At 43.1% G+C, this 144,179-nt stretch overlaps 3 protein-coding genes and 2 long non-coding RNA genes across 5 annotated transcripts in view; 4 read left to right on the top strand and 1 right to left on the bottom strand.

Moving 5' to 3' along the window:
* Positions 1-3,262, top strand: part of LOC125291554 — a 15,703-nt gene extending 12,441 nt beyond the window's left edge. The window contains exons 2-3 of the long non-coding RNA XR_007193019.1: positions 730-876; positions 3,179-3,262. This is a non-coding gene — a long non-coding RNA (uncharacterized LOC125291554). The remainder of the gene's footprint in view (positions 1-729; positions 877-3,178) is intronic.
* Positions 3,263-3,294: 32 nt separating this feature from the next.
* LOC125292529 lies at positions 3,295-4,858 on the bottom strand. Its single transcript, XR_007193204.1, has 4 exons — positions 4,767-4,858; positions 4,367-4,685; positions 3,721-3,816; positions 3,295-3,465 (listed from the first exon to the last, which is right to left on the bottom strand). It is a non-coding gene; the product is annotated as an uncharacterized LOC125292529 (long non-coding RNA).
* A 30,531-nt stretch (positions 4,859-35,389) lies between these two features.
* zc3h15 (zinc finger CCCH-type containing 15) lies at positions 35,390-56,370 on the top strand. Its single transcript, XM_048239969.1, has 10 exons — positions 35,390-35,613; positions 36,684-36,785; positions 36,889-36,991; positions 37,240-37,392; positions 37,616-37,707; positions 46,412-46,597; positions 50,271-50,417; positions 51,453-51,581; positions 51,778-51,910; positions 55,076-56,370. The coding sequence occupies exons 1-10, from the start codon at positions 35,539-35,541 to the stop codon at positions 55,243-55,245; spliced, it is 1,290 nt and encodes a 429-aa protein (XP_048095926.1). The 5' UTR covers positions 35,390-35,538; the 3' UTR covers positions 55,246-56,370.
* A 1,965-nt stretch (positions 56,371-58,335) lies between these two features.
* itgav (integrin, alpha V) lies at positions 58,336-86,268 on the top strand. The gene is made up of 30 exons (XM_048239961.1): positions 58,336-58,907; positions 59,186-59,316; positions 64,343-64,434; positions 64,968-65,082; positions 65,459-65,520; positions 65,698-65,743; positions 67,010-67,132; positions 67,442-67,486; positions 67,883-67,926; positions 68,046-68,102; positions 69,267-69,319; positions 69,691-69,896; positions 70,729-70,920; positions 71,502-71,547; positions 72,153-72,263; positions 73,234-73,289; positions 74,721-74,875; positions 75,373-75,510; positions 76,014-76,081; positions 76,559-76,706; positions 76,872-76,964; positions 77,354-77,433; positions 78,782-78,862; positions 78,953-79,058; positions 79,378-79,536; positions 79,850-79,975; positions 80,356-80,469; positions 80,763-80,870; positions 81,350-81,472; positions 82,981-86,268. Exons 1-30 carry the CDS (start codon positions 58,744-58,746, stop codon positions 83,077-83,079), a joined length of 3,141 nt encoding a protein of 1,046 aa, XP_048095918.1. The 5' UTR covers positions 58,336-58,743; the 3' UTR covers positions 83,080-86,268.
* Positions 86,269-87,855: 1,587 nt separating this feature from the next.
* Positions 87,856-136,933, top strand: LOC125292591 (protein FAM126B-like). Its single transcript, XM_048239973.1, is given in 12 exon segments — positions 87,856-88,192; positions 114,370-114,426; positions 115,619-115,720; positions 119,107-119,286; positions 120,341-120,421; positions 123,426-123,541; positions 125,595-125,690; positions 126,537-126,653; positions 129,089-129,176; positions 130,662-130,818; positions 131,937-132,077; positions 135,049-136,933. Coding segments are annotated over 11 exon segments (2,013 nt in total). The 5' UTR covers positions 87,856-88,192; positions 114,370-114,375; the 3' UTR covers positions 135,933-136,933.
* Positions 136,934-144,179: the final 7,246 nt, after the last annotated feature.

The following is a 144,179-nucleotide window of genomic DNA, read 5'->3' as shown; positions in this document are numbered from 1 at the left end:
CTATCTCAACTAGATTTTGTGCGTGGCAGTCATAAATTGATACTTGTTAGTGCAGCTGTCTTGAATAGGCTTGGGGTCAACATTAGCAACAGCCACCAGCCAGAATGCAGGTATATGAATGTGACTAGATTTTGTGGATTCTATGGGCAAATGAGGACTGCACATGCAGATCCGCCCTAACGTGCTTTCACCCGTACGTATCGGCAACGTTAGAACTTACGTGGCGGCAACGTATGTTTGGTAATAAAGTTACGTAACCGCCACGGAACAGCGACGTAACTGTGCTCGTGTAACTACTATCCTGCTGATAAGTCATCTGATTATCGAGATTTTTACGTTCTTTCCATGTAGTAATGTATGATCTTACAACGGGACGTCCAGTTAGCTGGGCAGGAGCTCTGTGCAGTTTGTAGCCTATGGCTGAAGTGAAACGAGGTCAACTAAAAATATTACTAGGCCAATTTGTGTCAATTCAAAAACACTTATTTATCCCCAAGGGGCAATTTACATAGTAGGCTACTTAAAATACAGTAGGTACAGTCAGTGTAATGTAATCTTGTAACTATCCTGCTGACATCTGATTGAGATTATTACCTTCTTTCCCTGTAGTAGCCTAATATGTGATCTTACAACTCTGGTAACTAAAACTGGAGACATTTGTTAATGTTGTGCTACCTGCTCATTCAAAATTACGAAATAACAGCAGGGAAATTATGTTTGTTTTTACAGGTTATTAAAAGAATGACCCAGGTTCCTGAGGAGCTGACCTGAATGACCGTCATGGCCTCAATCCGTTGTGCCTCTATATTCTTTGCAAAATGCAATGAATATTTACAGAGCTGACCATGGCCGTTTGAGAATCAGAGGAATGGAAAGGTGAGGACAATCTGATACAAGTGTTAGCAGTTACAGTATATAAATAAAATATTTTTAACCAATACACATTCATTATTGGTTCAGCATATTGCAAAAACACAGTTTGATCAACACCACAAAATGATAAACTTTATTTATTTTTTTTCAACAATCGTCCAGTGATACTCTGATGTAAAATATTAAAAAATAACTAGAAAAGCATTTCCTGAAGGAAATACAGTGCATGAAAATGCAAAAAATATGATGTAAAATATCATACAGAGTAAAAACAAATTATATTGGTTGCTAGGTAGATGAGGTTTAATATAGTTGGAATGACTGAGCAGTTAAATAGGTGGATAGTTTATATAGTTAAATTATTTGCTTGGTAGATAAGGTTTAATATAGTTGGAATGATTGAACGGTTAAATAGGTGGATAATTTAAATGGTTAAATTATTTAGGTAGATAATTGACGATAACTGACAGCTGGAATGGCTCTAATGTTTGCTAGCAGTTATGCTAACTATGTTATCAAAGATAATAATGTTAACCAAGTTACTTAACTTAGTTAACTTAGCTAATGTTTTCATTTTTAGTAGTTATGCTAACATGTTAATTATGCTAACCATGTGACTTAGCTAACCTAGCTAATCATTTTTAGCAGTTTTGCTAACTAGCATGCTAACTATGCTAACCATGTTACTTAGCTAATCATTTTAGCAGTTTTGTTAAAAATGCTAACAATGTTAACAATGCTAACCATGCTAACTAGCTACAGTGGGTAGGGGTCATAGTTGATGACAAATAACAGTTAAAATGGCTGAAAATGGCTGAAAACTGCCAGTCTTTAAGCATACAAACTGGCCCTATTAAGACTACACATCCTGTTCAACTGCTTCCTCTGCCAAAAACTGTTTCAAAATAAAAGTCCTCACTACAATATTTCACTGTTAAACAATTTAACCCTTTAAACTACTGAACTTTTTAACAGTTCAGCCATTGTAACTGTTACTTATCATCAACTATGACTCCTACCCACTGTAGCTAGTTAGCATGGTTAACATATTAACATTGCTAACATTGTTAACATTTTTAATAAAACTGCTAAAAATGATTAGCTAAGTTAGCGAAGTAACATGGATAGCATAGTTAGCATGCTAGATAGCATAACTGCTAAAAATGATAAGCTAAGTTAGCTAAGTAACATGGTTAGCATGCTAGTGTGTTAGCATGCTAGTTAGCATTTTAAACAAAACTGCTAAAAATGGTTAGCTAAGTAACATGGTTAACATAGTTAGCATGCTAACATGTTAGCATGCTAGTTAGCATTTTTAACAAAACTGCTAAAATGATTAGCTAAGTTAGATAAGTAACATGGTTAGCATAGTTAACATGTTAACTAACATAGTTAGCATAACTTTTAAAAATGATTAGCTAGGTTAACTAAGTAACATGGTTAACATAGTTAGCATGTTAGCATGCTAGTTAGAATAGTTAACATACCTACTAAAAATGATTAGCTAAGTTAACTAAGTCACATGGTAAGCATACTTAACACGTTAACATGCTAGTTAGCATAGTTAGCATACCTACTAAAAATGACTAGCTAGGTTAACATAGTGCTAGTTAGCATAACTACTAAAAATGAAAACATTAGCTAAGTTAAGTAACTTGGTTAACATTATTATCTTTGATAACATAGTTAGCATAACTGTTAGCAAACATTAGAGCCATTCCAACTGTCAGTTATCGTCAATTATCTACCTAAATAATTTAATCATTTAAATTATCCACCTATTTAATCGTTCAATCATTCCAACTATATTAAACCTTATCTACCAAGCAAATCATTTAACTATATAAACTATCCACCTATTTAACTGCTCAGTCATTCCAACTATATTAAACCTCATCTACCTAGCAACCAATATAGTTTGTTTTTACTCTGTATGATATTTTACATCATATTTTTTGCATTTTCATGCACTGTATTTCCTTCAGGAAATGCTTTTCTAGTTGCTTATGTGCTCTATTGTGATGTCATCAGCCCATGTTAAGTCTATGGGGAAATTTTGAACAGTTTTTAATTAATAGTTTAAAAAGTATAAAAGTTACAAAGCTGAAAAATACATAGCACTCTTGTCCTAAGTAAGACCTACGTAACATAGTTTGAATGAAGTTTCTACGTTAAACGGTTGAAGCTGCATTAAATGCGTTAGAAGAAGAAGAATAAGAAGCCTAGGAAGAACAGTACAGTGCATTTTCATGCACTGTAAATAGTAAAAAAAAAAATGTGCTTTTCCACCCTGTTCTCGTTGCAGGCAATGAAGTGACTTGGCCTACAGGTCTTTTGTGAGCAGGAGCTGGGGTTTCCTTAGAAGAAGCGTCCGTGTCATGATCCCCTTTGTGTGGTGGTGCTACGATATGGAGGGAACTTCCAGATACTTCAGGGCAGTACGTTGGATTCAGACCCCTTTTCGACTGAACCGCGTGACACATGTTCAGCAACAGCATCCTCCATGGAAGGTCTGTCTAGCTTAGCACACAAGTCCTGGGGCACAGGAATCCGCTGGACGGCATCCCAATAAGGAAGAGGGTCTTTGATGATCTCGAAGAGGACAAGAAAAAGGACTTATATTGGATACTGTAATACAGTGCATTGTAGGCTGTATACTGTACAATAAACAAATTGTATGGCCCTGAACATTGTGCTTTGTTTACAGTACTGATGATGATTTTGACACCAGTAGCATCAGGTCTAAGACAGCCTGTTGTGTGTGAATCGATAAGTTCTTTTTAGTGCCTATACTGTTGCACATTTTGATTTGTTGTTTGTAATAAAACCATATTTTATTAAACTTACAAATTGTTTGGCAAGTCTGTACATAGTTTCTCCTTGGCTGTCTTCTGTTGTGGGGACTCAGCATTCTCATTGAAGTGCATGGCTGCTAGATAAAACCTAAACCAAACAACAGAAATGTTGTAACACAAGTGAAAGTCACTTTTGCATGCACACACCAAGCTGTTAACTCACAGCAAAAGCACTTGCTAATATTCTAAGCTCCGCAAGATGCCACACTAAGAGCATCTGTTTGACATGCTGCCGTTCTTGTAATGTTCTAAAATAAGAACGTGCAAATAAATCCATTGTATCTAGACAACACGGTTTCAACATATCGACTAGATATCATTTGAATTGATAACGTGAAGTTGTTTCCACTTCTGACGTCAAAAACATATGTGTTATATGGGTATGGGTTATATTACAGCTTAGCAACCAAACTATCGTGTTACTCAGCTTCAGTTAGCTACTGTATCTTGCTGAGAACAAAACCTGTCAGAGATCTCGACAAACATGCATAGTAAAATGTAGGTTAACATGACAACACAGGTTTTATCCGAATGACACACAGGAAAATTAAATAGCCTTGCCAATGAACTAAATCACACATTCTACTTGCTAGATACACGTTAGCATGGCTAATAACTGCTTAGCGACAAAATAATACAGCATGCGGTTGTGATGACCTTACGGTCGGAACAGCCCCTCGTTTCAGTAACAGCAGCTTAGCAAATCCTGCTTAACTGTACAAGGTTTTGAAAACTGCCTTCGGTGAAATGTTTTGCAAATTAATAACGGAGTGTCGAACTTGGCAGGGATCTTCTTCTGGTAGAAAAACATTATCCATGCCCCTCGAACTTTTGAATCCTTGGGAAGACTATGGAAAGTCTCAGCTTTCTTTGTAGCCTAAGTTTCAACCTGGAACACTGCATTTACGACCGTGGCTCATTTTCGATATCCTTGAAGAACTGTCTGCTTTATAATTCCTGTGGAAGTAAACGAGCAGGCAGCTAAACTAGTGTTTGTCTCATCTTCGCTCTCCATTCACGTTCCTGGGCTCAGAGCACCAGTGGGCTGGTCTGTATGTAAATTTTGAGGCGTGACAAATGTACAGGCCAGAGCCAAATAAGGTACCACCTGCGAGTTTGCGTAAACTCGCAGCTTCTTTTGGATTCGCCCGTTTTATGGCGGGAGTTTCGAATTGTGAGATTTGCATAGGAAGGAGGTGTCGGTGGGGTTTTGAAGTTCTCTTTATGTCCATTTCACCCACTGAACTATCACTATTCATCTATGACAAAGTAAACTCGGTTTTGCATTCTATGACTCTTTAATTATGAATGTTCTATCGAACGTATTTTTTATTGATATCGATTACATGTCTATTGCGATACATATCGCTATCGTTTTATCGCCCAGCCCTTGCTCAATAATAACAATTTTAACATACGCATAAATACTCAGCCTTTCATGCACGTAGTCTATTGACATTGACTGATACACTGCCCTCTGGTGGACAGAACATATAGAACTTAAGTTTGATACCAAAATCGGCCTTACTGAAGACATTTAAATTGTTAAAATATTATTAATACATATTCGAATATATTCGAATTTTAATATTAATAAACAAACGAACTTCGAATATGATTTTTGGGCAAAAGTCAAAGCCCTGTAAAGCTATAGGTGCATTTGTTCGGTCTAGAGCAAAATGGCTTGAGGAAGGAGAACAAAATTCACAATACTTTTTTAATTTGGAAAAACGTCATTCTAACTACAACAGGATTAATAAATTGAACATTGATGGGGTTATTACAGAGGACCATCGTGAAATGGCCAACTTCTGCAGTTACTTTTTAAAAAAAATTATATAGCTCTAGGTTCTGCCAGGCTTCAGCAGATACCTTATTGAACTCTCTCTCAGTTAAAACTATTGATGAGAGTGAAACAAAGTTATGTGACCAGCCTATCACCAAAGAAGAGGTTAAGGACGCTATCATTGGCCTAAAAAACAATAAAGCGCCAGGTACTGATGGTCTAACTTCAGAGTTATATAAATCCTTTATCAGTGAACTTACCCCTTTTCTATATGAAGTTTTCTCTGAAAGTATAATAAAAGGATGTCTTCCTACCACCATGACTCAAGGGTTGATCACATTAATTCCCAAACCCAACAAGGATGTGTTGCTCATTGAAAACTGGCGCCCGATCTGCCTTCTTAATAATGACTACAAGGTGTTTGCTCTCCTCTTAGCTAAAAGACTTAAGATGGTCCTCCAATCTATTATCGCAGAGACTCAGTCTGGGTTTATGACCAAAAAACACATTACAAACAACATCAGACTAGTCCTGGACATATTAGATTACCCTGAGCTAATGGAGGATAAAGGGTTCATCTTATTTTTAGATTTCGTATAAAGCATTTGACACGGTCGAACACCAATTTATTTTACAATCTTTGACAAAATTTGGATTTGGTAATTATTTTTCTTCTGCTATTGAAACTCTCTATAAAAATGGGAACAGCTCTGTGAAACTCATGGGTGGTACTTCTCCTAGATTTGATCTGTCCAGAGGCATTCGACAGGGATGCCCCACCTCCCCATACCTTTTCCTTTTAGTGGCACAGCTTTTAGCAGACCACATTAAATCCAGTAATGTAAAAGGTATCTCTATTGTGGGTAGAGAATTATCCATAACTCAGCTGGCAGATGACACAACGCTTTTTAAAAAAAAATGATCAGCAAATCCCTGTTGCGATAGAAGCGATTGATGTGTTCTCCAAGGCCTCAGGTCTTTACTTAAATATAAACAAATGTGAACTAATGGCTATTAAGGAGTGTTCTGTTAATTCCCTGTATAACATCCCTGTAAAAGATGAAATCAGATATTTAGGAATATTACTCACTAAAGATCAGCAAAGAAGAATGTCATCCAATTTTAATCCCATCTTAGAAAAAGCTAAAAAAAAGTTTAACCAGTGGCTCTTAAGAGATTTGTCAATAAGAGGTAGAATTCTAATTACTAAGGCAGAGGGTATATCTAGACTGACTTATGCAGCGCTTGCTCTGCACCTTGACAAGAAGTTACTTGCAGAAATTGATAAAATGCTCCTCAACTTTGTCTGGAAAAACAGATCCCATCACTTAAAGAAAACAGCCCTAATGAACTCATATAATAATGGTGGTCTTAATTTTCTTGATTTTACTACTCTAAATAGCTCTTTTAAGCTAAAGTGGTTGAAACAGTTTTTCCATAGTCCAACTTCTATCTGGAATATTATACCTTCTCATAACCTATCAAAACTGGGTGGCTTAAACTTCCTCCTTATGTGTAATTATGATATTGATAAAATTCCTGTCAAAATGTCTTCCTTTCATCGTCAGGCCTTTCTCTCGTGGTGCCTCATCTACAAACACAATTTCTCTCCTCACAAATATTACATTTGGAACAATAAGGATATCTATCCTTTTCAAGCGTAAATCTCTCTTCTTAGAACAGTGGTTCAACAACAATATTATTTGGGTAGATCAGCTATTTAATAGGGATGGCCTACTTTTCACTTATGATGAATTCCTTTCTGAATACAATATCCCTGTAACACCAGGTGACTTTGCTAGAGTTTTTGGAGCCATTTCATCTGGTGTGTGTATGCTATTTAGGTCCCAACCAAGAATTAGTTATGAACAAATGTTCTTACTCTCTCCAACCCACACTGAAGTGGGCAGAGCATGTTTGTCAAATTAATTCGGTGTCAGCAGACTAATGAGAGCTCTACTCATGAGGGATGTGGCTGCTGCTCCTTCTGCAGTGTCGTGTTGGAATCAGCTTGTGGATGGGGTTAGGTGGAGGAGGGTTTGGGTTCTTCCTAACAAAACCGCACTCAGAACAACCAAAAAACAACCAAAGACAACCAAACGGGAACGTTGTGTGAAGGTACTGTGCAACCACAGGAGAACGTTTTAGTTGGTTGGTTCCCTTAACGTTTAGGGAACGTTAGAATCCTTAGGGAACGTTCCCTAACCGTTAGTTTTTGGTTTGGTTCGAACTAACCTTTGGGGAACCATACACTAACGTTCCTGAACGTTCCCTTAACGTTTTGTGTTAGTGGGGTTAGTGTCATCTTTGGCCAGGTGCGAGGCCCATCAGACGCGAGGCCATGGGCGACGGCCCAAATATTGCTGTTTTCATGAATACAAAAGTTGGGTGACCCTCCCTCCTAGAATAAAAAAAAATGGCTGACCCTCCCCTCAAACAAAGAATAAAAAGACATGACCCTCCCCTATTTTCCTCCGGTGGTCCATTCCATAAATAGCCTACCGAACGGTCCCTTAGGTATGAGTCAAAATAGGGTCTTTAATATTGAGAGCTTGTGTAAAGATGTTCACACGTCTAATAAAGTTTTGCAGCTGTGCAAAAGAAGTTCTGTATGTGCAAAGACATTTCGTACCTGTAGAAATATTTTGTACATGTGTGAAAGAAATGTGTATTTGTAGAAATTTTTGGGTTTTACAGATGTTGTTTTACAGATCCGCATCCCCCACATATGTACAAAACATTTCTACATATACACATTTCTTTCACACAAGTACATAATATTTCTACAGGTAGCCTATATATTTTTTCACACATGTACAAAATATTGGGAGACAGAAATATCAGTTTTGGGCGGGTCAGATCATTTTTCTGATATAATGAAAAATATCATTACAGTTGGCTATAATACAAGTCAACTCCTATTTTCACTGTAGGAACATTTTAATGTAAAGCGATTTCAGACACCCCTATTATGGACCATACCATTTTTAACCACCGTGGCGTGCGATGCAACGGAGATAGAGAACGACTTGAACTTCTCAAGCAAGTGTCAACGTTGAATGACAAAACGCTAGGTAAATTCCTCAAGTAGGCTAAATTCTGCTGGCATGCATGGGTAAATGTAAGCTGCTAGCAGACGTCTAGCTTGTTGAAAATGTGCTATTTTACAACCTTCATGTATTAACATGTTTTGTTCTTTCATAGCTCTTGTAAAGGTGGCTTTTTGTAAAGGTATTTTTTGGTATTTCAGTGCACTTAACTTCTAACTTTTGAGAGTTGATCAAAACAGTTCTCTTTTGGATATATAATAACAATGAGATATTCTGTAGCCTACTGATTATCAGTTTGTTGCATGTTTAGACCTTGTATGTGTGTTGCACAACACATTTTGCACTCATAGAAGAGGTGAAAGAGCAGTACCCCCCAATTATGGTGGGGTAATTCGCACTCTGCATGGGAACATTTCATATGATAGATGTTAATATTAACTATAGTAGCCTATAGGAAATAGGCCTAACGTATGGATAGCACGGGATCGGGATAGAAGAATGATGTAGGCCTAGCCTATGCAGAATAACTTACACAATGCCTAGCCTATACAACCAGTTCAGCTTGACATAGGAAGTTATAATGATGCATGAACATACACCTGAAGGCTATAAAATCCTGTAAAACATTGATAGGCTATGGCTATATTTGTCATAAAGGGATAACATTATATTACCTTGTTCATATTGACTTTTCATTTAACTATCAATGGTCATTTTGAGTCTGTGGCCTACAGCAGTATTTTGAGAGAAGAAATTAACAAGAAGAACTACTGTTCTCACCCTGCCTCCGAGGGAAGCCATGGTTTACATTAAGCCAGGCCAGGTTTTATTACTGTTACCTGAGCTGGCCACTCAGATAGAGCCTTTGTTTTGTTCAATAAAAATGTATTAGTCTCTTTTGGGGCCTTTCATTGTCAAAATGATAAAAAGAAAATCCTCATATTTTTCTCTATGTAAACAGGCTAAAAATGCTGGATGCATTTGTTCCCATTTTTCTTCATTTGTATTCTTATGGTTGCTAAACATTGCATTGGTTAAGACAGACAAGGCAGCCCAGAACAAATTTATAAATTTTTCGTGCCAGCTTTTATCGCATTCTCTGAGCCATAATGGGGGCTTTGGCCTTATAATTCTTCAACCGAACCTGTGAATCGCCTCAGGTGAGCACTGACATCAATGAACGCGGCCAGAGCATCCCTGGGCTAAACCTCAAAGACAACAAATTAAGCTGGCCAGAAAGAGGATCGAAAAGGTGTCGTGCCGTGGAGAACGTCTGTGTGGTGTTGTTGGGTTCTTTTCTCCCCACCAGGGCGGTGATAATGTGGATACGGCCAAGCTGAGGCCACTACGCTCCAGTGTTTTTTCTGCCTTTTCCTTCTCTTTTTTTATACTGATGGGAAACGCGTCCCAAGCCATCTGCTTCCCGGCCCACCACAGGGATGGCTGTCAGACTCAATGTGCTCAGCGAGCAGAAAGGGAGACGACGTGGCACATCTCCCCGTAACTCAGCTCATCCACAAATGCAGCAGACAAAAAAGCACACACACACACATAATACAAAAGACAAAAACAAAACAATTATTTTAAAAATGGGTGTTGGACTATTACCACTATGCCCCAAATCAGCCGGCCCCAAATCATGGCGAATGGGCACTTCTGGCTGCCATACACTTGGCTGCCCACCTCGCCTTGGCCGAGGGCCATTATATTAGCCAGGCGCCAGGGAGCTGAGCACTGAGCTGGCTCTGGCATCGCAGACACTGGCATGGGCATGCAGCCTGTCCAAGCCACACAGACAGACACACGTTCCCATCAGCCACTGTCACCTGTTTGTGCTCCCCTAATCAGTCAGCCCAGCACAACAAAACGCCTGCTTTTGATATCTTACTGGCCGGTCAGCTGGGCATCAGCGAGATCCAACTCAAATGGAGCAGGACCTGTTGTCATGCATAGTCAGAAGCAGAGGCGATTCTAGAGTCTGTGGGGGCCCCAAGCAAAAATTCCAAGGGCGCCCTACCAACAAGTGTTATCACCATTATGTTATATCACCAGGTTATTATGTTAAATAATAAAAATACAAAAAGCGTATTATAAAAATTCTTATATATTTTGACATGTATCTCACCACTGCAAGCTGGCAGCTTGACTTGCCTTACATGTGTGTGTAGAGCAGACTGTCCTGAATCTGGCAATATCATTGCCATGGTGGGAGGATTCTCTGAGCAATTTACAGACATATGAGGTGTGCGCCTTACAGAAATAAATGGGCATTTTTTTTATTTAGTGATGAAAAATGACCTTTCTACGCTCCATATCTGTGACACGAACTGATCTGGCCTGACTTGATCCGAGTTTGCGTGTTAGTGGTGTATGCACTCATAATGATTCTCTACAACAACACAAACAACTTTTTACTGCATTGCCATGAACAAAGTAGAGGCAAAAAATGGGTTTCTTTGTTGAACAAATTGGGATGCAATGCAGGAATTTGCTAGGATCTCAAAACCTGATTATGAACATGCTTTTTGCCATAGAGAAACACACAATAGCGTTGGATTATAAACATGCTTTGTCACAAAAACAGACAAAATGTTGGGTAAGTCCAGCTATATGAAGTTATTATTTTGCTGCCACTTCGTCTGTTTTATAACCCAGAAGGATGTACTTGGTATCAAATGATAGCTCTGTGTCTCCTCTTTCATCTGAAATGCGTGGCATAATCTATCCCAGTGGTTCTCAAATGGTGATACGTGTACCCCTGGGGGTACGTGAGATTTTAACCCTTAAAAGCCGATTACGCAAAGTGCGTCAAAAAACACACCCTTTCTTCTCTGTTATTGCTCTGCATTGCTCAGCAACTGTTCATAGCAGCGAGAAGCCTTTATTGTGTGACAGCAGAAGTGGGGCTTTCCAACGAGACACGCACTTGTCTGTACGTTAAAGTATGAAGATTAAAAAAAATCATGAAATTAAATCAAATTGCATCATATTTACAGTCTCTGCGTTCATCTGCCCACCCATTACTCTCGTTTGAATTACTTGCGAACCCTTGAACACATAGATATGGCAAGCATATCAGATGAAATAGGAGACACAGGGCTATCCATTGGTACCAAGTATGTCGATCCTTCTGGCTTATGAAAACAGACGAAGTGACTGAAAAATAATAACGTCATGTACAAAAACCAACTGCACACCCATTACTCTCAGGTCAGATCAGTTTGTGTCGATATGGAGCGCAGAAAGGTCATTTTTAATCACTAAATAAAAAAATGGCATTTATTTCTGTAAGGCGCACACCACATATGTCTGTAAATTGCTCAGCCCCAGAGAATCCGTCCACCGTGGCAATGATATTGCCAGATTCAGGACAGTCTGCCCTACACACACATGCATGTAGAGCTATGAGCTTGCTGTGGTGAGATACATGTCAAAATATAAGATTTTTTATAATACGCTTTTTATATTTGAATTCTTTCAAAATCAAAATAAAATCAATGCTAGTACTAATACCTGAAATGATGGCAGATCTGGATAGCCTAGACTCTGTCGAAAAAAAAACTATATATAATATGTGTGTGGGCACTTACAATGACCAGAATAAATCCTTATGAATAAAGGTAGTGAAAATGCCCTAAAAAAAACTAAGGGTTAAAATATACATATATTTAAAAAGTAGAATCCATGCAAATACTTAAAAACAATTATTTAATAAATATTTCAGGAATAAATAAGTTGTATGTGTATGTGTATGTGTTTATTAGTTCCAAAGTTTAATAAATTAGACACTGATGGCACAGTGCTCTGTTTTAAGTTTTTTTTTTCTCAACTAAAAATGCTTTGCGCTGGTTAGGGGGTACTTGGCTGAAAAAATATTTCACAGGGGGTACATCACTGAAAAAAGGTTGAGAACCACTGATCTATCCGATCACGGGTCCGCGAGTAATTCAAACGAAAGTAATGGGTGTGCAGTGTTATTGGTTTGTACATGATGTTATTAATTTGCAGTCACTTCGTCTGTTTTTATAAGCCAGAAGGATCGATATACATAGTACCAATGGATAGCCCTGTGTTTCCTCTTTCATCTGATATGCTTGCCATATCTATGCGATCACGCGTTCGCTAGTAATTCAAACGAGAGTAATAGGTGCACAGGTGAACGCAGAGAAGTATAGACTGTAATGCAATTTGATTTAATTTCATGATTTTTTTTATTTTCATACTTGATTGTACAGACAAGTGCGTAGTCTCGTTGGAAAGCCCCACTTCTGCTCTGTCACGCAATATAGGTTTCATCTCACTGCAATGGGGTAATGACAACGCTGCAACAGTTGCGGAGCAATGTAACAAAGAAGAAAGGTGTTTTTGACGCACTTTGCGTCAACTGGGTTCTAAAAAATTAACGCGTATGCTTGGTCCTTACTGCATCGCGATTAACATGTTATGGCTGACAGCCCTAATACAAACATAACGTTAACCATCTCCTTGCTTAACTAGTTGTAACTGTCGCTAGCTAGCTGAAGTTTACTGTCGTATAGATGTAGCAAACCATGTTCAATCTTTCTGCCAATTAACATTAGCCTACTATAACTTCATTGAGTAGGCTAAATGGCAAACTCCGATCTGTCTTCACTGCACCCTCGATTGACGTAGCACACAACACTCTGATCTTACATACATGCACGTCACACGCACAACACAACACAAAGATTCACAAACAGTTAATTAAATTAATTTATTTTCTTAGTATTTACATTTTATAAAATGTTATAAGTAATAACAGTTGTTTAAAAAGAAACAATTTGTTTTAAAACATTTTACCTTTCATTAGTTCATTTTCTTTCTGTCATTGTTAATAAAATAAACCGAGATGTATCCAGACCACTAGAGGGCGCTCCCAGAGTGATGGGATTACGACGTGGGTAATGGCTTGATCGTAGAATAAACAGTCGTGAGAAGCCATTGACACGTGTCTGTTGTTCACAGATTGGGATAAATGCTACAGAGCCACGTTCGCACCCGGGCGTGGTGGTAACATTTTGGGGGCTCGTCCGGGATCGGCGCCACCTAGTGGACGACGCTGATCAACAAAGAACTACAGGACCGTGACTTCTAGATGCAACAGACATGACGGAGCTACAGCAACTGCTCGTCGACATCAAACGGCAGCTGTACCGACTGGCTGGTGCTGCTAACGTCGACGTGCCTGCCCGGCTGGCTAAAGAATGCCATGGGCTAGCGACAGGTGACTTGCCAGGTGCGTCAGAGGTGGAACTCCTTGAATTCATGATCGACTTCGTGGGAAGTGATGCATTGAAGGAGATGGAGGACCAGGGACTGTCTCACCTGTTGTCTCTTCGCGACCTCAACGATCAACGAACTGCAGCAACCCGCCACGCCTGTAACTTCTGTGAACAAGAACATTGTCACTCCGGTAACCACTGCACCAGTGCTACAGTCAAGGACTCCTACACCAGCACCGACCGCTGTTGTAGCGGACCAGGTATCAGGTTATGTGAAGTTGTCAGATGTTGCCACATTTCTGCCTCGCAGAGAGTTTAAAATTCATGGCGGTCAGCTATCTGACTCCGATTCAGACCTACGTTTTAACAACATCTGTAAGCAGATAGATGAGGGTATTGCCCAAAGGTTCACTGAATCAGAGGTTATTAGAGCTGTGTTGAAGATCATTAAGCCAGGCACATTCAAGAACATGCTGCTCACTAAAGATACATTGAGTGTAGCTGAATTGAAGCGTTTTTTTACAAACACACTTAAAAGACCAAAGCAGTGCAGAACTGTTTCAGGAACTGAGCAGTACTAGACAGTTAGATAAAGAGACTCCCCAGCAGTTTGTCTACAGGTTAATGGGGTTGAGGGAGAGTGCTGCTTGCTACTCAGCAAGAATTTCAGTATGACAGTAAGCTTGTGCAGGGAGTATTCATTCACTCCCTCTATCAGGGATTTAATGAGAACTGCACATACATTCGTATTGATATTCGTACCATGCTCTCAAGACCACACATTACAGATGACACTATCTTAGAGATGATCACAAAATCAAAATGCGTAAACTGAGAGACAGAAACGTTTAGGGGGTACAACTAAATCTAAAGTTGCTAGTGTTAGTGCCACATCAGCAGATAATAATGATGGACAGAGCAACAAATTCCAAGCCGAGGTGAAAGCATACCATGATGCCATCCATGACCTTACCGCTCAGGTGTCTGCTTTAGCCAAAAATTTAGAACGAATGGTGACACCTAGGGAAACAGTAGTGCAAAACCAACAGCCCGAAACTTCACGCAGTCCAAAACCAGTTGTCAAGCTTGAAGCTAAGGGGAAATGCAAGCTCTGTTTGTCTCAGGGAAATGACCGCTGCACCCATTGTTTTAAGTGTGGACAGTCAGGCCACCGTGCTGTGGGTTGTCTTTCTCAAAAGAAATTATCAAAGAAAGTGCAGAGAAAGCAAACAGTGTCAGTTTATGTGATCTCCTGTCTGAGGCAATGAATGTACAGAGGAAAACTGCTGAATGTCTAGTCTCCACTGTCAAACAAGTACAGACAGTGCCAAGCATCGGTGTCGTAAAACTAGGTAAGATCGGAGTGAAGATTAACCGTGGCCAGCTACAAGATGTGCGGTGTCGCATGAGGTCATAGCCTGAGGGAGGAACTGTAACGTTTGAACCATGTCTTGAAAATACGATGCCTGAAGGTTTAGAGTTGTTTCCTGCATTGTTGAATGTTCCTCATGGTGCCTCCAAGATTGTGCCAGTGCCAGTATACAATGTTACACAGCACGATATCTACTTACCTCAGCGAACAGTATTGGGCACACTTGAGTCAGTAGCACATAGCAGGCCAGTAGACACTGGGCCAATGTTCCAGCAACATGTTAAGCGAAAGCAAGAACACAGTCAGTACTCAGCCAATGTATGTTCTACCAATACTGAGAGTGTGCTGAAGAACAATAAAAAGAAAATGAACTAATGAAAGGTAAAATGTTTTAAAACAATTTGTTTCTTTTTAAACAACTGTTATTACTTTGTAACATTTATAAAATGTAAATACTAAGAAAATAAATTAATTTAATTAACTGTTTGTGAATCTTTGTGTTGTGTTGTGCGTGTGACGTGCATGTATGTAAGAAGAGTGTTGTGTGCTAAAGCAACCCTTTACACTCTCCCCCACTTAAGAGCTGTCTCCCGACAGTTTTCTCTCTATTCCCCTACTTTTGTCTGCTGGTTTCTAAATTCTACATGCTTCCCTACTCTTCTCTTACCCTCAATAACTGTAGTAACTGTAGCTATTACTGGGATGCTGGGAATACATTGGTGGGATATAGTATGGTGTGCAACCATGTACCACAGGGAAAGGGTAGTCAGGAGTGGACATAAGAGCATTGGCTTCAGCCCTACATGGTCTGTATACTGGTTGGCCAAGGTTGTCGTATTTCCTTTGGTCGCACGACCCTACTTGATCTTCTCACTCTGTCTTTGATCTACATTATCGTCTCCATCAGTCTCTTCTTGTCTTCCTTCATTGGATGCTCTTTCCGCTTCATTTATCTCCAAGTCCTTTACAGCAGGCACTACTTCATGATCTGGTCTGTCAAGTTCCTCACTCTCTGATGTTGGCTGTTCTTGAAGTGTCGTAGCGGGACAAAACTCACTGGCAGTTGGACGAAGCACTGGTCGAACAACTGGAGCTTGAGACAATCTGTCACCATGGAACGGCCCTCTTCTGAGACTGTAATATGGCCCTTCATCCAAGGGGCCTGGACCATAAGTGAGATCTTCCTCATCTGAACCGTCTGTCCCAGGTTCTACAGTGTCTCGAACTGGCTGTCCCTTGTGTCTTTCTTTTGCAGGCAATCTTTGTTCAGAAAGTTCATTCTCAAGGGGCAGATCATTGACTGGTAACAGGAGGTTGCGATGCAGTACCCGGAGAGACTTGCTTCCTGTTTCTGGCTGCACTTTATAAACTGGTCCATCTTCAATCCGTTCCACAACACGGTGCACCATCTTCTCCCAATAAGCGCGTCTTTCAGAGAGGTTCCTTACGAGAACTCTGTCGCCTGCTTGGAGTGTAGAGCCTCTCAATGTCTTGTCGTAGTGCTTCTTACCCTTGGCTGAAGACTTCTGACTGTTTTGAGCTGCGATTTGGTAAGCTTCTCGCATTCGGGTAGCATACTTCTCAGCAAAACTCTTGCGGTCAGATGCCCGTGTATCAGCTTTGCGGCCAAACAACAAGTCAATTGGCAGTCTCAGTGCTCTCCCATAAAGAAGAAAAAATGGAGAATAGCCAGTGGCTTCATGCCTAGTGCAGTTGTAGGCGTACACGATTTGAGGCAGATGTTCCTTCCAGTTATTCTTTTTTTCTTCATGCAGAGTTAATTAAATTAATTTATTTTCTTAGTATTTACATTTTATAAAATGTTACAAAGTAATAACAGTTGTTTAAAAAGAAACGAATTGTTTTAAAACATTTTACCTTTCATTAGTTCATTTTCTTTCTGTCATTGTTAATACAATAAACCGAGATGTATCCAGACCACTAGAGGGCGCTCCCAGAGTGATGGGATTACGACGTGGGTAATGGCTTGATAGTAGAATAAACAGTCGTGAGAAGCCATTGACACGTGTTTTGTTGTACACTTTTCAATCCAATCACAGATTGGGATAAATGCTACAGAGCCACGCTCGCACCCGGGCGTGGTGGTAACACCTACATATGTACAGATGTACTGTTTGTACAACAGGACAGGAGCACACAAAATACATCATTTAATCTCTATAGACGAAATCCTCGCTTGACCCACCGGCAAACGTGCTGAGACCAGGTCGGGGGCCCCCTAGCGGCTCGGGGCTCCAAGCAGTTGCTTGCCTTGTCTGTTGACAAGGTGCGCCTCTGGTCAGAAGCCCTAGGCAACAGCACTGGTCTTACTTCTGTGCTGCTTTTCTCAAATACCCAGAGTGCTTTGCATGCATCACAAGGGGACTCAGCTAAATGTCACCTACTGTATGTCATATGGGCTGGCAGCCATTGCGGGCCTGCACATTCAATACATATGGACTATATGGTGGGCCAGCACACTGAACACATATGAACTATCTGGTACGGCTTCACTGAATCATGAGTCATGGACAGCAAAAAAAATCATTCCATTTTATGTCACAGCAGAGCAGAGGCACTGTCTTTACATTACCACAGGCCTCTAGTGGCATCTGGGGAACCGGTAATGAGACAGAGCTCTCCATGGACTTATTACAGTGATTGTTGCTCTATTAGGTTAACACACACAGACACACACACACACACACACACACACACATACACATACATACACACACACGTACATGTATAAAACTGATAATGAATCGCAGCAGCATCTTTAAAAGCATCCCATTTTGAGAAAAACAGGCATTTCTTTCAGTAGTACACACCAATTCAAGAGCCATGTGCCTGCTAAAATCTGCTGTAACAGTCTACATAAGTGAAGCAGGCAGAGAGAGGGAGAGGCGTTGAGAGAGGCTCTGAGAGGGCCTTGCACAGCTGTCATACCTGGGAGGATCCAGGTTTGCAAACCCCATTAAGTGTTTGTGAGGTAATAACCGCCTGGAAGTGGCTCCCCTGCCCAGCATAGCTGAGCAGCAGGAGCTACAGCAGCTCATTTGCTAAAACACTGCCCGCTCAACACTGCTTGTGATCCGTCCGCCGTCTCTGCACAACACACACACACACACACGCACAGGGCTGTGCTAAAATCAACACACGGCTGTATGTTTGGTTGCCATTCCCAAGCATTGCTGCTCCAACTGCTGTTTGGGGGTCCTCATCCAAGAGGCGTGTGGAGCCTGGAGAACATCCCCTATAAGTTTTCCCTTTTTAACTGACAGCCCTCTGCTATTTATGTGTGTGCTTCTCTCTGTCCCTGGGGAGGGATTGCATTAAGTATGAGGATGTAGTAGAGCACCAGCAGTACATATTCTTCACAAGCTTGCTTTCCGCTTTGGGCCACAGCAGGTTATTACAGCCATCTTTTTTTTTTTTTTTTTTAAATCGACTGCTGAGAGTGATTGACAGTCAGGGTGGAGGATAGGGCCTATCTGTTATTATTTATCCCATTGAACGCTGGAAATGGGGTAATGACAGGCTGATCGCACAGGGGTAGATGAAGACTTAAATTGACAGCCTCGGCCCAGATGCACAGATCTGTGTTTGGTTGGAGGAAAACAGCCCTACTTTTATGTGTCTGGGTGTTAGAGAGAAGAGGCTATGATCATCAAACTCAATTCCGGTCCATCAGTGGCTCTCTTGAAACAAATATTTATCCCCTTGTTGGGTCAGTCATGGGGGGGGCATCTTTAAAATGACAGACCCCCTCCATGCTGTATTGATTGTGGTGCAACCATGAGGTGTGTGTGTGTGTCTGTCTTTGTATTTGTTGGCAGACCTGCAGAGGGTACCCGAGGTCAAATCAACATTAGCTGAACTGATTGACTGCCTGCACAAGATCAGCTCCTCTTGTTTAAAAGTGAATCTTTTTGCTGCTGTGTCTGGACTGGAGAGCAGCACTGACGCTAGTGATCACGGCCATTAGCGCACACTGGCCCATATTCGGTCGTGAAGCTCATTATTCTGCAAGCACATATTGATGCATTCCATAGCCATACGACTCAGAGTGATTGTTGTCATGGTTACAATATTTTTGTTCCCTTAGTTTGCTGATGAATTACGTATTGATTAATTCCTCTTCTATAATTGGATAAAGGGAATAAAAAAACAACATACTGAATTCAGTTTTGTGATTTAGGCATATTTTAGAAATATGAGACAGGCTAAGTAGTCCAGTTGTAATTTCCCTATGGCTGTTTCATTTGTGATTAACCTTACGGTATGAAAATTTGATTAATGTCTAATTACACTGTAGCCTGCGAATATCTCTAGTGAGAGCAAATGTGACCTGAAAGTGCCTAAAAGTTCGCCTGTAAGAGCAATTCAAACAAGTTGTTGAGGGAAGAGGAGTTTCTCTCTCTCTCTCTCTCTCTCTCTCTGTCAATTTTGCTGCATTCTGTAATAAGGAAAAGGGCATGAAGAATGCACGACGGTGAGGTTTTCATCGAGTGCGGTGACATGACAACCTTGTCAGGCCCCCACGCTGGGCAGGAAGCAAATTTGACATGAGTAATTTAGGTATTGGTGGGAGGTCCGGAGAAGTGGTGGAAAGGGGAGAGGAGAGGAGATAAAGAGAGAGGAGGGGAGAGGAGAGAAAGAGCAAGGGCAGGGCAAAGCCTGCCTCCCCACTCCTCAGCATAGCATGGCACACTCAAACGGGCAGCAACTGAGTCGAGGGTGAGCCTGGTTCACGCAGTCGGGAGCCCTAATCATCTAATGAGCTGAAGAAAGAATGCCAGGGAAGGAGAAGGAGCTGAAAAAAATGTTCTTCCTCTGCTGTCAAAGGCGAATCATGAGCTCTCAAATGATTATGCATTTAGTCATGCCTATTGTCGAAACATTTCATTGGTTATTAACGCATTTGCATGTGATGTGACATTATGTAAGGGCAATTTCACTCTTTTGAATCATTACTAATGCATCCACACATTTAGTCAAATATTACATAAATTCACTCTTTTCTGGACATGAATAGAAGAATGAAGCTTTGAAACTGTAAAACTTGCTTTGTCTGTGACAAGTAGGCCTACTTGTTCTTTTTATACAGTATCAATACACTAGGCACAGCACTAGGTATTCAGAACATTTTGTTATTTCATTTAAGGTTCGATTGTAACTGCACACAGATAGCAAGATGTTCCAAAAATACAATAAAAGTACCTTTCTCACAGTATCAATTCAAGAAAATGACAACAACAGCAGAACGAGAGACTGGTACAACAAAACCCTTCAATGCAGTGTCAATGTTGTGATATCTCCCGCAGAAAGTCACTTGGTTGTCCTGTCATGAAATTATTTTGATGGAAAGCCCTTTCCTCTCCTGTCATTCCCCATAGTGAGTCACAGAAGACAGTGAGGCGAGCCGTCTTTTGTGCTCTGCACCAACTATGGATATCATTTAAATGCCAACGTGGAACAGTAAAGCTCTGAAATATGAGTCAGAGCCAGACTTTTATGACTTCCTGACAGGATGATTAGAACATCTGTAAAGTCCGCTCTTTTTTCCCCTTGCACTCTCTTCATAGCTTCTGGATGAGAGAGGGAGCTTTGCCTTGCATGCAGATCTGACTGGAAGTGGGAGACTCAAAATCTTACATGCAGATCAGAAGAGAGAAGACTTTTAACATGTATGCAGAATGTGTCACCAAAGACCTCAAGACTATGCAGACGTTCTAAACAATATGAGTGGTGCACCTGATAACAGTGCTTACATCTCAGTACAAAGGCCCAACCTTATGCTTTGTGATAAGGCTGTTAAGAGAAAAGTGGTAAAGTACCACAGGAAATTTGCATCCACTCATGCACTGCTTTTAAAGTATGTCAGTCTCCATATATTTCATAGGACTTTGTTGATAAATATTACAAATGCCTGGCTTGGTTATTTAGTGCTGTATGGAACTCTGCATGCACAAAAGCCTCTAGATAATTTACTACCCCATAAAAACAGCTTGACTGATTTTCTCGAGTATTTACTGCCTGCCTTGAATGAATAGCTCGGCCATTTCATTCAGTTTATGGTTTTATGTTAATGCACAAAAATCAAATTAAGCTCCATTTGTTTATTTATTTGATTGTTTGTTCACTTTGTGATTTGTTGGTCACTGTGAGTAATGGCTCATGATATATTACAGCAAGTCGCAAGATATATAGGCTTCTTCAGAGGGAGGAAGCAAATCACCTTCTTCTACTGTGGTTCAACTTTCATTTTAGTCAGAATTGTTAGCCTAACAGTTCATTTTACTTGATTGTTGACTCTGTTGTGTTGTGTTGTGTTGTTAACATGTTACGTTATTTTATGTTATATTGCATTATGTTCTGTTATGTTATGTCATGCCATGTCCACAACTTTTGTTTTTCTATTAAATGAAAGTAAAACAAAGAATTCAAAAAACCCCTTTACTGTACTCTCCTTCACAGTGCAGTGCTGAGGCATAGACTCACATCAACCCTCAGGGCTTCCTCTGCCTCAGAGACGCTCCAGGCCATGTCCTTCACTGTCCCTGTCTGCCTCTCAGCCTAGCTGCTCTCCCATTAGCCCCCTGGATGCTGGCACTGACTGATATGTTTACAGTAGTGGGTGATTAAAAAAGATTGTAGATAAAGTCAGACAAGCGCTTAGTCAAATTGAGTCTTAATTGTGGCTATATAGCATATAAGACTGTGGCTGACGTGTTCTGGGAAAGGAGAAAAACATACCCATGGAGGCAAAGATTAGTATTAGCATGTCAAACAAAAGAAATGTTAAATACTTGGCAAAATAAACAATTAATTCTAATGCCATGTTATTATTATGGAAACCATAATTGAACGTTCAGATAATCCCAATTTATTTGTAATTATTGGTCCTTGTCAAATAATACATCATTGGATAAACAGCATTTTGCAGTTCCTGTAAATGTTTTCTCTAAAGACAAGGTGCTCAGATTCAAAAATGCTTATAGCCAATCTGCTTTGCGGAAACAGTTGGAAGCAACAAAACCTCTGAGTCATTTAGACATAACTGTAAACGTCCATATGTGCATACTGCCCTCTGGTGGCCTGTTCTAGGATTAATTGTACCCTGAATAACAAAAGGATTGCTGACATATGTAACAGAACATGTGTTCTTAGTGACAAACTAAGACATATATTGCAAGATGGATGCTGAAAATAATCAATTGATCGATTTACTGTGATGGATTTATTTTTTCCCAATAGTTCAGTGCAGTGCCTAATCTGGCTAAATCATCTGCTCTTTGGCAAGAAAAAAAAGATTAGCTTTGATAATTGAATCGGTCATAATAAGGCCTCAACACTGTTAAACTGTATTTTTGCCACATTCTTTTTTCTTCTCTTGTGTACAGCGGCAGAATCCGCAACCGTTCACTCTTAGGATATACTGTTACATTCTAATATCAACATGCTGAATAAGGGAAATGATAATAAGTTTCCAAGGGACCCACATTGTATACAATCTGTTAGAAAGACTCTCCTTTGAAGTAGTTTCATAGTTTATTCTGACCACATTCAAAGTTGTCAGCAAATACATACTTGTGCATTATTAGAACACAGTGCACTGCAATTTTATCTCAGCCAAAATAAACATCCTTGAGCCTCTGAACCACATAAGTGGTCTTTATTCTCTAATTTCTAATATTTCAAGAACCATTGTAATAACAACTAGAAAACATAATTCGAGGGAATTACCAGTACATGAAAATGCAAAACATATGGTGTAAAATATCATACAGAGTAAAAGCAGATAATGCAGAGATAGTTACAATGGTGTTGCTAGGGTACATATGATGGTTGCTATGCCAAATAAAGTGGTTGCTATGCTGGTTGCTAGGATAATCATGTTGGTTGCTATTTTGGTTGTCATCATGGAAGTGGTTGATAGGTTGTTCCTAGGGTACTTTGAGGTGGTTGCTAGGCTGTTGCTAACATAGTTGTGGTTGCTATGCTGGTTGCTAGGTTAATCTCATTAGTTGCTATGTTGGTTGCTAGGTTGTCATCATGGAAGTGGTTGATAGGTTGTTGCTAGGGTAAATGAGGTGGTTGCTAGGCTGTTGCTAACTTAGTTGTGGTGATTACTATGCTGGTTGCTAGGTTAAACTCATTGGTTGCTATATTGGTTGCTAGGTTGTAACAGTGGAAGTGGTTGCTAGCCTGTTGCTAGGGTATTTGACATGGTTGTTAGGTTGTTGCTTGGGTACTTGAGGTGGTTGCTAGGCTGTTGCTAGGGTATTTTACATGGTTGCTAGGCTGTTGCTAGGGTACTTGAGGTGGTTTGTTGCTAGGGTACATATGATGGTTGCTATGCCAAATAAAGTGGTTGCTATGCTGGTTGCTAGGATAATCATGTTGGTTGCTATTTTGGTTGTCATCATGGAAGTGGTTGATAGGTTGTTCCTAGGGTACTTTGAGGTGGTTGCTAGGCTGTTGCTAACATAGTTGTGGTTGCTATGCTGGTTGCTAGGTTAATCTCATTAGTTGCTATGTTGGTTGCTAGGTTGTCATCATGGAAGTGGTTGATAGGTTGTTGCTAGGGTAAATGAGGTGGTTGCTAGGCTGTTGCTAACTTAGTTGTGGTGATTACTATGCTGGTTGCTAGGTTAAACTCATTGGTTGCTATATTGGTTGCTAGGTTGTAACAGTGGAAGTGGTTGCTAGCCTGTTGCTAGGGTATTTGACATGGTTGTTAGGTTGTTGCTTGGGTACTTGAGGTGGTTGCTAGGCTGTTGCTAGGGTATTTTACATGGTTGCTAGGCTGTTGCTAGGGTACTTGAGGTGGTTGCTAGTCTGTTGCTAGGTTAGTTGTGGTGGTTGCTATGCTGGTTGCTAGGTTAATCTCATTTGTTGCTATATTGGTTGCTAGGTTGTAACTGTGGAAGTGGTTGCTAGGCTGTTGCAAAGCTGTAGAACCTAGAATACGTCACATGAAAAACGTTAGATTGTGATGTCATCAGCCCAATTAAGTCTATGGGGAAATTTTGAGTAGTTTTTAATTAATAGTTTAAAAAGTATAAAAGTTACAAAGATGAAAAATACAAAGCCCGGATGTCACAAGACAAAGTTAAGGCTTATTATTTGTACTATAGGCTTCTTAAGCTAGGCTAAGCACCGGTCAGTTTTTGCAGAAAGCATGAAACTTGGCACAGTTATACTACTACCCCTAGTGATCAAAAATTGAAATGGACCCCAACACATAGCGCCCCCCTAGTGGCCGCCATCTTGAATTGAAATATGGCTACCATTCTTAATAGAATTGTTGATACAACTTCAAAATTAAAAAAGATAAAAAAGTATTTTAAGTTCTAACACTTAATTTTTAGGGTCAAGGAAGCTATTGACATGATTTCCAAACAAACTTGATTTGGCCATTTTGAAATCCAATATGGCAGATACCAAATGTGAAAATATAGACCATCTCTATTGTTTATTCATGATATGATGTTAGTCAAAAACAAGTTCAAAGTTTGACATTTTTTTATCACATGACAACCTCAAAAATATACGAGGCATCAAGTATAATCTGGTAAGATTCCAATATGGCCACCATGTGTAAGAAAATGAGGCAATTATTCTATATTTTGGTTAATGGAAGTAACTACCTACATCTTCAATAAATTCTTATTCTACCTTCTTCTCTTTCTGAGCAAACCTTAACTCTTACTATACACTGCTCAAAAAAATTAAACACTTTACTACATTAGGCTGACGCATTTTTAGCTTTACAACCCGGTAAACAGTTTAAAGCTTTTTAAAAAATTCTCTTAACAATTGTAGAACAATTTAAAACAATTCAAAAAGGTAGAGTACAATAGGAAAAAGTGAGTAAGTGAGTGCTGTTTTTATACAGTCAAGTGTCAGTTCTAGTCAGGTGGTAAGTGCTAGAATTAGCTAGTTGTAAGTAGTGCTACGAGATGAGATATTCTCTGAAGAGCTGGGTCTTCAGGAGTTTTTTGAAGATGGAGAGGGATACCCCTGCTCTAGTAGGAACTGGTAGTGCGTTCCACCAACGAGGAACAACAGATGGAAAAGTTTGGATTGACCTGAGCGTACCAGTGGCAGAGCTAGACGTTGTTCGCCTGAGGAGGGCAACAGTCGGGAGGTAGCATATGCCTGTATGAGGGCATTCCAATAGGTGGGAGCAGAACCGGAGACTACTTTGTAGGCATGAGTTAGAGACTTGAATTTGATGCGGGCGGCCATAGGTAGCCAGTGTAGCTAGATGAAGCGGGGTAACGTGCCCTTTTGGGTTAGTTGTAGACCAGGTGTCCCACCACATTCTGGATCATCTGAAGGGGTTTCACTAGCCTGACGAGCCAGACCCACATTAAAATGTAGGGTCTGGGCACTCACCGTTTGCAGTATTCAGTCTGAGGGGCGGGATAATCGGTTGTCTTTCAAATTCCCTCTGCATGCAATTGGACAGCTATGAGTCCCATGCGTTTACCACCAGCGGAGCTAGTTGGCTAGTTCAAACTTTTGCCAACTTAATAAGCTTAACTCGTGTCACACTGTTCGCCAACAGCAACATCCATCTTATTTGTTTTCAAGTAGCAGGGAATTCAAGCCAAACCGTTGCAACTCTGCCATCAATCATTATGTTAAGCCCGCCTAATGACTCTATACACGATTTGATTGGCCTGATAGAAGTTTAAATTTTCGAGCTCACAAGCCAACGGAGAGTTTCTAGACTAGCCCTGGCAGCAAATGTAATTTAGGGTGTAAATGTAAATGAAATCTAGACGCTAGGGTGCGTCTAGATTTCTAGGCTAGGGTTTCACTGTGTAGGCTGGGAGACCTGTCAGAAGGGCGTTACAGTAGTCGAGTCATGAGATGACTATTGCCTGTACCAGGAGTTGGGTAGCATCTTGAGTCAAGTAAGTCTTGATTTTCTGTATGTTGTAGAGTGTGAAACGGCACGACCGGGCAACCGAGGCAACATGATCAGAGAAAGCTAGTTGGTTGTCGAGAACGACTCCTACATTTCTTGCAGCCCTGGTAGGTGCAACAGACAGGGAGTCAATTTTGATGTTGATGTCATGATGTATAGTAGTAGGTTTAGCTGGGAGGACCAGCAGTTCGGTTTTTGAGAGGTTTAGCTGGCGGTGGTGTGCCTTCACCCATGTAGATATGTCTGAGAGGCAATCTGAGATCTGTGCCGAGACCAAGGGGTCATCAGGTGGAAAAGACAGATATAGCTGTGTGTAGTCTGCATAGCAGTGGTATGAGAAGCTGTGCGAACGGATAATCTGTCCCAAAGAGGTGGTGTAGATAGCAAAGAGAAGGGGACCCAGCACTGAGCCCTGTGGTGAGATGGTGAGGTGCGGACAGCTGTCCAAGCCATGATACGTTAAACGAGTGTCCTGTAAGGTAGGATTCAAACTGATATGGACTGGGTAATATGTTAGGAACGAAAGGATGCCACTTTGTTTTTTGGGAATGAAAATGATCAATCCACAAAGGACTGAATTCAAAGACCCCCCGAAAATCTAAGTGAAAAAATGACGCGGCAAGCTAGTCCATTTTGCCTAAATTTCATCACACCAATTCATGATGGTACTCAGTAGTTCGTATGGCCCCGACATGCTTGATGGCATCGGGCATGCTCCTAATGAGACGGTGGATAGTGTCCTGGGGGATCTGCTCCCAGATGTGGAAATGGCTCATCACTGAGCTCCGTGACAGTCTGTGGCGGTGTTGGATGGACTAAAACATAATGTCCCAGAGGTGTTCAATTGGATTTAATTGTGGGGGGACAGTCAATGGCATCAATGACTTCATCTTCCATGAACTGCCTGCACACTCTCGCTACATGTGTCCAGCCATTGTTGTGCACCAGGAGGAACCCAGGGCCCACTGCACCAATACAGGGTCAGACAATGGGTCTGAAGTTTTCATCCTGATGCCTAAGAGCAGTGAGGGTGCCGTTGTCTTGCCCGTAGAGGTCTGTGCCTCCTTCCAGGATATCCCTCCCCAGACCATCACTGGCCCACCACCAAACCAGTCCTGCTGAATGATGTTGCAGGCAGCATTACGTTCTCCAAGACATCTTCAGACCCTTACACGTCTGTCACTGCACTGGGAGACAGCACAATCCTTCTGCCAATGGAACGTATTGGTGTGCTATTCTGGAGGAGTTGGACTACCTGTGCAACCTTTGTCCAGGTACTGGCTTATGCTACCAGTAGTGGCACTGACCCTAGCCAAATGTGAAACTAGTGAAAAATCAGTCAAGATGGATAAAGATGGAAAATGTATAATTTGCCACCAGCTGTGAAACCATTCCTGTTTTTACAGACCTATCTCCCTTCTTCCTTTCTTGTCAAAGTCTTTGGAGAAAGTGGTCTTCAAGCAAGTCTGTGATTCACTATTTTAGAACAACCTGCTAGACCCTATGCAGTCTGTTTTCAAGAGTCATTCTACTGAAACTGCTTTTCTGTCTGTGACCGAAGCATTGAGAGTAGCTAAGTCCTCATCTAAGTTGCATTAGTATTCATTTTACTAGACTTATCTGCAGCCTTTGATACTGTTAACCATGATATTCTCCTTTCTACATTATCTGAACTGGAATTTCTAAGAAAGCCCTTGACTGGTTTAAATCCTACCTTAAAGGGCGTTCTTTCAGCATGTCTTGGCAGGGACAGGTATCACAGTCACATGACCTCACCACAGGTGTACCTCAGGGATCAGTATTAGGGCCTCTACATTTCTCTATTTACACCACATCCCTTGGTAAGTTCATTCGCTCCAATGAATTTGATTATCCCTGCTATGCGGACAATACTCAACTTTACCTGTCTTGAGCTTTTGGTGTTTCCAGCTAAAACAGCTAACAAATCCACCACAACGAAGTACCCAAGGACTGGGTGCTGAGCACACTAGCCAGTGTCCTAAAACTGTGTCCTAAGTGCTGGTTCACTGACTAGCATGAGTCCTAATGTGTCAGGAGGGAGCTAAACCATAAAGTATTACATATTTAAATTAGCTTCATTGTCTTAAGATATTAAATCATTGATGCTAGGACTGGTATAACCATTTTATGGGATGCAAAATATTAAACTATAATAAAACTAAATATATCTTTTCACACGATCACTATATGCCTTAAAAGAAAACTTTGGCATACGCTAATTGGCCTTACCCACCTCCATTGAATTAAGCTAACAGTGGGATGTGTTGGACTGGGTTATTGCACGCACAGAAAAGAAAAGTGTTTGTACTAAATTATCTAACTCTAGGACAGAAGACAAAATAGCTAATTTCCCAAAAGGCAGCATATGTTTCTTTAAGAGACTTGACAGACGCTATCATCCATGGGTTTTAGCCTCCTTGCTAGCATGGCAGCCTCTAGGGGGCAAATTAGAAGGATTGAGCCCAGGCAAGTGCAAGGTTTAGTCACACAGTCAAAACGTCACACAACTTCACACCTACAATAAATGCACCATAGTTTTTGACTCAGTGTCTCAATTTATGGCTACTTCCTTAAAATCCAACATGTCTGCCAATTTGATTATGCATGATTGTCACATTATGTATTTCATAATGCTGAAAAATGGCTATAGATGTTATGTTATGCTGCCCCCTACTGGAGGCAGGCTCCTGAGTGGTATTTGGTCTTGACGACACGTTTCAGTAAAGCTCCAACCATCTAAAGCAATCCTGTGTCCTATCGTTTACTTCAGTATAAGTCTAACACAACATGGTGTCAGAAGTTCGACCTTGGACCTATTTTGAAGAAATTGGGAAGAGGATTTTTGCTAGTGTTTAGTGCTAACAGCTGGAGTTAGCGTGCTAGCGCAAGTGGAATTGCTAGCATGGAGCGGTACCAGATTCCCCCACCATCGAAGCTTGACGTCTCAAAACCGGAGGAATGGCCCAAGTGGAAGAAAAGGTACGAACGATACCAGATAGCATCAGGGCTAGACATACAGCCAGTCTAAAACCAGGTAAACGCCTTGTTATACACTATGGGAGAAGACACCGAAGATATAGTAACGACACTTCGACTTACCGATGAGGAACTTGCCAATGTCAATATGACACTGTGATGGAGCGGCTTGAAGGCTACTTTGTGGTGAGAAGGAACGTGATTTTCGAAAGAGCAAAATTTAACCTGAGACAACAGGAAGAGAAGGAGACTGTAGATAGTTTTATCATGGCGCTTTATTGTTTAGCTGAGCACTGTGGCTATGGTGCATTACATAACGAGATGATACGGGATAGACTCGTTGTGGGACTGCGTAACAAAAAACTATCAGAGCAGCTTCAAATGGATGCAGAGCTCACCCTAGAGAGAGCCGTTACTCGTGCACGTCAGACTGAAATAGTCAAAAAGCAGCAAGAGATAATGAAAAGTAACTTAAAACCGGACTCAAGTGCAAATGTAGACAGTGTTCGTTTCCAACAGAAAAGTTATGCTAAAAACAAAGGGAAAATGCAATGGCAACCAAAAGAAAAAATGCATGCATCAAAGCGGCAACAGGACAGAGGGAACGCTTGCAAGAGGTGCGGGAGAGCGTCAGGGCCAGTGGTGGAGGAAGTACTGAACCTCAGTACTTAAGTAAAAGTACAAATACACAGAGAAATATTTACTTTAGTAAAAGTAAAAGTACCACAATGACAACCCTACTTAAGTAAAAGTAAAAAGTACCTGCTTTTAAATGTACTTTAAGTATTAAAAGTAAAAGTATTTGCATAATGATTTATTCTCTTAATATCTATATTCTAAAAGGAAAAATCAGTATGGGCTGTGGCATTTTAATTAAGCTATTAAATTTTAATTTTGTTGGTGTACTTACAAACTTTTCAATGCCTCGTTTTATGAGTAAAGAACATACTGTAGAAGTTTCGTACCATTCAGGGCATTATTAGTGGGGTAATTTACATGATAAAAGTTGGTTCCATTACGCCTGCAGAAACTCATTAGTTTCTGACAGGGCTACTCGACCAGGGTTCGACCAAGGGAAAACAGGTTCTGGGAGGGTGTTTGGCTCGGGATCATGGTGCAAAAGACCCTAGGGTGAAATTACTCCGAACCATCGCTTTATGCAGTTGAGCAGGAGTTGGGATTGGATTGGACTGGACTGGACTTGACTGTGTTGTGTTAGATTGGATTGGATTGGACTTGATTGGATTGAATTGGATTGGACTGGACTGGATTCGAAGGTCACCGAATTTATTGTGTGTCCTCAAGATGTACTCCTAAGTCCACATACCAAGTTTGGTTTAAATCGGTGAAAGTGTTGATAATTATAGCACCCCTAGTGGTCAAAGCACACCAAATAAATTGTGGGTCCTTAGGATGTGTTCACGAATCAACGTACCAAGTTTGGTGTCGATACGAAAAAGTCTTCCTAATTATAGCGTCCCTAGTGGTCAAAGTACACCAAGTGTATTGTGCGTCCTCAGGATCGGGTCCCGAGTCCATATACCAAGTTTGGTTTCGATATGTAAAGGCGTTGCTGAGATATGAGCTAATTTCCTGTATCTCTAGCGCCCCCTTAGTGGACAAACGTCACCAAATGTATTGTGTGTCCTCAGGATGGGGTCCTAAGTCCATATACCAAGTTTGGTTTCTATATGTGAAAGCATTGCTGAGATATGACCCTACTTCCTGTGATTATAGCGCCCCCTAGTGGTCAAAAGACTCCAAATTTATTGTGTGTCTTCAGGATGGGGTCTCAAGTCCATGTACCAAGTTTGGTTTCAATATGTGTAAGCATTGCTGAGATATGAGCCTACTTCCTGTGATTATAGCACCACACTGTGGTCAAAATGTACCACATTTCTTGAGCCTCCTTCTAATTGGGTCCTGAGCACATGTAGTAAGTTTAATCTTGACACGAGAAAACCTTGCTGAGATATCACTTCACTTCCTGTTTGGCAGCTTTGCCAACAATTTTAATTGGCTGTTACGGGAGAACGGTTTTAGATTTGAAGACAAAAAGGGATAACTTTTTTGAGGCTTCGTCTGAAGATCATCTGCACCAAGTTTCGTGAAAATCGGACAAACTTTGTGACCTGTGAAAACTTTTAGATGTTTTTGATTAAATCCAATATGGCGGCTGAATTAATTACGATGACATCACAATTTGGCATGGGTCAGCCTATGGACCTCCAACAGTATTAACAGATCCCAGTAGTACATTTTAATTCCAAACACAACAGCAGCTACAGGCCAAAACACATTTTTCCTAATTGCAGCGCCCCCTAGAGGTGAAAGGTCACCAACGTTTTTGAACATCCTCCTGATGTGGTTATGAGTCCACGTACTTGTTTGATTATGATACATGAAATGGTTGCGGAGAAATGAGCTTACTTCCTGTTTGGCAGCTTCGCCACAAATTTCGATTAGCTGTTACGGGAGAACGGTTTTAGTTCCGAAGACGAAAAGGGAAAACTTTTGTGCTGCTTGGTCTGAAGATCATATAAGTTTTGTGAAAATCGGACAAACTATGTGAGAAAGTTTCACTTTCGATAAAATCCAATATGGCGGAAAATCCATCATGCCGAAAATTAACGTCATAGAACTCGGAACTCGGCTTGGTCTAGGGATTCCAACGCTACCTCATTTTTGACAATTGGGCATACGGGTCAAAAGTTACGTGCGTGAACGCACATCCAACTTTGGCCTGTTGGTGGTGCTAGAGCACTCAAGGTGCCAGCAGAAAACTTGGTTCAATTAATTATTGGACTGTCCCCAATCAGTGTGCCAAATTTCACAACTTTTGACCAGACGGTTCTATGGGCTGCCATTGACTTCCATGGCGGAATAATAATAATAGGAAAACGTAGAAACACAATGGGTGCCTTCGCAGCTTCGCTGCTTAGCCCCCAATAATAAGAAGAAAACATACAAACACAATGGGTGCCTTCGCAGCTTCACTGCTTGGCCCCCAATTAAAGCCGTCACTGCCATGGAGGAGCCGAGAGATGTCAGCGGGGTGAGACGTTTCCTTGGCATGGTGAACCACCTCGGGAAATACATTCCTCAGCTGGCTGAGAAGACACAGCCATTGCGAGTTCTTCTTCTTCGAAAAAAATGTGGACATGGGGACAACCCCAGCAACAGGCGTTCGACAGCATTAAAGGAGAGCTCAGCAGCCCACCTGTCATGGCGCTGTACGACAGACATGCACACACAGTTGTGTCTGCCAATTATCCTCGTATGCCTTAGGAGCTGTCCTACTACAGAAACAAGATCACACACTGAAACCAGTAGCATATGCTTCACGTGCTCTTAGTGACACAGAAAGAAGATATGCCCAGGTTGAAAAAGAAGCCCTAGCAGTTACTTGGGCATGTGAACGCTTCTCGGACTTTCTGGTTGGCATAGACTTCCATATTGAAACCGACCACAAGCCACTTGTACCGCTACTAGGTTTGAAAGACTTGGATGAACTTCCCCCACGGATCCAGAGACTGCGCATAAGAATGATGCGATACCGATACACAATTGCGCACATGCCTGGGAAACTCATGGCCTATTACTGAGAAATAAAAGATTGGTCATACCCAGAACATTACAGGCCGACATGATGGAAAGACTGCATGCAGGCCATCTCGGCATAGTGAAGTGCCGGGACCGCGCCAAACAGTCAGTCTGGTGGCCAGGTTTAAGCACCCAGCTGAAGAACCTGGTAGAAAGATGCGACACATGTGCGAGGGACTGAGTCCATCATATGGAGCCACTGATGCCTTCGGACATCCCGGAGAGACCATGGGCGGTCGTAGGAGCGGATCTTTTTGAGTGAAACCAGCATCAATACCTCCTTGAAGTAGATTATCTTTCCCGGTACGTTGAGATAGCGAAACTTTCCAGCACTACTTCAGCAGCAGTGATAGAGCATCTCAAGTCTATCTTTGCCAGACACGGGATCCCCTCAACAGTAAGATCGAACAACGGTCCCCAGTTTTCATCTGAGCTTTTTTGTCAGTTTGCAAAAGACTGGTCATTTAAACACGTCACATCAAGCTCAAGATTTCCCCAGAGTAACGGAGCAGAACGAGCAGTGAGAACCATCAAACACATGCTCAAGAAGGAGTCTGACCCATACCTAGCACTCATGATCTATAGAGCCACCCCACTATCTAACGGTCATAGTCCAGCTGAACTGCTGATGGGCAGACGCCTTAGAACCACACTGCCCGTTGTACCATCATCTCTACGACCTAGGTGGACTAATCTGCAACAACTGAGACAAAAGGAGCAAGAAAACAAAAGAAAGCAGCAGCGTGATTTCAACAGACGACACAGGGCTCATCATCTGCCTGGGCTCAACACTGGCGATCATGTCTGGGTGTCAGACACCAAGGAGAAAGGGACAGTGCTGAAGACTGCCCCCGTCTTACCTTGTGGAGACCCCCAGCGGAGTTCTTCGCCGTAACCGACGGCATCTCACCAATACACCTGTGGCGCCAGGGGAGCTAGAGGACTCGCCTGAGGGCCCGGGGGTCACCACAGCCATAGAACCACTGCCAGAAGTGCACAACTCTACTGAACAGGAACTCTCGCAGCCCAGCATTCCTGCCCAGAAAATGTACCCGGCAAGAGAGAGAAGGGTACCTGAGTACCTGAGAGACTATGTTACTAGTTAAATACTGAGTGGCCCAAGGGGCAGAATAACCCCCTCACTCGGTTGAAGGTCTGAGCAGTCTACCTCACCTTCATAGTTAGTATGGTTAAGTGTTGTGGAAAAAAATAAAAAATGTGTTACAAGTTAAGTTTAATGGAAAACACCAAGATTCATGTGAAAGAATGTGTCTAGACCTGGTGAAATATACATAGAATATTTTCTGTTGAAAATTATTAGTTGTAAGAAAAAAGAAACATGTTGATACTTAAAGGTAAACTATGCAGTATTCGCAATTTCCTTACTGTTTTCTCGGTTTTTGCTTCTTTTTTTCGATGTCTCTGTCATGACGAATGTCTGAGAAACTCCATCGCTACCTTTTTCTAGCCGGTGCCTGGTGTGTATGTGTATTTGAATGCAGTAAAGCAATTTGTTACACTCGTTATACTTCCTGACACTGAGGGCCGCCGGCCCCCCACAGTTGCAAAGGTGTTTTTTCCGCCACAGGCTTAGGGGGAAGCGAGACGGCCACCATTCAACCCGAAAAAAGTCATATAACCATTCCAATGACCCTGAAGCTGTTAATTGAAGGTAAATTAAGCTATAAAACTTGCATATTAAGCTAAAAAACCTGCATAGTGTACCTTTAAGTGGTAATGGTTATTACAGAACTAAGAAAGGGGGATGTTATGTTATGCTGCCCCCTACTGGAGGCAGGCTCCTGAGTGGTATTTGGTCTTGACGACACTTTGCAATCCTGTGTCCTATCATTTACTTCAGTATAAGTCTAACACAACAATAGACATGTCATATTATGTGTTAAAAGCAGCATAGCATTATAAATGTAGAAAAAAGGGCATATTTATTTTGGTGGCCATATTTGAAGTCAAGATAGGGGCCATTAGGGGGCGCTATGTGTTGGGGTCCATTTACATTTTTGATCACTAGGGGGTAGTACTATTGTACCAAGTTTCGTGCTTTCCGCAAAAACTGAACGATTCAGGTATAAATCTGGCCTTAGCCGCTGTACTACTAGGAAGAACAGTACAGTGCATTTTCATGCACTGTAACAAGAGGGTTTGTAAGCCTACATATCCACAACAGGCGACAGAGTCATCAACTCTCTCTCTCTCATTTGCTCTGGATGGCCAGAGTTGATATTCCAAGGGAGCCGTGAAAGCACCCACTTGTGAAAAACGCCTTGTGTTAATGATGGCTACCTACAGGGTGTCCATTTGTGATTAGATACCATCCGTCACCCTGACACATTTGGCTGATGTTGATAAAATCACTTGCTAATGATGATGCCCAGGGGGCCCCTTGCTATATGCATGTGTTTATCACACAGTAATAGCATTGAATCAGTAATTGTAATTATCATTCTCATACAAAACTTAGGCCTAAACTTTCTGCAGCCATAATGTAGGATATGTGATAATAATAATTTTCTCCACTGAGAAAAACATACACCACAATAAAAGTTGTTTGACCTGAAAGATGTCTGCCTATATCTGTAGGCCTGAATTAATAAAGTGCGGATACAAGAGCTAGACTCAGTGCTGATGATGACACGCCAACTCTCCTCTTCTGTTACCCAGCATGCACAGCGGCTGCTGGGGGGGGAAAGCTCTCACCCAACGCTTGAAGCCTGCTACTTGCTAGCTAGCACAGTCATTTCATCACGAAAAATAGAGGTGGGGTATTAGAGGATAAACCTGCATATTTTAACCGATATGCCTCCGAAGAAACCCGCTCAACCTACAGGTGGTAAGAAAACTCAAGAGAAGAAAAAGGAAAAGATCATTGAAGTGAGTGGAATTTTGAATAGGAAATTCAATAATGGGAATCACTGTTCAACCATGCTGATTTTTCGGCCTACCATACTTGGTTTTCATGTAGGCGCTGTAACTAGCTCCTGGCTATATTTCTAGCAATTACTATTAGCCTGCCGGCTAGCCATAGATATATTACGAGCGTACCCATGTGGTTAAAATGACAGATCTAATAGCGAGACTTGACCAGTAGTGCATAATGGGTTTGGATATACACATAATTCTTGCCATTTAACGTTGAGGTCGTGCCTGTTAACGATACATGATCATGGACAAAAATAAACGACGGACCAAGCTACGTTCCCTTTATCACAATTTGGTTTTGTTAGCTAACGCCTGTTGTCAAGATATCACAATTAGCCGGCCAACTAGCTAGCTAACGGGCTCTGGTTTTGCGTTGCTTTCGATGATCTGGCAGTAGCTAAACTGATAAGAATTTACCAGCGGTTCGTTATTAGCCAGTGCCAGCCTGTACGTCGCTCTTTAAAATGACGAATAAATGCTTTACATAATACCTAAATGATTTACAGATACCTACAGACAACTTCCCAGCTAGTATTTATTCCAGCCATCATTTGGATTGAGAACCTTCAACGTTGTCAGATAGCTTTAGCTTACCCAACGATACTCCATTACTGGCGTTAGCTAACTAGCCATACCGCCAAACATAGTTATATCTGTATGTGGATAACTTAAGCAATATTTATCTGAACACAATCTGGCCTCGGTTAGTTAACATGGCATCTGGCAATCTATTTTCCATAACAATCCTCTATATATCATGAGGCAGATTAACGTGTCTCTGCACCAATAACTAATTATTTTAATTCAGTAACTGTTATGTTGCTAAAGCTGTTATGAAATGTAACACAAGCTAATGCTTGTTGCAGAAAGTGTAAGTTGAAGGCTTGCGTGTTAAAAGTAAGAATGCATTTGCTTGCGGTCACCCTGCTATTGTTTAGCTAGCCATATATCAATACCTCGATTGTCAAATTAAATGATTTGATAATGTTTATGTACACCGTATCTTGTGATTTAATACACAGGACAAGACCTTTGGCTTGAAGAACAAAAAGGGTGCAAAACAACAGAAGTTTATCAAAACTGTCACACATCAAGTGAAGTATGGACAACAGAATCCTCGGCAGGTAAGCTGATTGTTTTCCCCTGCCATTCTAGCTATGTAACGTTATAATATCGGTTCCCACCTCTCATTAAAGCTTCATTGCCTTTTGATGTTTCCTGTGTTAGGTTGCTGCTGGAGAGGCGGGCAAAAAGAAAGATGACAAGAAGAACATATCTGAGCTGAATGAACTCTTTAAACCTGTAGTCGTTCAGCAGAAAGTCAGCAAAGGTAACAAAAGGATTGAATTTGTAGACAAACATGTTGTACATAAAAGAATACAATTAACATTCATAACACTCAACTCCCATGCACTGCTTTACCACAGTATATAAGGCGTACACATGCCTGGCTAGAATGTTGCAAATCCGTTACCACTGGTTGTAGTCCTATTCCGAATATGACATGAAGTCTGTTAAGACTATTGCATCAACCCCTGTGCCTGCCTGATGACTGAGTGATTGTGTGCTTCTATGCAGGCGTGGACCCCAAATCAGTGCTCTGTGCTTTCTTCAAGCAAGGACAGTGCACTAAAGGGGACAAGTGCAAGTTTTCCCATGACTTGACCATAGAGAGAAAATGTGAAAAGCGCAGCTTGTACGTTGATGAACGAGATGAAGACCTTGAAAAAGGTGAGAGAATCCGACGTTATTAATCATGGAGCATGAAAGTAAAATTGTCAGTTCAGCAGCATGAATCGCAAAGAAGCCATATGGATAATAGATTTTCATTTTTCATTTTTTATTGTAGGCACAGATGCTTTTCCCTGTTCAGAAAATGATTTATTGCAAATATGCTGTAATGACTATGTGAAATGCAGATTTTCAAAAGCTACACAATTTTCTTGTTGTGTAGATACCATGGAACACTGGGATGAGAAGAAATTGGAGGAGGTTATCAATAAGAAGCACGGCGAGGCGGAGAAGATCAAGCCCAATACCAAGATTGTAAGCCTTTCAGTTGCACAAATGCATGCTTACGTACATACAAACATGTAGGCACACACACACACACTTGGTTATAACCCTAGGTCTCCAGTCTAGTTATGTTGGCCTTACACCATACAATTTTCAAGCGATTTTATAGTCAGGGATTACAATTCTAGCCTGGATGCCAGCCAAACTTAGCCCCACCCACAAAATTTGAGGTCGGGAAATTCGGTCTGGACTTGTTCCGTTGTGAAGCAACTATGCCCGAACCAGAGCGGTTCGGACCAGAAAAACTCGTGAACGGTTTTGTTCAGAGCTGAAAATGCAACTGTGTTTGTCAGAGGACAGATGTAGGGTGCTAGTGACAAAATATTTGCCTTCAGTATGGTACGATGTCGTTGTAAATGACGTTTAATTACAAAGTGTTTCATTCATCCCGGTTCTCCCTAACAAAAACGCTGATGCTAGAAGATAGACATTTAGATTTCGCCATCGCATCTGTTGTAAAAGATATTGAATAGTGCAATAACTTTTAAAAAACGACCAGAAAACAATGTTAAGGCAATTGTTGAGAAGAAGGATGGTTCAGGTGTTCGTCCTAGAGGATTCACCCCCTGTATCGGTTGAAACACGCCTCATAATCACATCCCAATGGAGCAGTATCAGACTCATATTCTGACTAGAATTTGAGTATGACTATGTCAGGCTATTAAATTTCCAAGTCAGAAGGAAATCATGGGAGTTTTACTGGAGTTGCGGTGTACTCTCGTCATCCAGATCGTTTAGTGTACAGTGGTAATCCGAGCTGTTTTAAATCAGTCCGAGTCAGTCTTTTTCTAGTCCTGATGTTACGACAATGTCAAAGGTTTGATATTATCTCGAGTCCTTTAGTAGTGGACAATATAAAAACCTATAAGTGAGCAACACCAGCACCAACGGGAAGGGGAAAAGTGGGTACAGCCGACAACAGGATGATTTGTGATTTACGTTTCTTATAAATTATTAGTATTCCACCTGACCGATCAACTCTATAGCCCAGTGACCTGCCCGAAAATACTTCTACGTAAACACTTGCTCATGCGTATGGAGATTAGGGGTGTAACGGTTCATGTATTCGTATTGAACCGAAACGGTACGGGCGTCACGGTTCGGTGCATGAATTTACACGGAGAATACACGTATAAAAATACATAAAACTCCTAAAGCGGATTAATCAATTACTGTTAAGTAGCTTAGAGTTACGGGAGTTCTTTATTTACACCTAACGCTTAATCTGTAGCCTCGCCTTTAGCTCTGAAGCTCTGATTGGCTTCTATGTTTTTTTTTGTCAGGTCGCCGGTCGAAGTCCGGCCAGTCAGACCCACAAGAGTTAGAGGATCCGCTGGTCTCTTTAAGATCGCAAGTTTGAGAACTTCAGTTACAGTAACGCTAGTACAGGCGAAAAGAGTGGTGGATGAGATGAAACTGTGTGTCGGCGTTGTTCAGCAGTTGTTGGGTATGTGAGTGGAAAAAATGCTACACACATTCGAAGCCATCACCCAGATGATGTAGGCTACCAATCGCTGAAACGAGGGGAAAAAACTTCCCTTGCGCAACGCTAACCAGGCTAATAAACAAACCATGCTACGGTGAGTTAACGTCAAAGGGCAAAGTCACGTGACTTCTAGTTGTAGTCTGTTTATGAAATGAAAGGAGCAATTTCGTTTTTTTTTAAAGGCAAAATAGTGTGATATTTTCACAGTTAGTAGGCTAGATTATTACTTTACACACAATAAAAAAAATATTGAGGCAAATTGTAGACCCTTCCATATACAACTAAACACAGATGTTGAAGGTCTTGCTTAAGTGGATTTTTAAAAATAATTTTTCTATGTAATTTGCACTTTCAGAAATGTGTAGACCTATTTTCAGTTTTATAGCTGATTGTCTTATTTTGTTTACAAGTTACAGATGGAGTCTGGGTACTTATTGTACTTTTTAGCCTACATCTTACACACTTCAGGCTGTTGCAGATAGCTCAGGGAAGAGACTGTATGACACTAGGTGGTACAGCCTGAGACATGTACAAAAAAAAATGCTTTCTGCATTTTTGTTTTGCTTTTCCCTCCATTGTACCGAACTCGTACCGAACCGTGATGTCCGAACCGAGGTATGAACCGAACCATGACTTCTGTGTACCGTTACACCCCTAATGGAGATGTAACATGATTGTGACATTTGATGTCGGTATATGCATAACACTGCAGTTTGGGGATGTCACACATTAAACAATGCTGCAGAAGCAAGGAAATATGACTTTGATATAAGTAGGCCATATGGGTTGTTTATACAAGCCTTTTTGAGTTCCTGTTGATATCTGGTGCATGATGGGGAAATATTTGAAAGTAATCTAGTTGCAGTCTTATAAATAGTGACCCTGCAAGATTCCCAGTCTTTGCAAAATCATAGTCTGTTAGTAGTCTGTAGCTATAAAATCTGTAACTTGTCATTACATGTGAGCGGGTATGAGACAGTTGCCTTCCAAATGTCTTTTCCAATTTTTGATCTAACGCAGATCCAGATCTCGCTAGGTTATTATGTTTGCAAGACATCATGAAATAAGCCTAGCAGTGGCACATGAAGGCATAGCGGCAGTTTCTAGTGGCACTAAAGCGCTGCGCCGGTGCCATATGCTGCAGGGAGAAGGTGGTAAATATTGTAGGAAACTTCACTTAGAGTGGGAACCCTGAATACATGATCCTTACAAGACACTTGGACTTTTATTTTGACAAGTTGTCGTCGTTCTGTCTTCCACATTCATGAAAGGTTTGGTATGAATGTTGAGTCATGTCTCATGAAACAGTCATGAATGCTTTATGTGCAGTTTATGACAGCTGCTATGAATGTGTTATGAACTCACCCGTCAAGTAAAGTGTTACCAAAAATATTTTTGGGATAGCAGTAGGGGTGGGCGATATGGACAAAAAATAATATCTCTATTTTTTGTGATTTTGACGATAACGATAATTAGTCAATATCCTTTAAAAAAATTTTTTTGTTAAAGTCTGAGTTACTTTACAGCTCATTATTTATGAATAGCATCATTACAATAATAACCAATAACCTAACCTGTGACTTTTTAACCAAATCAACCAATGCATTGTCACTCTGACACATTTCCAATTGTGTGTGTGTGTGTGTGGCAATGACATGGTCTAGCCAGCTACATTAGAGAAGATGAATAGGCCTAACAGTTTCCCAAGAGAAAGTCTGAAGCTGAAGTTCCTTTCAAACCTTTACATAGGATTCACTGTAAAACTAAGCAGACCAACAGTGTACATCTCAGTTATTTCCTTCGATGTTTTCTTTAAGAGCAATCATATAGCCTAGGCTAGCATTCCAAGTTACAGAATAGAAACTAATGCGTTAGCTTATGGCTAATGTATATGAGAAATCCCATAGAGTTGCTAACGGTTAGCATAATCGGTAAACGTAGATATTTAGAGCGAACTTCAGTCCATTTACAAAAGAGAGAGGCTACATGAGAATAGTTCTTTGTTTACAACTGACTATTAAAATACTCAAAGGCTAATGTTTTCTCTCCATATAATACCGTGTAGGAAAAAATGTGACTGTCTTACCAATGCTACTTGAACAGAAGTAGCCGCGATAAAATCCCAAGTAGGCTACTCGCTGCATAAAAATAAACATTAGGCGGTGTGTGACAACGTTGAGACCCACTAGTGATCACGTGACACTTGCTCTGCTGCAGCCAGGGGCTTCTCCTGCATACACCTCCTGTGAATGAATGAGTCTTCAATGCGTGATTTCGAGTGTTATTTCCCCATAAGTCAAAGTCAAAGTCAAAGTCAGCTTTTATTGTCAATTTCTTCACATGTTCCAGACATACAAAGAGATCGAAATTACGCTTTCACTATCCCACGGTGAAGACAAGACATATTTTACCAATTTTAAGTCCACAGACAAACATAACATTCAAGCAAAACAAAAAGTAAGTAAATAAGTAAATAAGAGGGCACATATAATAATGGAAAATAAGAGCAGCAAAATTTTGTTGAAATTGTGCATAGACAGTCAATAAAAAACTAGGTGCAAAGTCAGGCCAATAAGAGGCTTGGGTAGTTCTGTTTGACCTGAGTAATGAAGAAAGTGGCATAGTGGTGCAAGTTATGTAAGAGCAGCAGAAGTGTTGTGTTTTCAGGACAACAACACCAAGTTGTAAAGTGTACAAGTGTGCAAGTGTGCAAGTGGAGTAGTGCAGGCGGCCATTGTGGGTCCAATGTCCAGGATGTTATGTAGCTGAGGGTGGAGGGGAGAGGAGGGAGAGAGTTCAGCATCCTTACAGCTTGGTGTATGAAGCTGTTGGTGAGTCTGGTAGTGCGGGAGCGCAGGCTTCTGTACCTCTTCCCAGAGGGCAGTAGATCAAACAGATTGTGAGCGGGTGACTTGCATCACTCACAATTTTGGTCGCCTTGGCGGGTGAGGTGGGTGGTGTAAATGTCCTTCAGGGAGGGGAGTGAAGCACCACCGATCCTTCCAGCTGTGTTCACTATGCGCGCTGCAGGGCTTTCCTGTTGTATTCAGTGCAGCTTCCGCCCACACAGCGATACAGCTGGAGAGGATGCTCTCAATGGTGCCTCGTAGAATGTGGTCATGATGGCTGGTGGAGCACCCTTCGCCTGAGTTTCCATGAGGAAGTACAGGCGGCGCTGAGCTCTCTTCGCCAGTGATGCAGTGTTGGTGGTCCAGGAGAGGTCTTCTGATGATGTGCACCCCAGGAATTTGGTGCTGCTCGCCTTCCACCACAGCACCGTCGATGGTCAGTGGCAGGTGTTGGGTGTGACCTCTCCCGAAGTCAACAACAATCTCTTTGGTCTTGCTGGACGCTCAGCAGGAGGTTGTTGTCCCTGCACCAAATGGTCAGATGGTCGCACCTCCAACCTGTATTGAGTCCGCCGCCCTTGGTGATGAGACCCACCAGAGTTGTGTCCGCCAGCAAATTTCACTATGTGATTGTTGCTGTAGGTTGCAGTGCAGTCATCGGCCAGCAGGGTGAAGAGCATGGACTGAGCACGCAGCCTTGGAGGGCCCCTGTGCTCAGTGTGATGCTGCTTGAGGTATTGTTGCCAACATCGCACTCACTTGGGGCCTCTGACAGAGGAAGTCCAGTAGCCAGTTGCAGAGGTAGGTACTGAGTCCCAGTTTGTCGAAGTTTGCAGATGAGTTGTTGTGGTATTATGGTGTTGAATGCAGAACTGAAGTCTATAAACAGCAATCTCACATATGAGTCTCTTTTTCCAGGTGGGTGAGGGCTGGGTGGAGGGCAGAGCAGATTGCATCCTCTGTAGACCGCTTGGCTCGGCATGCAAACTGGAAGGGGTCCAGGGTGGGGGGAGAATGGCTTTGATATGTGACATGACCGCTCAAAGCACTTCATGATGATGGGTGTCAGTGCCACAGGGCGTAGTCATTGAAGCAGGATGGAGCAGTTTTCTTCGCACAGGTATGATGGTGGCAGCTTTGAAACATGATGGGACGATGGCTTTGCTTCAGGGAAGTGTTAAAGATGTCTGTGAAGACATCCTTAAGCTCCCCGGCGCAGTCCTTCAGCGCACGACCCTGGGATGTTGTCTGGACCTGTTGCCTTACTGGTGTTGATAGCAGCAAGTGTCCTCTTCACGCTGTCGGCAGAGAGGCACAGGGGCTGCCTCATGTAGAGGGGATGGGTCTTCTGTGGGCAGGTGCTGTTTTGTGCTTCAAAGCGAGCAAAGAAGCGGTTCAGGTTGTTGAGCAGAGGGATGTTGCTCACAGCTCTGTGGCGCCGGGCTTGTAGTCCGTGAGGGCCCTGAATGCCCTGCCATAGGCTTTGTGAGTTCCTGCTGTCTTTGAAGTGGGTGGTTATCTTGTGAGTGTATTCCTTTTTGCTTCCTTGATGCCACGGGACAGGTTGGCTCTCGCTGTTTTCATGCCAGCTTCATCCCCAGCTCTGTAGGCTTTGTCTCTGGCCCTCAGCAGCCTGAGGACATCCCCTGTCAGCCATGGCTTCCAGTTAGCCCGGAAAGTGATGATGTCTTTTGTGTGGGTCACATCATCGATGCACTTGGTGATGTAAGAGGTTACAGTGTCTGTATACTCCTCTATGTCTGTCCGTTGTTGTAAGTGGCTGCCTGCTTAAACATTTCCCAGTCTGTTGTGTCAAAGCAGTCTTGAAGAGCATCGGAGGCTCCCTCAGGCCACACTTTTACCTGCTTACGAACCGGGTTTGTTCGCTTTTACCCCTTTGTCTGTATCGCGGGCATTAGCATAACAGTGATATGGTCTGGAAAGTCCAATGTGGGGAGGGGGTGGCTTTGTATGCTCCTTTGTGTGTAGTGTAGACCAGGTCCAGGATGTTATCTCCTCTTGTTGGAAAATCAACATGCTGGTGTAGCTTTGGAAGTACAGTTTTAGATCAGCATGGTTAAAATCTCCAGTGAAGATGGTGAAACCGCTGGGTGTGCCGCCTGTTGTTCACTGACAGCCTGGTACAGTTCACTAAGAGCCGCTGTTCTTATCGCTGTTGTTGTTGGTAGGCGGGATGTATACCGCGACTAGCAGAATCGCAGTAATTTCCCCTTGGCAGGTAAAAAGGACGGCACTTTATGATCATAAACTCTGCCAGTGGTGAGCAGTGTTTGCATACTACTACAGTGTCCCGCACCATTCGCCACGGATGTAAACACAGATTCCTCCTCCTCATGATTTACCTCCCTTTACAATGGCCCTGTCTGCTCGATAGCATGCTAGCTGCTCCAGTTGTACAGCAGAGTCCGGAATGTTGTCATTTAACCAAGTCTCAGTGAAGACGAAAGCACACAGCAGTTACTTACTGTCCGGGTTCGTTGATCTCAGCAGTCGATGTGATCCATTTTGTTGTCCAGTGATCGTGACATTTGCCAGGAGAATGGATGGTATGGCTGGGCGAGTTGGCTGGCCGCTAGCCTGGCCCGGACGCCCGCTTTGCCCTCTTCTGCTTCCTCGCACACCGCTTCCCGGACGCTTCCGGGAGGAGTAGCAGGCGAGTCCGGTGTTGTTGCAGGCGGAGTAGTCCGAGTTCCTTTAGCGCCTCTGTTGCAAAGTCCAGAACGCTGCAAAACTTGCTTTTGCAGATGTCAATTAAAAAACTGCCTGCTGTAACTTGTAGTACGACGTGAGTAAGACAAGACGAACACGTAAAACTTTCGGACAAACACTTTTAAACTAACAAAACACCGTACGGTTGGGACAGAGAGAGGTCGCCATGTAATACGCCGCCATCTTGGATCCTGTTTAAGTAATTTAAATACTCGATAATGTCAATTTGCACATCGTTAAAACAACAATCACGATATTATCGCAGACGATATATATCGCCCACCCCTATATAGCAGTGCAATGCAAACATGAAAATGATATGCATACAGACCAATTGCACGAAAATGGTAAACATACTACTTAAATTTAAGACCCAGAATTGTTTACAGATGGGCCACAGAAAGTCTCTGCCAAGTTCACCTAGCCTAATACAAGGCCTGCCTTTGGTTCATTTGATTCGTTTTTCTTGGATAGCCTAAGCCTACCAAACATCAAGCAAATAAAAAAATGTTCACGGTTGGAAAACAAATATCTTCATGTTGTCTAGCCTAGGCATTTCATATAATGTAGCCTAGTGCATTGTGCGCCTGGTTTTAGATCACAAAATATTTGTGCAGCAATACGCTTTTAAGAAAGGCTGATCTCTAATAATGGCAACAAGGAAAGACGTTTCAGGTCCAATTGATTATTATATGTTCACGAAGCGTTTCAAACAAACTGCAGGTAACGTTGCAATTATGGTTGTATGGGCATTTGCTTAAAAATGGTTGAGAACCACTAATCTACATGCAAAATTCCCTGAATATTAGTGCAGATTCCCTCTTGTTTTAACATTAAGAATGAAATTGCACAAAATGATAAATCGCCTCATTAAACCTCTCCCCGTGTCAGTATATCTATGGAACTCCTCCTACGGCGTGTGATTGTAGGTCTGATTTTTAAATTAAGCAGCAGCGATGGTCGTGGCCGCTGAGTGGGAGGGAGACCTCCGGTTAAACCATAATCTTGCTACTCAATGTTTTCCTTAGATTGGTCATCACTATGTTACAAAGGCAGTGAAATATTAGACAAATGTATGGCCAGTTGGCCACCGCTTGTTAACCCATTTGTATATCAGGCTTTTGTAGCCTACACTGTGCATTTGTTAAGTCAGTATTATATCATAGCAAAGGACACAGTCTGAACGTACCAGACAAATGGTACAGCCCAATGGGGGTGAGAGTTTGGAAATCGTATTTCATTAGATTATATCCTGAATTCTTGGTATGTGATGGTAATTCTGCAATTAGATGCAAAATTGGATAACATTAAATTTTATTACATTTTTTCAGTACCCCCAAACTATTATTTTCTTCCCTTTTGGGAGGGTCCAAGTCTCATCTAGGGTGGTCGGACCCCCAATACCCCCTGTAATTCGAACCATGGGTGACGGGTGCTAATTTCTATCTCTGCTCTACACCCATAATGGGTAGCATTAGTTGAATTTGCTCCATCACTTCACCTCATTTAAGAATCATTGCTATCCTCGATCAATTGCAGTTGATAATGTAAGCAATTTAAACTTTTGGTGGTTACGTTTTTTTTTGTCTTTGTCTTTTGTTATCTGTAGGTGTGCCGATATTTCCTGGATGCCATAGAGAACAATAAGTACGGTTGGTTCTGGGTCTGTCCTGGCGGAGGAGACTCCTGTATGTACCGCCATGCCCTCCCTGTTGGGTTTGTGCTCAAGAAAGACAAGAAGAAAGAGGAGGAGAAGGAGGAAAAGATTTCACTAGAGGAACTGATTGAAACTGAGGTGAGTTTTTCTTAATGATGATGGTTTATTAATGCAAATGTTTTTTGTGTTTTTTGTTTTTTTTGTATTGTATGTGGAGGTCAACCGATATGGGGTTTTTCTATGGCCGATGCCAATATTTATAAATCAGGGTCAGCCGATGTATGCTTTTTTTTTTGTTTTGGCCATCTGCGACACACACGCGCACACACAATATGTATGTACCGTATTTTCCTTTTTTTCATAGTTTGGCTGGTCCTGCGACTTATAGTCAGGTGCGACTTATATATGAAAACATATATAATTGAACATGTTTTTAAATGTTAATTTATATTAACTGACATGAACCCTACGTGAAACATTACGTCTACAGCCTATTACTAGTGCATATGCCAGACCAGTCGATGGCGCCGCTGTGCAGAAGCTTCACGATAATTTCGCCTGAATCGCGTAGAAGAAAACATTGTTGAAACAGTTTGTTAAGCCAGAGAATGTCTAATAAGTGCTCTGGTTAAGCAGTCGCATGAAATAAGGAGACTACAGACAATTCGGGTTTCAATTCAACTGTTAAACTAATAAAGTTAATTTTCAAGGTATGTGACTGCTATGTGAAATTTCAAATGCTTTGCCTACGCATTGCATTAGGTCTGAGCACCATTGGAGAAAACACTAACATGCAGTAAGCTAATGTTTAACTAAGTTAAGCTAACGTGTGCTTCTAACTTAGCCACTAAAAGCTGGTAGGCTACATTGTGCACATAAATCATGACGGGGGGGGGGAAAGAAAAACATTTTAATATGATAAATAAATGGTTTGGTTTGTTTTGACAAGCAACATGTCAGGTCGAGTGCCGTGGCTGAGTTGAGAGGTGGGGCTATGTCAAAGATCCTTGATTACTAGCTCGTCATAAAGTTCCCGGCTTTGCACCTACAGGCGTCTACATGGCTAAAGTTAGCCGGCGTTTCAAAAGTTCCCACTTCGGAAGCCGGTTTCAGTCTCCTAAACTGCCGGCGTCGTGTACATGCAAGGCGTAACCGTTAACAAAACCTCACGGTTTCACAAAACCCGGCGTCGTGTCCGCGCCCCTCAGTCAGAGATTAGTGCTTGCACTACCCTGAAACACTGCAGCATACCTAAATCGTCAAATTATGGCGGGGATTCTATTTATAGCCTGGCCTCAGATTTGGACAAATAAAAGCCAGTATAATTTTGTTTCAATTTAACTCATAAAAGAGCTCTTCTTAATATTTTATATTGTTGGTTGGTATTGTTGCCAATGAAAAGTCATTTACACCATGAGTCTCCAACACGTTGCTCTCATTGCTCTCGAGCTAGTCGCATGCCGCACCCTTCTGGGCTAGAGGCTGAAGCCTACATTTAAACACAATTGTTGCTGCCAGGCATCAGCCTATGAATTTTATAAAAAGTAAATCATGCATAATTTAAAAATAACTACATTTAGGCTATCTTAGACATCTTTGGCTATACGGAATAAGGTTTCCCTTGCAGCACAGCACCACGAATGAATGAAAGCGGATACCTTATCTCTTAATAAGTGGATGGCAATGAAATTCCGACACTATGAAACTTAATAGTAAGCCATTAAATACCCCACAGATTTCAGTGGTCATCAGTCCCGATATTTAGCAATATAATCAACAGTCCGAACGTAAATTAAATCTCAAATTAAACATCTGCTTTTGATAGCCTACCCATGCCGCTCCAAACGAAAAGTAGGGCTATGTCTCACAATAAAACGTAAGAAATAAGGACTATATATGTAGCTGACTCGAATACAAGCCATGGCCAAATAAAGGTGCTGTGCTTTGCGCAGCCCTAAATTTGAGGAGTTTTTTTGAGTCTCCTAAACATCCCTCACCTGTTATCTAGACATGCATGAAAACATTTGAAAACAAAAGCACTGCCATGTAATATTTGATAGCTGTTTTGCTACTAATTATCTTTCCGCATTACAATGTGCGCTCCGTGTCTGTAGCTGTCTGTTCCGTCCAGAATCGAGCGTCAAATAGAGAAGTCATCCATGTTCTCTACGTTATAGCCTAGGGCGGTCATGCTTCTGTATTTGCAAAATTCCTGACGGTTCCTGATCGCTAAATGTTTGTTTTCCTTTCCTGTCGATGGCGGTTGATGTTGAAGCACCTAGGCTATAATTTGACTTCAGCGGTGACAAATCCTGCTGAGAGAGAGCAACGAAAAGAGGCACCCCAAAGTGGTCCCTTGGCGTGTGTGTCTCTGCATGGGGTTCAATTGAAGTCAGAGTTGGGCCGTCAATAGTCCCAAGATTCAGGCGCTCCATTATTATATTAATGTCAGACAGGGTACAGGGTAAAATGTGTGGGAATCTCTCGCATTATGATGGCTAGATTTGCGGGACTTTTTTATTATTATGCTCAATACTAAGTAATAATTTATTAAATAATAGGCCTGCCCGCAATTCAGCTGGAATTTAGACCCTTTTAAATGTGCATCTTTTTTTCTCTCGCTCTCTTGGAGGTGTCCAGCCAAGCAATTGTTCTGCTGTATGCCAGCATGTGCCAATATATCGTACAAAATGATTGATTGCATTGCATTCTCCACATTTTTAGCTAAATTTTCATGTACATCAGCATTTGAGTTCAGTGATTTTTTTTTTTTTTTTTTTTTTTTTTTTTTGTGTAAATTGCTTTTAAAATTAGCGTCGGGCCTTGTCAGCAGCCTTCGGCTTGCCTCTTGCCACTATTCACTCCTTCTTCTTCATTAACATTCCCTGTAGAATTCTCAATATTTTTGGCCTCACTGTGTACAGTTACATAGTCTGTCTGTTCTTAGTCTTGGATTTTGTGAAATACATTTCTAAATATCACCTGCTTGCTGCAGCTTCGGTCTGCACGTCAATTTAAATCTTTTTCTCTCTCAAGCATTTAATCTGCTGCCAGCTTGTATCTCCACATCGTTCAAAATGCTTGATTGCATTGCATTCTCCACATTTTTAGCTACATTTTCATGTACCACATCAGCATTTTTGTTCTGTGAATCTTTTGTAAATTGCTTTACAAATACCGTCGGGCCTATTAGCCTATTGCCATGGCTTGCCTCAGCTTAGGTCACGTCCTTTTAAAACCGTCTTTTTCTCTATCATGAGCATTTAATCTGCTGCCAGCTTGTGACTCCACATCGCCCAAAATGCTTGATTGCATTGTATTCTCCACATTTTAGTAACATTTTGGTGCACCTCATGGCATTTTCTTTCAGTGAATCTTTTGCTTTGCAATTACCTTCCTGCCCTCCTCTTGGCTGCCTTCACTCCATCTTCATTAATCTTTTTGGCCTCAATAATCCAGTTCCATAGTCTCTGTTTTTGGTTTTGGATTTTGTGAAATACATTTCTAAATAAATGCGACCTTATAGTCCGGTGCGACTTATGTTTTTTTCCTGCTCATGACTCATTTTTTGACTGATGCGACTTATATTCAGGAGCGACTTATAGTCCGGAAAATACGGTATATGTAATATGTATGTAAATGTGTATATACTGTGTGTGTGTGTGTGTATGTATGTGTATATATATATATATATATATATATATAAATAATATATATTTTTTTTTTTTTTTTTTTTTTTTTTTATTGGCGGCATGGTCTCTCGAGTATACATTGTCATACGTTTGTTCCCTTGTCTCTCTCTTTCCTCCAGCGAGCTGCCCTGGGACCAAATGTCACCCGTATCACCCTGGAAACATTCTTGGCCTGGAAGAAGAGGAAACGGCAAGAGAAGATCTACAGAGCTGAGCAGGACATGGAGAAGAAAAAGGCTGACTTTAAAGCCGGCAGGTCACTGGGGGTGAGTGAGCACAGTGGACCTGTGAACTCAGTGCTTGCACACACACACCCGTCTAAACAAGGCTGCTGTGTCAGCATCCCTGTGCAGCTCAGCTGATGCAGTGAAGACTCCTTTGAGACAAACTTTGCAAAAAAGCAAGTCACCATTTGTCCTGGGACATTTCTCCATGGATTGCAGTAGTTAAAAACAAGCGCCAGCTTCCAATGAATTTGCTGAAAAGGCATTTCCTCTCGTAGGTCTAGTGCCTTACGTTGTTTGGCCCCTTATGTCTGCAGGCGCTTGTTTTCCTTTTCTAGCTACACAATGGTTGTCCCCTGCTTACACTCTTGTTATTGTAATGAAATGGTTGTTTATTTTAATTATATTATAATGTGTTTTAGGTGGGCAAATAGTTCCAAGTTTCTCAAGTTTGTACAGTGTTGGGTGTATGTCTGTACTACTGATGATTAATTTCCCAACTCCTATGTTCCCTTTAATTGCTTGTCAGATCAAAGAATATCATTCCCATGGTAGTGCATGTCTGTCACTCAATTATGTTGAAAAAATGAGCATGGAAGAACAATTTAGTTCACCACTGGTGTCTTCCTCCTGAATTGCTGTTCATCCATCAAGATGGAATCCATCCAAAGTGTTAAGAATTTATCTCTAGTGTTTACCCTTGTGTACCAGTGGGTGGCGGCAGAGCCCCAAGACTTTTGGAGTTGTGGTCTTCGATAAGTACTCTGGAGATCAGCATTATGATTTATCATCAATGCAGTGAGCAGTCAAGGAGTTTTATGTAGTTATGTATTATAGAGAGACTGTTTCCAAGTGATGCATTACATTTAATAGATAGTGTTAGGTTTATTTGCTGGAATAATAATAATAATAATAATAATAATAATAATAAGCTTTATTTGTATAGCACCTTTCATACAGAGTATGTTTTACTGTCACTTGCTTGGACCTTATGCAATACTGATATAATGCTGAAGGAGCGATTTAGGACAGAGTGATGGAAACTAAGATGAGTGGTGATGTCTGTCCCCATTGCAGGTCAGTGGACGTGAAGTCTTCGAGTTCCGCCCTGAGCTGGTTGACGACGACGATGATGAGGCTGATGATGCCAAGTACGATACCAAAAACGGTGATGATGATGGCGATGAAGAAGACGTCATTCAGGAGGTTAGTCACCTGTGTTGGAGCAATGCCTATCTTTGATCCTACTTGTAAGGCCATAGTGTATAAGTAGCATTGTTTTGTACCTCTTGTTCAGGCTCATTATTCTGGGGCGCGTTTCCCAAAACCATAGTTGCTATATCTTTCTCTATATCTTTTTTAAATGCTCACGGGTGTTTGATTTTTTTTGTCATTACTTCAGGTGCAAGAGCCCGAGTCGTTCCAGGACATTGACATTGCCCGGTTTGTTCCCCAAGAAGTTGACCATGCTGGCATCACAATTGCAGCAGCGGACCGCTTCAAGGCAAAGACCCTGCCAGCTAGTGAGACAGACGGTGCGTACCATTTTAACATTGTGTGGCACTGTGTGGCGTTATATTTGGCGTTACATTCCTGTTTTCACTGCCAGCAACAGAACAGAACGATTGAATTGATGCTTTTCATTGTGTAGCATGATTTGGTCATAATGAAAACCATTGAAAGGGTCATTGACATTAGATATAAAGTAGAGATGCACCGATTGCAATTTTCTGGGCCGATACCGATTTCCGATTTTTCATAGTTTGACCTGCTGATACCGATTTTAGCCTATTCCGATTTCATTTCTTCTAACCATTTTACAGCACACACACAAAGTTATTTTCTATCTTTTCTTTGATAGAACATGTTAATATAGAAGTGTAATCAACTTATCAATGATGAAATGGCTGTTAAAAAATAGAACCGGTGAGCAGACAGATTCTTTTTCAAGTCTAACTTCAGATGCTGTATCAAATTATGGATTAGCCTAAATTAAGTTATGGAACACCCATTTTATGCTTCTCACATCCAATATCCAACTAAAGATTTAAGAACAATTTTCATGATGCATTTGAACATACTACCATGTAACATATTTTCATATGCATTGATGAATTTATGGGAGGGCGAGGGAAAAGTGGTAGCAGCCTAGGCTATCACGCAAACACAGGGGAGAAGTGCTAATAGCAATTAGGTGCTCCACGAAACAGTGCACGTCTGTTTTGCGGTGAAAAAATTAAATCCAAATTCCGGTTAAATGCATCAATTAGGCTATAGAAACTTTCAGAGACGGCTGATTCAGTATTCAGAGTATCAGTTTTCTTCATTGTAGGCTACTATGTCAAAAGCAACTTTAACGTTTGTTTGCCTTTCTAATAGGCTATCGTTTGTTCACTTTCACAACATCCACTTTTCAATCTGCTAGACTAGGGTATTTTAAGGCATAGCCCTAGTCTACGTGCAGTAAATAGTTAAGGTTTTTTTTTTCTTTAAGTGGAGTAGAACTACTAGGGCTACTGTATGTCGCTGCTTGTTGACATCTTATTATGTAGCCTAGCCTATGATCGCTAAACTTTGATTTTTTTTAATGTCGCAATCTTTTATCTCCGTTCAGCAGGCTTGCGGTGATGAGCGATGTTTACGTAGCCTAATGAAGTGACAGCTTAGTAAATTCCACGCAGTAGGCCAATGGTAAAGCACAGCGTTTGCTGCATAGAAAAACTCAGTAGCCTATTAGCGCTTTCTTCAAACTTTGCAAACTCAGCTGGGTGTTGTTACAATTGCAGCGCACGAGTGTATTTGACCGGCATAAAATCGGCATGTCTCAGACTGACCGGCCGGTCGCCGGTCATGGCCGATCACGTGAAAATCAGCCGATTCCTGTCACCAGCCGATCTATCGGTGCATCTCTATAGTATAAGTATATATACTTTTTTGATCCCGTGAGGGAAATTTGGTCTCTGCATTTTAACCCAATCGGTGAATTAGTGAAACACACTCAGCACACAGTGAACACACAGTGAGGTGAAGCACACACTAATCCCGGCGCAGTGAGCTGCCTGCTTCAACGGCGGCGCTCGGGGAGCAGTGAGGGGTTAGGTGCCTTGCTCAAGGGCACTTCAGCCGCGGCCCACTGGTCGGGGCTCGAACCGGCAACCCTCCGGTTACAAGTCCAGAGTGCTAACCAGTGGGCCACGGCTGCCCATCTCTAATATAAAGTCGAGTAGAGGGGGGCAGATAACTGTTACAAGTGCCACGTGAGGGTCAGTGACCCATCCTCTCGGTCAGTTTTGAGGAAACCTGAAGTAGCTACTGTGTTTTGTGTCGTTGCTGTTGTGATTTTGGGTCGACCAATTATCGGCCTGGCCGATATTTAGCATTTTTATAATAATCGGCATCGGTCATTTTTTCCACCGATAAGCCGATATTGAAATGGATAAAGAACGAAACACGCTACTTTGTCTGTAAAGCGTCTCTCACTCCCTGCATTTGGGACTCTGTGGTCAAGAGCATTGTCCCACCCACAACACCGTCTGATTTGATAGTTAGCACGAATGCAGCCAATCAGGATCGAAGACTGAACACAGAGAAAGTTTAGGATTCTCACTGAGGCAGACTGTAGACTGGGCTTCAGCTGTACGGAGCTACTTTTTGAAGGTAAGGGAGGTAGCCTACATTGCTGAAGTTGCAATGAATCACAATCATCTACACTGAAGTTACAAAAACACCACTTTGTAAGCTACTGTCGGATCAATAAGTAAAGCACCCACTTCCTTCATTTAGCGAATTCCCAAATGATGCACGTTAGTGTATGCTGTTTAGCCTACAAACTCGGGTGCTGCGCGTCGGGAGTTCTCTGCCTCCGCCTCGTCCGTTAATTGTGAATAACAGGACACCTCGGCGGACATAGTACAGACAAGTCCTAAATTATGCGATGGCGAACGTCAAAAAGTCTAATTGCTCCTTTTTGAAACGGACTGTCAGAAAAGACTACATGCACCCAGGGCCAGCCGTAATTTGATCCGACCTGAACTAAATCGCGTCCTGAGCTGGCTATTAACGTGCTTTTTAGGCTCTCAAAAGTGTAGCTTATAGCATATGGACACAAATTGCATGCTTAAATGGCCTAAGAACTATTTAAAACTGTTTTGTTAAACTATTCAACCGTAGCACTTACCATCACGCATGCATCTCTCCCTCACACTCACACACACGATGGCAAAGTATCCTCTTTGTGACCGGTCCCTTAACAAGCACATAGCCCATTGTGTAGGCCTACTCTTTGAAAATAATTGCTATCACTCAGCTCTTGGATTAACATGATAGGCCTACACAGGATATACACTTGCAAGTGATGCAAGTTGATAGACAATTGTGTATCAAAAGAAGAAAGAAAAGTTTGCATAATTAAATGCTTTTGAATGAATTTTTTGCAGCATATCGCCTTTACTATCTACCCCCCCTTTTTGATATCGGTTTTACATATCGGTTATCGGCCTCCTGTTTTGGTAATAATTGATATCGGCCCTGAAAAAAACATATCTGTCGATCCCTAGTTGTGATTTGGTTTCTGCTTGCTCCTGTTCCGCTTCAGTTGGTCCGCAGCTTGTCCCTCTTCCCCAATGTTTGTTTGATTGCTAATGTGGAGCTTGTTTTCCCTGTTCCCCACCCCCCACCCCCACCACCACCACCATCCACAGACAACAAGCTCAGTGAGGCTTCAGGCGGAGCGGAGGTCAACGGTGAGCTCAGCGAGGACCAGACGCTGGAGGACGAGGCAGAGGACGTCCCCGTGGACGAGAACCTCTTCACGGGAGAGGACCTGGACGAGTTGGAGGACGAGCTGAACACACTGGACCTGGAGGAATAAGAACCGAGGCAGGAGCCTGGGGGAGTAGGGGTTGGGGGACTGGTCAGCTGCGTTTTCATGAACTACACAACACAAGGCTTTTGACGTGAACGAAAACAGTGTCTTCACAAAATCAAACAACAACAACAACAACAACAACAACAACAACAACAACAACAGTCTCTCCACATTGGAATTTGTGCAGCCTACAATCCTTTTGTCTACTCAAAAAAACAAAGAGAAAAAAAGGAAAAAAGCAATTAAATAAATCCCTGGATTCTTCAAGATTTGTTTTTTTTGTTTTTGCGAAGTGTGCAGAGATAAATGAGATCAGAATAAGTCATTTTATTTTTTTTTTATTATTTGGTTCCCCCAAGCAGGCATTGTCAAAACCAATCTGGCCTTATCAGAACAGTCAGGCGAAGTCCCTGACACATTTTAAAATTCACCATGAATCTGAGATGGAAATAAATTCAAAAATAAAAGATTTATTTTGGGTTGATTTGGTAGCAGTTTGTTATAATAGGTTTTTTATAATAGGTGACAACAGTTTGATTTAGGCCAACGGTCTGCATTGAAAGTACCAGATCATCTTCCGATCACAACTTGTATTTCTGGATTTAAAAGCACTTGGGATTGGGTGTGGAAGTGCTTATTGCAATACAAAACAAACTTGTTTTTCCATTGCTACTTTCATTTCTGAGTTATATCTAAAGTGCATGCCTGTATCAGGATAAGAATGTATATGGTGAACATGTTTAATGCCGACATTCTAGTGTTGAACACACACTTCTTGACACGACCGGGCAAAAAAAAGAAACAAGCTCCATCTCTGTCGCTCTGTCAGTTTGTCTGTACAAGCAGTCCCTGTAGTAGAGCATGACCTCATAAGGAACAGTCCATCTCAGAGGAGGAAGCTGGCAAACAGATATCATAAAAAGACAACTTTGCTGCTCAGGTTTGGCTGCTATGCTGCTGAATGGAAGTATACCTGCGTAAGGCTATAAGTCGCAGAATAGAGGGAGAGAGAGAGAGGCTGGTAAGTTGGATATGTCTGTGTGTGTCCCCTTGTGTACCGGATTGTTTTATTCACCCTTTCACCAACATGCCAAGATAAATTGTAAATAAAAGGATATCAGATATTGACTGGCTCTTAAATGTGTGAGATCTTTTTGTCACAAAGCTATATTGCTGTATGCAATGTGCACCAAGTTTGTAGGTAAAAGGAGTTCATGAGTAAATCGTTGCCAAGCTGGCCTATTATGAAGCCAAGCCCTGTCATGGGTGAAATACTTTGGTGGGAAATGTATTTATTCAAGGGCAAGGGTTAATTTACTTTTTTGAGAAATTCCTCATTCTCAGACTTGCTGAGGCTAAGTGAACAGATTTCTTTCACCCCTTCACTGTTCAGCATGGTTTAAGGGGTGTAAGGAAACTTGCCAGTAGACCTGCCCAAAGGAGGCATTAATGACACTGGTACCACATGTTGTGTAACCAAAGTAATGACCTGCTAAAAGATATTTGGCATTGTCATTACACTGGCATTTCCTAGGGTAGAATAATGTGAATTCCTCTCTTTTATTCAAAAACATTGACCACATATAAAAGAACACACCAATGCAATTATAACTAAACATGGGCAAATATGTAGACCAACTCGACGTCAAATGAGGCCACATATTTGATCAAAAAAGTAGTTTGTCATTCCAGGTCAGCATGTGCAATACTAAAAATAGAGCCCTGATATGTTGGGTTTGCCTGTTTATCTGGGTGGAGATGTGTTCTGTCTGTTTCATGAATAAAAACATAATGACTTATACTGATCAGAAGATAATCAAAAGCAAGCAAAATCACAAGCAAGAACTTAGGAAATGCATTTTGGAGTTCTGGCTGTAGGGTTCTGAAGGCATGAAATCATCAGACCATCAGTTACCCTATTAAAGATCTAATTACTATTTAACTACTTAAATCAATCCATCAAAGTTATTACATGTGATCACTTTTGATTGTTTTTTGACTGGCAAACCAGAAGGAAACAAGAGAACCAGTTAAAAACTGCTCTACATATGATCACATATTGCCAAATGAATGGAGTATGTCTGGATGGTAAACAATGCAAAGCAACAGTCAATTGTTGACCTATTTAGGATTAATTTAAATAAGTGTTGATGGTTTTCATTAGAAAATAAGAGCCTAGTCCTACTCGGATGTAACCCCTTTGTAATCAACAATATCTTGATGAGATGTGAAGTGTAATTGTGTACTAGGTCTAATGGATTACAATTAGGCCTAGAATACTTCTAGAAACATTCATCTTGAGTGGGCCTAATCAACTTTAAAGTTGAAGGATGTTTGGATAAATGCTGTTGCCTCCTAGCCCTGGAAGCAAATATAATTTGCTGTCGCTAGGGGCGCGTCTAGATTTCTAGGCTAGTTGCCTCCCCTATCATCCAACAATTCTGGTGCTTACATTAAGCGTTGCTGCTTTGCAGTCAGTATAAGGTTTCTTACAACTTTAGGGAATAGGGAGTTCAGTAAGGTTGAGATTGTTCTGACTTTATGTCAGCCAAAATAAACACAACTGGCATGTATGTCTTCTCTTTATGCTGAATCTGTGTAACTAGCCTACAGTACAAGCGACTCAGGGGATTTACGTAGAGCATTCTTTTAAGTATACTTCACTGCAGCACAAGAGGCTTTGCATCAGAGGCAAGCCAAATATGACCAAAGTATGCCCAAGGTCAGATTCGTCATTCATTGGACAGGGGGGTTGTGGCGGGGTACGAGTTTGCGCTGTTGGCATGCCGTTTTAGGTAAAACAAGCTGAGAGTGTAGGCTACAGAACCATATGCAATAGCCTACTGTGCTCAAGTGTGTGCGCATTTGTCATCCAACGATTAGTGGCGCTGCCTGTTTCCCCCAAATAAACACTCATTTCATTATTTAAAAAAAACAACAACAACAAAAAAAACACTCGGAGTAGTTGGAAAAAACTGCCCTATTTAGACGTCTTTGGGAAGAGAGACATTCCATCATACTTCTATGTTCCGCGGAAACAAACGATAGACGGCGACACTGAGGAGAAAAAAAGGCCGTGGGCAAAACGGGTTGCGGAAGTCTCAGTTACGTTGGGGGTTACGTGAAGTTGGTCAGTCCACTTCCTGTACAGTGGGACATCCCGCTGCATCAGTCTCCACCGTATCCATGGTGAAACAGTCTCGTTTTGACATACTTTTTAAAAAGACTGCGTTGACGCTAAATCGGCTACACAAGGATATGCGACTTTACCTCAGTCTGTTTACGTCCATTATGTGAACGCTGTTCTGAGTTCAATCTGGTCGAGACGTTGGCTACAACTATTTGTCCATGGACATGGAGTGTGGAATCACTGCGAATCGAATGTGTTCGTAAGCAGGAACAAGGACAAGTTACAGGCTACACTTCTGTAATACTACTCGTTTGTAGCCGATTTCAAACCAAACACTTTGGTGGGATATAAAACAACCTGGAATAATAATAATGGGGGTGTATCGGAATCTATGTTTATCCGTTGCCCTTATATTGTCCTGTCTCAAACACGGACTTGCATTCAATCTGGATATCGAGAAACCTTCTGTGTTCTCTGGTCCTCGAGGGAGCTACTTCGGATTTTCTGTGGATTTCTTCAAACCGAGTAACAGACAGTGAGTATGGTTTCATTGTTGATTAGTGCGTCCGCGTCAAGAGGCGCAACAGCAAATTCATCCATCTCGATGAAGCATTGTTGCCACCATGGGAAAATGCTGTTTACGTCCACTGTGGGATGGAGTATTCCAGACGCTTGATTACTTGAATAATTATGGCACTCTTTTGCTTTTTGTCAAATTAATACTTTTGTAACATGTCCATACACAAGATCCACGTAGCTTGTGTTGCTGATTTGGGTAGCCTACATTTTCATTGTGTGCCATTTTGTTGCCAGATTAAACGTTCTTATAGGTGCTCCAAGAGCAATCGTGTCAACAGTGTCAAACGTGTCCGAGAGAGGGGCAGTCTACAGCTGCCCTTGGCAAACCGGAGATGGTTGTAAACAAATACAGTTTGACAATACAGGTAAGTTATTGCACATTGTTTTACATGCCAGCTGCTGATAGCACATGTTTTGGATGTCAGAAGTGGAACAAGAAGTGAGTGTGTGTGTGTTGAAATCCAAATTATTTCAATGGGTTGGTAAGAGTAGCTGTATGGAAAGAGGGAAAGCGAGAGAGACAGACAGACAATGTTTTGTAATCAAGTCAGGGCTCATCCTGGAATGTTGACACACTGTCACCCCCACTAATGAGTCCAGTATCGAGTTTGCGGAAAGGAAGAGCTGAAAGGACATTTACTAAGATGTCACACACCAAAGTACTGTTGAAGTCATTTTTCATTTTTAGTAGCATTTCTGGATAGTCTTTTGTGGAATGAATCATTAATGCTATAAAACAAGATTTTGAGTCAATAGTCCCATTGAACGTGGGATCGTACTGAGCAGTGAAGGCAGAAAATTGAATTGTGCAATGAGGAAACAGTCCTAATGGCATAAACAACCCAGTTTAGTGACCTTGTTTTGATTCACTAAACTGATGCCATTTATCTAGAATGAAAAGCAAAGTGCACAAGCTTCCTTTTCAGCTCATTTGAGATCTCATTAATATTCTGGGTCTGTTCACAACAGACTTGGTTTAAACTACATGCTTTGAGCCAGTCCAAGTCTCTTACAATGGCAGTGCACAAACTCATTCATGTGGATTATCTCTTGGTATGCTCAAAGTCCTCACCAGGCAAGGGGGTTGTGCCTCCCTACCCTCCATCAAAGCACTTAATGATAGTTCTCTGTTTGCAATCATATAGTGTCAGCCGTAGTCTTGTCTTTGGAAAAAAAGAGAAGAACTAGCCTAAAGAATATTTCTCATTTGAGCATGAAAATGATATCTAGTCTCTTTGATTCACAGGCTTATCAGTGTTATTTACAGGTTGATATAACGTGTGTGGCATGTTTTTGTGAACCTCACCACCATTAGTTTTCATGTAAACACTATTGTTTTCTCCCCAGAGTTGGTGGGTACTGCACCTAACCGCATTTTTTTTTTTTTACTGTAAGTGATGACTGAGCAACAAAAGGGTTCTTTGTGCCAGCAGATCTGCTGACTGCTGTGCTGGGCAGCCTCAGCCTAGATTAGAGTGGGGCTTGTGGGGGTGTCGAGGTAAACACTGTAATTACTTTGGGTAGAGGAAAAGAAGCTGTTTTCCCTCTTACCGAAAGACGAGCCTAAGCAACAATGCCACTTGCTCAAAACTGTTGTGGTGTGGCTTTCCTGGGTTTGACTCAGGAACTGGTTCACTGGTTTTCACAAAGCTCCACAGTTAGTTATGTATGCTCAGAAAGAAAAGGACAGGGACAATTCATGTATGTGTTGTGGATAAGTTGGTGGGAGGCCAGGTAAGAAGATGGCAACATTTACAGTGTTTTGTCTTCTTTGTGAATTGACAGAGAGAGAGAAAGAGACTTGATAAGGTCTCTTCCACAAGCCAGTCCTGTCAAGCAAGCTGCGCTTCTATTTGGGTCATTCCACGTCAGTTCAACCAGGGCCCACGCACTTAGGTCTCAACAAATTCTGAAAAAATTACCAGGTGTACCTATGTTACCCAGGAGACACACTGTAAAATTACTCTTATGTAAGATCAATACTTTCCAAGATACAGCCAGTTTTATAGGGGGAGGGGGTGTCGATTTTGCTCGGCCTCTTTTTTTTGTCAAAGTTCACAAGCCCACAGCGCAAGAACTAAACCATGTAGGAGGCTCAAATTGTGCATGCTGGTACATAAATAGGAATAGTATGTAGCAAAATCGTCACGGTTGGTCTGTATAATCCTGCATGGTCATAGCTGTCCCTCAAAGTTGATACAAATTTTATTGGAGTTTTTGGCCGGGCTCTGTTTAAGCCTTCAGAAGACATATTTTTACTCAACATAGGCTCTTGATTTATTTTTCTTACTGAGATAAGTAGAAACACTCTCACAAAAAACAATGAACAGAAAATAAATCCCTTCAGGGTCTGAACAGCAGACCTCACAAGTCTGAAAAATCATTTTGGTTATCATTTTCAGAGCACCCAAACACCTTGTGGGAATATACAAAGATTTTTTAAATAGGTTTTTCTTTATTCTCCATGATCCCTTTTTGAAAACACCAATTTGACTTGTCTTATGCAAATCTTTCTTTTTCACTATCCACCCTGAACATGGGCAAAATGCACCATTGACATCAATATGTTTTGTATAGAGCTACCACAGGTTACTCTATACAACCACAGGTGGCAGTGTGGTGAGGCCATCCTTAAAAATATTTTTGTTTGCAGTAACAGCCAAAAAAAAAAAAAAAATGGGTCGGTAGGTAGGTCAATATTTTTTTTTTTTTTCAAGATTCAAAGTAAAAAAAAAAAGTACAATTTTGGTCATGGTGATTACGTAGGAATGAATTTACACAAATGTGCATATCGTGACGTAACTGACTGGGTCTTCAACCCGTGCCTTCAGGCGCACCATTGCAAACCTCATTCTGATGCAGGTTATATAGACCAGCCTTTCTCAAACGTCTTTGACCTGAGGCCCGGTCATGGCAGACTTTTGGGTCAGAGGGCTCATCTACATGTACCCAGAAAGAAGGCTACGATAGCTCTTGGCCACGTTATATTGAAATTTGAGTATACAATACTCAATGTTATACAGTGTATTATACAGTCTCTGCTCTGTTTCTAAGGAAGTTCCAAAAAACAACGTCGTTCTATTAAGTTTCGTTAAATAAATAAATAGCCTTCCAACAGGTTGAAGCGGAGCTTTGATACCAACGTTATCGATTAGTTTCAGTTTCTCTCGCGCAGACGCGCATTGAATGAATGCTCATACCACCACGTAATTGTAGGGCTCCATGTTTAATGACATCGATAGCAGAAACGTTTGTTTTCTTTTTTCGTCGATCCGCGGTTTCTTGATCAACTGCGCAGCAAATTATCAGATGAAGCACCGGGCCTAATTTCACTCCACGACTCCGCGGACCAGCAGTCTCCATGTTGCGGACCCATATTTTGAGAAATGCTGAATAGACCACAACCAATTTCAATACCGTTACCGTTAGACTAGGGGGAGAAGGGATGAGAAAAGATCTGGCCACAGTTCTTCCAGAACTTCGTGCCAAGTAAAAGCGTTATCAGTTTGTGTGAATGAAACGAAGCGTAGGCCATAGTGTGACATGCGTAAAACCAATGGTGTAGAGATGACGCCACAGGGTTTTATTTAAGTGTGCCACGTTTGCATGTAGGCAATTTATATTCACAATACTTGGGCCTACTAAAAGAAATATTATTTTATTGCATTTGTATTGGTTGTTTAGAGTAAAAAAACAATCGGTCGGTATTAACGCAAGTTTACAACCGGCAAGTCGGTCGGACTAAAAGGGGAAAAAAAAATATTTGGGTCGGTTCTAAATTGACAGGGTCGGTCGGGTTACGGCAAACGAAAATATTTTTAAGGATGGCCTGACTATATATAAAACATATTGATGTCAATGGGGCATTTTGCCCATGTTCAGGGTGGAAAATAAAAAAGAAAGATTCTGTTGAGCCTCCTACATGGTTTAGTTCTTGCGCTGTGGGCTTGTGAACTTTGACAAAAAAAAGAGGCCGAACAAAATCGACACCCCCTCCCCCTGTAAAACTGGCTGTATCTTGGAAAGTATTGATCTTACATAAGATTAATTTTACAGTGTGTCTACTAGGTAACATAGGTACACCTGGTTATTTTTTCAGAATTTTTTGAGACCTAAGTGCATGGGCCCTGGTTGAATTGATGTGGAATGACCCATTTTTGTTTAGAGTGAGCATACCCACAAAGAGGTAGAGAGACCAATAGCAGTGCACTTCACTCTCAGACATGGCACTTCCTACTTTCATACTACATGCTACGCGCTACACTTGCTTATAATACACTACACACACACACACACACACACACACACACACGCTCACCACCCAGGGAAATCCCCACCTCAGCAGAGGAGACAGAGAGCAGCTGGACAGTCACAGTCCCTTTGGCACCCTGACCCCCCCTACCCCCCAATCACTTCTCACCAAAGTACAGATAGCCAATGCCAGACAGGCTCTGGCATGTGCTAACGCAGTGGAAGTACCCCACGGAGGTGTGAGTGTATGATAGTTATCGGAGCACTTTTTCTTTGTCTATTTCTTTGTTTTGATTTGCTCGCTGATAGATGAGATAAAGATTTCTATCTGATCAGACTAATGTCACCATGTCTCTTTACTGTGACTGGTGATTTGTACGTTTTTTCTCGACGAGGATCTCTGCTCAGTGATGCGCTAAATTGGTTTGGTTTGGTAGCTGTCACGTACCATGTTAGCCTGCTGGTTGGCGTGCAGCTCTCGGCGTAAGCCAAGAAGGGCTGAATGTGATGAACCTTCCCTATTATGGGATAGGAACAGGGTTTCTCTGCCTTACTTGGTCTGAAGTTCCTCCTGATGGGCCTGGAGGGCGGCTTCCTGATGACTCGGAAGTGATAAATGTGAGCAATCATGCAGACATAGGCATAGATTAGCACTGAATTTAAATAGGCAGACATTTTTGCATCCTGTTGCTGCATACATAAAGATTCAGCTTACACCGCCATCCAAATTGGAATATTAAAACGTAATTGATGTCATATTAACTGCCTTTTTACCTTGTCCAAAATGACAGCTCTGACTTGCTGACAAATTAATCTCTTGACATTGCATGCCACAGAGGGATGACTGATGCCTTTGTAGAGCAAAAGGTGTTCAAATGAGTCGGGATCACACATGAGCCAATAATAGATTCAGCTGCCTCTCGCTATGGGGATGCATTTCACTTCAAACAGGCAGGGGTAAGAAAAGGGCAACACGCATCACTTCATCAGAGAGAGAGGATGTTCTAGGGGAATTTGAGCCAGGGAAATGTGTGTTTACTGCACAACTGTGATGTCTCTCTAATGTCACTGTGTTCAAATGGTCCGCGTGTCCTTTGATTTGCTCATCCCAACTCTCTGTGTCTTTAATCTCTCTTGCAGATGACCGGAAGAATGAAAACAACCAGCAAATGGAGTTCAAGACCAACCAGTGGTTTGGAGCTACAGTACGTTCAGATGGGGAACATATTTTGGTGAGTCTGTATTACCATGGTATGCTCTCTGCATGGTCTTAGCGACTCTGGCCTGGAAGCACAGGGGAGGTTATCATCCCAGGCTATAGTCTCTGTTATTAAGGCCTCTTTCTTTCTGTTTTTAGTCACTTAGGGGCAGCCGTGTCCTACTGGTTAGCGCTTCGGACTTGTAACTGGAGGGTTGCCGGTTCGAACCCCGACCAGTAGGAACGGCTGAAGTGCCCTCGAGCAAGGCACCTCACTGCTCCCCGAGCGCCGCTGTAGCAGGCAGCTCACTGTGTCGGGATTAGTGTGTGCTTTACCTCACTGTGTGTTCACTGTGTGCTGAGTGTGTTTCACTAGTTCACGGATTGGAATAAATGCAGAGACCAAATTTCCCTCACAGGATCAAAAGAGTGTATATATATACTTATATATACTTATATACTTTTCACTCACTCACTCAATCTTTCTTATAGAACCTGAGCAACAAATGAGGCCTGGTGTAGTTATGATTGTGCTAATTCTGTAAAACTTGTCACTGTATGTTTCAGGCCTGTGCCCCTCTGTACCAATGGAGCACCTATGGCCTTTCAGAAAGGGAGCCTGTCGGAACCTGCTTCCTGAAAAAAGGGTCAAGTGTGGTGGAATACTCCCCGTGTCGCTCAAGTAAGCTTACCCGTTCAAATAGTTCAAGTTCAGGTCAGATATCGAAAGAATGGAAGACTTTTGGCGTCAGTCAGATAATCATGCATAATTGTTCTACAATGGCCTGCCTGCCCCTGAATGAAGCTGGGAATCTGAGAATCATTTTGTCACCTGACAAGCTAACTGTCTTCTATGTTTGCTCTTCTGTAATTCTGCTCAGGCCTATAGTCTGTGAATAGTTCTTTATAAAAGACATGCAGGTGACGAGACATGTTTTCAGCAATCCCCTGTTCTTAAAACAATGTGAAATATAGCCAATAAATAAGAAAACATGGAAGCTTTGCAATCAATATATTTTAAAATTCGTACATTTATTTTCTTTTCATTTCATCCTCAGATTTCAACTCACCAGAGGGACAAGGTTTTTGTCAAGCTGGATTCAGTGCAGATTTTGTGAAGGTACAAACGGCTCAGACACAACAAAAGACCAATTTTTTGTTAATCGCGTTCAAGCACTTCTAAGGAACTTTTGAAAATAAATGAAAATGGTCTTTGTGGTCAACTTGAAAAGAGACAATATCCGTCTGGTTTGTAAACTAACAGTATAACTGATTATGCCCTTTTTGCCTACAACAGAATAACAGGGTTGTTGTTGGCGGACCCGGCAGCTTCTATTGGCAAGGTAACTAATGTAATTGCATCAGTTTAACAAGTGTAATATTTAAGCGCATTAGCTAGCTGGGAAAGCTAAAGAAGCATGTGGGTGATGGAGGGTGTTTTGTGAAGCTAGGTTTGTCTGACCAAACAGCTGGTGCTTTTGTGTACAGTGGGGGTTTCTCCTGTCTAGCGGCTGGATACTGATGTGTAGAGTTTGTCTGGTCATTCAACAAAATGACAAAAATCTGGAGGGCTGTGTCTTTTTGGAAGCGAGTGTGCTTCAAAAATTATTACCCATGGCAGAGCTCTGCGTCGATAAATAATTCACAGATTCGCAGGCTGTCCTCTCTCCACAGTTTTCTCTCTCTCTCTCTTCCCTTAATTCACTCTCTCTGTCTCAGAGAGAGTCACTGAAAGAGTTGATGGCTTGTTATGAGTTCTGTTCTGACTTAAGAGGGTGTTCCCTAGTGAAAGAAAGACTGCCAGTGGTGAACCCTCGAATTGCAGCCTTGGAAGTGTGGTCTTGAGTTTGCAGTGTTAGCTTTCACATCTCAAGAATATGCTAATAGTATGTGTTTGTTCACATGCTGAGGGGGGCAGGGAGGAAGGGAGGAGAAAGAGAAGAATCAGTTCCCTTAAGTAAATAGGAATGTTTTCCAGTGTGTATAAAGAATGTTTGGCTGTCTAGTGGATAGGAGCTTAGGAGCTGATGCGTGAAGGGTAGTGAATATGCCCTGCTGGGAGCAGCCGGGGAGGACTGCTGCTCTGTGCCATGTGTGAGCTTTTCTGCCTGGCCAGTGGTGGACTCATGCAGCCGTATTCTCGACCAGAGCAAGTTCATGAAAAATCCACACAGGGAGAAGGGACACACAGGGCTGTGTTCCCATGCAGAGCACTGCTGTCCAAACCTAATGCTTCAGTTTACCGTCATACAGTTGCGTCATAGTTTAGTTCATGGAGTGTTTTGTTTTTGTTTTGTTGGTTTGCGTTGTCAGTTGTTGCTGCAGTCTCATAGTTTGGGAATGTTGGTCTTTATTTTAACCTGACTTGCAATTTATGCTGACACAAGCCATTCTGTGTGAAGCAGTGTTTTCCATTATACACAGAGCCTAAGATACAGATTCAAGTTTGCACCCTTGTCTGTCTGTGGGTTTGAATTTGTTTTCACACACCCTTTCAAAGGTCATAAATGACATCATACCGTTTCCTTTCTAAGCCAAACAAGTTGTCCTCCATTAGACCATTTTATATGTTTGTCATAATGAGTCATGCACCTTTTGCCCTCCTGCAGGTCAGCTCATCTCCGACGACATATCGGAGATCATAACCAAATTCAACAACAACTTCTACACGACATACAGCAATCAACTAACCACCAAGTCAGCGAGCGCCCAGTATGATGATAGCTATTTAGGTACGGTCCTCTTCTTCTTCATCTTATTTAACAGCCTTGAGTGGGTCTTCCACAGTAGTAATCATGATGTTCTCCTGAGGTTAGGACGGCTGCCATTATCTGAACAGTAGCTCAGGTTATAAAAATGACTGGTTCCTCTGATTTAAGGAACCAGCCTCCAGAATGACTCACAATAACTTTCCTCTGCGTCTAGGCAAGCTCCTACATGCTGTCTGGTGTACTTAGTGCTGTAGGGTGTGGAAAAGAAAAAATAGTCCCTGCAGCCTCCTAATAATGCAGCTTGGGTTTCTTTTTCCCTCTCTCTTATAGGATACTCCGTAGCGGTGGGGGACTTCAACAATGATGGGGACGATGGTAAGAGTTTAACTGTGCTCACGAATGAGCTTTGATTGTTGATTTAATTCTGATTTCATTTGGGCTGTCAGCCTGTGCCTTCTGTACGTTTCTGTAGGCCATTACAATACAGTATAAACCAATGGGAAAGAGCTCCATTGTGGCCAGAATGTGGCCAAAAAATGTGTCTATGAAGCCTTGTCATCTGGTGGTGTAAGTGTCTCATGACTGATGAACTAAGCTATCCATTATGCCCTGACTGCACTGAGAGGGGTGGGGTGTGTGCGGGTTTAGCCTAAATGCAGGTGTATGCCCCTGCCCTAGCCCCCTTCCCCAGTTAATCCTCCAACTGAGTGCCAGCGCTGCTCAATGGAGGCATTCTTTGGTTTAATTTAGCGTCTGTTTCCCTTCATGCAGATTACATTACTGGTGTTCCAAGAGGAGAAAAAGCCCTTGGTTATGTAAGAGCTACACCCTTTTAATGAACTATATATCATTATATCATAGAGATTTAAAAGCTATACATGGTGTGTCCCTGCAGAAAGAGGAAAATTATTTTGTTTATGTTGTGTCCTCACAGGTAAACATATTTAATGGGCAGAATATGGTGTCTATGCTCAACTTCACCGGTGTTCAGGTAAGCTGTGAGAGTTCATCTTTACTAAAGTGTAAGAAACCATACCTTCTTACATTCTTCTGTGACATGGCTGTGATGTGACGCCTTATCGGAGGTCTCTCCGACATGCATATTTTAACAGAATGTCCCCTGTGGCCACGGCCTAGTTTTGTTTGGTATTTGTTTACAAGCCAGGAGTTCATGTCCTAAATCCACTCCCACATCTGGAAGCTATTGTGAATTGCATCCAGAGGTTTGGAGAGGGAGAGAGAGAAAGAGAAAGAGAGATAGAAAGAGAGATGAAGAGAGATGGAGAGGCAGCAGCAGAAGAGAATGCTCACTCAGCACAGGATGGAGGCAGAGTGCCCAGACCTCAGACCCAAAATCTGATTGGCTTAGCATAGCATACCGCTACAATCACTCTCCTGCTCTCTCTCTCTCTATCTCTCTCTCTTTCCCTCTCTGTTTCCATGATAGCTTTTTCCTTGAAAGATATACAAATAAGATTTCCCTGCTAATTTGTCTGATAAAGGTGTTTTCGTAACATGGCGGTTGCTATTGTGACACTGGTCTCACACAAAAACATTGAAAATCTAGTTGAGGCATCTAGTTGAAAACATCGTGCATCAGCTTGTCCTGATATGGCGAGATTGTGGGTTTCTGGCAATGGCGATTATCCCATTGCATGAGACGAGTCTATTTCTGCAGTTTTCCTCACCACCACCATTTTCATTTATAATGCCTGCCCTGACACACACACGTACACACACACACACACACACAAACATAGATACACATATTCGCACACACACCAGAAAAAATGAAAAATGAACTGTTAACAGGCATATAAATCAGAGCCTCCCCTCCTATCCTGCAGTGAAGGCAGTCCGCCCACAGGAAAATGGAGCTGGGCAGTGAATGGCAGGCTACTGACCAGAATATGTGTATCCATGTCAGGGGACCCGGGCCGTGTCAGCCTCCAGTTTGCATATTTGGGCATTGATCATCCACACAACATGCAAACACAAAACACCACACCGTCCATAATGACAAAGAGGGACTAGTGCTCTTGGCTAGTGCCACTGGACCGTGGTGTGCTGCTACTGCTCTGTGTTGGTTTATAGTGCGTTTTTTGTAGTCTCTCATGGCCATGGTGTTTTTTTCCTCTCTGTTTTATTATCACAGATGGCTGCCTATTTTGGGCATTCGGTAGCAGCAACTGACATTAACAATGACGGGTGAGCAGCGACGTCCACACACACACACACACACACACACACACACACACACACACACACTGTGAGGTTATGAGTAGCACTATTGAGAGCTGTTACTGTAAAGCTGTGTGTGTGAACTGTACTGTAGAAATGTGCAGAGGCTGACATTAACCTTTGGAAATCACCTCAATAATGTCAGAGGATATAGGCCTGAAAGTCCCTGTCTGTTTTTCTTACTTTCTCTTTCTTACTTTTACTTTTTCCTTCTTTTTCTTGTATCACTCTTTCTTTCTTTCTTTCTTTCTTTCTTTCTTTCTTTCTTTCTTTCTCTCTTTCTGTTTCTATCTCTCCTTTGTTTTGATTTTCTCTCTCTCCGCCCATCCCTCTCCCAGGCTGGTGGATCTGTTTGTGGGAGCCCCTCTCTTCATGGACCGTGGCTCTGACGGGAAGTTGCGGGAGGTCGGCCAGGTGTACGTTTACCTGGGCAAGGGCGCCTTCACCTTCTCCAACCCCCAGAAGCTCACTGGCTCCGAGATCTACGCCCGCTTCGGCAGCTCCATCGCCAGCCTGGGCGACCTTGATCTGGATGGCTTCAATGGTATGACAGTGACCCTTAAAAGCACTTGAAAATTGCTTGCAAGTGTAAAGTACAGATAGTGTCAGTGTATAGCTTGCCTTTACTCTATGTTGCTGTAGATGAAAGAATCCACTGAATGATTTAATCAAAAGTAACTGTAGGTACAAATTAGGTAACACATGTGTTTTATTATTATTATTATTATTATTATTATTATTATTATTATTATTATTATTATTACATGTGGGCACTCCACTGGCCTGTTCCAGTAGCCATACTCAAGCAACACATGAATTCTTTGGCACTATGCATAAGGGAGCATTCATGCGTTAGCAAAAGTGCATAAATGTGTCCCATTTTTGTAAGTATGCCAAATCCCAGCACACGCTATCTCTGCTTTCTGCTAAGACCGCATTCCATAGAAGAACACTGTTTTGGCCAAGTGCACGTACCCGGAATTCATCATGTTCAAATAAATCATGAGAGAGGGCAGGGAAGACTAGCTATGTGTGCAGCACAGTAAATTGACTCATGTGACTCACGACACGCCACAGCAAAGGCAAACATTGCCATCACTTCCTGTGCTTCGTGGGGTGTTAAATGTTGGATTAGGTGACTACAGCCCTCTTATTCACCAGGTTTTAGCTGATGTTTGTCCCATTCTAGGTTTCAAAACAGTGACTACTTCTGACTTATACTAAGGTTCCGTTCCCTTCTGTTTTTGTGTGTGTGTGTGTGTGTGTGTGTGTGTGTGTGTGTGTGTGTGTGTGTGTGTGTGTGTGTGTGTGTGTGTGTGTGTGTGTGTGTGTGTGTGTGTGTGTGTGTGTGTGTGTGTGTGTGTGTGTGTGTTAAGATGTGGCCATAGGTGCCCCTTATGGAGGACCTGATCACCAGGGCCTAGTGTACATCCACAACGGCAGAGCGGGAGGGCCCGAGCCCACTGCTTCCCAGGTGCTGGAGGGCCGCTGGGCCTCCTCCTCCATGCCCCCCAGCTTTGGCTACGCCATGCACGGCGCCACAGACATCGACCTGAACGGATACCCAGGTCAGTAGTCCTAAAGTTGCCACTAAATTGAACCACTGAAATTTGTAGATTAATTGTAGATTAGTTGAGAAGTGTTGTTTCAGATTAATGAGGAAGTATAACTTGCATACAGACACACTTGTACAGCACACACATACTTACATGAAAAAGGCTCTCGCAAAGTATTTATGCAAACTGTCAGAGGAGTATATCGGTGCTTCCAAAAATGTAATACAACGTTTTTTTTTGTTTGTTAATACAAGTCCTGTTTGTGTGTGTGGGTGAAGAAATGGCTCAGCATCAAGTCTTCCAAGGAAAGGGAGGGGTTGGGGGGTAATAATTCTTACTTCTAGGCTTGAGCCTCTGTTTGGTTTGGCTCTGTGTGGCCTCCCTGCTGAAATGCTTCATGGCTGTTTTCTCTCTCTCTCTCTCTATCTCTCTCTCTCTCTTGGTCTCTCTCTTTCCTCTTTCTCTCTCTCTGTCTCTCTCTCCTTCTCTCTCTCCTTCTGTCTCTCTCTCTCCTTCTCTCTCTCTCTCTCCTTCTCTCTCTCTCTCTCCTTCTCTCTCGCTCTCTCCTTCCCTCTCTCTCTCCGCACCAACAGACCTGATTGTGGGCGTGTTTGGCGCTGACAAAGCTGTTCTCTACAGGTACAGTACACTACGTGTCTCTCTCGCCTCACTTTGAAGCCACACATGCGTTTGATATACATTCATGTTCTGGGTCCACTAAAGCCATTAAAAGGTGTGTTAGTTTAATCAAAAAAAGGTTTCCCACACAGTTTTATGTGCAATTAGTCTGCCGTTAATACAAAGCAGTGGCTCGGCTTTTCAAACGACCTACTCAGTGAAATGCTTTGCCCTTACAATCTCCTGACATGCATCATGGATGCCCTGTATTGATTGACACACAAACCCTCGGAGGGCGTGCTAGCATGTCTGCCTGCTCTGATTGATTTTTTGTGAGCGGACTTGCTTTGAAAGCTCATTTGTTGGTGTACAAGCAAGGCTTTATAGGTTGTGAGGGAATGGTCAATACATTTTAACTGTTTTATTATCTCTCTTCTTCTGTTGATCTCACTCTCTCCATCATTTCTTCTTATTTTTTTCTCTATCAATTGATCATTCTTTCTTTTTCTTTCTTTATCTTTATTTTTTCTTTCGTTCTCTCCCCCCTTTATCTCTCGCATGTTCTTTCTCTCTGTCTTTCTCCCTCTCTCTCTCCCTCTCTCTCCTGCTCTTCCTCTCTCCACTAGGGCTCGGCCAGTCATCAGTGTAAACGCCACCCTAGACATCAGTCCCCAGATCCTGAATCCTGAGGACCAGAGCTGCAAGCTGCCCAGTGCCCCCTCCACCTCAGTGTCCTGGTGAGGCCACCCCACCACTAACTGTATCACAGCTACACATCATCAACCCCACATCACAGCTACACATCATCAACCCTCATCACAGCTACACATCATCAATCCCACATCACAGCTATACATCATCAATCCCACATCACAGCTACACATCATCAACTCTCATCACAGCTACACATCATCAACTCTCATCATAGCTACACATCATTAACTCTCATCATATCTACACATTGCACCTATACAGTACATCACCAGCTATGCATCATAAACCCCACATCACAGCTACACATCATCAGCCCTCATCACAGCTACACATCATCAACCCCAAATCGTAGCTACACATCATAGCTGAGAGTACATCACCAACCCCACATCACATCATCAACCACAGGCCTTCAGGGCAAGGATAATAATAGTTAAAAATAGCACAAAAGCCCACATGAACATTACCAGCTCACAGTCTTAACACAGGCCTAGAATTAGTCATCTTCAGACATCCCCACGTCGACTCAGAGGTTGTTTCGTGTCTTGGTTTCTGTTTTGCTGAGAGAGCCAACGATAAGGCCTTGGGGTGGGTGCCCTTGCAGCCCAGTAAGTCCGTCCCCTAGTGTGTGAATAAAGGCTTTGTGCTCTCAGGTCCCTTATCAGGACGCATCGAGATGGATTTTGCTGTAAGGCAGCACCCAGCTCCTGATCTCTGATAAGGGCATTAGGATTGACTGTTCAAAAAATAGCTGCTTTGGAATGAAGCCTAAGCCAAGAGGTTTGTTGTTGTTAAGTGTTGAACAAGAAATGTTGAGTTAAATGATGAGTTGCTTGAGGGAATTTCTTCACACTCTAGAGAACGTTCTGCGCGTTTGGAAAATAATATATCTGTTCAAAGAACCACAGTGGTTTTGACAGATCATGTTTCAGTAAACTCTACAGAGGTTGTTTTTATCTTTTTAGCTCACCAGTTTATTTCCTCTCTCTTCAGTTTTACAGTGAAGTACTGCCTGAAGGCAAGTGGAAGAGGTGCCCCGTCCGATTTGAGTGAGTATAAAGAGGAATCCAATCCCTTCACGGGGTAAACAGTCTCCTTTAGAAAATGTGTCCAGTTCAGGTGGAAATGGGTCATGTTAATGTGTAACATCACTGAGGTATATCGCTCCACTTTACCTGCGAATGGAAATGTTTTTCTCCCCTGCTGCCAATTAAGGGCATGTCTAACCGCAGGCTAAACCGTTAGCTCACAGTGTGAGAACAGCACACTGTGTGGCAAGCAGCCCTCGTAAAGGCTTCGTCCGGCCCTTGCGTTGGGTTTCACACAGGCCTAGTTCATAATGACTCCCAGATACAAGGCTTTGCTGTCTGCAACCCCTACAGACGATGGACTTGATGATTTATTTTTCTCTCTCTCACTCTCACTCTCTCTCTCTCTCTCGCTCTCTGTTTGAAGTTGCTTGTCCTTTTATTGGAGCTGTGAATGAAAAGCGGACATGCACTCTTGCTTCCTTCCTTCCTTTTGCCTTTGTGTTGGATGATCATTAGGGAGCCAGTGTTTGGAAGTGCAACAGAAAGTTGAGCAGAGACTGACTAACAGAATCATATCTGATGAGAGAGAGTCGAGGAGGATGTGAAAGGAGAGTTCAGTGGGCCCGAGCTCAAACAAAATTGCTGGAGCCTCCGTAGGTTTGGGTTCCGGAGTGTTTGGATAATGGAAGGGATGAATGCTGAGGAGAAGTGTTTGTTTTGGGAGGGGTGAGGGGGGGGGGTACCATTAAATTTGAGTAGGCCCCTCACCCCCCTCTGGTCCCACCCCAAGCACACACACACACCTCACAAACACACACATTCATGTGACGGAGGAAAGGGGTGGCGTACATAAATGAGAATGAGGTCAAGCAGGGTGTGTGTGTGTGTGTGTGTGTGTGTGTGTGTGTGTGTGTGTGTGTGTGTGTTTGTGTGTGTGTGTGCAACAGCTGGGCCTCATCTCACAGATCCTCCGTGTCACAACCAAACAGCCGTGAGCTAAGCCAGACCAAGCCCGGCATGTCCAGCGCCAACGCTCCGCAGGGAATTGGCCGCGACGCCCCGCTCTGCTGACCTCTGCTGAAAGAGCTTCCGCTCGACCTCGTGCCCAGCTTTTCATGACGTCAGCATTTTTAGCTCCTTAGCTGTGTGGCTTTCATCTAAGTGGACTGAGTGGTCAGAGCAAGAATGCATGCCTGTGTGAGGGGAGTGGATGTGAAACTTGGGGAGTTTCTAATTGACACGCTGCGTTCCACAGAGACCAGAGCACATATTTGAACCAGAGGGCCATTAGGCATAGGCCAGCCAATAGCACTGGGTTTGGACATAATGTCTGTCTTTGGGATTCAGATTATTTCTGCAGAGAATGTGACTGTTGACTGTTCAGGATGTGACTGTTGATGATTGATATACTGTCTCTTGCCCACCCCCACCACCTCTTGCTGTGTTCAGACTTCCAGGTGGACATCGTCCTGGACAAGCTCAAGCACAAGGGGGCGGTCAAGCGTGTCCTCTTCCTCCACAGCCGCCAGTCTCAGTACTCCAAGAACATGAGCGTGTCCAATGGGCGAACCCCAGGTTGCGAGGAGCTGGTGGCCTACTTGATCGTGAGTATCAGAGGCCCCAAAGTCCTCTCCAGCGGCCCTTCCCCTGCTAAACACATCTCTGATGCCTCCAGGCCCCCTTTTTCTCTCTTTCGCTGTTTGTTGTTCTTGGATCATGTTGTCCGCAGTATGTAGAGATGTTTCGCCGCCCTCTCTTTTAAATCCGCTTTGTGTGTGGAGTCTTGTTTAACTCTTCCCAAGCGTGAGGGGTGGTTGCATTGTTGTTGCACACAGACAATAAATAAAGCCATGAATAAATCAAACATGTTTTGCACATCGGTGACATTAAAGTTGTTCTTGGGAGGAAAGAAAAAAAAACAGAGAGAGGGAGAGAGGGAGAGAAAAGCATCCCTTGAAGAAAGAAAAGATGAAAGAAAAACAACTAAAAACCCATAAATGGCAATAGTCCACTGTGTTTGGTGTGAAGGCAGGATTTGGAAATTCCCCAGGCCTGAGGTCAGTCTAAAGCTAACCCCCCTCTCTTTCTCTCTTTTCTGCAGGATGACTCAGAGTTCAGGGATAAGATCACGCCCATTGCTGTGTTTATGGAGTACCGGCTGGACTATAAGACGGCTGCCGACAAGACTGGCCTGCTGCCCATTCTAGACCAGTCCACGCCTGCCAACGTGACCAAACAGGTACTCACCGCCGCCGGGTTGGTGGGCCCCGGACCGCCGGGCCTTATCGCTCCCCCTGGCTGAGGAGGGGATTAAGTGGGGGCATGGTGGATGACTCTCTGCTGTGTTGTGGCTGTGTGTGTGTGTGTGTGTGTGTGTGTGTGTGTGTATGATTGGGTGGGGACTGGGAAGATGGTCGTAGCCATAGCTGTTCCTTTGTGTTGCCTGGAAGCTTGATACTGTGAAGTCGTCAATGTCTGTTGCAACACTGACAGCCTCCAGATGTGATGAATTAAAGTCCCTTGTGGATATGTCATAAAGAAAGGGGCATTAGAAATATAGCAATTTAATTTAAATGATTTAGACTTGTGGGTGGAAAACAAAAATGTGCGTGACAAGTCCAAATAAACAAAAAATTGTTTTTTAGTAAATTCATAGACCAGCTTGCAAGTATGACAGAAAACTGACCTGACTTATGCAGAAGTGCTGTACCTACAGTGATGTCTGTTTCTCCTATTTTCCAGGCTCATATATTATTGGATTGTGGGGCTGACAATATCTGCAAGCCAGACTTGAAACTGACTGTGGTGAGGTGAGTCAGCCGCGTCCGTCTGAAGACGACCCAGAATAAACCACTTCCTTCCTGCCTGTGGCAGACAGCTGTCTGGTACCTCCTATAGCCCAGCTGATGGGTTGACTAGACTAATTTACCCAGCCTGTGCCCATGGGCACACAAGCATTGATGAACAGAAAGGAGAAATACTATTGCTACTTCTCTATGTTCTTCCATCGTCCATTTGCAAAGCACTTTGAGTTACCAATGTGTATAACAGTCCAATAAGAATGCTTTGATGGCTGTTAATGAATCACCACTTTGATGGCCGTGAAGGAATCAGACTTGTGTTTGTTCTGTCTGTAGGACTGATTGTCAAATGACCCAGCATCAATTACATAGTCATGACTACTTTCTTCCTGTGAATTGTATAAGGTGTGGTACTTGGGTCCTGGCCAGACTGATAGTTGAGAGGTGGATGTGATGAAACAATGATGTGTCTCTGTCATTTGGCAGTGACCAGAAGCAGATCTACATCGGTGATGATAACCCCCTGACCTTGGCGGTCACCGCAGAGAACAACGGGGAGGGGGCGTATGAGGCCGAGCTGCACGTCACCATGCCCCCGCAGGCCGACTTCATTGGGGTGGTGCGCAACAGTGAGGTCAGTCCAACCGCAGATGGGAAACCATGGCAACCTACTGTATCCATGTAGCAGTGCTCTCTGCTCTTGGCTCTTTGTAGTGCGGTAGTAGTTGTGGTTAAATGATGGATGTTTTCATTTTGTTTTTGTTCACTCGCTTTGGCTCGTGTCATCTTGCCCTTTCAGACTCTCTCCAGGCTCTCCTGCGCTTACAAGAGAGAGAACCAGACCAGGATGGTAGTGTGTGACCTGGGAAACCCTATGAAGGGAGGCACAAAGGTAAGCATGACCTTTGAACCCTTGATCTTTGTCAGCTGGTTTCATTTCTCTATTTGATTGCCTTTCATTCACGCAAGTGATGGGTTTTTTTTCTCTATTCAACACTGATTTCACAACGCACTTTACACAATTTGTGCACAGTTAGACAAAACAACAATACTCGATAAAAGAGGGAATGCAATGATTAAACCCGACAACCTGTTGCAAAAGCTTCACCCAAACTTTACCATCTGGAGCAGCACTGATGCTGCAGCTCCTCTGGCTGTGTTTAAGAGGTGCCAAACGCAGTGGAAATGGCAGCTGGCTGAGCTGGTTGTGCACCTGTGGTGGGTGAAGTAAGCATCACGTTGTGCTCTGTCCACGTTTTAACCCCCTCCGCTGTTCTCCAGGTCATGGCCGGCCTCCGCTTCAGTGTCCACCAGCTATCCGAGCAGGACACCTCTGTCAAGTTTGACCTGCAGATCATCAGGTACTCCTCACCACCTACTCTGTTTATATGGACTCAAATTAAGTTATTTATTTTGTTACGTTATAGCAGATTCCGTATCGTAATTGGATCTAAGAATAGAGTATAGATCATATTTATGAGTGTTATTACTATGTTAAGTATTCAGTTTGTCTGCACTTGCACTGTTTACTCAGTTATGTTTGTCTTGAGTGTTGAGTGTTAAGTTTTCATGCCACTCTGCACTCAAGTGCTCTTTCGGCACTGTCATATTTTTATGGTTCCGCTTGCGTACACAGCCAGCCAGTCCCCTCTGTAAATAAATACACCAGTGAGAGCTTGGGTATAATCATTACACTGGCTGGTGATGGGGCTCTGAGTCTGACGGAGGCATTTTAATTACAGATACCCATGTTTCCATTTTGGTCCCAGTTTATCCTCATGAACCTCCTCTCTGTCAAGCTGTCTTTTCACACTACTCCCAAGGGGGGGATCATTTTCTTTAATGTGCGATTGTAGTAGAGATGGTTCAACCCAAACAAGGCGCAAAGCCAAGACTTCAGACAAGAACCAAATGCTGTTAGCAGGAAACTAGCTAGTAACAAATTTACCAGTATGGTCATGAAAGCTTTACTTGGTGTTGTTTACAAAGCAGTTAATGAAATGTTTGCGGTAGATTTGCAGCAAACTTATGGGTGATTTGTGGGAAACAAAGGAGTTCACCAGAAAATATTGGCAGAAGTTTGCCGATGTTGGCTGCTAGAGGAAAACTTCCAGCAAAGCTGTACATTTGCGGCAACTGTTCCCCAGAAACCTGAAATTTCTGTGAAACTCATTCATAGCAGTGCAGTGTGTGTGTGTGTGTGTGTGTGTGTGTGTGTGTGTGTGTGTGTGTGTGTGTGTGTGTTTGTGTGTGTGTTGGGGGGGTGCTAGTGTGTATGTGTTTTGTGAGTCACTCAGCCCTTTTGAAAATCTTGGGACAGACTGACCTGTAAATGCAGTTCATTGCCAACTTTGGCTGTGCAAACACACTACTTTCGATTGTGGACACTGGAAGAGTGATTGATTCATGTGACTGCCATAGTGCTAACGACGGGGAAAATGCTCGCTGAAGAAGTGGTAAAACTTTCAAATGCAGTGGTGTTCATTTCTTTCGACTGTCCCTCATACTGGGAGGGGGGGGGGGGGTTCTGGTTGTTCTGATCTGGTCCTGACACACATTGGTGTGTGTTATCAGCTGCAGGTGTGCTTTTCTTTCTCCTCAGGCTCACTGAAGGGCAACAGTGCCATCTGGTGTTGAAGGACCAAACTACTGAAGTGTTGCCTCTCAAAGACATCTGTATCTTAATTAAAAAAAAATCTTTCATTGCAGTTCCAACCAGTTCAACAACACCAGCAACCTGGTCTCCAGTGTCACAAAGCTCGCCGTCTTGGCTAAAGTGGAAATAAGAGGGTGAGGATGTTTCTCCAGATTCAGCGCTTTTGTGTCTTGTGTGAGCAGGTGACGGGTGCCTTCTCTAACACTCTCTTCATCTGATTCTAGTGTGTCTGCACCAGATCAAGTCTTCCTCCCAATTGCTAACTGGCAGCCAAAAGACAATCCAGTGTTGGAGGACGACATTGGTCCCCTCATCCTCCACGTGTATGAGGTCAGATCTTGTGTCCTCTTTCAGGTGTATGTGGTTAGAAAATGTATGTACAGGTCCAAGTGCCCACGGGGACCCAGGTTCGAATCCGACCTGCGGTCATATCCCGATCCCACCCCATCTCTCTCTCTCCCACTCACTTCCTGTCACTCTTCACTGTCCTAAAAAGCCCAAAGGCAAAAAGCCCAAAAAATATACTTAAAAAAAAGAAAATCTATAATTTAACTGAAACTACATTCACTGTATTAATTCACTGTATCAGAAATAAAAAAACATCTTTACTATCAAACACTGACTAATGATCCATTGTGTTTGTTCTTAGCTCCGGAATAAAGGCCCAAGCACGTTCAGCAAGGCTATGCTTGACATCAAGCTGCCTTACAAGTACAACAACGGCTCTCTGCTCTACATCACCAAGTACACGGTGGATGGAGCCATGAACTGCAGCACGGACATGGAAATCAACCCTCTCAATGTTTCTGTGAGTGCCGCAAACATCTGCTCTGTGGGTTAGCATAGAGAGGTGAGAGAGGGTGGAGTAGCTTAGTTAGTACAGCAAGGGGTGACCAACACTAAGGTCATGGGATTTTTATACTGAGAGGACACAAGTCACTATATAGTAATGAGGGTAAAACACTGAGATGGTGACAAAAATGTATCTCTGCTGTGCCGTACTGTATTTGTGCTGTATGATGCTTTGGGTGAAAGCATTAATGTAAATGTATGTAAATAAATCAATGCAAATGTATACTGGTCATGCAGATTACAATAGTGGGTCTTCTCTCTGTCCTCAGAATCCCACATTTTTGGACAAGAACATGACTGTGACCAGCGGGGACCGGGCGGAGAGCAGGATCCGCAACCACGTGCACCGGCGTGACCTGGAGCGCAAGCAGATGGAGGGAGACCTAGAGACACTGGTACTGTCAGAACTCACCTGCACTGTGCACCCACACCAACAGAACAGCTGCTGCTGCTGCTGCTGCATTCAGTGATCACATTATAACGCTGTACATATAGATAGAGAATCATGCAATACATATAGAGTGAGAGTAAGAATTCCTGTACAAATGTTGTTATTTGGCATGATTGTATGCAGATAAACATACAGATGGTACAAATATAGTGTGGAATATACAGTATGTATATATGCATCGTGCTGCCTTGGCTATGGTGTCTTCATGAGGTTTGCCGTGATCATGAGGCTGTGGCGTGATCATGAGGTTTAACCTCAATGCTTTGAGAACACATTGATTTATGTAAGCATTCTTCCGTTCTTCTCTGCTCCCTGAACCTGTAGGACTGTGAGAAGGCCAAGTGTCTGAAGATCCAGTGTCGCGTGGGCCGTCTGGAGAGGGGCCAGAGTGCCATCCTGTTCATCCGCTCGCGGCTCGGGGTTTCCACTTTCCTCCAGGTGAGATGAGAGCTCTTGTGCTCTCTGGTGCGTTCACATTCCTTGAGCAGAGGCGAACATTCACGGTGAACATGCTGTCTCTGAACAGATACATTTTAATGACTTTGAATCTCAACTGTAACCCTCCATCCAACTTTTGCAGAAAACTCAAGGCAAACGGAAAACTGTTTGCAAACGTTCACAAGTGTTTGCCAGTGTTTGCGAATTTGAACGCACCCCTGGTTTCAGCCTGGGTGCATCACCTGTAGGGGCTCTGGTGTCTAACTCCAGGTGTTTTCTTCTCCCGCCTCCAGGCTGAGTCCCAGAACCGCTCCTACAGTGTCCGGTCCTCGGCCACGTTTAATGTCATAGAGATGCCCTACAAGAACCTGGTGTCTGAGTTCCCCTCCAACAGCACGACGGTGAGTGTGGTCGTGAAACTTCAACACATCCATGAATTTGGTGCTGTGTGACAACTAAAACTTAAATGGGAACTTGAATTTAAAGGTACAAATATGAAAGTATTGAACGCACAAATTTGTTTTGCCTTTTTGACCCCAGAACTGCTTGCCTTGCAGTATTGGCAACTTCTGGACATTTTGGGCAATTCCATTTCTTACTTTAACCCCTCAGTTGCACATTAGAGTGCCTTCAGGCTGTGTGAATCATATAATTTAAGTACAGATAATTGTCTTGGTGTTACAACTCAATGGCTCATACAGGTATTACGTCTTCAGATTATGCCTTTTAATGCAAAAAAAATAAACTACCCAAGGATTCAATGAAATTCTAATTGAGTCTAATCCTCTAATCTGATGATTCAGGGAAAAGACATTCAGATAGGACTTTAGATAAATTATATATTATAATATAATTAAATTTCAATGAATTTGTGCCTCAGGTGAACCTAGCTGTGATTTGGGTGAAGACAGACTACACCCAACCTGTGCCAGGATGGGTTGTAGCTCTTGCTGTGTTGGCTGGACTCCTCCTGCTGGCTCTGCTGATCTTTGTAATGTACAAGGTAAGGCTTTTGTGTGAGGGGAGACATCCATCGACTATATTATACAGTACATGTACAGTACCTGCTTTAGTGCCTTTTCATTTGATCATCTCATTGTTTTACTTCCTGATATTGTATGGTCCATCACAAGTTTTAAGGGTATACATAGGCAGAAGAGATATTTTCGGTAAGTAGTCTTAGCCCCTGACTGCCATTCAAGCCAAACTAATTTGGTCGGAACTAACCAATGAATGAACACGGTCCTGGGGGTCGTTTTTAGAAAAGTTAGCAACGACGTTGCTCAACCACCATGGTACGACGCAACTTGCGACCAAACAACGACACTGTTACACCTGTTTCCAGAAAGCATTGTACCTGTGTCGCAATTCGCTACCTCCGACGTTCGAACACCGTAGTTCCAACAACGTTGTTGATGGTGCAGCGATACATATCATTGGTGGAAACAGTGGAAACGTGTAATACCCCACCCCCTAATGTTCTGTCATGGCCTATGTCAACATTTTTCTAATCTAAACCGAGTGATTAATGTTGGCATTGTCATTGCCATCAGCCAAAACCTAAACATATTGCAAGCATATAAAACAGTTAACTTAAGCAGACCAATATGAGTCATTATTTCTGTTAAATATCTATGTTGGGAAAAATATATAGCCTGGACAAATGTCTGGGTATCCCATAGTTTTATCAACTGTCTCGTGGCTTAACGGCAGTGCGTCGGTGCTCTCTAAGAGTAGGCCTACGAGACACAACAATAGGTTTTGACCATACATATTTATGTATATAGCTGCTCTACATTGAGAGACCATAGGTACAATACATCAGTCAAAAACAATTGAATCTACGTGTCAAACTAGTTCACCTGCAGGTAGCGAGAAGCAAGAGGAAAATCAGAAAATCGAACCTATAATAAGTCATCTGCTTTAGCCACTACACCATTTGTCACTGCTGATGCAGGGTCTGTGGAGATTATAATACTAAAAGCAAGGCAATACTTGAATTAACATAAATAGCAAGAATGAGCCAAGTAGGGGAGTCAGTGTCTTAATCAAAATTAAACTACAGGATAGATCAATCATTGAGTCACGAGATAAACATCCACTTTTGGTTAGGCGGTTGTGATTTTTGGTTTAGCGCTCCAGACACCAACAGGAACTACCAAGGAACGAGACAAGTGCAACTGTAGTTCAAACGACCAAAGTTTGCGTCCTTGTTTGAGATTGAGAGTTCGAACTACCCTTTCTAGAAACACCAAGAAAGATGGAGCGAACTACCAAGGTTGCGACGCAAGTTAGCAAGCAATGCTTTCTAGAAACGACCCCCTGTTCTGATCCTGGTCTCTGGTTTGACAGAGGCATGAAACTCAATGCTCCTGTGGACCAGAAGGCCGTTTAGAATGGCAGAAGGACAGTGGTGTGATGTTTAACAAGTATATATTTAGATGATGTGTATATTTGAACACGTTTAAATATTATGTATGTCTCTTGTCTGCTCCTTTCCCTCGCGTCCAGCTGGGCTTCTTTAAGAGAGTGCGCCCCCCTCAGGGCGACTGCACAGAGAAGGAGCAGCTGCAGCCCCTGGAGAATGGAGAACGCAACACGGAGGCGTGAAGATCGCCACCACAGCACTGTGTCCACTCAACACCACGTCTCCACGACAGGACTGGGAAATGGCCTGTGGCGACAACCATGGGATAGAACTATACAGTTATGTGTGTCTGTGCGTGTGTGTCTGTGCGTGTGCGTGTGTGCGCGTGCGTGTGTGTGTGTGGGGGTGCTAGTGTGTATGTGTTTTGTGAGTCACTTGGCCCTTCTGAAAATCTTGGGACAGACTGACCTGTAAATGCAGTTTTTTGCCAACTTTGGTTGCACAAACGCAGTACTTTCGATTGTGGACACTGGAAGAGTGATTGCTTTTTGGTCTAGACTGCTCTGATTCATGTGACTGCCATAGTGCTAACGACGGGGAAAATGCTCGATGAAGAAGTGCTAAAACGTTCAAATGCAGTGGTGTTCATTTCTTTCGACTGTCCCTCATACTGGGACGAGTGCCAATCCAGTTTGACTGTGCTTCAACAAAACCTGCTGGTTAAATCTATGCATATTAACTGCACTGACTTTCATGAGATTCATTAGGCGGCAAATGTAGTTGAACTATGAGGCGTTTGAATAACCATTGTTTACACTGTTAGTTTGAAGCAATAGAGAATACAAAAGGTCTTAACTCTTTGTAATAAATGTAGTGTCGGATGAATTGGGAAATTTGCAATAATCATGTACGTTGAATAGCTGCTGCCATATGGTGCTTCAGGAGAACAGTCCTGGACAAAAGACCATCCTTGAGAAAAATGTGCTTCTTTGTGAAAGTGCTTGATTGTCATCCTTATGTTGGTCTGTAGTCCCTTTTCAACTGACCCTCATTCAGTAAACATTTCACAGTGCTTTGCCTTTTCTAAAAACCTACAAAATGGGTAAAAAATCCCATTCAAACAAGTCCAGGGGGTGCAAATTAGGTTCTTCACTAGGAAGGTTAGTCTAAACGAGTTATACTAGAAGTGTAAGACACCCAAATACAATGCAATTGTAAACTTAGCAAATTCAGGCAGTGGTCTGTTTTTGTTATTGTGCGTATGAATGCTATAATAAGAAAGGAATATTATGATTTACAGTTAATGGCTTTAATATGAGCCGTTGGCTTGCTGATTAATTTATTTCAACGCAACACAGGAAGGATCAAGTGAGCCGGCAGTCCTTAAAACGTGACCAAGGACACATTTGCATTCACACTGTGAAAAGAATGTGGACATATTTGGCCTAGAACACCTAAAAAGTTGTCCGAGTTATCGGATGTCGAATGCAGATCGAGTGTGTATACTCACTTCTCTTAAGAGGTGTGAAGTCCCGTTATCATTCATACCAGGACAGGTCGGCAGTGGTGGACGAAGTACACAAATCCTGTACTTGAGTGAAAGTAGAGATACACATGGTTAAATGTTACTCCAGTAAAAGTAGTTCGTCCTCCTTTTACATTTCCACTTGAGTGGAAGTACAAAAGTACTTGCCTTCAAATGTACTTAAGTATCGAAAGTAAAAGTCCTGAAATGTATAATGACTAATACAGTTGCATTTACTATTGTTGAAATGATTCGGCACAGACCGGCATTCATTGAGCCTTTCTCCTTAATTCAAGGACAAAATCAACTAAGAATTGTTGTGTGTAGGAAGAACTAAAAACAAACTAATTTTATATCTTATATTAGATACTTCAAAGTAACCACTTTTTGCTTTGTTGAATGCTTTACACTTTCGGACCAAATCAAGACGTTCCCTTTTGTGTTTGATAGTGTCAGATTGTCTATCATTGTATATCTATCCATCATTGTCTATCACTGTCTATCATCATTGTTATGGTAACATCAATATTGTGAAAAGGGGTCAACAAGGTACAGTAAATAGTGGATATAACAATAACATAGGTTAGGCAACACCATTATTTAAAGCCTAGCTCGCTTCATAGAAAATACACATGTATTTGGTCTTTTTTCAAAAGGAACTTTAGCTGTACTTCAGCTGTCACAAAATGTAGTGGAGTAAAAAGTAAGATATTTCGCCTAGAAATGTACTGGAGTAAAAGTTAAAAGTTTAACAAAATGTAAATACTCAAGTAAAGTACAAATACATGAAAAAATGACTTTCAGTACAGTAATTAAATAAATGTACTCAAGTAATGCCTGCCACTGCAGGTTGGAAACGAGCTCTGTGACACTTTTCTCAAGGGTGGTCTTAATCATTTGTCTATGACTAATAAGCCAAGAAGTCAGCCACTTTAAAACCTTGGTTTCACTAAACGGTTTCCCTAATCTTTTGTGTAGTAATTTAAATTCACTCCTATTTCCTTTCCTATTGTTTGGATATAATTTTTAGAAGACGTGTGTAAATTATTATTTTGTCTTTTTCTTCCTCTGTTGTTTAAGGTGGTGGAAGTACAATAGTTTCATGAAATACTAAGTTTGTATTTTTGAAATACGGTTTGCATTTTTTACTACTCTTAACATTTAGGTACATCCACCATAAACGTATCACTCCATCTCATGTTAGATAAACTATAAAAACGTTTTTGTATTTCAAAACATTTACTCTCTCAAATGTAATTTCAAAGGCAAATGCAAAGACAAAGTCCAAGGGCATAAGTTGATGCTGCTGTGGTTTTTTGCTTTGGTAGCAAGTAGATAATCACTGCACAATGAAAACTTTTTACAGTGACAACAAATCTCTATGATAGTAATTCTGTAAGACTGAGTACAGTCCACCAGTCTAGGTAGAGGATTTGTTTCCGTCTTTATTGGCCTTTTTACGCATTCTTCATGTCTTTGTTAACATAATTTCTTCACATTGCACATATAGAAGTCTTCTTATTTCTTTCAAAAGTATGGCTTCACCATTAATTGCATTAACCTGAACAGAATGACTAGATCATAATGATCACAGGCTGAATACAGAATGCTTGTAAATCACATTTTTTGTAATATGATTGAACATTGATTACATTTTGTATATGTGTATAAAGTGTTTTAAGTCAGTTGTGACCGTGTCCCTCCCACAAACATGTACAGAACAGCTCAGTTTGAAATGTTAAAATGATCAGTTTCCACGTGTCACTCCAGTTTGTGAATCTTTAGGCTATGGCTACTGCTGTTTGGTGGGTGAAGATATGTTAACAACGATAAAATGTTGAGAAGTTTCAGATATACTGTATTTTCACCAGTGCTTCCATTACTATTAAAATGTGGATGTGATAAATTTGTGTGTGTGTGTGTGTGTGTGTTAGCCTAATTCTACAATAGGCTAACTGTATTTGAGGTGTCTATGAAATTGAATGCCAATATGGATTCATATCCCATCATTTGAGGAGCATGGGATATACAGCTCTGGGAAAAATCCCAATCCCACGGTTACTGAGTGACATTCTAATGAGTTAACTGTCATATTCAAAATTAAGAGACAACTGCAAATTTGAATATGATCGTCAACTCATTCAAATGTTGAATAATTGCTTGAGTGGAGCTATGGCTGGGAGAATTTTATTTTATCAGTGAGATATACATGAGGAAAGTATAAGTGCAATGGTCATTTGCCTAATAATTTTTGACAGGTGTTCTTTATATTGCATTGCAAAGGTAGATGTTGTAGGCCTAGGCAATGCATTTTGCCAACTGTAGAATCATGTGAGCAATCTGTTCCAGGATATTTTCCAAAATTCCTGGAACGAATTAGGCGTCAATAGCTTAACAATGCCATAAGAGGGCGGCATAATGCAAAGGTAGGCCTATGCAAGCAGATTCATACAGTGATGTAGGAGTGTGAAATCCTCTGGTCAGTCTGATCAGCTCAAATTTGGATATAACTAATTGCTTTCTGTCTTATGTTTTGGTGGATAATACTGCCCTACAAAGGCAAAAGGCAGTAACTGACCAGAGTGTCAAACTGAGAAAAAATTCTTTAAAGTTTTTTGTTTTGTCTACACAAATGTAAGAGCAATGAAAAGATCTGGTGAATTGTTGCCCTGATGAAGAAATGTGTGTATATAAAAAAAACTTGTGCTCAAAGTTGACCTTTGACCCTTATTTGTCAGATACTGTACTCTGCCTTTGTATTATGTACTAAAAATAAGGAGTCGTGCAAAGGCAAAAGGCAGTAACTGACATATAATCAATATTTGCTACCAAAGGCAGAGTATGGTAACTGTACTTGCACGTCGAAGAACAAAGCCAAAGAACAGTAACTGCAGTTGTGGCTCTCTGCCATCAGTTGCTTGTATGGTTTTTGGAGTTACGGTGAACACAACCCTCTATTTTTTTAAAAAAACAGTCAAATTGAGTATAGATATTTATCCACATGATAAAGGAAGTTCGACCAAATTTCGACCAAAAATGCAGTTACTGCCTTTTGGCTTTGTAGGGCAGAATAGTAGGCATGTGTCGATATTTAAGATTCACCACAAAATGTTTCTTTGCAGTAGCCTACCATAGTCTAAGGCTTTATTCGTCAAAATAAAATAAAAAATACAGGTAGGCTGTTTTATTTACCAATTTTGATCATTTAGAGATGACATGGCAGATCTACTACTTCAAAGTGTTTACATTAACACTATGCTCTGTTACTGTCATGTATTGCTGTAAGGCCACTGGTGTGTAAAATCATTTTCAATACAGCCTACTTACCTCTCTGGTTGCATTTTGTGATTTAATGCAATATACCTTTCCTTAATTTCTCTCCCCATTATTGCCTCTGTATTTGAGTGGAGGGAATTTGGGACGTAGCTACCCCCACCTATCCAATTGCATGACTCGTTAAAACTGTCCAATAGCTATATGCCTTGGTGGACCAGCAAACTGCAGGAAGGAAGGAAATGTCATAGGGGTGTCAGGTATCATTGAAGCACAAATTTGAAAGTGCTGACTTGAATGACTGAAGAGGAACATATGCTGCCAAGAATATTAACCATAGTTATCACATGGCATGTGGCCAAGCTGGAGTGACATTGCCTCTGTTCTCCGGTTGGAGTCAACTGGCTAACGTTAGCTAAAATACAGATGAGCAGTCGACTGGGCGACCGAGGCTGCCAGTAACTGATTCCGCCAGACTAGCACGGGGACGTGGATTTTTGAGTTACACTGAATTACAACCGATGACCAACATGATGATTACCCTTACATAGATTCTGGTATGTACAACATCTTCAGCGATCTTCAGGTTATTTGATATGTACTAATGTGCCCACAAGGTGACTGCAACGTTTGGATCTTTAACAACTAACGTTAACGTTCTGTAGACAGCTAACTTAGCCTCTCTGGCGTGGCATCTCTTCCTATTGCCAGCAGTAACGACGTCAGACACGTGTCAGATTTTGTGGGTATTTTTCCCAAACAAGACCCGACACGAAGGCAAATTTGTTTTGTTATAGCTTACCTCGGTTCAGTATTTTCACGTGAATTGAACTGATCGTTAGCTGACAATCTTGATTGTTAAAACTAAACGTTCGAGGGCAGGTTTGGTGCGAGCTAACCTGTTCCAACAATTCAATTCGTCTTCTTAACATGCTAACTATATATTAATACCACTGTTTATTAGCAGTGAAACGCTACGTGACCTCAGTGCTCTGTTGGTATGTTTTCTCAGGTTTTGGATGCAACGTGTTTGTTTATGTCCATATGTTTCAGCGACTGTACAGAGAGTGTAAATTGCGTTGAATGTCATCAAGTCCTTATCACGTTGTATGCCTACATTATTGAATGTCAATGGTCTCCTCTAGCGATGTGAATCGTGGCTTGGACGGTAATGTTAGAAGGGTGATAGCCTAACCAAGCACACAGATGCAGGTCGCACGGGAATATTGCAAAGGCATCTTGCACAGTGTTTGTAAATGTGTCCTTAATACAAAGTGGCATAAAGATCCATCGTTGTGTTTTATGTAATTTTCAGCGAACTGAAACGGGTTGCTCAATAATTTGAATGGGTCTGTGTGCTGTTTTCGTATTCTCCCAGTGCGATCTCAGGGCCCTGTTGCCAAATATATCACGTATAGTTCGCAGCATCTGTCGGTTTTGGGTACAGGTGAAGTGAAGGAACCCCATTGATCTGTCAGCCACCATAGGGAGCCCCTTTATCCAACCCTACTTGGATAGACTTAATCAAACCACAATTGCCATTAACAACATAATCCTTACAGATAGTCTAATCAATCAGATAATCACAGTGCAGCGTTGATCCTAAGCTGGCAGTGCTTAGACAGTATGTTTACTTGCCTACATTAACCAGCTACCTGATTCTTCTTGTCCTACCTAGGGTTGCAAAATTCCGGGAATTTTCAAAGTTGGAAACTTTCCATGGGAATTTAATGGGAATAAACTGGGATTTTTTTTAATATGGCAAGTTAGTCTATAACAGGGAACTTAAATGTAGTGGACAAAACCCCATCTTGCAGCATAATATTAGTTAAAACAACCTGATTTAATGCAATTTCAGTCAAATTTCTACTCTGCACATATGTCAATCACATGCACACAGCAATCGGCATGGGCTGCTAGACATAAAGGAAATCTATGGTGCGTTCATATGCATGGGGAATTTTTTTTCCAACCAATCAGATTTTGTTGTTGAGTGATGTAGTGTATCTTGGGCAGTTCAGTGTTGCTAGTTTAGCACACTAGTAAACCATAGGCAGAGAATGGATTCCCGCTAGCATGCTAGCTAGCTTTGTATGCTAAACTAAGCAAAAATCCGAATGTACAAATCATATTGCTTATTACGAAACAAAATGTTAATGTTTGTATATGAAACAGTTTGTATGAATTACCCAAAATTCCATGTTAATTTCCGTAAATTCCCATTAATTCCCATAATTTCCTTTAATTCCATGAAAAATTCCAATTTGGAATATTTCCAAAATTCCCCAGCTTAACTTCCCATGGTAAGTTTCCGGAAAGTTTCCGCCCCTTTGCAACCCTAGTCCTACCACTGCAGCAACAGCTATACATTTGGCTATAGCTACATAATCATACTCTGTTTAAATCACTGGGAAAAACACACTAGCTGCAATGTCGAAAGGTTAAATTATACATGGTCTGTGCACATGTTTTTTTTGCATTTTGCATCCGTTTGACTCCCTATTGGTTCTCCCAAATTCTTGTTTGTTTAAAAAATAAACTAATGATGGGTTTTAAATCCCAGGCTCAGTACTTAACCTGTCATTGAAAAACGCCTGGCTTGGTGGATTAAATCCGCTGTTGCAATGTTGTCATGATCAGCAAACAAGCATAGCCTGAATCTAGCCCCCATGCAGTAGTGGTTGAGATATTGGGCTATTGTGTGCTAAGGCGGTGCTGGTAAAGCCAGACTCCTACTTTCAGTTCCCTGGCCTTCATTAGCAGGACTCCCACTGGCTGTTTCACAACCAAATCGATATGGAGAGATGTATGGGAGGTCTCCATGCCCATTGACTTTTCAGAGCAATTAGTTAGCTGCACTCTAAATTGGGCCATTGCTGATGATCATTCGGTCAGAGACTAAGTTCTTTTTTTTTTTTGTTACAGTTGGCCACAGTGCATTGGGTAGCCATTTTAAACGTTTGAGTGTCATTTTGGGTTGGCCCATTTGTAGACATGAGGCCATCAGGCCATCATAATCCCCTGAAGTTTTATGATGTGTTTACACATTAATTCACATCCATCAGGGAACAGACTTGACAAAATAGGCCAGATCTGGATGCATGATGTACTGCAACCATACAGCCTTGTTGCACAGTGTCACTATGTGGTGAAGCTTAGAGTTGGCCATTTATTTGTGTAGTAAGACCTCATCGTTGCATCCAAATGGTTAGAGTGTGTGTGTTTGAGAGAGAGAGATAAAAAGAGAGAGAGAGAATGTAGGCCTATGCATTCCGCTCTTGAAGAGGGAAAATCTTGGACTGAGTGTTGTCCTTGAGGTGCAGCCTTCCTCTTGCTGTTGGCTGCTACAGCTAGCCAAGGAAGCTAATTAGAAGTGGAACATAAATGCATCAGAGATCAGTCGGATATTTTGGCAGGAGTGGGTGAAGACAGGTGATTGGCCGATTATCAAAATAAAAGCAGTAGGGCCCTTCCAAGTGGAATCCCCACAGAAAGCCACAGGGAGTGGAGAGGCTCGCTCACATAGGGGCCTCATAAGATTAAAATAAATCCACACCATCTGCTCACTTTCTTCCTGCCATCCTCTCCTCCCTCTCTTTCTCCCTCTTCTCTGCTCTCCTTTCTCTCTCTCACTCTGTCTAGCTGTCATAATTCTCCTGCTGCCTTTCTCACTCTGTCTCTGTATCTCTCTCCCTCTCTTTGTTAACCAACTTTGTGTCTTTCTTTCTCCATCTCTCTTTTTCTTTCTCTTTTTTTATGCAGGCCTTGCATCCAGCTTATGCTCCCTAGTCCCTACCCCACCATCTTTGTGAGAGTCAGATTGGTTTCGTAAGAATCCTAGTAGTCTCTCTCTCTCTCTCTCTTTATGTCAAAACTAATTTAAATGAATTCCAGCGGCTCTGGCTAACGGCGCTATTGACCCAAGTGCGGTGTTTTTGACTCTACCATGCTATACTGGGCTTGTGTAAGTCTCTCTTCCCCTGTTCTGTGCTGCTTACACTACAGAGAGAGAGTCCAAAGCCTATTTTTAACCTCATTGTTAAAAAGGTGTTCATTGCCTTGACTACTCCTAATCCTGGGCCATCTGCAGTATCTCCATATGGAGCCACTCTCCCACCTCTTTTTTCCCCCGAAGTGGCAGATCTCCAAAGTTTTGCTTTCCTCAAAACAGGCCATGGCGGGAAATCAGAGATCCAGGAAACTTTTTTGAGCATTATTTTCGAGCACGTCTATGGAGATTGGGGAGTAGAGGGAGTGGATGTGCACTTCCCTGCATGTGTTGTCTGCCTGGTTGGTCGCCAGTGAGCGGATTCATATCTGCACATTCTCCTTCGGGCTCGTTTTCACTGAACCTCGGCACTACTCTGTGAAGATAAATTGTCGTATTCTTTTCAAGCTAGTTGACATTTGTCAGCTTGTCTCAGCCCCATGTTATCCTTTGGTTTATGTGTTGAGTGTTGAGTCTGTATGGCGAAGACTCGGTGATGGAAAGTGTAGATGGTGGTTTGGTGGGGGAGTGGGCTCTTGTCCTGCCCAGCCCCCCCCCACCCCCCACCCATCTCATAGTGCAACAGAGCGTGAGCCTCCGAGGCACTTGAGGCTCTGAATCACCAGCTGACTTAGCACGATCAAACCGAGGTGTGAGGCGGGAAGCCTGCGCGAGCAAGCGCGAAGGAGACCCGAGCAGTCTAGCAAGCCGCAGTTCACTAAGGGGCCAAGCTAAGAAAGGCCGTGCAGGGAAAAGGCTTCTCCTCACGGAAGGACCGAGAACTCTACACAGGAGTGGTATTGGACATGTAAGGTGTGTTTAGTTTATTGTTCATTATGGATGGATTATTATTATTATTATTATTATTATTATTATTATTATTATTATTGATGACAATTTGAGGTGGACATATGAGTGGGTGGACATGAACTGAACATGGTTATTGGTATTCTGTGGAGAGGCTGCATCTCTCCTTTTTTGCCTTTTTTGTGGAAAATCTGTGTTGCTGAGTCAGTTAAGTGTCTAGAGCAGAGTAGTGCTGCTGAATTGGGCTTTTTTTCTTGGTTTACAGCTACGCTACTTGTTGCCATTCCACTCTTATGGACTCAATGAGAGGATTTCCTCAACTGGTTGCAGTAATGTAAACAGACTGTGTATTTAACCATAAGGGATCTCTCCAATGTCACAAGTGTACACATTAGCCAGCCACTCTCAATATGGATTTGCGAGTCAAATCACGTTGTCAGGTGACTGTTGTGGTTCATTTGGATGTGCCACTACGTTTATCTAGACGCGTGAGACGCCCAGGCGTGCCTCGGTGAGCGTGAGTGAGTCACGCCTGTCCCCCACCATTACTTCCCAAAGGCGAACAGGCCTGTTCTTCACGTCCCTTTGATGTCGCTGGTCTTAAGCCCCAGTGACATTTGCTGATTTGTTCCGCTCTGCTCCTGGCTGACGCCTTTGGTGGCTCCATCAAGGCCCCCACTGAAGAGTGGTGTTTGATCGCTGGGCAGGATGTGGGCCAATCAATACGTGTCTCACCTGGAGTATGATTACCTGTGGACTTCAGTCTGACGGCGCCGCTCCCACACCCGAGAGCGCACACAAGACTTTGTGCTGTGTTGCAGCTGCTGTCTGTAACGCAGTGTGGTCTCTCGCTAGGTTAACAGTTAATCTTGATATGTCATGCGTTTGGACTCCTCATTTGTGAATCCATGAGGGAAAAGGGTAATGTGTAACTTTTGTCTGCTGAGGTTTTCTGTTTAATTTGGGGGTGAAGCTCACAATCAGCCTACAGTCGTAGAATTTGCCACTGTTTGACTGATCCACGGTTGCTGTTTTCAATTTAACGGCACATTTGCAGGCTGTAACTTTCATTTGTCGAATTTTGACTTGTAATGCTACTACCTCGGCCATTCAACCAGCAATTTTCCTCCCGTCTGCAGAACTTAGCAAGCATCCTGTAAGTACTACTCTTTACAGTTTTGCTTAATACAGGGTTTCTTAAAATTAAATCACATGAATTTTAGACCTGGAAAAAGTCTATACATTACAATATTACATACTAGGTCTTAAATACGCTTACCAGTAAAATAAATACTTTTTTACTTTTGCGAGCCCAGGGCTCCCTTGAAAAAGAGATGTAAGATCTCAATGGGACTCACCTGGTAAAATAAAGGAAATACATTGTAGTTGTTTTGTCAACAGAAGACACAAGAGTGTGTGTCTAAGGGTGTGTGTGTGTGGTACAGATACAGTACAATGTAAAATTATAACAAGATATGTTGAACTGATAGCTGATAAATTGTATGGAAATTCAGAGAACAATTTTATTTACTTTGCATATAATTCTGGGATTCATTTTCAATTTCATACCAGTCTTATTTCATTTAAATAATTTAAAATTTGCTAGCAACAACAGCGACTTAAATAGGCAAGTGTTTACTTAAGATAAGTAAACAATGTATAATGCTGAATGATGACCACAGCTTCCAGGCATTGCTGTGCTGTCTAGGGTTGAATTGGAGGGAAACTTGTGTAAAAGCTCATCACTCAGGCCACGTATAGCTCTCCACTGTGCAGTGTCTGGCTGGATGGGAGTGTGATCACTAATTATTGAGCGGCACCTCTGCTGCCAGCCAGCGCACGAGCGTTCCGCTGCAAGGGGCTATGTTCTGTTTCCACGATCCCCAGCTCTTCCAATCGATGCACGTGTTATTGGGCCCAGCTGCCCAGCGTTTCCAGAGTCAAGGGAAGAGGACACACCCTGATGCTGGTGTACGTGTGTACGTGTGTACGTGTGTGTGTGTGTGTGTGTGACAGGGGGAGAGTGAGAGGGAGTGTTTGTGGATATGCTGGGGTCTATTCTTTCTATGGGTGCCAAGGTGCTGTTGATATTGTGCTACTCCTTTCATTTTTGTTTTGTATAGTGAAGTTGCATTATCTCTATTTTCAAACAGAAGTTTGATCTTGTGACTTGTTGATGCTACGTTCACTGTGGCACAGCAGTTTTACCCTGCAGTTATTTCTAGGCTGTTGCATTAATCTGACTGACTGGAGAACGTTCAAATGAGCAAATCAGTAAATAGATAGATAGGTAGATCCACCGGAAGTTGGTTTAGCAGAACGATCATTAAAAAGATGATTGTGTTGTCCAAAACCGTTGGTACAGACAGCGTTTTCCTTTGTGACACTGTGATGAGGTAGCCTTGTGGTCCAGGAGAAGCAGACTGATTAAGTGTGGTTTTGGTGTAAAATTAAGTTTATTAATTCTGAAAACACCCGAACAAACTAACCAATATTAATTACAAAAACAAAGACACATAGACTAGACAAAATACAAACAACCGCGGAAAGTCACACATTGACACACAATATTTCTTAACACTCACAGCAGTGTCAGGTATGCACAATATGTGCAATCCAGAGAGCCTCTACCTTCTCCTTCGACAGGGATTTTAAAGTGCCCAAAAGGACAACATAGACTAGCCTACAATGAAGAAACAGGCCAAATATTACAATAATTAACTATAAATATAGTCACTTTGTCACAGACAATCCAACCCATTAATAGCCTGGCCTGTCATATCTGTCCCGTCACATCCCCTCTGGAGCTGACCGCACGCTGCATCATCTCATATGACGCAGGGTTCCCCCCAGCTGGTCCTGCGTCGGACGCCACAGGAAAAGGAAATGACATATCCTGAAATGTGGTGGAGCACAATGGACTTGAGTGATCACTCTTGACTCCGGGCTTTGGTAGGATTGTTATGTGGTGTATTGGCTCTCCAAAGATGAATGTCAAATCAGAGCCCAATGGACCCAGCTTCTCAAGTCCCATGATCCTTTGCACAGGAGATGAGAGAAAAGGGGGATATTGTCCTAGTCTTTCCTCAACGTGTCTCTCCGTGAAGATGGATTGTTGGAACAAGCATCGACTTGGGATATGACACTGGGCATGAGGCAACTGTGCCTGTGCGTACAATGCGTAGCCTACATCTCTGCAGTTGAAAGGGATATTACCTAAGGCTATCAAATGACCAGCCAAAGTGTTACTGTACACACAGGTTGTTGGCAGAAGTATGCCATTGTTTTCCTTAAGTACTGTTGTTGACAGTATAAGGCCGTGGCCACCTCTTTGTTTGGTGCTTAGCGTAACAGCAGAGCATGACCTGGCATGTGGGCCTGTTTATTTGTGGAAGAAGTCCAGTTGTGTTTGATGCAATCATCCATCCTGTGGATGCTCTGCTCTGGGTGCCACAGCGCTGAGTGATTGTGTCAGTAAAGTATGAAGGCTCTCAGTGGAAGATGTCTGCTCAAGTGGTTGGGTACACTCTCACGGTTTAATTTGCATGAGATTACCAGAGGGGAGATTACCACTCTCCCCTCCCCTCCTCTCCTCTCCTCTCCTCTCCTCTCCTCCCCTGAGGATGGGTGCGCTAAAGAAGGAGGGCAGTAATCATGGCTGCTGCATCTGACGGAGTGATAATGATAGTGAAAAATGGCACCTTTTCATGTTTAATTTATTCAAAGTTCACGTTCCTTCTCATTGTTCTAATGGAAGATGTTCACCTCCTCAGACCTCTTTGGTTTCAGCATGGAGGAACCGATGTTTAGATACTTCACCACCATCATATTGAGCTCTGACGTACATTAATGTGACCTAGTGTAATAGCAGCTTGTCTTTATCTCCATTCCCTGCTCCTGCTCCCTCAGTGAGTTGGCACCGTTTACCCTCATGCCCAGCACTGTGCCCAGGCCTCTGGCCTCAGCCACCACCAGAGGGGCACCAAGTCAGCTGATTTATGAGCGGGGACCAGCAGCTGGTCACGCTACCTCAAGGTGGCCCATTGTTAGCATGGAGGCATGGGTGATCGTGGAGGGCCACTTCCCCCCCCTCTCTTCCTGATCGCAGGGGTGAGTGAGGCCTCCAGGGTAGTCTAGCATCAGCAGCTGTGTGTGTGTGTGTGGGTGGGGGTTGACAGTCATGTGCATGTTTGATTGCTTCTCTTTTCCTCTCAGCACCTCCATCTTCTGCTAACTCATCTGTATTTTGTACTGTTTCTCTCTTTCACACACACACACCCTTAGACACACACTCTTGTGTCTTCGGTCTTCCTGTGTGGCTGGCATTTTCACTGCATTTCTCCCTCTCCATTCATCCCCTTCACACAGCATCTACTACAAATCTCTTCCTCATGCTAACTCAGTCTTCTCACTTTCCTTCTCAGTCTGTCTCTTGTACTCTCTGTCCCCTCTCTTTCTCTCATTCATTCCTCTATCACCCCTTTTCTCTCTCCTCCTTTATCCCTCTCTCTCTGTCTCTCTCTCTCTCTCTCAGTTTCTCTCAGGCCCTGTGTCTCAGGAGGCTATTATTATTTTATTCCGGCACTCACAGTACTGGCCACGTGATAGCCAGCCCCCCTAAAGCACCATGGGATATGTTGTTGTTTTTGTTTTGTTTTTTTTCCTCATATGAAAGAGTTTAGCTGGAGGCTTGTGCATGGCTGAATTATAAGGTCATATTAGACTATAAGCGCATAATTAAGCTAGAAAGCTAATATTTGTTTTGTTTATCCTTTATATATAGTTAGAATCCTTTTACACATATTTCATGGTGTGTGCTTGTGTGTGTGTGTGTGTGTGTGTGTGTGTGTGTACATGTAGGCAAAGTGTCTATGTGTGCGTATGTCTGTGTTCATTGTTGCGCACTACAACACCCAGTCCCAACATGTCTGGCCTCGCCGTAGCAGCGCTAGCTGAGCTAATTTTAGCTGGGATCTCAGTGTGCCTCTCCTCCCTCCCATCTAAAAGCAGCAGCAGCTAGCTCTGTGACTAGGGACTGAAACCAAATAGCCCTTGTAGTACTCGGTGTGTGTACTCTGCTACCGAACCCCATCCACCCACCCCCTCTCCCCCCTTTCCTCCTCCGTTTCTGTGGAAATCTATATGTTCTCATGAAGTCTCTGTTTGGGGCCAAACAGGCAGATTGGATTCCCAGTGAAAGAGAGGCGTCGGCCTCAGAGAAGCCTAGAATGCCTGGCTGTCTGACGAGGCCTTTGAAAGTGAAGATGATGCTGATTATGATGGACTTGGTTCCACAATCAGTCAGGCATATCCTCCATGGGTCCTCCACGGGTCTTCCCTCTACAGGGTGGGCAGTGGAGATGATCTCCAACAAACTTCTCCAATTTCCAGTTGTCGCTGTTGGTCCTTAGGGGGCTTTCAGTCTTGTTCTGGGGTGGCTAGGTGTTGGTGGACGTGTGGTCTCTTGTGAGGAAAACTAACACAGAGTCAGGGCAGGGGAGGCCTGCTGGGGTTACTGAAGGCTCAGATAGGGGACCTGACCTGATACTGCGCTCACAAGACACGTACGTCTGTCAGTTGGTATTGACTCATCACTAGAAGCTTCATGCCCTACCATTTCTGAAGTCCCGTGTGTGTGGGTTTGTCCGTCCAGCACTTGTCTGAGGGGACATAATATGTCACCACAGCTTTGCATCCCCACAGCCGTCTCCTCTGGCCATTCCATCACTATTCTGGCTATTTTTTGCAGTGAGTATCCGATTGAAAGCTGCAGGGAGATGGAGAGAGTAACCTCACAGGAGAGAGGAGAGACAGCTTAAGACAACACACACACACACACACGCGCGCGCCCACAGAATGAGACTCAACGTTCAATAATTCATGCCTTAGAGAGCCACACTGACCTTGAAAGATTTCCATCCGGTTTGGGGGGAAAAACCGATCCCCAGCACTCTGTAATTAGGGCATATTAGACTGTCTAACTCAGCGTTTGCCACATTTTGGACTGTCGTGGACTTTCATGACATGTCTGTATATTTTTTTGTCAGTTTTCTGTCTGTCTTTTTTGTGTAAGCTTATGAATTTGTGGCTTTTGCTGATGTTTCATTTCAGAGAGTGTAGTGTGTGTGTTCAGTAGTGTGTGTGTGCGTGTGCGTGTACGGGGAGTGGTACTGCGGGGATGTCTGCAGGTGCGCTGGCTCCCGTGGTAACATTTGAATGTTGTCCAGGAAACAGTCTGACTAGTGGAAGACCAGTCCTCAGTGGCCGCCCACTTCCTAGACACACAGTACAGTAGCTCGCTGTTCCACTGCTGCCGTCTCCGAGCCACCGTTACGAACACCACACCACACTGAGCTCCACGCCACTCCACACGGAGCCTTAAAGGTGCAGTCCATGATTTTAATCCTCACAGTCTTCCAGCTATTTGTTAAAATGGCTGCCGTTTTCTTGACTTTGTAAGTTAGAAACCAACTTAGTGTTTCAGAACAAGCTATAGAATTCCAGTTACGTCACAATTTCACCCCGGATCTCTATTGACCAGTCCTGCCAATCAACACATTGATTCAGGAGCTTTGGGGGTAGATATGTGTAGTGTAGTTTGATTGGCTGGCACCAAATCTGCTTTTAAGGGGAGGTGTATAATTTGATTGGCTGTCACCAAATCTGCCTTCAAGGGCAGGTGTGTCATTTGATTGATTGTCATCAAATCTACCTCTATCCACCTTTGTGTTTGTGACTGATGCTTTTATCAGAAGTAACTTAGTACTAATAGTACCAAAAGCACATGTACATTTTCAGCTACAGACCATTTCAAATGGGGAACAATTTAAATGCAACCCCTATCCTAATCACCTGATTTCCTGAAGGGTCAATACTGTATGTTCCCAGTAGTGGATCAGGTCTGGGTCGATGTCCTCTGTAGAATTAAGCACTTAGTGCATTATAAATTGAATTGTCTGCCCCCTGGTCGTTGTGCAGGAGGGATTTTGGGTTTAGTCTTTGGAAAATCAGCAGTTTGTTTGAGCCTCCCAATGATCAGTTGGATTTCACTGAGCTGAGGCCTGTTTTCTTTCTCAAACAGAACATCTAGCTTAGATTGCCCTCGGACTTGAATCTGACGGGGGGTCGTTGAACCCAGCTCACATGCTCTCTCTCGTGTTCCTGTTTGAACAGCAGTTTTTTTTAGGCCTGTAAAAACAGATGTGATTTCTGCCCGACTGTTGCTTTTCAGGTAGGAGTGGTAGGAAGAACAAAAATTGGGCCGGTTGTTGAACCCCTTTCCTCTGGTTTAGCTGGTCTTTCATCTGTGCTTTGAGGTTGTATTCTTTATTTTATTTATTTTTTAATGGCAGGGCAGTGGAAGGTCAGGCATGCATGTTGCAGCGCTAGTGGATTTTTTAGGAAGTCTGTTTGGCACGGCTCAGCGTTTCTGTCGTGTTCCTGTTTTTTTTATCGCTGAACTCTGGCTCGTGGCTCGTAACAGCGCTAGATTCCCTTCTGCCTTACTTGGTTGTTTTCACAACAAAAACGCCAAATCTCCACCCACTCACCTATTTCCCTTTACCCCTGTGGCCAAAATCTGAGCTGTGTTTTATATGCATGTTGGCTTCACCTCAGATTGTTTGTTTTCCCATGGAACATGACCGGCTAAAGAAACTCAACCTCGGCCCTGTCAAAGGCCCTACACCCATTACTCCAAAGTATTCTGCTCAGTAATTATGCTCCAGTCTGACCCCTTCTGGGCACGCTCAGACAGCACCCAACAATCACTTGGGCCACTCCTGGCCTATCAGAGGAGACAGATCACTGTAGCTAAAAGAAAGGGAAGGGCTGATTGCTGCCAGGGAGCATGATAAGAGCCCACAGCAGATGAGCTCCCATCCACTCCTCCATAGCCACAGGTGGTGCTGACCCTCCATTCCAGCCAAGCCCAGAGAGAAATGCCAGGGGCTGTAAGCTCATGATGGGGGATGGTGCGTGCACATGTGTGTTGCAATTACTATGTAGGAAAGTATCCCTACGTTACTGATATTGGTCCTCAGTCCTCATCATGCTCAGAGAGGTTGAGCCTTTTTTCTTCCTGTTGCTATTCCTGTGTGTGCTAATAACATTGGTCGGATTTCCCCATATATATGCAAAGCCTGAAGACATTTTCATATTCCATGTTCAGCTGCTGTGTACTTTATGTACAGTAAATGGGCTGGAAATGAGGCTTGGTCTTATTAGGCTAGAGCGCACTCTGGTGAACTAATTGGACTGAATAGAGAATCACCAAGGGGCCCACGGTCTGCGGTCCCTCCCCAGTGTTCCGTTTATAGGACCGCTGATGTGGCGATGTAAGCACAGTCATGAACTCATGTTCAAGGAACATCCTCACTCTCTGACAGGGTGCTTATTCTGTTCTGCTTATGTTGTATGTCAATAAACAACTTTTAATGTTGTTATAATAGATAATACTGCCAGGGCTCCTAGTATAGCACATTCATTACATGCACAAGGCATTGAGCACAGACCAAACTTTAGCTCAAGCTATGGAACAGTATGACGGTCTATATCTAGAGCTATGGAACAGTATGACGGTCTATATACATCTAGAGCTAAGGAACAGTATGACGGTCTATATACATCTAGAGCTAAGGAACAGTATGACGGTCTATATACATCTAGAGCTATGGAACTGTATGACGGTCTATATACATCTAGAGCTAAGGAACAGTATGACGGTCTATAGTCAAGTCAAGTCAAGTTTATTTATATAGCACATTTCATACACAGAGGTCATTCAATGTGCTTTACATAAACAAAACCTAACAAATAAAACATAAAACACAAGGTAAAATCATTTAAAAATAAAGACTAATTAGTAAGCAAAAACAAAGGCAAAAGTAGTAAAAAAAAGTAATAAAAGACAAAGTAGAATAGTTATGAATGCAGATTCAGAATTTGTAACTCGGCACAGTTAGCAGAAAGCATCTGAGAACAGTTTGGTCTTAAGTCTAGATTTAAAACTGGCTACAGTTGGGGCCTTTTTAATGTCATCCGAAAGTTGGTTCCACAGCTGAGCCGCATAGCAGCTAAAAGCTGCTTCACCATGTTTAGTTCTAACTGTAGGTTTTACTAGCAGGTTTTTCACCTGGGACCTGAGAGGACGAGAAGGTGTATACTGCTTAAGCATGTCTGACAAGTATTTAGGTCCTGCTCCATTTACTGATTTATAAACAAGCAATAGTGCTTTAAAGTCAATTCTGTGACTTACTGGAAGCCAGTGCAAGAACTGAAGAATTGGAGTAATGTGGTCAGTTCTTTTACTTTTTGTTAGAGTCCTAGCTGCTGCATTTTGTATCACCTGAAGCTGTTTAATAGTCTTTTTAGGAAGGCCTGTGAACAGTCCATTGCAGTAATCAACCCTGCTGGAGATAAATGCATGAATGAGTTTTTCTAAGTCATGTTTTGACATCAGCCCTCTGAGTTTGGCAATATTTTTGAGGTGGTAAAAGCTGATTTAGTTATCTTTTAGTGTGGCTATTGAAATTTAGATCACTGTCAATTAATACACCAAGATTTTTAACAGTATCCTTTGCCTTCAACCCTTTTGTGTCAAGGAGAGTGGCAACCCTAAGTCTTTCCTCATTTTTACCAAATATAATTACTTCAGTTTTTTCTTTGTTCAGCTGAAGAAAATGTTTAGACATCCAGGTGTTGATTTGTTCTATACACTGACACATAGATTCAAGAGGACCATAGTCGTTTGGTGATAGAGCGAAGTAAATTTGTGTGTCATCTGCATAGCTATGATATGAAATCAAATTATTTTGAATGATTTGTCCAAGTGGGAGCATATAGAGGTTGAATAATAGTGGCCCCAAGATCGATTTCCCTGGGGAACACCACAGGTCAAGGACGTTGGTGTTGAGGTACAGTTTCCGATGGCAACAAAGAAGCTCCTTTCTTGTAGATATGATTTTAGCCAGCTGATAACTATGCCTGTAAATCCAACCCAGTGTTCTAGTCTGTGTAGTAAAATATTGTGATCAACAGTGTCAAATGCTGCACTAAGGTCCAGTAGCACTAGGACTGATGTTTTACCTGAATCCGTGTTGAGTATGTATGTCATTGGAAACTTTAATGAGAGCTGTTTCAGTGCTGTGATTTGCCCGAAAACCAGACTGAAAATAATCAAAATACCCATTTGATGTTAGGAAGGTGGTTAATTGATTAAAGACTACTTTTTCAATAATTTTGCCAATAAAAGGTAGATTGGATATGGGCCTGTAATTGTTTAGCATGGAGGCATCCAGGTTATTCTTCTTGAGAAGTGGCTTTACAACAGCTGTTTTCAGTGACTTAGGAAAAGTGCCAGACAGCAGTGATGCATTTACAATTTGAAGGACATCCACCGCTATGAGGTGAAAAACAGTTTTGAAGAAATTGGTAGGCACATGTCTAAGACACATGTGGAAGAGCTGAGATTCTGTACCGTTTTTTCAAGTGTTTTCAGTAGTCTATCAAGCTGAACTCTGACATCAAGTTTAGTTTCCCTCTGTTTGTTGCTGGAAGTTCAGGTTGTTGAATTTGTAATTGAGCAGATATGTTGAGTCTGATTTTGTCAATTTTACCTTTAAAAAAAAAGATGAAAACTCATTGCATTTATTAGTTGAGAGAAGTTCAGGAGCTAATTGTGAGGGGGGGGGATTTGTTAACTTATCAACAGTTGAAAATAGAATCTGAGTGTTATTTGAATTTCTATTGATAATGTTAGAAAAGAAAGACTGTCTTGCTTTGCATATTTCAGAGTTATATGTAACGGAGCATCTCTTTATGGATTTCATAGTGGATCTGAAGTTTGTATTTACGCCATTTTCTTTCAGTCTTCCTACACTCTCTTTTTAGAAGTTTAACTGCTGGATTTTGCCTCCATGGTGCTTTCTGTTTGTCCTTAACTTTCTTGAATTGTAATGGAGCAATGTCATCCATAATGTTTGCCATTTTGATCAAATAAGTCTTCAGAGTCTGACAGTTGACTTGACTTTAGTGAAAGTGCTTGCTCAAAGAGAGCACTTGTCTGATCATTTATGATTCTTTTTACCATCATAGCTGTGTTTTGAGTGTGTGGGGACACATACCAAACAAGAACTAAACCACTCATTACAGGTAAATGTCGTCGACACGTGCGCGCCAGTATGAGTGTTGCCTGTAGGGGGCCACAGATTTGGAACAGGATTGATGATGGCCTCAAGGTGTTGCCCTCTATCTCCAACTTCAAAAGACAACTAAAAAACAATCTCTTACTAACCTATATCTAATATAAAACTGTTTTCCTCATGGACTACTGGGATGTATGTGAATGATTGTATGTGTATGTAATGTTGTATGTGATGTTTTGTGTATGTAATGTTAAGTATGTATGTTATGTTGTCACCATCTGGTCTCAGATGGTTACTGTGAATATCATTGTTTGTACCACTACCCTTTCATGAACCATGGGCCCCCACCTATAAGCTTTTCTAGCTTCTTTGGGGGACCCATTCACTCTACCCGTCTGTCTTTGTACCCATACTGGTTTATTGTAATGTTTGAAGTGGTATTGTGAATAAACTCAAACTCAAACATAGACACATCAAAGAATACGCAGAAATGATCAGATAAGGCCAGGTCTTTAACAGCTGTAGAGACATCGAGACCCTTTGTGATAACAAGGTCGAGGGTATGGCCGAGAGAGTGTGTTGGCCCCTGTACTGTACATGCTGTGTTAGGGAGAAAGTATCGATTAGTGCAATGAATTCCTTGGCATAATGTTTTCAGGATTATCCACATGCACTATCCTATATACATCTAGAGCTAAGGAACAGTATGACTGTATACATCTAGAGCTATGGAACAGTATGACGGTCTCCTCTGGGGCATTGATGGGAATATTAAGATCTAACCAGGAGCCCAGAGTGTACGTCACTGCTTAATGTTGTATACTCAACATAGGTCCACATACACCCCATTCACATGAGCCCAAATAAGCTAACTAGGCTATATCTTATCGTCAAACAGAAACATGTAAACGTGGAAAAAAGGGATGACCTAATAACTTCATTCAAATCTTTTTGAGCCCTAAAATTATGCATAGTCCCTCACTATAGTATCCCAGACAATTTCCTGTGATAGTGTAGCTCAGGTTAATAATGCCCAGCTGAAATGTTCCCCATAGATTCCAGCTGAGAGAGGGGCAACAGAGACATCTGGTGACTAAACACGAATCATGAATCATCACATAACCTTTGGCCTCTGCTCTGGGTTTTTGGAAGCGATGAAATTGGGAGAGAGAAGTGTTTGCACAACTGCAGAACTGAAAAAGGAAGAGGAACCGGTCAGGTTGACATTGTGAAGGGACATATGGCAGTGTTCATTAAAGGGTGGGGACAAAGACTGAAACTGCGTAGCCGTTTGTGTGTGTGTGTGTGTGTGTGTGTGTGTGTGTGTGTGGACCAGACAGAGTGTGGGCTGTTGAGTTCTGGCCGCCTGCTAGGTGTGGCGATGGTGATGCTGATCAGGATGGGGGAGAGGGGTAGGGGGCACTGACACCTGCTGCTCCAGCTCACACACACACACACACAAGGGCATGCATTGACGAAGCACACACATGCTTGAAACACACACACACGCATACATGGACCGCCACTATTATGCTCTGCCCATTGCCTCATTACTCATCGACTCCTTGAAACCACCTTGAATGTAGCACACTTTATCACAATGTGTGTGTGTGTGTGTGTGTGTGTGTGAACTAGCTTGTTCTTCTCAGATTTAGCTTGCTTTCAGTACACTTGGTGTGAATACTCTGAAGGTAAATATAGTATTTTCTGCCGACAGACATAAAACTCTACTGTTTAGGCTTTGACATCCCCATGACTTCCTCTCTCCCACTAAATTTAGACGGCGTGGAGTTGCCCCTAGAAAAGCCCTACACTCATCACATGGCACTGATTCACCACTAGAATAGGCCTCTCTGTGAGTCTATAAATACTCTGCTTCTGTGTCTGTTTCTCTCCATCACACACACACACACTCACGGCTCTAACCCCCACCCCCAATCGCCTCAGGCCATCCTTAAAAATATTTTTGTTTGCAGTAACAGCCAAAAAAAATAAAAATGGGTAGGTAGGTCAATATATTTTTTTTTTTTTTTCAAGATTCAAAAAAAAAAAAAGTTCAATTTTGGTCATGGTGATTACGTAGGGAATGAATTTACACAAATGTGCATATCGTGGACGTAACTGACTGGGTCTTCAACCCGTGCCTTCAGGCGCACCATTGCAAACATCATTCTGATGCAGGTTATATAGTCCAGCCTTTCTCAAACTTCTTTGACCTGAGGCCCGGTCATGGCAGACTTTTTGGGTCATAGGGCTCATCTACAGGTACCCAGAAAGAAGGCTACAATAGCTCTTGGCCACGTTATATTGAAATTTGACTATACAATACTCAATGCTATACAGTATATTATACAGTCTCTGCTCTGTTTCTAAGGAAGTTCTAAAAAACAACGTCGTTCTATTAAGTTTCGTTAAATAAATAAATAGCCTTCCAACAGGTTGAAGCAAAGCTTTGATACCAACGTTATCGATTAGTTTCAGTTTCTCTCGCGCAAGAGACGCCAAGCATTGAATGAATGCTCATACCACCACTTAATTGTAGGGCTCCATGTTTAATGACATCGATAGCAGAAACGTTTGTTTTCTTTTTTCATCGATCCGCGGTTTCTTGATCACCTGCGCAGCAAATTATCAGATGAAGCATCGGGCCTAATTTCACTCCACGACTCCAGCGAACCAGCAGTCTCCATGTTGCGGACCCATATTTGAGAAATGCTGAATAGACCACAACCAATTTCAATACTCCGACACGGTCACCGCTAGACTAGGGGAGAAGGGATGAGAAAAGATCTGGCCACAGTTCTTCCAGAACCGTGCCAAGTAAAAGCGTTATCAGTTTGTGTGAATGAAACGGCGTAGGCCATAGTGTGACATGCGTAAAACCAATGGTGTAGAGATGACGCCAAGTGAGCCAATTAAAGTGAGCCACGTTTGCATGTAGGCAATTTATATTCACAATACTTGGGCCTACTAAAAGAAATATTATTTTATTGCATTTGTATTGGTTGTTTAGAGTAAAAAAAAACAATCGGTCGGTATTAACGCAAGTTTACAACCGGCAAGTCGGTCGGACTAAAAGGGGGAAAAAAATAAATATTTGGGTCGGTTCTAAATTGACAGGGTCGGTCGGATTACGGCAAACGAAAATATTTTTAAGGATGGCCTCATTTCACCCCAGAGTGATTCAGTGTCTGCGAGTGTGTCCATTCACTCTGCACTCTTAAAGTTGATGGGTCAGTCGCAGTGGGACTTGGGTCAAGATTGACATAGGAACTATTGACGGCACAACTCATTTGGGATGTTCGTGAGAGTGGACATACTCAAACACGCATATATTGTCACACACAACATGCCCACTCATTCACACCTTTACACACTTAGACTGCCACTCAAACTTTATACTTGTATTCATAAACATGTGCACAAACACACACACACACACACACACACACACCTAGTCACAACCTTACAAACACACACCTAGTCACAAGGTTGGCCAGCTATTCAGGCTGATGGAGTGCTCTGAAGCGTAGTGTGTGCGAGAGAGAGACACAGAGGGACAGACATAGAGAGAGAGACATGTTCTGCTTTGGCAATGCAAAAATATTTGTCATGCTAATAAAGCTCACTTGAATTGAATTGAATTGAATTGAGAGAGAGGGAGGGAGAGAGAGCTAGTGAGAGTGAGACCGTGAGGGAGGGAGAAGTGCAGTAAACAGGACATGGTGCCTCGCCATTCCTCCATCGTTGCGCCACCGCTGAAGAATGGCCCTCGGAAAAGTGTGCTTATTGTTCCTCAGGTTCCCCCTCATTAGCCAGCCAGCGCACCCGCCCGCCCAACGCCGCCACAAATAGTCAACAATGGAGCCCAGAATAGACGCTCGCACTACAGGCTGACGCTCGCTCACTATGGGTAATGTCTATTGGGTGCCACTGTTTGTTTGTGTGTGTGTGTCTGTCTTGGTTTTAATATGAATGAGGTTGCAGAGTATGATTCTAATTTGGTTCCGTTTTTGGCCCATTATAGTCTGTCTTTAGACACTGCCTCATTGCTCCCATGTCATTCTTCACCCAAATGAGGAACGTGTGGCTGCCCAAAATAATGACCATTTGGGGTTAGTGACCTCATAGTGTCATCGCTCACAGGCCGAAGACGAACCTTTCCCGCCTCACGGCAGAATAAATTGGTGGTTGCAGCGCTGTTGAAATGAATCTGACCGTGCCGGCTGATCTTTGGATGACTCCGCTCGCCCCGCGTGAGATGCTGTTTGTTGTTTAACTTTCATCTCATTTCAGTCATGATCCAGTGAGCAGTGAGCGAGTGGTTAAAATAAACTGCCATGTGACCATTTGGTCATACTTTTTTAAGTTATGTAATCTTTATGTGTCGGCCTTTTACTCTTTCTGTTGTACTCAACATGTTCTTGGCCAGATCTCTGTTCCATTGCTCATGGAAACTGCTCTCTGGACTCCTGTTGTGCATCTGAGATTTGAGCATGGAATAGCCAGAGTAGCCAATAGCCATACTACTCAGAGCACTGATATGATGAGTCTTGAACAGTAACATATCAAGATACTTTATTATTATTTAAAAGATGCATAAACTTGTATGCACTGATTTTGATACTAAAGGCCCAAGTTATTTTAATTAGCTTTTTTTGATTGATCTGTTTTATTATTATTATTATTATTATTATTATTATTTATTATTATTATTAGAATAAGTGGAATAATCCTTAAATAAATATTAAAGATAGTTTTACGTGGCATTGCCCTTTTATAACACATAATAAATCTGTCACATCCATAACGCCAACACAATGCCATGGTATTTAGTTGCCGTTATGGACGTGACAGTTTTGCGTGGAATTGCCAAAAACAATTAAACAACTCTTTGGAATTAAAAAGAGAAAACGATAGGAACCGGAATCAATTGGAACCAATATCAATATGCAGAATCGGAACTGGAATTGATTAAACTGGAATGATACGAAAGAAAAGATATCCGCACACTGTGTCTAAAGCTCCCAGTTTAATGGTGGGTGATGCACAACGTTTCGACCACTCAGGTCTTCGTCAGGTGTAACCCACCATTAAACTGGGAGCTTTAGACACAGTGTGCGGATATCTTTTCTTTCGTTTTACTCAGTATCTCTAGTATCCAGTACCTGTAGAATCAGTATAGATGTGCGTACACCTCTACACTAAACTGGAATGATACCAAGCCTCTGATGGATAATGAGGGTTCGCTAATGGAGGACACCACCAAGTCACATGCGAGGTGTATCATGCGGTCATCCATGCATTTTTAAATGTGATTTCCAGCACACTCCGCTCAGCCACCCCACCTGCTGGACAGAAGGCCAGTCCTTCCATTAAGACATCTGGGTCATCAGGATACAACAGTGCCCCTATCTTGACTTGTACAGTCCTCTCTCTCTCTCTCTCTCTCTCTCTCTCTCTCTCTCTCTCTCTTTCTCTCTCACTCTTTCTCTCTCTCTCACTCTATCTCTCTCTGTCTCTGTCTCTCTCTCTCTCTCTCTCTCTCTCTCTCTCTCTCTCACTTTCTCTCTCTCTCCCTCCCTCTCACTTTCTCTCTGTCTCTCTATCCCTGTTTCACTCTTTCTCTCTGTCGCTTTCTCTCCCTCTCTTTCTCCCTCCCTCTCTCTGTCTTTCTCTCTTTGTCTCTCTATCATCTCTCTCTCTCACTCACTCACTCCTCACTCACTCACTCACTCACTCACTCACTCACTCACTCACTCACTCCTCACTCACTGCCTTCTCAGTGCAGTCCTTCTGAGGCGCTGTGGAGAGCATCTGTGCAGAGAGGCCGAGCGGCTGTTGGCTGATGATTCTGTTCCTCGGAGCGCTTCTCTATTTCTAGAGCCTGTGGTTTCCCCCCTCACCATTCCCTAACGGACCGGATGCCACGCAGCTCTTATCTCAGGCCCCACTCCAACCCAACCTCATTTTATGGCCATTTGTTCATTTGCTTGTTTATTTTTCAAAATATTTGCTGCATGGGATAGCAGGTCCTTATTGACTATAGTGCAGGTACCGTAGATGGAACAAATTATGTAACAGTGAGGATGTACGAAATGACTACACAATGTAGCAATGACATTGGGGGGAGGAGGGGGAAGAAGGCAATTAGTTTCATGCACTGCTGTTGGTCTTTAAAGGATAATCAGTCTTTAAGCAAATCAAATCTTGCAGTTAACCCAGTGCAGCTTTAATGGGATTTGCCCTATAATCTGCGTTCATCCCCCGCTGGTCCTACTCCCTGGCTACCGTTGCCGGGCAGGAGAGCCTCAGCAGCCATGGAAACCTTGGCTCAGCCTCTGTCGGCACGGCAGCGGATGCTGTTCTACACGGTTAAACTTCCTCTCTATGAAGAGTTATTATGGGGGTGGGGGGGGTAAGATGTGACCCACCCCTTCTCCACCCCCTCCACAGTTAATGCTTCTCTCTGCCTCTCTGACACCATAAAAGCTATTTAAGGGCTGTTTTATGGAGGAGCGGAGGCCATTGGCCCCATCCCCGCTCACATGCGGCTAATAAGAAGCGTGACTCTGCAAGAATGCCTCTTCCCGCAGTGACAAAAGATTTTTATTTTCTTATTTGTCAACTGCGTTTTTTTTTTTTTTTTCCATTATTTTCTTGTCTTTGACCATAGGCTGTTACTCACCAATGCCCCTGAGATGCTTGAGATTTATTTTCCTACTGGCTGCACACATCAGCTTGGGCACTTTTGAAGCTTCGCTGTGTTTCATGGCATTACTAAGCAAGACAAGTAGAGGGAAAATGGAAAAGAAAAGACGAAGATCGAGCGAGCCTGCTAATCCTGATGACTCGCACTGAGTGACTGAAGTGGCTTGTCGAAAAAGCTTCTCGAGCATCTCTATTCTAAGACAGTGTGATGCTATCTGGGGCTGATGTGATTCTGATCGCACCCAAGTGTGTTTGTGTGTATGTGTGTGTGGATGTGTGTCTGTGAGAGAGAGACAAAAGTGTACTGTAGTTAAGTGGTGGATGCGGTTATGAGAGTGCTTGAAGCTGACACAGTAGTTTGCTCGTTGGTTGAGTAGGCTAGCTCTGTCTACTCAGCATTTGATGGTATCAGGCCACAGAGATTATGGGCCTGGCAGAGATGTGAGAAGTGTTATACATTGGTGCGGCGTATGGATTTGAGTCTATATCAGATGCTCCTTCATCGTCCGCCAGCCTCAAACTACATACACACACACACACACACACACAGTCTAAAGATTAGGCTGAATATATCCCCTCTGTTGTGTGTGTGTGTGTGTGTGTGTGTGTGTGTGTGTGTAAGGGGGTGATTCTGACATCAGTGTGGGAGCAGAGGAGCTCTTTTGTGTTTCCTACTGCTCTTGTGAGCGTTGATGCACTGGAGGTGCAGAGTCAGGTCCTTTGTGTTCCGTTTAGAAGTCCTTTAGGTCTGTAGGAGTTTAATATGGACTCCTCCAGAACATACAGTAGTAGTCTGATAAGCTCTTCTCTGTTAAGCTGCTCTCTCTCTCTCTTTCTCTCTCGCTCCTCCTCTACTCCCTCGCTCCACTCATCTCCCTGTCCCGTCCTTCTGTGCATGTGTCTGTCAGAGCTCGATGTGTGACTGCATGGCGGCCCGGCTGCTTCCCTCAGAGGAGAACTGAATTCTGGGAGATTGAGGTGAGGTGTGTGTCAGGTGTGTGTGTGTGAGGTGTGCACACTCAGCACAACAGTCACACCCGACCGGCCACCAACCACTCTGTTGCACGCTTCAGGCGTACCCTTAAAATTAAACATCCCCACCATCGATTTACTCTGCAAGGGCATTATAAACATAACCACAGAATTCATCGAGTATCAATTTAGTGGTCACTCAAAGCGTTATTTTAACATTTTGAGCCTCCCGTCTTGAAAAGAGTGTGTCCTCAGTTCTGCACCTGAATAACCCTTGCATCCAAAGATGTGCTATTAGCCAGTGAAACACATCAAGCCAACTTCAGTTGTAGTATTTAACAAATAATCATTGTCCCCAAAGACATACCATCAGCAACCTTAGCGCATCATTCGGACTTCATTTGAAGTGTTTAGCATGAGTCATGCGTTTGAATGAGAGAGGCATTCAGTGAGGCACTGCAGTCGAAGTGAGGGCACCTGGTACAGTGCAGGTTTGTTACCTCCTCCCTGCTGAAGAAGCACACACACACACGCACACTTTTATCTCATGCACACACTCTCTTGTTTTTCATTTCTACACATGAGTACAGACAGACACAGGCATTCACTCATGGGTGTACACACACACACACACACACACTCTCACACACGCACACCGTCAGATTAGTGTTAATTTCGTCAGACGAGACGAGAGGAAATATGTTCGTCAACAACCTTTTTTTTCATGACTAAGACGAGACGATGACGAGACGGCAGTAATGTCCTGAAACACTGACTAAGACTATCTTAAGATGCATTATTGTTGACTTAAAAAGACTGAGACTAAAATGTTTTGCAAGAAATAAAAACTAAGATAAAATCTCTCTTAATTTTCGTCTACAAAATGAGAAGACAGAATATCTAGCTGTTATGTTTTCAAAATATTCCGAATGAGTTCATACGCAACAGCTTTCCTGTAGGCTTGTCTACGTGCTGTTGCTGCAACCCTGTGGCTGCAACACGAAACTACATTGAACAAGAACACTGGAGATTTCTGCCAGAGTTAGCAAGCTAACTACCTAAGCTTTATGCCACAATGCTACATACCCAGAAGTTGAAGCTTCTCTCATACAAATTAACATCCCCCAGAATGTCCATACGAAAATGTTCATCATGTAATGTCAACTATTTAACTAGTTAGACTGATGATGCAAAGTTTGCTAGCAAGTAAGCTAATATGGAAAGTTCGCTAGCAAGTTAGCTACAGTATGGCTAAGAAGGAGAGTCTGTTTGGGGAATGTGTTGTGTTTGGGCGCATATCGCCATCTAGCGAGGCGGAGTAAAACATTAATACTTTGGCCTATGACCGTGTTTCTCAAACTTTTTCAGTTTCAGGACCACTTAACTAACCCTAGCTAAAAAGATTAGACCTACTTCAACAGTAGCCTATAATTAGTCTACACAATAGGCCTACTCACTGAACCACCTTGCTTATTGTCTTTGCACTTTGCTTATTGTGTGGATTCATACTGTATGATTTAAACTGGCATATCTTATATAGACGGTGTTGCAGAACTGTTTTTACATACAAGTTGGTTCAATATTGCAAACAACTCATCTATATTATATTTTACCATGTCTGCTCGCGAACTACACTTTGAGAAACACTGGTCTACGAATATGACAGTGGTCCAGTCAAATCTTTTACTGTCTATGGTCAAATCCCAGCCGAGCTATAACTGTAGCTTGACTTACCTGTGCATGTAAACATACTGACTGACAAAAAATCAGAATGAGTAATTATAACAGATGAGTAGCCCTGTGGACACACAATATTGTTGGAAAATTGAGATGTGTGAAACACGATTTGACTCAAATGGTAATCAGAAATAATTAGTTATAAAAAAAAGACTAAAATGTGTTGACTAAAACTGACTAAGACTAAGATACCTTTAGTTTTCTTTTGACTAAAACTAGACTAAAATGACGAGACTTTTAGTCGACTAAAACTTGACTAACAAAAATGATATTTGAATGACTAAATATGACAAAGACTAAAAAGGACATTTCGTCACAAGACTAAGACTAAATTAAAAATAGGTGACAAAATTAACACTACGTCAGATAAAGACCCCCGCCACACACACTTGCACATAGCTCACAAACAAACCCTGCCATCCAAAATAGGTGGAATGTGAGCGACTGTTGAAGGGCAGACAGCGGGCGCTGTGCGCGGTGCTCACTTCTTCACTCACTCCTCTCTCATTGGTCTGGTTCTATAGTGCTTCTGTGCTCGCGTTTCCATGGCAGAACTGCTGTGTGGAGGGGGGTGGTGAATGCTACTAGTGCAGAGAATGTTTCATTCACTCCTGCCTGAAAGTTGCTCAGTCTGCAAGATTAATTCATCAGAGCGTCACAGACGTGCGTGCCAGGGCTCCACAGATTTTATTCCCAAGGGCATGCAGTTGGTGTGTATTTGTGTGTGTTTATTTTTGCATTTTCTCGTGTCTGTATATGTTTGTGCGTGTGGGCGTGTACTTCTGCGTGTTGCTGATAGCTCGATTCACAGTGACGGCAGTGCTCGTTATGTAACTGCGTCCAGTCTCCTTCACACACTCAACCAGCAGTCTCCTTCTTTCCTCCTTTTTGTGTGTTTTTTTTTTTTTTTTATTCCTTTATTTCCTCCCCTCCTGGTTTGGCTGTGCGGGGCCGAGAGGCTTTTAGCCCAGCTCTGCCGTGTCAGCGTTGCTGCCTTTTCATATCTCAGTCTGGAGCCGGCAGACCTACAGTGACTGATGCTCACGGATGGAGGGATGAAGAGAGGGAGGGAGGGAAGAGAGTGGACACAGAGAGGATGAGATGTTTTTTTTTTTTTTTTTTGTTTGGAGAGGTGCGGCAGGATTGGAGTGGTGGTGTGTGATGTCACGGGGTGATGATGTCACTGGCGCTGATGTCCTTCTTAACAACACCTAAAGGTCATTGAGACGTGATGGGGGTTTGATGATGACTTATTCACAGAGGATGTGCGGTTAATCTCTCTCTCTCTCTCTCTCTCTCTCTCTCTCTCTCTCTCTCTCTCTCTCTCTCTCTCTCTCTCTCTCTCTCTCTCTCTCTCTCTCTCTCTCTCTCTCAGAGGAAGATGATGAACACAGAGAGGCGGGTGGTGGAGGAATGGCTCTCAGAATTCAAGGTGAGTCTGCTGGGGAAATCCCTCCCCCCGTACATGTCATGTCTGATCCTCGTCTAGTCTCCACGTTGCTCAGCCTTCATCAGAGTCTCTAACACACTCTCTCTTCCTCTCTCTTGCTTTCTCTTTCTCTCTTGCTCTCGCTCTCCCTTCCTCCCTCCCTTTCACTCACACACTCACACACTCACACACACTCTCATTTCTCAGTTTCTTACACACAGCAGACAGACACACAACCCCTCACTCATGGTCACACACGCTCACACACACACTCACATTCACACACACACACACACACACACCGCATTAGTGCAGTGGCTCATGGCTGGAAAGCATTGTACCGACCAGAGCCCAGTTCCTCCCAAATTGTGCTAAGCTTGGCTATTATGGCTGGAATTAAGACAAGGCCCATGTGATTTTTGCCTAATTTGCTCCGACTAATTTGCTTTGTTCTTTCTGATCCAAATGTGTGCAGTTCCCTCTCTGCAGATTCTCTCTCTCTCTCTCTCTCGCTTTCTCTCTCTCTCACATGCCTTCTCTCTCTCTTGCTTTCTCTCTCTCTCAAAATTCAGTCCAATTCAATTCAAAAAGGAGCTTTATTGGCTTTACTCAGTGAAGCAGTGTTGCCAAAGCAAACATGTAACAGAATAATACAAACAGATATCTGTTTGAAACAAAAGAGAAGAAGAAATACAACGTGTAACAATCAATTAAATGATGTATAACAAGAATGAAAATATAGTATGCAAGTAATTAGTCACAAGTTCACAATAAAGTTTGCAAAGTCACAATAAAATGGTCACAATAAAGTTTGCCACTCATTTCCTCAGTTTTATTGACAAGTTAACAGATACGTGTGTGTGTGTGTGTGTGTTCCTTTCCCCTCTCTCTCTCTCTCTCTCTCTCTCTCTCTCTCTCTCTCTCTCTCTCTCTCTCTCTCTCTCTCTCTCTCTCTCTCCCACTCTCCCACTCTCCCCCTTCTCATCTTTCCTCATGGGGATTGAGTGTAATGGTTAGCTGGTCCCATAGGGGCTGTGCTGCATACTGAGAGAGAGGGAGAGAGAGCGAGAGATGGAGGTAGAGAGACAGAGAGAAATGTTTGAATTGCTGGGTCATTATTGGATAGATAGATGTGTTGCTGTGTGTGTGTGTCGTACTGTATTTTTCCTGAACTCTGTTTTCTGCTCCTCCTCAGACGCTATCTGAAACCCAGATCCCTGGCTATGCTGGCAGCCTCCATCAGAAGAAGCACCTGGTGCCTGCGCTCTACCGGGTCATCCAGGACCCCCACAATGAGGTGGGTGAACCCGCCTGTCACCCCCCATCACATTAACCCTGGCCAGGACTTAAACTGCGCCGATGGAGGGGTGAACTGCTGACGCAGGGGAAAAGGAGGCAGAGAGAGAAGGATGGAGGGAGGGAGGGGGAGTGTGTTAGTAAGATGGGGGAAGAAGGAAGTGGGGAAGGGGGAGTGAGAGTAAAGAGATGAAGAGAGGATGAAGGAGAAAGTGAGAGGAAAGATAAAGAGAGGATGAAGGAGAGAGTGAGAGGATGGAGAGATTTATGACGGAGAGAGAGGAGGATGCAAGAAAGGGCTAGCAGGACATTCAGACGACTCCCAGGTGTGGGTGGGTGGGTGTGGGGTCAGTATGGGTCAGGTCTGAGACCTCCTGGCACGGCTGCCACTGAGATGATCCATCAGACCTCAGAGCTGTCTCAACATGGTCGCTTCAGAGCGAGAGAAGAGTCACACGGCCACATTTCAACACGCACTCACTCACTCACACACACACACACACTCACTCACATACACTTACTCAATCGTTCGCCATGTCTACTTAACTTGCACTGACGGGCAGACAAGGCTGAAATCCACACATCTGCCTGAGGTAGCGTTTCAGAATAATCAGATAGAATTTGTGCATAAACAGATGCATTCAGTTATGTGGGATTTCATTTCACAGTGTGAATTATTTTCTCCATTCAGTGAAGCACTCATTTCCCCTTTCAACAAAAATTATAATATTGTAACAAGCATTGCATTAATTAGGCATCCCGTTTTTTTAGTTGATGAAAATGGGCTGGCAAATGAAATAAGTCACTGGGAGCGATTTAGTCTAAAAGATTTTTTTTCATTCTTCAGCCGCTGAATCGAGCACCAAACCAAGAGAACATTGTGATGTGTGTGGCGTTTTTGTGCGCTTTTGGGGCTTTTGTCGGATTAGCCTTTTAACATGCGCTGCTGATGTCGGTCGGTTTATAGCTATATAGCTTGTCACTTTGCAACCAAAAGCATGGCGACTTTCTGCTCTCATTGAGGATGTCCCATTTGGTGTCCATCTGAGGGCTGCTCTTAAATAGCGCAGTATGGGTGCCCAGCTGTTTGAGGTTCATTACTCCAGCCCCAATACCCCCTCCGGACTCTGGGCGTTCCGCTCCCATGATTCCAGATTCCATTAGCTCTGGCCTACGCCCCAGTGATGGCGCAGGCGTGGTCCCCAAAGCGTGAGATTGGTCCGAGCACCGATGACAAATTGGGTGGAAGATCCGATTCTGCTGTCAAACTCAATAAGGCTGCAGCGTCTTAGAGAAGCACGCGGTGTGTAAAGAGAGGACGCAGTGTGTAAAGACAGAGCGTGAGCTCGCTCTCAGTGGGGCTCTGGTACAGCACACACATACACACAGAGCCAGCCAGTCAACAGAAATCAGTTTATTGGACTTACGTTCCCCTGTAGCAGAGTCCTGCACGGGTCCATTTTTAGACCGCCCCGCCCGACTACCGAAGTTCAGCACCAGATCCGACCCCGTCACCTGTGGTGATATTAAAATTAAATCCGCACCCGCCCGGACCCGTTAATATTTTGCCCGCGATAAATTGCACACAAGCTAAAATCATTCAAATGAATGTGCTTTATTTTTCTCGCACAATTGAAGCGCGTAAAAGGGCAACCTTTTTTTTTTTTTGCATTTTGCGTCAGGGATAAACCTTACAACAACGCACAGCCCAAACCTTGCTGCATCAGAACATTATTCTACATAAAATGGACCTGTTAATGAAACAAAGAGAACAAAAAAAAAACAACCTGAGCCTGCCTCTAGCCAACTTTACCTTGACTTCATCCATTGTAGCCGACTCTCTTAGCGGCTCCAACTTCACAGAGGCGGTTATATTGTTTAATGTTTTCACACATAGATGCATCAAACAAATAATTCAAAAGTCGCAGTACTGATGTGATGGGTCAAGTGTCGTATCGTTGACTAAAACACATATTTGCGATGTGGTAATGGTAATTTAGATATACAAATATTTCACATATTTTTCAATGATGTTTTATTTCTATAGGCTACTGTTTTGGTTCTCATCGTATCCGCCCGCAAGGAGTTCTTTTCCCGCCCGCATACCCGCCCGTACATTTTAGGGATGTCATAATTTACCCGTTTTAGCAACTTTTCTGCTGGTACCCGTTGGGTACCCGCGGATACCCGACCCGTTGCAGGACTCTGCCCTGTAGTACCATCATTGCTGTCTTATCACATATATTTCATATTATTTCATTGAGACTACTTTTTCTTTCTTTCTTTCTTTCTTTCTTTCTGTCTTTCTCACCTATCCCTCGTTCTTTTCAACTGTCCTTCTCTGTCCGTCTCTCTGCCCCCTCCGTGTGTGTGTGTGTGTGTGTGTGTGTGTGTGTGTGTGTGTGTGTGCTGTGTGCGTGTGTGTGTGAGTGATGGCAGAGTCCATGCTGAAGGCAGTAGATGGAGTGTGTGCTGTAGCTGCAGGTAGAGAGGCCCATGAATCAGGCGGCTGAAGGGGGAGGCTGGGCCTGAGCCCTATCACAGTAGCCCATCTCCTCTATATCCATCACACTGCTCTCTCACACACACACACACACACACACACACACACACACACACACACACATTCACTTTGCAGGGTGTGTGTGTGTGTCTGTCGGTTGGTCTCTCTTGCACATGGTCACACACACACAGACCATACACACATACTTTCAGCCTGTCTGATGGTCTCCCACTCCCACTCGCTCACAGTGTCAAACAGACACTCATTCATTCACTTGCTCACTCACTCACTCTGTCTCACACACACATACACACACACACATACTCACTCATTTACACACTCATTTCCTACAGACACACATTCCCTCTCACACACACTGTCTCTATCTCTGTCTATTTGTCTCCCCCTTCCTCTCTCCATCTCTCTTTCACTCCATCTCTCTCCATCTCTTTTTCTCTCTCCATCTCTCTGCTCCACTGCCAGATACTGAGGCATTAATATTCACGCGCTCCTCCCTGCTGAGCGAGAGGATGCTGCTGCTGGCAGGCTTCACAGGCTTCACAGGCTCCGAGGAGCCAGCAGATTTTCTGGTGCTTTAGCACACGTCAGTGCAGCCACTGATTCCCATCAGTTCGCCAGGGCTCCACAATACAAACTCTTCACCATACACAGCCACTAGTGAACACCTGTGTGTGTGTGTGTGTGTGTGTGTGTGTGTGTGTGTGTGTGTGTGGGGGTGTTTTAAAGTATGTTATTTAGTTAACCACAACAACACTGACAACCAACAACACATTCCATTTATAAAGCACTTTATCAAGGCACCCAAAGGGCTTTACAGTGAAGGGGGAATCTCACTAACCATCTTTTTGTGTGTGTGTGTGTAGCTGCTGGAGCCGGTGTGTCACCAGCTGTTTGAGCTGTACCGTAGCTCTGAGGAGCGCCTGCGCCGTTTCACGCTGCAGTTCCTGCCCGAGCTGCTGTGGGTCTACCTGCGCCTGACCGCCAGCCGTGATCGCCACAGCAACGGCTGCATCGAGGCCCTCCTGCTGGGCATCTACAACCTGGTGAGTCTGGAGGGGGTCTGGAGAGACTTTCACACATGCTCACTTTGCAAGTAGCAGACGGCATTCACCAAACTTGAATGAAAGACTCAATACTCAGTGAAATACTAAACAAATTTTCACTGTTTTTCATTTGTGGTCATATAATTAGTTATCCATTGATTTCTAGGATGCCAAGCCATAAAAGTTGCCATCGATGTTGGCTTTCCTAACCAGAATAAGTTAAGGTTTACATCAATGTGCCCCTGGTTATTTATTGTAGACACTTGGCTCAGTCAAGATGTGTATTGATCATTTCCTAGGTTCAGTTGCTACCATATGACTTGAGGTGGTAAAGTAAACTGAAGACTGTGTTGGCAGACAGGCACAGGGGACATGAGGTTTTGTGTGTGTGCGTGTGTGTGTGTGTGTGTGTGCGCACGCTGTGGTCCAGACTCCACCGTGCGTTTGCAGTAGTTGAGGAGGACTCAGAGGAGTCATATCAGTGAGTACTCAGTGCAGTCATATCGCAAATTACTGCTGAGTCATCCCCACTTCTCCGAGGTCTGCCTGTTCAGCTGCTATTCAAGTTAACTGAATAGTGTGTGTCTGTGTGTGAGAAGATGAGATTTGTGAAAATGTTTGTTTGTGTGCGTGTGTGTGTGTGTGTGTGTGTAGCAGAGAGATATGAGAGAGCCTGGTGACCAAGAGCCTGATCTCCACAGGGTGACTAGCACTCTGCTGGCCCACTGAAAGGATTAGCCATCACCGTGGGCAACCACCCATGAGTAACACCCTCCCAGAGGCCAGGACATGCAGAGAGATGTACAAGGACATGGACACACACACACACAAACATGCACACGTGCACACACACATTGTATTCCCAAAGAAGTAATCTTGCTCCTTATGGACGAGCACACACTGGGATTGTTTCAGAAAATGTGAATATATTGTGTGTGTGTGTGTGTATATTGGTGCTAAGACCCACACATACACACAGGGTCATTGAGGTAACCCAACAGAGTGTTGTGAGTTCTGTGCTGAAAGTGTATCTGCTCTCTGTGTGCTGTTGAAGGAGATTGTGGACAAAGAAGGCAACAGCAAGCTGCTCTCCTTTACCATCCCCTCACTGTCCAAGCCCTCAGTCTACCACGAGGTAAGAGCAACACACACACACACACACACACACACACACACACACACACACACACACACACACACACACAGTCTCACTCGTACACTCAAGTCATGTGTCAAGTCAAGTTTAATCAGGAATCATTTTCAGAATATTCTAACAGTTTTCAGTAGTTAAACAATCGATCATGGGTTTAGCTATTTCAAGGGCAGTGGCACTTGGCAAATTTACTTGTTTGGCTATGTGCTTGATTATTGACCGTCTTTCTCTAGGAATGCTCTACAATGGTTAACAAATCTGGGTGTGTTAAGATCTGCTACAAGGCTTTGAGTGTTCATGGAATTCCCAGAATTCAGTTGGAGCCTCTCATAGACAGAGCATCTGGCTTTTTAAAAGCCTTCTTTCCCAAGTCCCTCCTCCGTACAGGCCAGCGTGGGGTGTGTAATGGTGTGGGGATGGTCAGACATATGTGTGTGCTTTAGCGACATGGCATGTTTACTCTGAGTAGAGAGCCTAGCCTATCCTCCAGCAGTCCATTACTGAATTGAAAGGGAGAATGTGTGTGTCTGTGTGTGTGAGGGATTTATGGGTGTAATTACTGGCCAGAGAGGTTCCTCTCCATGCAGTGTCATGGTTAACAGTGACGTGTGTGTGTGTGTGTGTAAGCTCACACCAGCGCAGCATGTCACATGGTGCAGGCGGCCTTATCGCGGGAGGAATTGCATTAGCATACCGCTCTCTGCGCTTTCATTCTAAATTAATTCAGCTCTCTCAGCACCTGCATCTCGGCCTTCACTATATTATCAGCCATACCAACCCCCAGCCCTTCACAAAAGCCAATTTCAATTTAGTTAGTCCTCCTTCACTGCCCACCCACCCCAACCCACCCCACCCCACCCCACCCCTCCCCTCACCGCCACACACACTCAGAATGACTAAGTGTGTTTGGAACAATGCCCCTCTGTGATCCAATCAGAGGCTTTAGTCCAAACTTAACCAACACTGCACACAGACATCCTGCTCTGGTGGTCGGGTAGTGTTTAGGATGTATAGATTTGGCAGTGGAGTGTTTAGGATGTATAGATTTGGCTGTGGAGTGTTTAGGATGTATGCATGTGGCTGTGGATTGTTTGGGATGTATAGTTAGCTGTGGATTATAGATGTGGTTTTGGAGTGTTTGGCATGTATAGATGTGGTTGTGGAGTGTTTAGGATGTATACAGGGTTCCCACGGGTCCTTGAAATCCTTGAAAGTTTTTGAAAACAGACATAAATGGAGGTCCTTGAAAGTCCTTGAATTTCTTTTTGAGGAAAACATTCCATATAATTCCGTTCTCTTATTAACATGTTTCCATTATTTCGCCACCACCTCTGTCGATATCCTATGCGTATGCCTGATTTACGTTGGTTAGAACTACACGGCCAGCGTGATTTCTGCGCGTTACCCGTGTGTAGTGTTTGTTGCCAAATATTTAATTTAACATATTGATGAATAAACAAACAGGTTCATGGTAACGAATTGAACTTGTTTAGGAAAAGTTTATTTCAGCTCAGTTTTATGCAAGATACAAACATGAAAAATAGAATAGGCCTACCATCTGTCATATGACCAAAAATAAAAGAAAACTGCAACAAGGTATCCTTGGTCTGTTGAGGTAACATGATTTAACCATATAAGTAAATATACTCTTTTGATCCCGTGAGGGGAAATTTGGTCTCTGCATTTATCCCAATCCGTGAATTAGTGAAACACACTGCACACAGTGAACACACAGTGAGGTGAAGCACACACTAATCCCGGCGCAGTGAGCTGCCTGCAACAACAGTGGCGCTCGGGGAGCAGTGAGGGGTTAGGTGCCTTGCTCAAGGGCACTTCAGCCGTGGCCTATCAGTCGGGGTTCGAACCAGCAACCCTCCGTTTACAAGTCCGAAGCGCTAACCAGTAGGCCACGGCTGCCCAATGTACAGGCTTGTACGTGAGGGAAGCTGAGTCGTGAATCAGCTTGTCGTGCTGTGCTGTGCCATGTGCTTTCATCACGCCACGCTGACTACACAAGTCACGACACACGTCCACTAATCCTCAAGCCATCAGAGCCCACACACACACACATGCCCACCTACTGTACGCACACACACATGCCCGCACACACACACACACTCACCTACAACACACACACACACACCTACAACACACACACACCTACAACACACACCTACAACACACACACACACACACACGCACACGCCCACCTACAACACACACACACACACACACACACACACACACACACACACACTCATACCCTCCTTCCTTCTCATTGATGTCTCAAATAATACACACATCAGTAGTAAACCTCCAAAGATTATAATTCAGTTGTGCTCAGAATGTTAACACACACACGCATTCATCTCCAAATGATATGGTAATCGGTTTCCGAATCCTAAAGTGCTATAGTTTATAAACCTAAAACCTGCAGTGAAAACCTGTTGCAGCAGTGTCTTTTTCTTAACCACTGCAGAAGTCAGTCTATTGGTATGCAGTTCAAAACACAGTTCCACAGTTCATTCTTTATCGCACATTCAACCCCGAGAGGTTCTCTTGAGGTGCCTGTCGAGATATTGGATTCATGCCACATTCCATCTTCATCAGTATTCCGACGGTATTCCGGACCGTATCTGCTCCGTCTTGCGCTCCGTCTCTGATGCCATAATTTCCCTCTCTGTCGGCAGAGTCTGTGTTCATTTCTGCGGCACTGCCGGGAAGCCCCTCGGGACGTTCATCCATGCTGTGCCGTGCCGTCGGTGTCGATGATCTGAAGTTTCATTGCCGGACCACTCCGGATTCTAATTCAATTGTGCGCTATACTGCCTGTTACATGGCGTTTCTACTTGTAATGCAGGAGAGCGTGCTTCCATCTGTCATTCATCAGAATTACTTGTGTTCACCAGGGAAATATGGGGCAGTGTTTGAGTGGGGGTTGATTTAGCTTGGGAATGCTGAATTTTCTCTCTCTCTCTCTCCCAAGCCATCTAGTCTAGGCTCCATGGCGTTGACAGAGGGAGCCCTGTGTCAGCATGACCTGATCAGAGTGGTTTACAGTGGCCTGCATCCACAAAGAGAAACCTTCACAGCGCAAAACAGGTGCGTGTACACACACACATATATAGAACAACATACATTGAGCATGCATTCATAAGATGCACTCATAGCTGTGAAAACGTACTCAAAACCACTATGCACACAAATGCACACCCAGCTATTGTCCAGTCGAACACACACACTCTACTAGTGCACACAGCACATACTCAGTGTTTGCTTTAGCCTCAAGACTTTTCACAGTGTACACAGATTTAGAAATGCACACATCAAGCCTGGAGGTGAAAGTGTACACACAAGGAGCACACTTTGAAGTAAACAACACACACACACACACACACACACACACGTGCAGCCCTGTAGGCACGCAAGCTGTAGTGAACAGCTCCCACTGAGCTGGAGCAGCAGTGCGTTTATCCATCGGCGTCGACCTGTGAAAGGTCAAATTTCTCCCTGATGGATCACAGCCCAGTCCCACACGGCCCCTCAAGCTTGACTGCATGTGTGCGTGCGTACGTACGTGTGTGTGCGTGCATGCGTGTGTTTACGAGTGCAGTGTGGTAGACCTCTGAGGAACGGCTGCCCTCTCTGGCAGGTTATTTATGGGCGTGGCGCCTACCTCTGCCTCCTCGCCTCAGCAGCTCCCCTCCTCAGCCCCAGATAACACCCCCCGAGCCTCACCACCGCCTCGCTCTTATCTCACTGACATCTCTCACACCACAGTCTGGGCAGCCTTGTGATATGTTAAACAGCCTAATAGTCAGTATGTGTATGTGTGTATCATCCATGCATTTTTAAATGTGATTTCCAGCACACTCCGCTCAGCCACCCCACCTGCTGGACAGAAGGCCAGTCCTTCCATTAAGACATCTGGGTCATCAGGATACAACAGTGCCCCTATCTTGACTTGTACAGTCCTCTCTCTCTCTCTCTCTCTCTCTCTCTCTCTCTCTCTCTCTCTCTCTCTCTCTCTCTCTCTCTCTCTCTCTCTCTCTCTCTCTCTCTCTCTCTCTCTCTCTCTCTCTCTCTCTCTCTCTCTCTCTCTCTCTCTCTCTCTCTGTGTGCAAGACTGTAGACAATGTTTTACGTTATTTTATGTTCTTTTAAGGTCTATCAGCCCAGAGGAAACATGGCGATGATTCAAGTGCAAATTTGCTATGCTTTCAAAACGAAATAGTTCCCACTTGTTTATGAAGCTAATATGCCATGTATTGTACAGTACTGTCTCCATTCATCTGATGATTAACCCACTAGATTTGTGTGGGCACTCTCTAATGCACTGTCCCAGCAGACTTGTTTTTATTTTCAGATAAAAGCAATCAAGCACAAAGCTTTAGTTCACAGTTTTGTCAAATCCTTTCTTATTAACAGTGTGTCCAACTGCACATGCTCTACAGTCGGCTGCTTTGATCTTCTTATTGTGTTCATGTTTACTGCTTTGGTCTTCCTATTGTGTTCATGTTTACTGCTTTGGTCTTCCTGTTGTGTTCATGTTTACTTTTGCTGCATTGGATACTATGGACAACCATCACTGCCATGTACGAGCACGGTTTTACTGCACAATGGAACACTATGAAATGCATTTCGGTAGAATAAATATTTGCTAGTGACTTGAGGCATTGAGCCAAAACGTTCATGATATTTATTTTCAGATTGCGTTTCCTTACTCAAAAAAGTAATATACCAAAAATGTTTTGAAAGAGTGTGGAAATCAAGTCAGAATTGGCTGGAGATGCATACCACTCAGGTATATTGCATTCAACAACCGCAGCACTTAAAAATCTGGCAAAAAATAATGCCAAGCACTTTATTCCATTTCTCCAAATAACGCCATGGGCCACACTGCATTTCAATCAAAATGGCAAGGGACTCATGCCAAAATGAAATGGAATCTCTGTTCACTCTCTTCATTGGTTGGATTGGTGATGTGGATTTGAGGTCAGAGGTCACTGCTGTCAGAATACTATCAGGTCTTGGCCGCAGACCCTGCAAGCTAAGCAGTGTTTAATTGATGTAATCTCTGCTTTGTTTTGCTTCCTGTTTGCATGAGTGAAATACTAACGGACTACTGGCGGACGCTGTCTGTGTCTTGTTGCAGGTTTGAGGTGCTGTGCTTCCTGATGCTGTGCTACAACTCCGCAGTGGTCTACATGCCCCCCTCCTCCTACCAGGCTGTCTGCAGGATGAGCTCCAGGTTGCTCTCTCTCTCTCTCTGTCTGTCTGTCTGTCTCTCTTTCTGTCTGTCTGTCTATCTCTTTCTCTCTTTCTATCTCTTTCTCTATATCTATCTATCTCTTTCTCTCTTTCTATCTATCTCTGCTGGTTGTTGTTTAGTTAGTGGTTTCTTTTTACCCTCATCTTTCTCCTTTAAGTGTAACTTGGTCAATGACGCTCTCTCAGAAATGCACTGTACATTTACTTTTTCTCTCAGTTCAGTTCTGTGTATGTGTGTTTCTTGCGTGCCACCTCAGACGGCGTGTTTGTACCCGCACGGTGTGGCACCACACTGACAAACCCTGTAATTACAGTGTGTAATCGCTTGCCGCTGGTGATTAACTGCCTCATTACCTGTGGGGCTCCTGGTCGCCTCTCAGAGAGACGCCCGTGTCAACATCTCAGCCCCCGACCCGTTCCGCTCCGTCTGATCATGCCGCCTCATATACTGCCATGACGGCTCGATCATCATGGTGTCAGCCGCTAATTGATGGTCTGCGTTGTTTTTGAAGCGCCCTGCTCAGCAAGTGAGCTCAAGTCAGAGATGGGAGCGGTCAGCTTTCTTACTTACAGTTTGTCATAGTGGAACAGGTCATTAAAATGAGTGCCAGTCATGTCCACTGCAGGGACAGGATTGCAGTCCGGCTTAAATTTGGGGCAGAAACCTCATGGCATGTTTTGCCACTATGTCTATCTTTCCAGAACTTTCTGTGACCCTGCCTTCATCTCTCTCTCTGTCTCTCTCTCTCTCTCTCTCTCCCTCTTCTTGTCTTCCTCCACTCTCACTCTGTCCCTCACCTCTCTCCCATCTCTCGTCCTTCTGCAGACTGTGTGTGTGCGGGTTTCCGCGGCAGCAGCAGAAGCCGTGGCGGGAGCCGTGCAACCGTGTGCAGCTGGACGCCGACTTCATGGTGCAGATGCTGACCGCCATCTACCACGCCACGTGAGTGACCTCTCACCCCTCCACACCTCACCGCACCTAGAACGTTGACCACCTAGAAACACATGTGCACGCAAAGTCCAACAAGCCTTTAATTTGTATTCATCTGTAAGCCAGAAAGCTCCTATTAATTAAAGGGTTAGGAGGTTTGATTTGTACCGTGTTGGCAGACCCAATGGCTCTCTCCTCCCCATTCCCCTCCTTATGCTTTCACTAACACACTGAGGACAGCACTCCATTAGATACCCCTCTGATTAGATTTGCAAAGCATTGTGGGAGCGGGTGATTTCATTGGACAGGGGTGAGCGGCCGTTATAAAGCAGATTACCGCCGATAATGGCAGGCTTCCTCCCCTGCCTCCCTCCCTCCTCTCTCTCCCTGTGCTCAGAGACTGCTACCTCCACCTCAGTCCCCTCCCCTGCCCCCAGTGGAAACACAGGCTCTACCATGGGAATGGAGTTAGGATGGATAAGCCAGAGATAGGGTGTGTGTGTGTGTGTGTGTACATGTATGTGTTTGTTTTTCCATGACCTTTTATAGAGGTCAACAGTGACTCATTTGGTTAAAAGTGCTTATGGGAAGTGTGGTTTTATGTAATGCAAATAGAGTGTAGGAGGGGTGGCCTACGTGATGGAAATATGGCCTCCCATATCCAGATATCCCCATTGTTTATGAGAGGTCAGTGTTTGCAGTCGGACGCCACACATCTCCGCAGTGGCCCAGCTTCTACATCAGCTCAGGAGCACAGCAATAAGGTGGCCATTAACGCCGTCTGTTCTGGTGCCTCTGTGCAGCTTTTATGAGGGAAATGCATTAGAGATTAGTCAGAGCCTTGTAGCCACCAGACTGAAGGAGGGGGATGCCTCTCTTCTTTCAGATGGCTGATGGGAAAACACGTGGCAGAGATTGACCCTCGTCACACTTCCAGTCCAGTTATGGAGAGAGAAGCGCTACTCTTAGCACACAAGCACTCTCACGTGATTACAAGCACATGTGGCCTTGTGAGCAGGACTCAACGTTAACTTTTAAAAGTGGATAAAAGTGGTTGCCAGCTTGGCAACCAGGCATGAGGTTTTGGTTGCCAAAGCCAACCAAATCTGGTTGCCACTGGTAACAATTTGGTAGCCAAGGGCAACGGAGCAACCATTAATGTCGATGAGCCCTGCTTGTGAGAGAGGATTATGAGATGTGACATTGGTCAGTGCATAGGCCTGATTTCATGAAGTTAAAAGATATTTTCAGAATTTATATTGTTCTCGCCACTGATTCTCTCTGGATGCTGTGAACGTTACATCAAAGTAGAGCCCCCACACACACACACACACACACTCACACTCACACTCACACACACACACACACACACTTTTTTTGTTGTGTTTGATGATGTTGTGTTTTGGTTGTTTGGGAAATCCACACTTTGTCTTGCATTGTGAGATTATGACAACGTCTGGCACCACATGAAAGACTGTACATCCACTTCTCAGAACCCTGCTTTATCTCCATTCTAGAGTGTTTGTGTTTCTGTGTGTCTGTGTCTGTGTGTGTGCGTTTTTTTGATAATGAGTAGAGCAACTGCAAATGGCTTACACCACTTGGGAAACAAACAAGTCCTATATAACCTTTGCTCACAAGTGCACTTGGCCCATATATGACTGCCTGCTTTGGTGTATCATGATATTTGTATGGCTATCATATACCCCTATTTGTCATCGCACTGGTACTTACGTGTGACCTACATTTTGCTGAGGTCCCTACGGCCTCTGGATTCAAACCCAAAATGGGGTATCCGCTATGGGATGTGAACGCGTATATAGTATTACTATAGCAAGATGCTCACAGAATGCCCTTAAGCCACATGCACACCACGTCTCTGTGTTATATTTGCGTACTAAGTGAAGATGAGACGGGGGAGGCGAAAGGGAGGAGGGAATGCTGCACCTGAGAATTCACAATTGAGAGTAACGTATGTGTGTTCCTCAAAAAGAAAGGTATAACAATAGCTTGATGAATGGGGTGTCTTTGTTGTGGGTGCTCATCTCCTGTAGAGCGTGGCGCTCACAGCCAGCCTCTGCTCGTAGCTCGGGGGTGGAACTGGAGAACTGGAAGTGGCTCTGGGTGAAAGATTCTTCCAAATAGCAAAACGTACATACCAGCAAGCATTTCTGTTGGATTATCAGACAAATCCAAAAGACCATATGCAGTATGCATACATATATATGGCAAATTTGTTTGTATAGCACAGTCCAATGCACAGAGAGAATTCATTGTGCTCTATGTATGTAAACTTTTTCTCCAAGTTGTACACTAATAGGTTGCGGCCTGCTGGATTGTTCTGCTATGGTGATGCAGGTGCTGTCAGCCTGATGGTGTTGGTAGCGTGACTCCATGTGGCGGTGAGTGTGAATCGGCATGACTGAATTAGCATGTTCTCTGTGCAGGTACAATGGGGAGTGGGACATGGGGAGAGAGGCACTCGAAGACATCCTGTACCGATCCCAGCTGGAACTCTTCTCCCAGCCCCTCCTGGTGAGACACACACACAGACACACACGTACACACACACACAGATACACATAGACACGCACACACACCCTCTCTCTCTCTCAATGAAGCAGTGTTGCCAAAGCAAACATATAACAAAACAACACAGATACAATATCTGTTTAAAAAATACAAATTAATAATAATAATAATAATAATAACAACAAAATGATGATAATTAAAAAGAGAGAATAATAAAGGAAATGTATAATGATACAGTATTACTATACATACTATACTGTATATTTATCAATGTGCTATCATGGGTATTGATTATTGATATAAAGCAAAGCATATCACAATATGGGTCACTCACTTCCTCGATTTATGACATGTTAACAGGTACTGTGCAGCGAGTTTTACACAACTTCTATGCTCTCCCAACAAGTACGGGAATTTGTCTTCATTTTCTAATAGTTCAAATCTCTCTCTTTCTCTCACTTTCTCTCTAGATCACAAACATACTCACACACACTCACAGTGGTCTGCCACTTTGGGTTTAGAAGTAATGCTGTTTGCCCTAGCCAGCTGTGCCCGTTAGCATGAAGTCCTTGCCTGACTCACTAGGTCTCGTCAGATGTGGTCATTTAAGGTCTATGAATATGAAAGAAATGAGACCTTCATGCACACTGCTGTACTGCATGCTGTTTTTTATTAAAGCTGCCTAGCTTTCAGACAGTTGTCCTCACCCCAGCAGCTCTACCTACCTGTCTGTCTGTCTGTCTGTCTGTGACCTCTTATAGAGGTCAACAGTGAAGCCTAAAGACTCATTTGGTTAAAAGTGCTTATGGGAAGTGTGTTTTTTACGTAATGTAAATAGAGTGTATGAATGTACGGTTACACTTTACTTGACAGTATCGACATAAGAGTGACATGACACTGTCATGAACGTGTCATAAACGTTTATGACCTAGTGCTTCTGTCATTAGGTGTCATTCGGTTTTTGTCATAACAAGTTAGGGTTAGGGTTAGAGGTTATGGTTAGGATTCATGTGTCATGTCACTCTTATGTCGATACTGTCAAGTAAAGTGTTACCGAATGTACTTCTAAAACTGAGTTCCGGTCCTTAACTTGAGTAGCTGCGTTTTGACATTGCTTGGCAACCATTCAGATAGAGGAAATATATTTCTTGGCGGAAGAATGATTATCTATGAATAAATCGTTACATTTCTCTTTGTTTTCCTTTTACTGTATGAAACTTTGCCAGGTATTTATAGCAACAGTTTTAGAAAAGCAATAAGCCACTTTCGAGGTCCGTAGGTTCACGCTTTTCTACAACAGCTAAGGGGTTTTAGGCACTCAATGGCTGCCGTCGTGCTAACAACACCCCCTTAGCTGCTGTAGAATCGGGCAGAACTCCACGCCTCTCGGGGCTTATTGCTTAAATTAACCCTCACTATCCTATTCATTACATCATGGGTGTGTGTATAGGAGTTGGCCTCTCTGACCTCGCGTACCGTGATCCTCAGCTGGGAATGCTATGAAGCCATGCCTGACTGCGCCTCCCCGGGCGACTCATTAGGGATCTAAAGGTCCTGCAGGTGGAGGTGACCCCAACGGTCAGCCGCATCTCCCGCTCCGCCATCACCGCCGCCTCCATCCGCCGACACCGCTGGAAGAGAGAGGGTGAGGGGACACACGCATGTGTACACACACACACACTGATACACACCTACACACACACACACAGATACACACATACCTACACACACACACACACACACTGATACACACGTACCAACGCACACACACATACACAGTCACACACACATTCAATCATATACATATTTGGTCAAATATTCCATATAGCAAATTTATTTTATTGGCACATTTCCCCAGCAGCATATTACAGTGTCAGTTTAATCACCCTAACTCACACCGTAATGAATATACTGTAAATAAATCCTAATATAACTGCTTCTGCAACATATTTTTTACCCAAGCTGAAGTTGCTGCAGTGCCTGATTTCTGTGCTTCTGTGCTAAGCTGATGAGTTTGCAGATTGTCTCAAATGTATTTTGGTAAACTGCAAAGGGGGGGGTTGCTGGGCAGCTGTGAAGCCAGTGATGTGTAAGGAACTGAAATTAGCGCTCATGGTCGCATGGTCGGATGATGACCAGGCGTCAACGCTTCTCTTGGATGGCGCTCATGGCATTGCCGCATCACAAAACACATCACAGTAGACATTTAAACGCTGTCTTTTTTGGCACCCTGGAGAGCAACAGGAAAACTATATACTCTCTCTTTCTCACTCTCCCCTCTGATTTTTTCTTTTTACTTTTTGCCCCACCCTCTCCTCCCTTTCTCTCTCCTCCCTCCCTCCCTCTTTCTCTCTCTCTCTGCTGGAAAAGACATGTTTTTTCAGTGTTGTGTGTCATCTCCTGTTTTGACGGCCTCATTAGATGATGTTCTTTGTTGTGTCTTGTAATGACAGCAGTAATGTTTCAGCTGCCGTTCTGTTGCCATCTCTTTCTCTCTCGTTATCTCTCAAACTCTGTCTGTGTTGTGCTATTGAACTGTTCAACATTGTCCTTTAAAGGAATCAACATCAGCCCTGCTGCTTTGTTTGTACTGCTTGCTGAAAAGTGTGTGTGTGTGTGTAGGTGTGTGTGTGTGTGTGTGTGCGGGCGCGTGCTCTGTATTGATGAGATCCTTCAAAAAAGCTGTGCTGTGCTGTTGCCACCATCACTAAGGCCTCCCGTGTCGTGTCGTCCCTGTTGTGTTGTGTTGTTGTTGACTCCCAGATTGTTTTGACTACTCCACTGACGACGAGTTCACCCTCACCATCCCTCCCCGCCGACACACCGCCCACCAGGACCCACCAGCGGCCAATCAGGACCGAGGAGGGCGGGGTCACGTCGACATTCTCGCGGTCACTCACGAGGGTAGGCGGGGCGGTGGGGGTCAGACACCAATAAGCAGGGAGAGGATTGGCGAAGGGGAGAGCCCTACCCCTCTCCAACCTCTCCCCACAGATACCCCTGCTTCATTTGAGAGGTGTACCTGTGCCAATACCGGGGCTGCACTAACTTCATCTGGTTCCTTTACATTTAGCTGCTGACAATGCAACTCCCCCAATCCTACGACCCCAATTTCCTTCTCTTGCTGTAGCTGCGTCCTCTTCGACAGGACTCGAATGCCAATTAACAGCTGTTTTATTCTGGGTTTGGGGCGAGATGTAGGCCAGAGACCCTTTGCATGGAACCTTATTTCCCCCCTTCCCCTCTCCATTACGTCATTACTTTCGACCTCAAGCCTGTCTTGTGTCATCTGCTTCAGGAGCAACGCCCATTGTCACTAACTGAGCATGCTCGACAGTCTACTCTTCAGGCAACTGTCGCTCACATGAACCCTATATTATGTACTAAGAGGAGAAATAGATCCCTGAACCCCCCCCAAAAGAAATTTCATTCAACTGTTTGACTCTGAGCTGCCCCCGGTGGTGGGTTTAGGAACCTCCAGAGGGCAGCTGCCTGTGTATGTGTCTGAGCGTGCTCAGACAAGCACACCCCACCCATGGGAGTAGCAGCCATTTTGATTTCCATCAACTCCTTTCACACTCTAGGTTGATATGAAGCTTTTCTTTTTCTCTCTCTTTTTTTTTTTTTGAGCATGCTCAGTAAGTGAGAAGTAGCCCCCCCTGCCCCCTCTCCCCTGCCAGAGGGTGGGTTGCCATGCCTTCACGCATGTGCATGCAGACACAAGCTCAAGCTCCGCAAGTAACAAACTCCAAAGAGGATCAAACAAAACGCCACCCACGGGATGTCTCCATTCTGCCCCCTGATCTTTTGACCCCCCCCCTTCCCCTTTCTGCGCCAGCACTGCTTATCTTCCTGGCCCATCATCAGCGTTAGATTGGCTCCACTTCAGTGTCTTTGGACGGCGCCGTCAGACGTCTAATTGTCTCCGCGGACGGCCCGTCCCGTCTGGACTCTGCTTGAAGTAATAAACTGTTTAGTCTTGCGCCTGCGGCCATTCACCTGAGGGCAGAATAGGAAGCGGGGGGGTGGGGGGGGCTTGTAAATTCCATGGTCGCTCCGACTGTTCGCTCACCTCTGTCTCAACTCATTCAAGTCATGAAGCCATTAGACAACCTGGCCCCTTTTAATTAACAGATTCAAATCGGCAGGATATGACCAAAGAGATTTTATAGATCTCTTGTACACAGTAAAACACAGTCAATATTTGTATCGATTGTTTTTGGATAGAGCCTATGTTGTTGGCTAGTTGTTGACTCGTACTCTAAAACTGTCTCTTAGTTACTATCATTTTTCCACTGCATGTTGTCAGCATGATTCTCTTCTCAGGACACAGATATACTAATAATCCAATATACTATATCTCCATGGTCAGTCACTATACACTATACATTAACAATAGGGTGTTCTATAAGTAACTCTTGGTTGGATCAAAGATCTTGTTAGAAGACGACCGACCTCACCTCACCCGTGTTGTTTCCATTGTTAGCCTGTAGTTTGGGGCGTGTGTGTGTGTGTGTGTGTGTGTGTGTGTGTGTGTGTGACTGTGAATCTGGAGATGGGCCAACCTGACAGGTGGCTCTGCCATCAAGCTGCTCTTTCCTCCACCTAATTGGCAGCAGGAGCCCAGTCAGTCAGTTTGGCAGGAGGCCATTAGTGCTGGGGTACTTACCATGTGCATGCCTTCCTCTTTCTTTCCACTCTTCCTTTTATTTCTTATCTCTGTATTTCTCTTCCACCCCCCCTTGCCTGATGGAGGACTGCGGTCCAGTGACCCACTTTTCTGCCTGCTTTCCAAACGCTGCATGACGAGCGAGAGGAACCTGTGTAGCTGTTTGTTTGATGTTCTGTCCAAAGTGTTCAGTGTCCTTTCTGTTCTGTTTTGACTCAACCTTGTCTTCTCTCTCTCTCTCGCTCTCTCTCTCTCCCTCTTGTTTCCCACTTACCAGCTTTCGACACAGGAGATTTTAAATGTGGATTTTAAATGTGTTTGTGTTTTGTATTTCCTGAGAATGTCACATGCAGAAGAACAGCGTTTTTTTTTTTGTTGTTTTTTAAGACATACTGTAGTCCAGTTATTTGTACCGCCACCATCATCACCCTGTTGGGCTGTCCCACTAAATTGTCGCCAAATGAAGGCGAGTCTCCCCACGTCCCTGGTGGAGATTTTCCCTATTAAATGTCAATGGACAATAATGGTGTTTAAGTACTCATTCTGTGCCGGGAGAATTAACAGCGGTAAAAGCGACCTGCTTTCAGACAGAGATAAAAGTTCATCAGCACGAGCCGAGGAGAAAATTGCGCGAAGATTTGAGTTTTATGTAGAGACGCCCTCCCAGCTCTCCCTGGACAGTCAACATCCAAGGTCACGCTTTATTTTGTCAGAGAGAATAATTGCATTAAAAGGCCACGCTGATGAAACCGCCAGATTGCTGTGTGAACATTGTCGTCACCAGAGGTCCCTGCTCAGTGATTTTGCAGAGTCTATTTTTAGCTCAATTGGATCTTTTTTTTCCCCCTCCTTGCCTGTGAACTGATTTTTTATGTTTCGCTCTTATTAACCAAAATTACTCACATTTACACAGTGCATTTGTGCGCTCTGATTCGCTGCTCGATATAGCTTGTGCTTTTAGAGAGGGTTTAGACATGACCGAACTAAATTCTGAGTAGTTTTTGAAAGGGGAATTTCAGGCGTGAAACAACACATACTCTCTAAAGTCTAGAAGAGCTGAAGAGAAGGGCACAAATCTCACAGCCCTACCAGCGGTGTCGCTGCTCTCCACTTAATCCCTTGTTTCCTCTGCTCTTTCTCTCCCTCTCTCTGCCTCCCCCTCTCCCTCCTCCTCCTTACCTTCCGTCTTCTCCTGGTCCTCCTCAGATGCGGACGGGATGAGCGGTGGCGAGGAGTCTTTCAACCTCAACGACCCGGATGAGGGCTTCTCGTCGGGCGCGTCCAACAGCAGCCAACCCAGCGCGCCCAAGCCCATCGCCAGCAGCGGCAGCACCCGCAACAGTGGAGGTGGCGGAGGAGGAGGGGTCACCCGCGGCAGCCAGAAGAGCAGCGGCGGCAGCAGCATGAAGAAGAGCATGATGAGCCGCCTGTCCCGGGACAAGCCCCCGCCAGAGAAACACAAGGAGCCTCCCACCACCGCCACCATCGTTGTCCAAATGGCAGCGCCGGTTGAGCCCCAGCCGCCTCCACGGCGACACCACCAGCACCACCAGCAGCAGCAGCAGCAGCTGCTCCAGCAGACGCCGCCTCCGTCCCCCCCCACGCCCCAGCCTGTGCACCTGACCCCCGCCGCCTCTCCTCCCACCCCTGCACAGCGGTCATCCGCGTCATCGTCACCCCCACCACCACCACCACCGCCGCTGCCACCACTGCTGACGGTGGACGACCCCATTGAGCTGGACGGCATCGAGCTGAGCCTCATCCAGCGGCAGCCGAGCCTGCCCTCGGCCGGACGGGCCCGCGCCCGCACGGCCAGCACCTCGTCCAGTCGCTCCCTGGACTGCACGGACACCAGCCTGAACGGGAGCAGCGGGGGTGCGGGCGGCATCGGGGGCTCTCTGGGCGCAGGAGTGGACGGCGGTGGAGGCGGGTCTGCGTCCGGGGCAGGCCATCGCCACTCCACCATCAGCTTGCAGGAGGAGCACCTGGCTGGGCAGAGGGGCCGCCAGGAGCTGCTGCCGCCCGGAGCTCCGCTCACCAAGCAGTCCCGCTCGCCCAGCTTCAACATGCAGATCATATCGCAAGTGTAGCGCTCCCCATACACACACACACACACACACACGTCAGCAGACAGACCTGCACCTATTTACCATCACAACAACTACAACTACTATGACGACTACTTTTCCTCCTCCTCCTCGTCCTTTCCCTAATGTCCTTCCACAGCCTCCTCTTCACTGGTGGCTCCGTCATACAGGCTGCCTCGCTGCCAGTCTGGGGTGCCAGGAGTGGAGTTTCGCCTGCCTGCTGGAGAGGAGAGGTGCTGTGGAGGGTGGGGGAGTGAGGGGGATTGGGTGGAGGTGCAGGATTTGGTGGAGGCGCAGTAGAGGCTGATGGCTGCCTCAGGTCACGCATGTGTTTTTAAACATCTCAAAACAAATCATAATTGAAAAAAATATATAAAAAGGCTCTGTGCCCAATGCTGCCCTCTGGTGGAGGCCTGTGTAAGCACAACACTGAGGAAAGCCATCCTGGCGCTACAGCGCCCCCCTAGTCTACCTACTCTACCTAGTCTTGTTCGCTGGATGGAGTACCCCAACGTCCTTGGACCAAACTCAGCATTCCATGTCTACAGGAAAAAAAAAAAAACAGAGACTCTCTGAGTATGAAGAGTTGAAGATGTGTTCAGCAATTGGAAAAAAATACTGTGGGTTTCGGATGTAATATTTTCAGAAAGAATTCAGTTACTGTTCCACGCATATAGTTTATATTTTGTAAGCCAATCAGCAATAAGAATTCATGTTTGTTCATCTAAAAGAGTGAATCACTGTAGTGTGTCATGCCTACCTGTTGATCCTTGGGTGACGTGCAATCTATCAATTGTTATACGTTTTTGTTAAATGTTTATTACTTTTACAAGAAACAGCTGGACTAGCACAGAGTGACAACATTGTAAAAACTCTTTTGAATATATTATTTTGTTATATTAGTTTGCTTATTACCGGAAACCGACTAGACAAATCAAAACTGAAATTTTACACTTGTCAACAAACTTTAATTTAATTTTAAGTAATTTATGAAGTTTGTGTGTGTGGGGTTGTTTGTTTTCCTTCAAGAGATATTATTTTATGGAAACTACGGTCTTGAATCAGCTGTGTAATCACAACTGGAATTTCTATCCTAGTCCTTGTGCAGAATATCTGTATTGAGAAAGTGAAAGACAAAGGCGACTTTTTTTTTTTTTTGTATGTTCTCTGTTGCCAGCTTTGCGAGTGTGATTGAACTTCTGGAGACACATGTTGTCTGGTGTGCGGACTGTAAAATTAAAGGCTCCATGCTGTAGCTGTCCGAGTGGCTCTAAGAGAATGCTGGTAGAGAACGCTACTTGACTGAAGTGACCCTAAGGCCTGTTTTGCTGTTGTCCTGTTATCCTGAAACAGTATGGTTACACTGTAGAGTCTTGTGTTTGTTGGTTTTATCAAAAGAAACTGTGTATGTGTGTGTGGACACCATGTAACATGGACTTGTTTTCTTGTCTCATGGCCCTTCTTGGGTCCGTTTGTTCTCCAGTCAGAGAAGCAATCATCCAGTGTTTGGTGACCAGTTTCACCCGACGGCTCACACGTTGTTCTACCTCATCTTCTTCACTGTCTGCCACTCTATACCAGACTCCCAACACACAATCTCCAGCAGCTACAAGTGGTTTGGGCCGGTCAGTCGGTCAATCAGTCACTCAGTCTTTGTGAGGGTAGTGGAGGGAGGCCCTAGGTTACCCCGCCAAGCTCAAGGAAGACCTGTAGTGGCGTGCTATTCCTCTCCTAGCCCTAGTCTACAGGAACTCCAGAGGTTGGTGGCCAGTAAGTCAATTAGGAGCCAGTAAGGGACCAGTAGTAGGTCTATTCTACCCTCACACCTGTCTGAAGCATGGGTTGCCATAGGCCCACTTGGGCTAAATTGATATGGTCATTGAGGGGATTGTTTCATTTTTGTCCAAGAGCAAAGAGTTTTACTTCTCATTTGGTGGTGGTCCAGTTTTATTTGTGTTAGCTTTTTATTATTATTAATTTTGGAAATCGCTAGTTGCTTTATTATTCTGAATTAGAGAAGCTTGCCTAGTTTTGTCGGTGAAATGTCTTATAGACAGATGTTGAATGGAAGCTAATGTTGCTTGTAATGTTTCTCCATGTGGAATGGGTATCGTATTCATGGATCGGTTAAGGGTTGGACTCCTGTCCATAGCCTTGTTGTGCTCAGAGTAATGTTGGGTCTTACTGCAGGCTCCTCTTAATGTCTTATTTTTTGCCAAATGTGCCAAGGCAGAAGGCCCCCGTAGGGAAGACGTGCCCATGCTTGTGTCTTAAGCTGAAGGTCAAATTAAAGCTGGTCCTTAGTGTCCTTTTGAGATGTAGGTCTTATTTCAGAGAGATAAATGAACGGGGTTTATTAAAGCTCCTAAGGAGTTGTCCAAGATTAACTGCTCAATCTGTCCAGGCATTATTTCAAACCATATTTGTCTTGTCATTTCATGATGTCATGGGTAATGTGTGTGTACATGGGTAATGTGTACATGTTTGTGATGTGTCCATGTTTTCAGAATTAACACAAGCCTTCATGTGACTGAAATATAGTGTGTGTGAAAATATGAAAATATTCTTCTTTTTTTTTTTGGGTTGTGACATGAAGTGCTACAGCCTGAGGGGCCGTCTCCCTTTAAAGTTATGGTTTGACCATATCGGATATATTTGTCATTTCATACCTCTGCAAATCTCCACAATTTGTCTGCCCCCAAATCATTCAAGGAAAGGCTATTCCAAGTGTCCATGCCTGGTCCAACTGAGGATTAAAACATCTCTTGACTGGAGAAACGCCAAACTAGTGCAGCTCAGGATTCACTTAGTGCAAGACTGCTTGAATCATCATGCACTTGATGGTGCAGGAACATGTGCATACGTGTATAACATTTCCTGATTCTCTCTAGTCAAGCTGCCCCAGGGTCAAGGTCATCAAGGGTCAAGGTCATCAAGGCCCCAGTGTCCCCTTGCAACCCCCCATTGTCTCTGTTGTATGGGGCGGGCTATAGGGGGGCACCTGCCAGTCCTGTTTGTGGAGAAGCTTATTACTTCCTAATTTCAAATACATCTCTGCAATGTTGTCATCTATATTGCTGGTGGAGTAACCAAGGATTTAACACTGTAAGACCAAACAGCAAGACGTGGGTGTGTGTATCTGTGTGTGTGTCTTTTTGTCTAGACAGTGTTGTTTCGTCTCAATAGTGTGTGTCTAGTTCTTCGTTTTCTGTGAGAGTGTGGGCGTCGTCCTCATATGATGCACTTTATCCAATCCTCAGCCCACTCTGTTGTCATGTGACCAATGTTGACATGCTGAATCAGACACTTACACACACACACACACATCCACATCTAGGATTTTTTTGTTCATTTGTTTTTGTCCCATACAACAAATCTTTTTATGGCTGGAGTTGCAGGGTAGTAAGGTGTCTGCTGTGTAATGTTCACATTTATCTCCCTCTTCATTTCAAACCAAATATCCACATGTTGGACCATCTCAGGATTGTCACACTGATTTCACCACAGTAACTTCGACCTTCAACAGAAATCCCTTCTCTTTTTTCCCCCCGTTTCACATCACAGGTGATTTCTATGCAATGTTTTCAAATTTATTTGTCCTTATGTTATTGTCTGTGTGGATCAAAAGAATGAACATATGCAGAAGCTTAGAAAGAAATTAACTAGTGACCATTGAGACTTGCAAAAAAGATAGCCATGTCAGGCCCCTACTGTTGGAGAACTGAAGGTCAGAGTTGCTGCTCCCAGATTGAAGAGTGGGGTTCCTAGGACAAGCTTGTGTCTCAGTCAATGAATAACCATTCCCTGTTTTTCTTAGGCCACTTCCTTTTAAAGATACGTTGGCTAGCCATGCTATGGGTGGTTCTGGTCAGTTGGACTCTCAGAATGCACATGCATGGTCCTGGTCTGTGTATGGCCTCATTGTTCTGTTTGGGTCTGACCGCATGAGTCCATGATTTAAAAAATAAATAAATAAATGTAAAGGTCCAATCCTAAGACTGTAAACAGAGCAACTCAAAGATGTGAAACACTGTACTATTGATGTTGTAAATGGACGGAAAAGAAAAGAATATTTTAAATCTGTAAAATAAACAAATGTACAAAAGAGTGTGAGACAATATAAAGTTCAGTCTGCAATGCAGAGAAAAATGAATATGTATATTGGTGAATAAATCTTGTGCTGTAAAGGATATCTGGCTCTGTGTGAAGTTTTTTTCACTTCTAATGTATTTTTCAGTTTGCAAAATTACCCATTCAAATGTCTCAATCAAAATTAGATAGATAGATACTTTATTGATCCCCAGGGAAATTAAAAAAAAATGACCCATTCAAATGGCTTGGAGTGTAGTGTTTTTAGCAGTGGAGGTAAAATGTACCTGCTTGCCATCTAATGTGCATCAAAGACCACTGACCTGCCATCTAGTGGTCTTTGATGCTTCATACATGCAAGAAAATTGGACTTGGACACATGACCTTTCATATAAATTATAGCACATCTGTAACTTCCATTTCAAATAAGAGGGTAGATAAAAAGTATTCAGTATAGTAGACTTCCATTTATCTCAGACTTAACTAGACTGCATTTCCGGCGGGGAACTGCGAAAGTGTGCTTTGCCCTGTTCCGGTCACCAACGTGAGCAGACAGTGACATACGCTATGCTGAACCTGGCTTGATCCAAGCATTCTAACAGTGCCTTTCAGTGTTGGAGCAGTGGCAATACCTCAAAAGCTCTATTCAACTATTGCCTTGGGGTGAATGCGGTTCGTTGGCTTTTACCTGTGGCCTGCCTTTGAATTTAGCTTCTATGACTAAAATCAAATCAATAAAATAAAACAACAGCAGTGATTGGCTGCAAAAATAAATAATGTCCGCAGCGTCTTGCACCTCTCAAACTGGGCTATCAGGTAACCTAGAAAAAATTTGAAATTATGAAATATGACTAAGGCATTAAAATGCTGCTTGTTTGTCAGGATATTTTTTCACTGATTTATTTTAGAAATATGAGCTATGAGTGTGAATGTTATATATTCCATCCCCTAATTCTGTTTTACTGGTTTATTTGACAAATAATCTATATGGATTTGCTCTATAAAGACCTTATGTCTGTTTGGGATTGTTTTGAGAGCCTATTGATGTATCTCAGAATAAAGGAATGTCCACAACATTAGTGATGTTTTTGTGTGTGTGAATGTATTTTACTTAACTCATTAAATTGAGCTGGATACTCATGAGCATGTCTCTAATAGCCACAATAGGAGTAATTTTAGCAACACCGTATTTTGTGTGGCCCATAACGACCCAGTGGATCATGAAAACGTGCCAAAATTCACATTCCTGTTGTTGGTACATTAATCCCATTCAGATTGCCACTTATCTGAGATGTAAGAGTTCAGTATAGGTTTAAGGTCTGGGGCAGGGGATTTGACATTCTGTGACTTCTTCATTGAGGGCTTGCTTAGCAGCACTGTCCGCTTTCTCATTTCCCCTCAGACCAACATGGCCTGGGACCCAGCAAAAAACTACACTTAAGTTCTGGTTCTTTAGGCGTTCTAGTTGATCAAGCTCAGCTTTGGTTGTACTTTTAGCATTGACATTAAAGCCTACTGGAAAGATTTTTTAATTGCAATTGAATTGAATGCAATTTACTTTTTACGACTAAATAAAAATAATTTATCCCTCTCACCCATAGTTTTCTATTTATTTACAAATGTACATAGGCCTACTGTAATTACATTTCTACAGTACATAGTTATTCTACTGATCTTTATACTATTCATCCTGCACATAAACGTATTCTTACTACTCTTATAATGTTGTTTCTGTACTACAATGACACTGTTTCCACACTGCACATAGCTGTATGTTATGTACATATCTGTTATAAATTTGTCATATTGAATATCCATATTTATTCTGTTTTATTATATTCTGTTAATACACTGCATATATCTATATATTATTATTTCTACTATTATAATGTTACTGCTACATCTGCATACATTATTCTACTTATTGTATGAGATAACTGCTAATACACTGCACATATTTATATTTAATTCATATTACTCTAAACCACCTTCTGTAAATCAACTGTATACTACTGTCTACATTGCACTATATTTCTTGACCTGTCTCTGTATATTTCATCACCTTTCTATACTTTGCATCACATTGTATGTATACTGTAGCTACATGAATCACAGCTAAGATCCTTGGTTGCTATGAAGGCCAGTCGTTCTAAATGGATGGTTACTATGGCCAAAAGCCAGTTATCTCTGCGTTGTCAAGCGGACATATCCTAACTTTATCCTATTTTAAACATCTCTATTTTACTTAGCCTACTTCCATACAGTGACTCCTATTAAGAAGTGGCCACTTCATTCGCGCTTACCGTGATTCACGCAGCAACATTATTAAATTAATCTGTCACCATATGCCTACGCCAACGTTTGCAAAGAGGAGAATCTTTTAATTTGATTCACAATGAAACGTTACATTTAATGTACATGTAAACAATGAGTAGGCTAGTTTTGGTTGTTGTTGGTGGTGTTACTGCATCCCTTAGTTATGCCTACAATGCAAAATTGTTCCCTTGTGATTGTTAGACGCATTTCAAAACATCGCGACGTGAAATGCCACCACAAAACATTGTTTGTGAATCGGTCTTATTAGGAGTCCTCGCTTAAGCTGTCACAGACTCAGGCGCTACTTTTAGGGCTAAAATGCTTCCTGAATTACTCTTAGTAAAAAAAATAGGAGTCCTAAAGTTACGAGTGACGAAGTTATGAGTACAAGCATCTCATATCAAGTGGCTTCTAGCCACACAAGAAATGAATGATGTTAAAATCTCTGCTTAGCATTCTAATAACAGAAGGGGCACATTTATGTGAGTAGTAATTATCCTGAACTATCTGTCAAAATAAGCCCCGCCCCCTGAAACGTCATAAATCACGTCATAACCACGCCTCCTTTTATACCAAATTAGTGTACGTGGTTGTCACCACGTGTTGTTTGTTATTGTTATTGTTTTGTGAGTCATGTGACAGTCATGTGACTGGTGTCAAACCCTGGGCAGCCATATTGGATGTAAAGTCATGTGACAGTCATGTGTCTAGTGTCAAACAATGCCACGCCCCTAGGCATCCATATTGGATGTAGTGTCATGTGACAGTCATGTGCCTGATGTCAAACCCTGGGCGTCCATATTGGCCCCAAACCCCCATGTGTGTTTTGTGGATAATGGGGAATCAGATAAACTTTGTAAGAGTTGTATATGTTTTAGTGGTAAATGGGGCTAAATACAAAGTGTGCTGCTAGGATAATGAGTGGTTAAAAGGCGTTGGACTTAAGATCCAATGGATGTTTGTGTCCTCGTGGGTTCGACCCCCACTCCTAGCAACTATATTAATGGCTGAGAGGTAGTATGAAGTTCACTTTTATCAAATAGGTTTTTTCTGATGTGGCCGTGTTTGAGGGACATATGCGATGTTAAAATTGTGGTCTTTTACCGAACCCCCCTACATGAGTTGCTGACGTATCAGACTAGGGTGACACCCAACCCTAAGAAAAAACTGTTTATCTGTACCTCCATGACCATCATTACCACCGGATTTTGCGCCCCAATACATTCCTGGGGAAGGTCACTTTTTTGTGGTTTTGCTACCGTGGCTACAGTAATAAAAATGTGATCACGCGTGTAAATACAATTGTGATGTATGCTGGCGATGTGAATTGCCACAAAATAAAGGACCATCAGTATACTGCCGCGGATTGTATGCGATACTGCAAAATCAGCTTACTGCCATTCCAGACAATAAACAACCTAGGCCACTGGGGTTATAGGCAGAATGGTGGTCCCATGTGATGTCACTAAATTACTGCAAAAGTGTAACAGACGATATCATGTCAGCATGAATAGAAAACCCCCACAGATGCTCATCCATGCGTTGTCCTCACTGTAAAAGCTAATTTGGTGCCTGGTGATAACCATAGCTGTTCATTCAACCCTTCTGCCGGAAGAGACAGAGCCCAAGTATATCTTTTGATTTAGAAACACGAATTGAAAATGGTAAAACACCAGGCTAATTTTGCTGCTGCCATGACTTTCCAAAGGGGGATCTTTTGAGGCCGAGGGTAGTAGTTGCGTGTTTATGATGTTGAGACACTTCAGACGGTCTACATATAAGGGCTTACACATGGATGGCCCACAATGCATCAGGGTTTGATAATATCCCATTTTACTGGAGCAT

The sequence above is a fragment of the Alosa alosa genome, chromosome 3 (genome assembly GCF_017589495.1).
Source record: "Alosa alosa isolate M-15738 ecotype Scorff River chromosome 3, AALO_Geno_1.1, whole genome shotgun sequence".
Taxonomy (NCBI): Eukaryota; Metazoa; Chordata; class Actinopteri; order Clupeiformes; family Clupeidae; genus Alosa; species Alosa alosa.
Note: the sequence above shows the minus strand (reverse complement) of the source record. Positions and strands in the feature narration are given on the sequence as shown.

Coding starts and splice junctions, on each gene's coding strand:
- zc3h15 (XM_048239969.1), top strand. CDS start 35,539: ATGCCTCCGAAGAAACCCGCTCAACCTACAGGTGGTAAGAAAACTCAA. Junction 36,992..37,239: donor TCAGCAGAAAGTCAGCAAAG/GTAACAAAAGGA, acceptor GCTTCTATGCAG/GCGTGGACCCCAAATCAGTG. Junction 37,708..46,411: donor TCAAGCCCAATACCAAGATT/GTAAGCCTTTCA, acceptor TGTTATCTGTAG/GTGTGCCGATATTTCCTGGA.
- itgav (XM_048239961.1), top strand. CDS start 58,744: ATGGGGGTGTATCGGAATCTATGTTTATCCGTTGCCCTTATATTGTCC. Junction 65,083..65,458: donor ATACTCCCCGTGTCGCTCAA/GTAAGCTTACCC, acceptor TTTCATCCTCAG/ATTTCAACTCACCAGAGGGA. Junction 77,434..78,781: donor TTTGACCTGCAGATCATCAG/GTACTCCTCACC, acceptor CTTTCATTGCAG/TTCCAACCAGTTCAACAACA.